General features: G+C 41.6%; 4 protein-coding genes across 5 annotated transcripts in view; all 4 read left to right on the top strand.

Annotated features, from left to right (window-relative positions):
• Nucleotides 1-5,757: 5,757 nt before the first annotated feature.
• Nucleotides 5,758-79,338, top strand: LOC133118176 (potassium voltage-gated channel subfamily H member 4-like). Its single transcript, XM_061227979.1, has 16 exons — nt 5,758-5,833; nt 29,503-29,736; nt 35,304-35,435; nt 35,521-35,651; nt 47,731-47,971; nt 48,809-48,966; nt 49,932-50,139; nt 53,230-53,424; nt 54,558-54,757; nt 55,747-55,996; nt 56,880-57,094; nt 59,728-59,766; nt 63,745-64,142; nt 72,522-72,613; nt 73,827-73,903; nt 75,739-79,338. The coding sequence occupies exons 1-16, from the start codon at nt 5,758-5,760 to the stop codon at nt 76,783-76,785; spliced, it is 3,693 nt and encodes a 1,230-aa protein (XP_061083963.1). The 3' UTR covers nt 76,786-79,338.
• Nucleotides 79,339-97,270: 17,932 nt separating this feature from the next.
• rab5c (RAB5C, member RAS oncogene family) lies at nt 97,271-121,634 on the top strand. The gene is made up of 6 exons (XM_061232469.1): nt 97,271-97,429; nt 110,456-110,772; nt 116,773-116,924; nt 118,727-118,849; nt 119,278-119,371; nt 120,610-121,634. Exons 2-6 carry the CDS (start codon nt 110,616-110,618, stop codon nt 120,735-120,737), a joined length of 654 nt encoding a protein of 217 aa, XP_061088453.1. The 5' UTR covers nt 97,271-97,429; nt 110,456-110,615; the 3' UTR covers nt 120,738-121,634.
• A 1,244-nt stretch (nt 121,635-122,878) lies between these two features.
• Nucleotides 122,879-140,461, top strand: kat2a (K(lysine) acetyltransferase 2A). 2 transcript variants are annotated; one of them, XM_061227251.1, is made up of 18 exons: nt 122,879-123,133; nt 124,214-124,337; nt 124,727-124,872; nt 128,032-128,121; nt 128,205-128,386; nt 129,001-129,192; nt 130,358-130,464; nt 131,921-132,034; nt 133,407-133,543; nt 134,479-134,687; nt 135,034-135,160; nt 135,253-135,363; nt 135,886-136,029; nt 136,151-136,265; nt 136,369-136,405; nt 137,845-137,908; nt 138,012-138,096; nt 138,202-140,461. In XM_061227251.1, exons 1-18 carry the CDS (start codon nt 122,915-122,917, stop codon nt 138,393-138,395), a joined length of 2,397 nt encoding a protein of 798 aa, XP_061083235.1. In that variant the 5' UTR covers nt 122,879-122,914; the 3' UTR covers nt 138,396-140,461. The 2 variants fall into 2 exon arrangements, with proteins under 2 accessions (XP_061083235.1, XP_061083243.1); XM_061227259.1 differs by having other exon boundaries at nt 131,924-132,034.
• A 666-nt stretch (nt 140,462-141,127) lies between these two features.
• dhx58 (DEXH (Asp-Glu-X-His) box polypeptide 58) overlaps nt 141,128-144,179 on the top strand; it is an 11,051-nt gene continuing 7,999 nt past the window's right edge. Inside the window, exons 1-3 of the mRNA XM_061227272.1 lie at nt 141,128-141,232; nt 141,858-142,038; nt 143,209-143,413. Coding sequence (XP_061083256.1) covers nt 141,862-142,038; nt 143,209-143,413 — 382 coding nt within the window. The 5' untranslated portion in view covers nt 141,128-141,232; nt 141,858-141,861. The remainder of the gene's footprint in view (nt 141,233-141,857; nt 142,039-143,208; nt 143,414-144,179) is intronic.

The following is a 144,179-nucleotide window of genomic DNA, read 5'->3' on the forward strand; positions in this document are numbered from 1 at the left end:
AACCGCTGTTGCCTAGTGATGTGTGGTCTGTATTTATCCAATCTGTAAGCGATGCAAGGCTGTTCATGTTCCTCTACCACTGTGCAAATCTGAGGCAGTGAGAGGACCCAGCCTGTATAGGAGATCAATCATTTCTCACCATGGAATCAGTGGTAGTGTGGCGGAAGTGAGATGGAAGTCGGGTTAAAAGCCCAATTTGTGCAGCATAAGCTCAAGCCGACAGAAATAATAGAGTGGTTTTGGCAGAATAATTTTTTTTCAAGAACTGGGATAACAAATCCACAAATTGGCAGGTTTTCACAAAAGCAGCATGGACTGTGTTGTGGTTTCAGGGTTAGCTTGAAAACTGGTGAAAACCAGCTTTGAGATGCTATTGTCCTCACTGACTCACTGACTACATATTGTGGCGCCCCGTGGGGAGAGAGAGACAGAGAGAGCAAGAGTAGATCAAAAAATAATATTTTAATTATTTCCCACGTGCCTTCAGGGCACTTTCACAAAGTTCCAACAAAACAGTTCTCAAAAAACGGGGAAAAAAATAACTGGCCAAAAAATTAGGTACACCGGTCCGTCGGTGACTGTGGGTGGTCCGTTCCGCCTTCGCCTTCGCCTTTCTGTAGGGCCTCCGAAGACCTGCGGTTCCACCGTGGTGTCGTTGCTTGTTTCTAATGGCTGTTTTCCAACTCACTGGGCTTCGGCTTCGGCTTCGGCTTCGGCTTCGGCTTCGGCTTCGGCTTCGGCTTCGGCTTCGGCTTCGGCTTCGCCTCCGTCCCCCTCCGTACTCAGCCCCGCTCTGTGGTTGCGCCCCGTCTTTTGTACAGCCTCTCGTTCTTCCTTGGAGTCAGTCCGGCTGCGCCTGTCCAATTAGAAATGTTAATTCATTCCTAGCTCGCATTCCTCACGCGTCTTTTCTCCATGTCGCTGGCCATGGTGCTGATTCTCCCCGCCGGCTCTCTCTCCTCGGTGCGGCTCTGTTAGATACGAACAGGGGAAATACACGTGGTTAAAGACCTTTCCCAGTGCTTGGCGCCGGCGCACGGGCCGTTCCACTCCAGTGGTGTACCGATTCCTGATCCGGCCACCACAATATATTTAAACATTTCAGAAACTGCAGTCATTGTTATTGAGGTGTCTTACGTACAAGGTTCTAGGTGTGCTTTTCAGGTGGGTTATTGACTTGTACATTTGTGATATTCATGAATTATTGCGCAGCATCAACATTAACCCCTCTGTCCATCTTAAGAAATTTACAGTAGAGTAGCACTATTTGTTGAAAGTCTGCACCCTGGACAGGAAGGATTTCCATGGAAATTAGGGTGGTGGCAGATGCCTCTAGATATCAAATATTTAAAATAAAAAAGTGGAATTGGAGGTAACTCTGGATGACAACATCAGCAAGGCAAAAGGGTAATAAGAGGCTGATCTTTCCCATCGTCTCCTCTTGACCTCTGCATCTTTAATGCTGGTGGAGTGTGGTTACTGATTACATTCTAAAGGCTTTCCACATGCCCATGGGATTAATCAACACACAGCTGTCTAGAAAATCTGCTTTATCTCGGCTGTTTCTATGGGAGAGACTTGTGAATGATACTTCAGTTTTCCTAATGGTAATGTAGATAAAGGTCCCACTATTAATACTGGGTGAATGTAGTGTGGACTTCTCATTGAAAGGAGTATTTGGTGAATATACAGAGGGCTCCAGAAATATTGCCACCCCTTACTGGCAATGCACAAAAAATACTAAAAAGAATTAAAAATGTAATTATTTGGATGAACTCAAAATGGCAGCATGTAAAAAAAATATTGTACTTTATTCATGGTGCAATGGAACCCACCAAAATCATGCATTCATCTAATCCTCCAATATAGGCTTTGACAGGGGAAGTGGTGGCAGACAATGGATGTGTTTACCTCCTCTGATGAGCAGAGATGGAAGGACCTTGGGATTTGAAATCCCAGAAGAAGCGCAGTGAGCAGATTATTTACTACTCGGCGTTACTCCTGTGGCACCAGAAGCCTGTTGGATATTCCGATGTTTAAGGAGATCTCCTGTTGCCGTCTCCTGTCTTCCTCAACCTCCACCTCCACACCTGCGAAATGATTGCAGGTGTGAGGTGTACATTAATCATACAGTTTCCATTTTGTCCACTTTGAACCAGCTGTTACTTTCCCATTTATATCAGTTATGGTGCATTCTGTGAGTTGAAGGATATTACAAAGTGTATTGAGATAGCTTGGTGGGAGTGTGGGGGGGGGGGGGGGGGGGTGTACTGAGACTTCAAGAAAGCTTTTTTCATTCCAGTCTGCCAGGCCTTATTGCCTGTTTTGCATAAGACATGCATGTTTTCCTCCCACCCCAGAGTCACCAGGGATAGCTTGTCAGGCAGGGGAGGGAAATGTGCTGTGCTCAACAGCCCCTCACAAAACCAAAATCATGAAACCACTTTAAATCTGATGAGAGTTGCTGGACCTGAACCACAATCTGCAAACTTCAAGCTGTTCCTTCAAATCAATAGAAAAGTGCCAAGTCATCTGAGGACACTCCTATGAAAAAGACACATCATTAGTACAAGGGAAGTTGAAATTCCTTTGTCCTGCTCAGAGTGTTGCGCCTTTGTTCCCTTCTGATTTGGTAAAAATGTATTCAGTATTTTTACATATTCAGAGCTAACAAAATATGTGATAGATGTGAATTCTGGCTATTGTTAAGCCTCAGAGAATTCTCTTGACTCCTCCGTCTTGTATAGCCTTCCCTCGGTTGTGGCTAACAGTTTCTCTGTGTATGTCTCACTTTCCTTGTGTGTGGGCATGCATGTGTGTGTGTGTGTGTGTGTGTGTGTGTGTGTGTCACCCTGTCAAGATTCTTTCAGAAGAATCCCCAATCAACTATACTGAACATGGTTCCTGGTTGAGTTCTCCGGTGAATGATAAAGTAGGATGCATAATGTATGTGTGTACACATTTGATTCTCTTAGGTCAGCCAAGTCTCCCTGGTTTATTAAAATGTATAATGCATACAAACTCTTTGTTTCTTTTCCTGTAGACACTCCGAAATTGGGATGCAGTTTCAATTACTTATAGACAGACTGTAAAATCCAAATGTGTCTGGTTTATGATTTGCACATAGCTGGTGTAGTACCATGAAAAACGAATGAGCTGGGACCTCCGATTGTCGAATGATGCATTCGCAATGTTTCTGGAAAGCTGCGGGCTCCTGTCTCGCGTGTCCTTCTTGAAAATATCTCTGCGATAACGGGGAAAAGAGGCTGATAGGGTTCTTTATCACTGCTCTCCGAGGAGCCCGCGGTTCGGCGGTGTCATTTTTCACGCTCCCCGCCAGGAGGATATCATTAGAAGACCGGGGAGAGTGGCGAGGAGGCTGCGGGGGCCGTGATGGAACGCCCAAAATGTCGTCACAAGGATGAGGATGTCATGAGTGCACGACGTCTACGGAAAATGAATTCTGTGGCGAAATGCCGCGGGGTTAGCGGTTTACCGGTTACGAAACGGCGTCGAGCCCTGGGAAAAGCTTTAACTAAGGATAATGTCAGCTCTTTGTCATGGTCTGGAATGCTGTGCCACCATTTTACCATTATCCGCACTGGTGGTCTCCCCCTTCCTTCAACTATACCTTTTACAGTCAGGCAGATTTGGTCGACCAATGAAAAGAGAACCAAATAAGTGTGGTCAGCCGTGCACCAAAACACATCACAGCAAAGAACTGGGTGATGAAAGTCGCCGGTGTGGTTGTTTTTATCGATTCCATTCCAACAACCAGGGGCTATATCAACTGTTACACAGCATCAGTAAAAAACAGGCTTTCTAGCACAGTATGGGCACACTTTTCCTTACTCACTCAGTGCAAGCGATAGCAGCAGGGCTATCTTTCCAATTCTCTCATGGCTCTCCCAAGTCACTGGGCTTCTGGGTCAAATACGTAATAATATCGGATTTAAATATTTTTTATGCTTTCCTGAGCATATCGGGAGTATTAGAACCTATCAAATACTCTAAAAGAGTGCAAACCCCACCATCTGCTCCTCTTGGTTGACTCGGTTGAACCAGCCAAAATCAATTGAGCACAGAATAATTGAACCAAAACGATTACGTATTTGACCCAGGGTTCCTCCTACCCACGGGCGCCGCAGCAGAAGATTGGTAGTTCTGTCATATAGGTATGCCAGCTTAAGGCTACGACTCCTTCCCTAGGGCTGCAAGCACGGAGACCGATCAGGATGTCAGACAGCTTGGGTACTGCAAGCCGAAGCACGATTGCATAAGGACAGCGACGTGGTCAACGTTCTCATTTCTATTTGGCAGTCCTAACAGGGCGGTTCATACCAATTCACTTAGGGGACGAGGGGAATGTAAGGTCACGGAGCATGGAGTTACCCTGAGCAGTTACGGGGCAACTCCAGTTACAGAGGAGGGTGCCCCGCACAACCTATTAATTACAGCTGGGGCTCCATTACACGCAGGAGCATATGCGCAGGGGGGAAAGGGCTATCAATAATGGATTTGTCGCTTTAACGTTGACAAAAGGAGATGGACACGTAACAAGGAGACAGTATAATGAGGCCCATTAAAAATTGATTAGAGTGAATGGCCTGGAAGGGTTGAAGACAGATCCGACTTGCCATAGCAGGTGAAACGCACATTTGTAAGTCGCTTTGGCGAAAAGCGCCGGCGAAAAGACTAAATTGTAAGTTGTCAATGAGTGAAAGGAAATGAAATCCTGTTAAAAAACCCAGCCTTTTTTTTTTTAGGTCCTCTAGGAAAAGCAAACTTTTTTGAGTGAATTTGCACTTACACTTGAGCAGCATCCGGGTTTAAGGGATTTAACATGGGCTCAGAATTAAGATCCCTTTGGTGCATTTAGTGATTCGTTTTAATTCTTCACCAAAACAAACCCCCCGCACTGCATGTTTTATCCATTTAATCCCCGTTCGTAACATAAGACAGGATTTTTATGCCGAAGTCTGCGTTATTATTGGTGGGCGTCTTGTTTTATTTTCACCAAATAACACTTTCAGTATGATGTAGATACTACCTCAACATAATCCTTGCTGATTTTCTAGGAGTAGGAATTCTGTCAGAAAGATAGGTCCTTCCTACCGGCATCGCCCAAATGAGGATGGGTTTCTATAGAGAACTGCGAGTGTGTGAATCGGTCTCATTGGCTGGAAACTACAGGATGAAAGTGGGAGTGGAGAGGGAGGAGGGGGTAGCAAGGCAGAAAGAAGACTCGGCTGCTCTGCTCTGCTCTACCAGCTTTTCAGTAAGAGAGAGAGAGAGAGAGAGAGAGAGAGAGAGAAAGAGAGAGAAGGGGGAGCGGGAGAGCAAAGGAGAGAGAGAGAGTAAAGAAGGAGAGACAACAGATACATTTGCAGACATGGCAATTGCATGGATTTTTTCTCCTCCGTGCAAGTTTCCACCACTGGGTTTAATGGGTGTTGGGCAGCCTGTGCCCATCTCCTGTGTACTGAGTGACATGCACTGAGGGGCCTGAAAGAAGACAAAGCAGAATCACACAGCTCTTTACCTGGGGATGAGGTGAAGGAGGACTGGTTTCTGTGTGGGCACGGGACCTTATTTTTAAATGTAGTTTCGCCTACGGACTGAAACTACCCTGCAGCCCAACGCACTTGCCCGACTGCCCCCCTCCCCCCAAACCCTCCTGCTCCTTGCTGGACCCCTGCTTCTTCTGGGATGGAGTAGACCTGCAGGACCTGGCTCTGCTACTCCACCCAGGGCAAGATGCCGGTGATGAAGGGCCTGTTGGCGCCCCAGAACACGTTTTTGGACACCATCGCCACCAGGTTCGACGGGACCCGTAAGTACTTCTTCCCTTTCTTCTTCGCTTGCGCTGCATTCAATGCTCGCCAGAATGAAGAGGTTCACAGCTGCCTGTGTTGACCAGCCTTGATGTTTACAAGGCTGCAATGTTTTGTTCCTGTTTTGTTCATTGAGTAGTTGGAGAGTGATTTGTTCCAAGGAAAATCTGCTCTAGTTTTGGTTCTTTCTTTACTTAGAGGTTGTAGTGCTTCCGGTTTGAATGCTTTCGAAAACCTAAAGCAATGAAAACTTTGTATTTGATTAAGCTGTTATTTTCTTGAAGAAGATGAAAAAAAGATATGCCAGAGGACTTCCCAGCAGTAATGGGAGGAAAGATGCTGTTACTGCAGTTTTCTTACGGGTTGCGTCATAGTTTTAAAACTGCATTTTTTCACAGCAAAGAAGTTCAGGTTGGTGATATTTCTGACATTTCTTGCATTTATTTTGACTGACTAGCACACACACTTGAATATTTTTAACAAATATATCGATTAATATACATTTGTGGTCTTGTCAAAAAGATATAATGCATATAGGCTCATCAAAAAAGTATGACAATTCTTCACTAATTGTGCTCTGTCACCTTAGAAACAAGCCTGAAACCTGTTACTGTACATTGTTGATTCCAGAACAACATTTTGGATAGGCTGGTTTTCTCTAGAGAGATGCAATCAGTAGTGAAGCTTCTGTGTAGGAGGACTCCCTTGTTTGTGCCGGCAAAAAAAGAAAAAACAACACATGGGAGATTGCATCCATTTGCCACCAAATGCCCAGGGACTGAAGTGTTTGCTTGTTGTCGATTCTCACCTATTGTTCAAACCCCCTTCTTCAACAGATAACTGAAGCACTTCAGTTTGGTCATGACCAAGTTGTTTTCTTGCACGATAGCTTATACCTGTGTAGAAGTTGGAGGTGGCATTTTTATTTTCTGGGTAGAAGAGGTGGCAGGTTGGCTCAGATAAACAGTTCGATGAATAATACACTTGTGAGCAATAAGGTGCTTAGGCTGCATCTGAGATGGGTTGTTTTCTACAGTCACTGCAGCAATATCTGACACTTACAGTATTTTAAAGCTCGGAAGCATGAACAGCAGAGGACACAGGATTAGGGTTTCCACTGGTTTTGTTGTGCTTTTTTTGAAAAGCTGTGCTTCTGTTTAATTTCCCTCTTTCTGATAATTGTTTTAATTTGCCAGTTTTATATAACTTTTTGGCCATTGAGTAATACATGAGGTCATGTGTAATTCCACCTGTGTAGTATTATTAAAGTTAAAACACAAATGTTTTATTTTTTAATAAAAAAAATTGTAATCACATTTTCAGAAAATAAAGAATTACAGGATGGCTGGTAACATAAAAAATTGAATGTGACCAGCAATACGCATGTTGCCTGAAAGTTGTATTTGATAAAATATTTGTTTCTCAATGATGTAATGAAACATAGACATTGATCCTTGAGTGTAATAATCTTCTTTCACTGGCACAGTTATCCCTCTAACACATATGCAAGCACACACAGGCAGTAGTATACTCATGTACACACTCATGCTCAGAGATACCTACACAGTGCATACACTTTAGAACGCAAACAGAGCCACACACTTCAGATACTCATCTCCAAAATGATGGCTCCCATTGATCAAGATGAGCGAAACAGCCTGTATAAAATAACATGTCATCATCCTCATCTTATCTAGGGTGCCATGCATGTACTGTATCCTGTACACATGTATGCAAATTCCCTTGAAGGTACACAGATTCAAACACTCCCATGGTACGCACAGACAGCTATGTGCACGTACATGGACATGCCAACAAACACGGAGATTCATGCACAGTCATACGGTATGCGCATGTTTGATAAATAAACACATACAGTAGATGCCCGTACATACACATGTCCACATGCATTGCTTTGTTGTTAATCAGAAAATGATTCAGTTGTGGACCTTGTTTAAACAACTATTGGGCTGACAAATTTGTTTCCTGATTGATTTAATCTCCCTGATCATCTGTGAAAATGGTGTGGGTGTGTTCACCCCATGGCAATGTCTACTTCCCTCCCATAACCCCTTTACAATCCTAGATTATTCTGGTCTTGAGGGATATAAAAATCTTGTCTGGGCATCTAATTGTTTGTAAAGACTTATTTCCACTCCATGTCTGATATTGAGTTCTAAACTCCACAGTATTTGTAGTATAGCTTTGAAAGACAAGTTCTGGTGTGAGGTGGGGTGGGGTATTTGTGTGTGTGTGTATGTGTGTGTGTGTGTGTGTGTGCGCCCATATGTGCGTGTGTGTGTGTGTGTGTGTGTGTGTGTGTGTGTGTGTGTGTGTGTGTGTGTGTGCGTGCGTGTGTTTGTGTGTGTGTTTATGTGTGTTGTGGAGGGTGGGGTGGTGTTGGTGGCACCCTAGACTTTATCTGGTCTGTCAGGGAATTCAATTACCCCTGCTCACTGTCCTGCCACTTATTAGACTGAGCCACGCCAGTGGGGAGATTGCTCAGTCTAGAAGCTTCTCAAGGACATCGGGAGTGACGAGCTCTTGGACGCGTTTCCTTAATCGAATCAAGCCACACACTGCATGAGAATCTCAGAAGCACAAAGCAATAATATTTCATCCCTTGATTGGGTGGAATTGTACTGTGAGCGTTTCACTCTGTGGAGAGAAAGACGGAAAACAAGAACGAAGGCTGAAGGAAAAGCATCCGCACTCTCAAACTGTAATTCAGACGCACAGTACAGCATTTCTGGGTTTGGGCGGCTTTCCCAACAGAGCGTTTCCTGTTGATTTTGTTAATGACGTTTCATGTCACCCCCCGCTCCCTGCCAGAGTTGGTAGCTTTGATGTTAGGTCCCTGTCTATTAATGATCATTTCTGCACTCTCCCGGCAGCAAAGGAAGCAACTGCTCAACTACAGTCAGGAAGCCAGATTTCATTGCATGGGACCATGCCCAAAAGAAATGGGAAATGGGATTGCGACCTTCGGCAGACCAGAGTGTGTCGGGTCAGTTTGTGTTCGTGCAAGAGACAGGGCTCAGTCAATTTCAAGTACTGCTTCAGGCAAGCACTGGGAATGTACATGGCTGGTAGGGCCCTATCAGAATTTAGAGGTAGAGTTACTATATAGTCAAATTATATAATTAATATACAACAGTATTTTCTAAGATTGCATGTGATTAATGGTGCTCCGTTAACCAGTCAGGAATGAAGACAGGGACACATAACAAGGGGGTCTGGGGGATGTTAGTATAAGTTGCATTCGTGACTAAGTTATGTCAGATGCATTAGCGCAAATAAGTTCAAATGTTTTCATTTAGTAATGTTAATTATTGGCCATACCACTTTAAATCCTGTTCTGCAGTGCCTGGCTTCAGCTTTTGCAGCTTCAGAAAGTATACCAACAACCTGGTAGGGCTGGAAACTGTCAAGATGCAAAATTGTTTGTTGGAACTGAACAGACTGTTCCTATTGGTCCTGATAAAAGTGCTTTTGCAAGTCAGGAAGCAGGAGTAAAAAACCAAAAGGGAGAAGAAAAGCTTAGAAACATTTTTGTGCAATGGTACGCTGCTACACAGCTGCTGTGGGATCGGAAGTGTTGAGGAGAAACAGGAGTTTGGCAGGACGATCAAACACTTTTTTCACCATCTCCCCATCTGTGTTCGGATGAAGCCCAAGCATTGTCATTATTGTGAATCTGTTATGCTTGTCTAAAATGGAGTAGTGCATAACAGGTGCATTTGCCATGCAGTTGTTATCAGTTCATATAACCTGGGGGTGGCCAATCTCAGAAGAGCCGGCTTGCACTTTTGCTCTGGCCCAGCGTGAAACACCTGACTCAGCTAATCAACAAATTATGGTCTGACCTTGATTTGATGAATATGACAGTTTTCTGCTGTGTTGGATTGAGTCTTCACCTGCACCCCTTTCCTGTACAAGATTAGACACCCTCAATTTAATCAAATTGCTGGTTCTAAACCCACACATCTGTATAAGCTTGTACCAAGATTTAAAACCAAGCCAATTACTTTTATTGACGATTCTAAAACAAAAAAGCAATAATGTTGCCTGGTGCAGTGTTTTTATTTTAATTGACAAAACAAAGGGTTTCATGCTTCTGAAAATTGTTCTGTGAAATTATGTAACTAGATCCACTCCATGACACACTGGCATACAATAAACATGGATAATATATGCATTACATGCATCATGATGTACAAATGAATGTCGCAGTCAGTGGTTTTAATGTACTGTAAGAATATCCTTCTAGACAAGAAAACTAATTGACTTGAGAACAAAAGCAAATACAAACACTTGTATGTAATGTGTAAAATGACCTTGAGTGTAGGTGACCTTGAGTGTCCAGAAAGGCGCCACTTCAAATAAAATGTATTATTATTATTAAAATGATCTTTATTACATAAGATAGTCAATATGTAAGACAGTAAACCTTTGACACTTTTTCCAACACCCACAAGCTGCAATGCAGTGGCTATTTATTGTACATGGAGGTATGTCAAAATCATGATATGATAGATACTGTACTGTAGCCTGGGAGCGGGCATGAACTGTTGACCAAGGGTGGGGGGTTGTGACCTCCTCTGGATTTGCGATTTATAAAAATATAAAAACATTTCCACTACCTCCACTATTCAAACTATGGACTCAAAAATCATCAGGCTTATGATGTAGAAACGTCATTGTTTATGCAACATATGGTTAAGACAGCTAGTTTAGCTAACTTCTAAAATATGTAATTAAAAAAAAACTGAGTTGATGACCCCTGCTGTGCATTTATGGGCCATAAACTGAAACTTCAGTTGATTGGGTTCCAATGGCTTGAGGTCTGATTTACATTATTTGATGGAGTTGTAAATGGTGGCTTGCCTGAAGGGCAAAAATGTTGGACATGATGAGAAGCCGAATGAAAGTTAGTACAGTTATGGTCTCTACAGATAAATCCAGGAAAACATCTCTGCATTGATCCTTGACTGGTAGAGCTATCTTCAAGTCACCCTACCATGTGAGGACACCTTACAGTATATCAGGCTGAAGAGCTGAAATGGAAATTGAAATGACCAAAGGACTGAACCTTGAGGAACCAAATGTTTTAAGATGGTGGTAGAGGCAGAACTGCTGAACATGAGCAGTAGTACAGAAAGGTTGTCACCACCTCAGAAGCTTAAGGTGATGACAAGGCCTGAGGTCCTCTGTGTAATGAGCACAGGATAATTATGTACCCACCATGTAAAAAATTGCAGAAGTACCAATACATATTGAGACTACTCTTACTGAGAGTATTCTTAATGACGGGACTGGCTCCACTGATTTGTATCTGATTGCTCAGTGCAGAGAAGGTGATTCTTAGTAAACAATGGTGAAAGGGTTAAGAAAAACTGGGACAGTGGATCATTAACCTTTGTATATTGTATTTATTTTTTTGGCATAAGCTCATTGAAGGCTGTGGCAGAGCCACGGCTAGGGGGCAGCCTGTAGCCTAGGTACATGACTGGGACCTGGAAGGTCAAAGTGGTGGTTCAAGCCCCGGTGTAGCCACAATAAGATCTGCACAGCTGTTGGGCCCCTGAGCAGGGCCCTTAACCCCACATTGCTACAAGGGGGACTGTCCCCAGCCTAGTCTTATCAACTGTAAGTTGCGTTGGATAAAAGCTGTAATGTAATGTTGTGAAGGGGGAAAGTGAGGAAGCAGGAAATCAAAAGCAGGAAATCAAAAGGAGGCAGGTCAAATGGGGAGGGGGCTCAGAAGAATAGGGCTCCATTGTGTGTTTGTCTGCCTGCGAGAGTGAAGCAGAGGTCAGTGTCTGCGGAGGAGCTAGAGGACGAATAGACTGACAGCTGGATGGAGGCTGGGTGGTAAGGTAGCAGTGAATCAGACAGTGTGGCAGAAAGGGGAGAACCAGTATCCACAGGTCGGGGGGGGGGGGCTGATGGACAGGTTAAGAAAGTGGCCTTGTGCGAACAAAAGTCCAGTTACCTTCCTGTCTTTTCATCTGGAGGATAAGAAAATACAGGATGTTGTAAGAATGGAAGAGAATGAAGGGAGGTGTTTTGGGTCAGATGTGAGGGAGCAAGCGACAGTGTGATGAATGTTAGCTAAATTAATTTGAACGGAAAGAATAATCCTGCTGTATTTTTTATGCTTGCGTTGACAACTTGATGTACAGCACATTCTGAATTCTGAGCATTCTGACAAAAGAAAATAATACTTGTAGGTGACTTGTAGGTGCAATAAAAAACTAAATCTAGATCTGTTGAAGGGTTCAAGCTCCATGCCTATACAATAGCTGCTTACTATTCATATGGTCAGTTGAAGGTTACACAACACAACATGCAGTGCTAGTACGCTGAGGTTTATAATATGTGGATTGGACAATATTGTGGGCAGGCAGCATAAACCACATAGATGACATGGAGATTTCTTAATAGCCACTGTGTCTGTTTGGCATTGTTCCAAAAGGCAAGCTCTGAGCACATGACCTGGTTTTTAACTATCTGCATGTTTGCACATTTGTTTATGATAGAGTGGCTAAAACTCCAGCTATAAGCTTAATTCCCCAGGTTGTCCTAGTGCCGCAGTCTCCTACTCTCACCTGCTGGCATTTGTACCCAAAGCACTATTAGAGAAATAAAATTATCCACAGAAATAATTTGCATCACAGGTAAAAAGTTATCTTGTTAAAAATCCTTTAAAAACCCTCTTATAGCCATTGGCCAGATGAATGCCAAGTTTATGACAGTTCTTTGTAAGATAAAGGTTGCAAGTGCCCTCTATCTGTTATCTAACTAAAGGACTTCATTACCCACAACACTACTCGTGCTTGTCCTTGCACGGGTCACAGCACTGCCCTCACTCCTCTGTCTCCCTTCTGGCATTCCCTAGTCCGAAGGTCACATTGAGAAGTTCAGCAGTTCTGCTGACACCTCTATTGTCCTAAAATGGGCTGGAACAGTCTGAAGGGAACTATTTATGTTTTTAATGCAATTTTCCCCCAACTGTAATTTCCCCCAACTGCATCACACAGTAGTTTAATTGGAAATATTTTGTGCGAATGAGCTCCAAAGAAATGTCTTCTGTTATTTTGCAGGAGCGATAAGGTATTCATATTGGCTGTTCCACATAATAGCTCGCGATGCAATCACATGTAGTCACAAACTCTCTCTTAGTACCAGTACAGTATTCTGGCTGATTTGTGTTGCAAAGGAGAAGATTTTGTGTACTCTTGCCGTAGCGCATTTCAATGAAGCCATACTGTACCTGCTCAATGTGTCATTGTGGACGGTCACATCTTTTCATTAAAAATACAAAAAAGGTTCACTATAAAAACAGTCCTCCCATGGCACAGAAATTAAATTAGTAACATAAATGAATGGCAATTAAAAACGGGCGTGGTAATTTGTGGACCTCTCAGCATGGGCATAATCAATGAATCATGCGAAAACTGAGCAGAGAATGAAACCATAGTTTTTGCCCATGACCTGCAGGCTATTGTTTGTCTTTTAGCGAGGTCTCATGTATTGTACAGTAGGTAGATGTTACAGTGTACATAATGTCAACTCTGTCTCATAATTCTGCTTCCCTGCTTTTATGTATTATTATTGTGTCATGGGTCATTCCCTCCAATATCACACTTCAAAGACTAACATTTATTTTGTCAAGTGCTTGGCAATTATCCTGTCTCCACGTTCAGTTTGTGTATCTAATGAAACATACATTATTTAGCCGTGTACTAAAAGGGAGGGGGGGGGGGGGGGGCTAGATCGGGCATTTCACAACGCTGAAGACTCAATGTAGTTTTAAGGTCTTTTCCAATACAAATTTGCAGAGAACCGAATAAAGAAATGCCGCACTTGCTCGGAGCGAGGCAGCTGGACCAGTAGGGAACCAGACCCACCACTGCAAGAGGCAGTATATTACACAGGCTGGCTGGGCTTGGAGCACACAGATGTCTTAAAATAGCCTCGCCGGTTGCCCGGGAGACCATGTCCCTCGTTGGTGCTCATGCACCGACAAAGATTAGTCGCCGTTTCTCCGCATGTACCCACAGACAAGACACTACTCTGATTAGGCCTGTTATGTCACTTGGCATAGTGCTAATAATTCCACTGTTTGAACATTATTTCTCCAACATTTTCAAAAGCTTTCAAAGTGAACACGCTCGCTAAGGTTCTCAATGTTTTCTGTCTCCCTGTAGGTGTTCGATGGAGGAAGTGTGTTTGACTAGATGTTATATTGAAGCAGGCCTTAAGTTAATCCATGCATGATGGGTTTTGTGTTCATATGATTAGACTCTTTTGCCTTGGGGGAGATTGGTGTTTCTGTATATCCTTCAATTAAATACCAACTTTTTTTCTTTTAGGAAAATAATTGTATCAGAATAAAGTAGATATATAGGGTGCCATTTCTTTATTTTTTAATGAATCATAGAGTACAAATTATATGGTAATTTAGATCTACTGTGAAACAAATGTCCTAAATGAATAATGTCTCATTGTGTGACTAATATCACCCTAAATGTCAGGTTTAGGTTTGGCCCAGGCAGCCAAAAATGGGATTCGTTTTTAAACTCATTTCCTGGTCTTGTTGCTCACCAGTGTCAGTGCAGTTTCAGCCACACATTTAAATGAAAGTGGATCGTATCAATACGGTCAAAATATGAACTCAATACCTTTCTCCCACAAGACGTGCAATAGGAGCTTTTCTTAGTCTAATGTCTCCCCATGTACTTAAGTTGTTAACTTATTGTGACAATATTGAAATATTTTTCGGATCAGGGACAGTCTACATCACTCTGAGTGACGCATCACTCTGAGTGACTCGGCCATGATATAAGGGATCCCCTTTTCCATACTGCTCTGCCTCTGGCTCCAATTTCTACAACATGGCGGTATTAAAACTGCACTTCCACAGTTTCAAAACACTTTCCACAATCCCATGGAAAGTAAATGGGTGACATCACAGTCACTGTCCATATTTTTTCGACAGTAACATAATGGTTCGGCATAGAACCTGGCAAAGACCCTTTTTAACATCACTGAATAAGCACTATAAATAATATTTGTGTTAAAATGTATATATATGATTTATATTATTAAAAATTGTTAAAAGTTGTATTATGCCAAGCTTTAACAGCTTGCAGACACTAACATATTCAGTCTTACCATTTTATTTTCCTGCTGTTGCTACAGCCAGATATAGGAATAGTCACGATAACGTTTTCATCTTTAAATTTCAGCTAACAACTGCTGACAGTTCTTCGACTCCAAGTTTACTCCTCTCTGATGTTTATGGAACTGAAACAGACTTTGGTTTTAGTAATGTGTGCTTGCATATTCATGTGTCTTTCATGAAGAAGTACAAGTTCAGTACTGACAATGTTGAGCTTCTGGCTATTCAGGCAATGCATGATGAATATTTAAAGGTACAATAGGTTAGATATTTGTGTTAAAGCATTGTTACAAGACCATTGTAAATTCCTTCCTATCATTGAAAAAGGCTCACTGACATGTTCACTCACCGCCTGTAGCGTAGTGGTTAAGGTGCATAACTGGGACACGCAAGGTCGGTGGTTCGGTTGACGCATTAGAGCATTATGAAGCACTGAAATGTGAGTCCTAAATTTAATAACATTTTGAGACAAAAAATGTGGATAACAAAACCATATCGCCAAACTAGAATATCCACTGCATTACCACAAGAGAGATTGAGGAGAGAGTGCTTTGGAATTGGGAAGACAGTGAATATGGGAGGGTCAGTTCTTTATCATTATCTCTTTGAATGGGTTTCCTTAAGTTAGCAGCTCATTAGCTTGCAGGGATCCTGAAATCCGGCCCTTGAGTCCAAATTGGGCCCTGGTTTCCTTTCCTCCCAGGTACTTAACTGGACAATTCTAGGTAAACGGAGGGTGTAAAAGCAACAGTTCTCGACCCTTGAGGGCCATGACTTCAGAAACAGGGAGGGAGTACGTGGCGAGGGGAACCTATTTTAAGAACTTGGTAATGTTCAATTGCCAAATGCATTAAACTGGCTGTGCCATTAAAGCACATTATGAATTAAAGGTGTTTTTGTTTTTTTTCCAAACCTTGCAAAAGAAAATAGCCTCTCCCCTTTGTTCAATTTTAAAAATTGATTCACTAATGGCCACTCCTGTAAGAGCAGTCTATTTCAGCTGATTAACAAGTAGTTACTTTGTAAGCCTCTGGTCACTTGAGACTGTCGGACTGGCGGCTATCTAGGTATTCATCTAGTTTTCCAACTCCAGGAGAGTGCATGACGGTTTAAATAACCTAAAAGGGCACAATTATGATGTGCTGTCTGGCTCCTGTTTAATTGACTATATTAAGTGACTGACACATGAAAGGTTCTATTTATTGAAAATCAATGGGCAAAATATTTTGTCCATTTATTCTCAGTCCATTTGTGTATTTATTCTCATTCAAATGGTGGGATGGGAGGTTGTCTAATGTGGGTGTAAGGTAGAGCTTTTCAGTTTGACACTGAAGCATCTAGGTGGTGGTAATTCACTTTTGGGCATTTGTACTATGAAAATGTTATTATCTGTCTGTTGTTACACTAAGAAATACAAAGAAATAAAGAAGTCAGCATTAATTAACCTCTTATCTGTTCATGTTTTAAGGGTGTGTTCACTCTCGTTTCTTGAGCTGGATGACAGTATCCTGGTAATCCCTCAGTTTAACAGAGTAGTTTTGCAATGCCAATTTAATACATCACGACAGCAACATATAGCAGGGGATATTGTGTCTTAATCTGCTCCTGTATAGTCTTGCCTTTGCATCTGATTTATTTACAAACTCATTTTTTTCTGAGGCTCTGACATTTTATCATGTAATGATTAGAATCCACACTCATTCAAGCTTGATGTGATTATGTTGTGCTTTTATTTCAGACAAAACACTGACTAAAGAGCACAAATGGCAGCATCCATTGATTTATATCTATCGATAGACTTCCCAGCATATGCTGTCTTAGTTAATTATGGTGGATGAATTGAACTTCAAGTTGAAATCTGAAATGATTGAGCTCAGTAAAAAATATACACTCACCAAGCACTTTATTATTTAATTTTATTACACCTACTTATTCATGTGATTATCTAATTGGCCAATTGTGTGGCAGCAGTGCAATGCATACAATCATGTAGATACGGGTCAGGAGCTTCAGTTAATGTTCACATCAACCATCAGAATGGGGAAAAAATTTGATCTAAGTGACTTTGACCGTGGAATGATTGTTGGTGGCAGACAGGGTGGTTTGAGTATCTTAAAAACTGCTGATCTCCTGGGATAGTCTCTAGAGCTTGTAAAGAATGGTGCAAAAAACTCTAAGTGGCTAGACTACAGGAGCAGAAGTCTAAAAAATTAGTCTAATACATACCTAATAAAGTGCTCTGTGAGTATACATGCACTATACTAATACTGGGTAGGTTGCTCTCCAAACAGCCTCAATTATTTGTGGCATGTATTCCACAAGATGTTGAAAACATTGTGTTTAGATTCTGTTGCATGTTGACATGATGACATCACGCAATTTCTGCAGATTTGTCAGCTGCACATTCATGCTGCGAATCTCCAGTTCTACCAAAGATGTTCCATTGGATTCAGATCCGGTCAATGGGAAGACCACTGAAGAACATTGAACTCATTGTCATGTTCATGAGATAGTTTGTGACATGGTGCATTATCGGGCTGGAAGTAGCCATTAGAAGATGGGTTCATTGTAGCCATGTGGTCAGCAGCAATACTGAAATAGGCTGTGGCATTCAAGCGGAGATTGATTGGTATTAACGGGCCCAAATTGTGCCAAGAACCGCCACCAGCCTGGACTGTTGACACAAGGCAGGTTGGATCCATGGATTCATGCTGTTGGTGCCAAATTCTGACCCTACCATCTGTATGCCTCAGCAGAAATCAGCAGATTCATCAGACCAGGCTACGTTTTTCCAGTCTTCAACTGTCCAGTTTTGGTGAGCCTGTGCCCACTGCAGCCTCAGCTTTCTGTTCTTGGCTGACAGAAGTGGAGCTCGACATTGTCTTCTGCTGTTGTATCCCATCCGCCTCAAGGTTTGACGTGTTGAACATTCTGAGATGCTTTTGCGCTCACCACAATATGGTGATTTAGTGGTTATCTGACTTACTGTAGCCTTTCTGTCAGCTCGAATCAGTCTGGCCATTCTCCGTCATCAACAAGGCGTTTCCATCCGCAGAACTCCCGCTCACTGGAGGCTTTTTATTTTTTGTACCATTCTGAGTAAACTTTAAAGATTGTGAAAATCCCAGGAGATCAGCAGTTAAATAAATGCTCAAACCTGCCCGTTGGGCACCAACAATCATGCCACGGTCGAAATCACTGAGATCAAATTTTTTCCCAATTCTGATGGTTGATGCGAACATTAACTGAAGCTCCTGACCCATATCTGCCTGATTTTATGCAATGCACTGCTGCCACATGATTGGCTGATTATATTATCGCATCTAATCGCATGAATGAGTGGGTGTTCCTAATAAAGTGCTCAGTGAATGTATATTCAGTGCTTTTCACAGGTTCTAAAAATAAAGATTCCGTTCCTCTTCTTTAAATGCAACACTGATTGGACTACCCTGTACAAGCCACATTTCCGGGGCGGGCAAAACCAGTAGTGCTGTCAATGATATCTACCTAACTTAATGAGAGGTCTTCCACTCGCAGCTTTTGCCCCAATAGCAGACCTTCCAAGATAACTGTCGCATTACAGTCTATGGCAGCGTAAGGTGTGCAGTTCGATAGAGGCAGGCTTTCCTATCAGCAATGCCATCTTACGGCTGCACGCGGAGATAAGAGGGGGTCATTCTCCTGAATGCCACTCCTGATGGACTATGTGTTTGAGGTCCACAGCTTGAAGGAAGAGTGGAGAATTTACCCTGCTGCTTTTCACGATCACCCAGAATTCACAGTTTGCACCAGACCAACGAGCAGCTCAGTAGAATGGGAGACGCTGTACTAGAATCCCACCCCCAGTTAAAGTATGTCTACGGCCAGTGGCTAAGAACAGAAGACAATGCAATATATTTTTTTCTTAAAATACAAATAACAATTAGTATTCTTAAAATGTCAAAAGAATGCTGTCGATTTTGCGCCATATTAGGCTTATAATTGACAAATGTTGAGCAGATGAATTGTATATTTTATTCCAACTGTAATTTATGGGCAGATAACAGAAAAAAAAATGGATTAATCTCCCAATGAAGACCAAGTACGCAAAACCACTTACATCTGAAAACTAGAAACCATTTCACTCCAAAGGAGCAGGATAGAGGTTGTGGAATCTGTGATTCTGGCAGGTGGCCGTTTCCACAAATGCAAATACACTGTGCTGATTTGTCTATTTTATTTCATTTTAAGGGGACAGCTGCAAAAAGCCAATACACAATACAGCTTTCTGTGTGAGTGACTGACAGCTGATACAGTACGCGCGGTATGTGTCAGCGCGAGGTCTGTCACTGCAACATGTGACTATGATAGAGCAGCCCCTTTTGGCCAAGTGGGCCAGCTGGTGCAGTTCAAGAGTTATTTCGAGGATGAGCAGGTGGCAGTGGGCGGCGTGACGCCTGGCTCTCATAGCTCGCCCATCAACAGCGCTCCCAGCAGGCTGGGAGGAGAACAGTCTGATTTTAAAGGAGACCACCTCTGTTATCAAGGCTATGGGAAAAAACAGCCCCTCCCCCATCATCCGGATTTTTACCAATCGTAGCATTGCTTTGACTGGGATTGCCCTGAATCAGGAACTGTGAATGATTACATTTCTTTGGGTGCTACCTTTAGTTGGTATGTAATTATTGTTCCAAAGGTGTGCATTCGGCCCACATGCATCAGCATGTGATGTGGGGTTTTTTTTTATCATTAATGTTGTCCCCAAAGCCCAATTCCCTCACCCCCTTCGCCACCTGTGGTCAGCTCTCTGTATTAATATTTAGCATCATCATCCGATAATTCAGCAAAAACATACACCATCGTGGGAAATCGTTTTACACACAGCTCGTAAAAATTGCAGTTAGATCCTAAAATACACAAATTGCCATTGTTTCATTTGGATCAGTATGGAACAAAAATCAAAAGCTCCAGGAAGATATGAAAAACCAAAAAACTAAAAAGTACGTGTGTGGGCCTTTAAAAGTGTTTTTGAAACTGTAAATCCCACATTATAGAATTGGGTCCAGAGTGTGGCAATGCTGACTGCGACCTGCAACCTGACCCACAGGGAGAAGCATCATATTCTGTAGCTTCGCCCAGAGACGAGGGTGAATCAGTGGGTGATCTGTGTCTCATCACATACCAGTAACACTGTGTGGTCAGTTGGGAGCCTACAGCCTGCCTGCATAAGCTACACATTAAGTGTCCTCCTCTGGTTCAGTGTCTATGCAAACCTTACTGATGAATATAAGGGCAGACTATAGCCTAGTGGCTAAGTTGCAATATATTTATACACATTTTTCCATGGTCATCAGGGCTGTCAACCTGAATTTTGATAGTTGACAGGTACCCTTTTATTCACTCTGAGCTTTCATAAATGATAATGTGATGCTCTGGAGCATAAGTGTTGACAAAGTGAAATATGGGTTTGTGGACTTTATAATCCAGGTGCTTCAAATCATGGCCTTGAAATGATTAGGTTCCACTTTATCTGCATTCTGAGTGGTTTTGAGATATTGAGCTTCAAAATGCCAAAGTGAATGGGGTCCAAGCAAATACAACCTTTTAAATTGTTTGCATCTTTTCATACTTTTAAAGAGTTTGACATCATCCAATGGCCAAATTAATAAAACTTGAAACACTGAACACAAGCAGCTGATGTGTACATATTCAACATAGGCACAGACAGTCAATGTATTTAAAAATTCAACAAGGTAGCAGAAAACCTTGCATAATATTTCTACCCAGATCAACAAAAAAAGCAAACACAGATACATTCATCCAGCCTAGAAATTTCTGAAGGCGATCAGGATTTTTTACCGAAAGAAGTTTGCAGTCTGAATGTAGAAAACCTCCCACGAGGCTCTAAGGATGGAAAGCCAGAAGGCAATTGTCAAATTCTGTTGATGCCTAAAGCAATGTAACACCTTATGGGCAGTTTTTAAAATATGAGCAGTAAAGAGGACTGACTTTTTGTGCAAGCTTTCTATTTATTGCCTAGTTTTATGTTTTTTGCCTTTGAATATTTAAAACTGCAGAACAGGCTGCTCACTTTAAATCAATAAACAGATAAACCCTCAAAGACAAATGTTTTTACATGTGGACAATTTGTGGACAAGATAAGGAATTTCTGCTTATAATAATCAACACATAACCAGTGTCGACAAAACATAAACTGCATGTTTCACTCTACCCATGTACCTGTAATATCTAAATAATTACTTGAGATGTTATTAATTGTTTGACTTGTGGCTTGAAACAGATGCTCTATATTTGTGGAGGACTGAAATACATATAAAGGCCCAATTTTTTTACAGTGTGATTATGAAAGGTGTGACTATAATTGGTCCTTCAGGTATTATTATTTTGTATATTTAGAAGTACTGCTACTATTGGGTTTTATCATCAATCACAGAAGCTTGCTTTAATGAGGATTACTTAAAGTTTTGGGTGAATATATTCTGGGAGAGCCAAGTTAAATGGATTTTAGTTCACACTTTTAATATCTCTTCTCCTTCATTCCTCTATTCCTCTACCTTTTCACATCACACCACATAAAAGCAAGCCTTCTATAGAGAGACACAAACAAGAAAAAAGGTTCAACGGTTTCAATGGGTCAAAATACATCAATTTAAGTACAAAAGAAGGGCTCATTAGATAATGTATAGTATGTATGTCCTGAGTAAAAAAGGCTGCATTTAGTGGGAAAGGATTACCCCATTCCTTTCACTCCCGTGTTTATTTTGACAAGTTTTTATCGAATAAAGACAAATGTGTTTTTTTACAACCGGGCACTATTCAGTGTGCTTTCTTGCAATCCGTCTAATTATAGTGTTGGTTAAATATGTTTCTTGGTTGTCATGGGGACAGAGAATTTACCCAAGTGATGGTGACTTTATCATTTTATTCTCTGTGCTGAGCCAATGTAGGAGGTGAGCACGTAGTGTGCAAACATACGCAGCAGCGATGTTTCTAAATCTGTAAAGGAAGGTGATACCCATGCCGAACGTATCTGCATATAAAAGACAGCCATGTCCTTTTGGATTTAACGGGCTGACATCAAAGCGGGTTGCGCGATGTCGCTCAGGGTGTCGAGACGTGGATATCGCCACCGCTCCCCTTGCCTTGTCCATAGGAATCTATGATGCCTTGACATCTGGAAAACAAGTCAGCATTAGCGCAGCGCCAGCCTCCAGCAGATTACTTGCATGCGGTGCAGATGTGTAATTAAAATATATGTCATAGACGCAAAGGTCTACGGATCATCTGTAAGAGGATTATAGCCAAGAAATGTGTATTGCAAAATGACATGTGCTCTCTGTGTCTGGCGGACTTCATATACTTTCATGTGGGGAAAATAAGGTGTTTACGGAATATTTATTAATTTAGCTAAGATGACTTCTCTTAAAAGTGTGACGCTGGTGTCCAGCCACATTGGATGGAGCCAGTTAGCCCAACCAGTGATGCACAGGTTCAGTTCTAAACACAATAACTATAAGGTCCTTTTTTATATAGTAATAGCCAGGCGTGGAATCCAAAATCCTCTTTACCCTATTGAGGAACTCAAACAAGTGTGGACATTTTCTACTGAAATTAAATCCAAATTATGAAAAATATCCTTTTTTTTGTTTTTCTTTTGTATATATGTGTTCTTTCTTGGTAAAACTAGGTGTTCGGTAGTTCAGAGTTGAAATGGTAGTTTGAGGATGGTAAGTCTCACAGTACTGTACAGTAGCCGGCTAATAAGCAGGATTGGCGACACTAAGATATTATTAAACTGTGATTTATAGCTTCCCTGCTTTGTGACCCAATTGGGGCGACAGATGTGGGATTGCTGTATAGAGTACGTGCCAAGATGCTGAGCCCCTGGGCATCAAGAACTAAAAGAACGAGGAATAAATGAGGTAAAACTGGTAGCAAGGCCAAGGGCCAAATTAAACAACAACCGGTGGTGTTAAAAGTATTTCCCCAAAAACTTTATCTCCACCACTTAAGAAATTTGAATAAATGATTAGGGCTCTGTCTATAATATTAAAGACAAGAGAACAGAACTCCGCAAGATAAAGAGGCTTGGGGTCATTAACAGTTTGTAACTGTTGCTTCAGTTCTTAAATGTGTGTCTCAGGTTTTCATCATACATAAACCAGAAATGTGCCGTAAAACGTACTCCCAGTCAAAGGCTAATAAAATATGCATAAACATTCAATAACTGAGTTCAATCAATAATAAACAGCTGTGTCTTATCTGAAATGTGTAACAATACCAGATGCAAGTCAAAAGGCATCCTTAGAACTTGGCATTTATTCATTTTATACACATAATATCCTTTCTCTTTGTAGGATGGGATCGCCACATACAATGGCGCCTGATTGCACTTGCCTCAGAGCCACGGTCCCGGGGCTCTGAGACGGTGCGGCTTGTAGAAGACGTGTCAATCTCTAGATCGCTACATCTCTCCTGGGCCACCGGGAGACAGGCCGTCGTGATGTATCCTCAGATAACACGGGCAACTGGAATACACAGGGTACAATTGGCTACCAAATTTGGGAGAAAATGGGAAAGATAAGAAAAAGAAAAAAAAGAATACAAATCTACAGTATAACATTATATCTGTGATAAAATAGCTCTAAAATGAAACCAGAAGTGATGTGTATAACTCCAATTTATAGGCTACATTTACTTTATCCATTGAGGCATTTCCATCTCAGTAGGCTACTTTTATTATTAAATGATGTCAGGGTTTTGTGGCTTTAAGAGAACCAGTTCCTGCTAGGTATCATTTTGAATGTATTGATTCCATTAGTTAAATCGGGATTACTGTGGAAATTACAGTGGGATTACTGAGATTGGAAAATACCTGGATAACATAACATAGATCATCATTGTATATTTAAAGGATAGTTTAAGGACAGTAGTGTAGTAGAATATTACATTATATGCAATAATAAAGACTATGGTGCATCCACTAAAGTCTCTACGTCCACTATGGTGTTTCCCTCCATGTGATATTGTCATATGTAAATATCACGTATTTACGATGGTTTCTTAGACACATTCTTTAGGGGAAGAGAGAAGGGTACGAACAGTCGCTAACATGTCATCTGTAGTAATTAGTGGAATGAACAGTGGAAACGTCATCACGGCCCTGTTTATTCAAGGAACCACAAGAAGAAAAGGCCACTTGGCAAATATCCCACTCTCAGCGCAGAAGTCCTTGTGGTTCCGGCTGAAAGAGTCTTCCATTGGCCTTTGGGGTGAAGCATCTTCTCAGTGTGGCATTTATTAGTGTGACACTGGCTATACCACCAACAATCAGCAGCTGCCATTTATCTGTTTATCAGTCCTGGGGGCACAATCGTTGCCACTGCAATGAGCCCGGTACATATTCCCAGAAGAAACGCATAAATTGTTGGACTGTGTAAAGGTCTTCCACTGAATCCAGGTCATTTGCTTTGGTTTCACCACTTCTCAGTTGACGTGTTCACTTTTGATTCATTTCTGATCCAATTCTGTGCATCAGCAGATATATTCCAGGCATCAGAATTGAATCAGACCTGACAAGACTTTGCTGGGAATCAGTGTTTGAAATTGATGCTTTTGACAAGTTGTATTTCCCTATATATAACATATTGATGTTTCTCTGATGTGTCATGTACTCATTTTACAGTGTTTTTATTATTTATTAAGCCAGTATATCCTCAAATGGTTTTGTCACAGGCACTGAATGGATTTTTGGCAGTTCAGCTTGTTGAAAGAAAGTGAGATAGGTGAGCTCCCAATAGTTACAAACCATTTACTGACACAATCAAATACAAATCTTTTATGACATGTATGAAATGACTGGATCATGTGAATACATCATAATTCCACCCATTGAGCGGTCTGGGAAGTCTTTAAATGGACTCATCAAACCGATCCAAAATCATTCACAAAGCATTGAGATGCAAGATATCAGGTGGCTTGGCTACCTATGCCACATCCTGAGCTTAGTTCCCAAACAAGAAAAGAGCGTGGATTTTAAGACTTAATCTTTCTTTGACTGCAGTCCACATTACTGCCCCCAGATTATTGAAAGCTGTCGCACATGAGATTTCCAGCGGAGTAAATGTTATCCCCCATATGTGAGCCAGCAGCTCGCACAGCTCATGGTGTCAAGAAAACAGCCTGCCAGGAGCAGAGAATGACACTCCCTGACTTTTGTCAAGGTAATGGATTTGGTGGCTGCATTTTACGTTCCTAAGCAGCTGTTTGTTGCTGCTCAAATCTCCCCTCTCTCTCTCATAGGCTGACACTGCTCCCAAATCCCCACCGGATTACAGTCTGTTTGTTGGAGACGGCCAGTTAAAGCATTCGGTCAATGATTTTGCAATCTCTTCTTTTGTTGTGTACTTCTTGCCCATTCTGTGGCTAAGGAAGCAAACTCCCGGGATTTCAGCATCCATCTGCTTTGTTTAATACCCCAGTATCGAGGCAATTTTCCCTCTAGTTGGAGAACTATGTATTTTTTCATCCTTTACAGTCTTGAGCACTAATTACTGCCTCTCATCTCGGTTATTTCATTTGGGATCCTCCTCACGTCCTACACTAGGAGCATGCTGCAGGCTTCCCTATCCTGGAGCAGAGCTCTCCATATTACTCTTCACTACTGTGGTAATAACGATAGTAGCATAAATATTACAATAAGCAAGTGTGGAATCTTTTTCATATGACTTGACAATTGTAAACTCTTATTATTTTTTCATAAGCTTGCTCATTTTGAAGTAGTTTAAGAGCAACCAGCACTTTTTAAACTGACAAGAGCATCTACTTATATTTTATATGCACACGCTGTATTACAATCTGTACCATTACTCCAACATGCCGAGGTCTACCAAACCAATTATTTTTGATCGGTAGATCTCAGCACTGGATGAATAAAATCGAGTTGACCTGGAAAAAGACACTAGCCTGTGCAGTAAAGGAGAGGCATTTTGTAACGGTGTTAATGTTACCATTCTGTTGTGGATATCAGGTTGGAGATATTCAAGGATAGACCATTAAATCCAAGTTAAATGGGGTGCCTATAACTGCAGTATGCAATTGGAGGGGGAAATGGCACCTTCTGTCAATCAGGACCAGCAGGCCAGCACTTTACACCATTGAGGAGCCTAGTTGTGGTGTCATTTAGAACCAGTAAGGCTAAATTTAGGAGTTCTTAAAATGGAGTCTACTTCATCCTTGTTTCTGCACCTTGGGGCAGGCTTATGCAAGAGTCCAAGTGTGTGCAAGGGTTAAGATGGCATGTCCATGTGTGTGAATGGGGCGGGACAGAACAGGCATAGGGTGTTAGACTGTGCGTTACACACTCAGTGAGCAATTTATTGGGTAGAACTGTAGACAAGCTTGTTAATGCAAATATTTAATCAGCCAGTCATGTGGCAGCAACTACATGCATAAAAGCATGCAGACGTGGTCAAGAGGTTCAGCTGTTGTTCAGAACAAATGCCAGAATGGGGAAGAAATGTGGTGACTTTGACCGTGGAATGATTGTTGGTGCCAGACAGGGTGCTGATCTCCTGTGATTCTGTACAGTTTGCAGAGAATGGTGCGAAAAACAGAAAAACAGCCAGTGAGCAGCAGTTGAACACAAAATGCATCAAACAAAGTGGATAGGCTGAATGGTAAATGGTTGGAATAACAGCAATTGGCTGCCATGCAAAGCACAAACCAGCTCATCAGGAGCATTTGGGGGTTAGATATCTTGCTCAGGGACACTTTGACACACCCAGGGTGGGATTGAACCGGCAACCCTCTGACTGCCAGACGACTGCTCTTGCCACCTGAGCCAATGTCACCCCATGACTACAGCAGCAGAAGACCAATAAGTCTAAAAAAAAAGTCTAATAAATACCTAATAAAGTGTTCACTGAGAGTACATTGAGAGTCATCACATGGCTGACCTTCAATTTCCCAAGCCTCCCATGTACAGAGATACTGACTGCGCAATTTTCCAGCTCTTTGCGATCCTGGCTGTATAGACTGCAGTCTGCTGTCCTGACATTTGGAGGTCACCGCATTAGCAGTACATCTCCCCACCTTGTCTCCTCAGCTGACAGCTCTGCTATTAAGGAGGATTGCCAAGTACTTTCAGCCCCATCGCCAGGTCTCCCATGGATTTATTAAGTATGCAACTTGGATTTTCTCCATTATTTCCCATGTTGTGATCCATGGCTGTGCAATAAGTAAGACATTTTTTCAAGCATGGACTGCAGTATATGTAATACTGTGAATTGCACTTGGGCTGAGTTTATATGGGGCAAGGGGGGGAATTGTATCACACCTGTAGACTGTCCATAATGGTTGTGTTCATTTTCACATGCTATATGAGTGACAGGTGAAGGTGTTTTTGCTGCGAGAAAAGTAAAGTCGAAGAGCAGTTTGTACTCTGTTGTACTCTGAGAGTTTCATTTATACAGTATGTTGACGGCAGAACTGTTGCAATCGTGCAGCATTTATGTGGACTGACAAAAGCATTTGACAACAATAATTTCTCAAGTGGATTTTCTCGCATTGTGTTGTAGAGGATTAACATCAAACTAAGAGCTATCTTAGAAGGGGCAGTTGATGTTTGTGGCTTCATTTGGTAAACAAGTAGCAAGCACTAATGTGATCTGGCATTACCATTTTAAAAAGCAAATTCAGTATGTAACTGTCTGCTCGCATTGTTTGTAACCATGAGACATAGGGCAGCCAAGCACAAGGAGGCACTTCAATTATCTCTCAACAGAGTGAATATAACCAAATGAGATGTCCTGCCATTGTGCTTCACAGACAATTTGAACATCTCTCATTCAAAAACAAACAGAAAATAAGCATGAGAGAAAGGAATAAATCCAGTCATGCTTTACACACTCTCTCTCTCTCTCTCTCTCTCTCTCTCACTTTCTCTCTCTCTCACTATGTATCTATCTTTCTAGCTCTGTCTCTCACACACACACACACACACACACACCACACTCATACAATTATTGTTCATTGGCCACAAGTCCAGGTTAGTTTTAAGTGCAGAAGCTTCGTGATTTGATTTTCAATGTTTCAAAATTAAATTAAATGGTATGAGAGATAAAGCAAGAGAGAGAGGGGGGGAAACATTTTTTTATATCTTACTGTACACGTGGTTTCATTATCAGCTCACACATACCATGACAACACAAAAATTGCACTTTTGGGATTACTTATTTTTTAGCATCTCATTCAGTGCTGTCAGAAATGCTTGACATGAATTTTTTGGCAGAACCAATGGAAATATACCTGAGCATTGTAGCAATAATACACTGATTACCGCAATGATACATTTATTATCACAATGAAAACAACACAAACAACACAAACATCCTTGTATATGCTCATTTATATTGTGTGGAGAAACTTACTGAATTTATGTACCCCATGCACATTATCGATGCAATAAAGCATTAATAACTGAATTATATTATCTTTATTTGTTGATGTTAACTAGTAGATATTTGAATGTATAAATGTATCAACACCACATTTATATGTTGAAAACAGGACTTTGTACTTTACTGGAGTGTTTTTAAGTTTGTATACTTAAGTGTGTATTCTACTTTCACAAAATTACATTGCAGGGAAAATGTAATACTTTTTATTCCTTTCATTTTGAATTTACACCTTCAAAGTACTCGTTACAAGTTTCAGAGCTCCAAACTTATTTTTTCATTTGGCCAAAATATCAATATCAATCCATTGTGCAACGGCCGATTAGACAGCAGCTGAAGTGCAGTGTATTTATATTCATCACTGCTGCTGGTGAAGAAGTGCCACATAGCTGAACTGATGTAATCTGATGTAAACTGATGTAATCTGTTGTAATATGAAATAACATTAAACTCATTTTAATACAGAAAAATATTCCCTTAGTCACTTAATTTCAGAATTGTTTATCCCAAGCAATTAAAAAAAAATACTTTTTACTTTTTAATAATTCAGTACATTTAAAAGTAAAGACTTTTTTTTTTTTTACTTTCACTCGAGTATACAGATACGCTAGATACTCTGAATTTTAGTGACATTTTTACACAGTACCCATACTTTAACTTAAGTATAATTTCTGGGTACTTTTTCTACCCCTCAACAGGACTGACTTGAACAATGTGGACCAGAAGGGCCACAGTGACTGCTGGTTTTTTATGTGTTACAGTATTGATATGATTAATTCAAGTCCACAATCATTGAGAGAAAATCACAAAAACTTGTTGACAAAAAAAGATTTCTGACTGTTTCTAATGTAGTAATTGATGCTTTATTAAATTATTATCATTACTAGATGGACTGTATGCATTTGTCCAGGGCCAGGGCACATTTAAGATGATCATCTCTCGTAGAATGGTTACAAATTCCGAAAAATATATGAATAAAGCTATTTTAGTAGGGATTAATCTCTTGTTGTGCTTTTTCTTCCAGACAGCAACTTCCTGCTGGGAAATGCACAGGGGCATCGTGGGTACCCCATCGTGTATTGTTCAGATGGCTTCTGTGAGCTCACAGGCTTTGTCCGCACTGAGGTCATGCAGAAGAATTGTAGCTGCCGCTTCCTGTACGGGGCGGACACCAGTGAACACGTAGCCATGCAGATGGAGAAGGCTCTGGAAGGGCGAGAGGAGTACCAAGCCGAGGTGAAGTTCTACAAGAAAAACGGTGAGGGAATTTATATCAGGGGGAATCAGCATTTGGTCCTCTTTGTTGGCCACCATGTATGGTCTTGGCAGTGGTTTTGCATCTATACATATATATATCTATCCTCTGGATTCATTTTCTTGCAAATAATGACTTGACAAAAACAGGCTAGAACTATTTTCTGTTCAAACTACCTAACAAAAACAGGCTTATTGAGTCTATATGAATTCTTTCAGGAGTTCCTTAATGTCAAGAGGGAAATAAAATGGTCTGCGGGCAGTAAAACTTCTACATACTGCCCTCAAGGAAATCAGATGTTTTACTACTGATTGGGGAACTGTCTGCTCCCTCTGGCATTAACTTTTTGAACTTGGATGCTTTTACATCTTCCTTCTCTCTTCACGAGGCTTAATCTCTAGCAGGTCAACTTGATGAAGGTGATGAAATCAGAAGGGACTTAGTAAAACTTGATATGCAAGACTATCTTAACTGACCCTCTTCCTCTTAATTGATCCTATCCCCCTGTAGACAAGCACCTTGTGAAATATTAATACCTTGGGCACTTGAGAACATGGTGAAATATGCAAGATTTGGAGACATGGGTGTGAGAGTTATTTTCATCTGTGGAGCTTTTAATGAGTTCAATCCAGGGCGTGTGTATATTGTGCATTCCCTACCTGTCAACTTGTTCTGAAATGATCCTTAATGAATCAGCAGCAACCAACCCATGCATTTCTCCCCAATAACTACAGAATTAACAGGGACCCATGATGACATCGTGTGCTGCTTATGTAATGAGTGCTACATGATGATTCTTATGGTTCATATGATTTACTGAGTTTGTTGTACTGTCACTTGTGACAATTTAAAGGTTTTATTTATACAGTATGTTTAAAGCATTTATATATATATTTATTTTTATATTGCTTGTTAGCAAGATGTTTTTGTAGGATGAATCCCTTGCTTTATTTATGAACCTGAGAATATCCTATCATACCCTGAGCCTGGTACACTTTCTGAATTGTGGTTTTAGCCTTCCTTGATCTGGAGTCAATCCATTGAAATTTTGAGGCTGATGATATAAACAGTATTTTCTGCTCACTACAGACTGAACTGCACACAGTACTACTACACACAGTAAGGTTATTTGAAAGAGCTCCTTGAAACTGAAGTTTGGTACTGTAAACCGGCAAGTGCACTCAAGACAGAAACAGACACACTGTTTTGGCAGCTTGACAGGGGTTGTATTGGGAGATGCAGTCTAAAGGCTGTGCATCAGCTTGTGCCAAAGGGATGATTAGTTATCCATCAAGTCACCTCCACTAGCCCTAGTATGCACGACATGGGTCAAAATGGACCCGTATTCTTTTAGTATGGAATCTCATGCATAGCTGAGGATCTCTTTGTTACCTCTTTTTAATGAATTAATCATAATGAATTCATTTGATCTTCAAGGTATGCAATAATTATCTTGTTTTTGGTAATCACAAATCATAATTTTTTTTCTTTCCTTAGGTTTTGAATAAAAATCCTATTTGTATTATGACCCCCAACATGGGTTATAAAGGACCCGTTTTCATTTGTGATGTTATTTGATGTTTGGTCTTTCTAAATTCTGAAGTAAATTAATTTAATAATTTCATAGTCCAGGAATTCATTATAAAATTAATCATCATTAATCATTATTTTAATTATTATTATTTAAACATTATTTCCATTCATACTTTGTTTCAAGGAAGTTGGGGAGGGGTGGCATGCCTCTTTGCTTTCTAGGCATGCCTCTTTGCGATCTAGTACGATGGTTCTAGAGGGCGGCCTGTAGCACAGTGGTTAAGGTATATGACCACAAGGTTTGTGGTTCGATCCCCGGTGTAGCCACAATAAGATCTGCACAGCTGTTGGGTCCTTGAACCCTCCACATAAACTGCCCTCCCTTTGAGGAGTGAGAGTACCAGAAGGACATCTCTTCATTTGGTCCGTGAACCATTTCTTCTGGCCACCAGCAGTCCATTGGCTAAGATGTACAGTCATTGGCTATAGAAGACTTTGCATGGGAGTCTGTGGCTAGGTATATGAATAACATGCCAAGCCACCTGAGTCGATGGTGGTTCCGGGTGGATTCCACACTGCAACTGCCTGCCCAGGATGCCAAGGATCTTCTGAAGGCATCTTACATGGAAGGCCTCCAGGCTTCTGAGATGGTGGCTGTAGCTGGTCCATGCCTCACATCCATACAGTACGTGCAGTGAGATGCAGACTCCCCTGTAAACAAATATTCTGGTGTAGAGGTTGAGGTTGCTGCTCTTGTTAGATAACCAAAAGATGCTGAGGCTTTTTGAGGTGTTTTTTTTAATCTCGTCATCCATTGTGCAATCGTCAGATATTATGCTTCCCAAGTACTTGAAAGTAGGAATGGTGGCTAATTGTTGGCCTTCTGATTTGTTCTCCAAGCAATATGTGAAAACCTGCACACCATAACATAGCATTTCTCATTGCTTTCTACAAATTGCAAATGTGAAGCACATTCATGCAAACGATAAAGTACAATTGTCTACAGTTGGTGCAATTATGAATCACATATGTCTTGCTGATCAGAATAGATTATGTTGTTTTCTGTTGAATAGTTTTACTCCCAAACACATCTGTGCAACTGCTCTTTGTGTATGTCATCATATGCAAAATGGTCCACCCAACAATCATAATATGTCAAATAGATATTTCCTATTTTTTATTGACATGGTATTGATGTAATGTCAGCGGAACTGATCAATTGCTTCTCACGTGAATCTGTTATTTATGAAGGGATGTTTCCCCACATCTGAGATTAAACAGTCACACCTGCTGTCAAATTACTGTAATTACAAATTACACAATTACAGTACTACACTTTCTGAACATGGAGGAACCTGCTCAGGCAAACACTGAACAGGGGCAAATGCCTGCTCATCCAAGAGGAAGACAAGTAAGGATGCATGGTGGTATGGTTAGGATAAGACCACAAAACTGAGAAAGAGGCAGAAGAGGACATGCTGATGGTTGTCTCCCGTGAAATGAGGGCCACCATTGTGGACCATGTAATCAACCATGGTCTTACAATGGCAGAGCCAGGTCGAAGAGTGTAACCTAATGTGGGCTGGTACACAGTGTCATGAATCATTCAAACATTCCGAAAGGGAAAACAGGTGCACAATTATGCATTATTGTAATTCTTCATGCTATTTCAGATTACAATAAATGCATGTTTGAAGTTCAGAAAGAAAACATGAACTGTGATGTTTTGCACTGTGTCACAGTATCAATAAAATTGATTCTCAACAAGTAAGATTGTTGTCTAGTCTCTTACAAGTCGTCTTTCCCATATTTCAATGTGCAATATTGTACTGCAGAAAGAGAGACTGATTTGAAGTTACTGTAACAAATGCTCTTCCAGGGTTCATTGTCATAATGAAACAATTATCTTATTTTGAAACATGAGTTAAAGATTTTGAGTGAGGTACGCGCTTTTGGAGATGGACCATGAAGTTTTGCTGTATGCATAAAATGTTTTGGTGTTAAGAGAACATTAAAAATATGATTGAGAAAAATTGTAAATCAGTGTATAGTTCTAATTAACTACATTAGAGCTGTCATGTTTCATCCAAATTGAACATATTTTCTTGAGGTTTTTTTTTTGTTGCGAAAAACGCACAATCAAAAGAGGGTGTAGTGTCACATAATGCTTTCCCCACAATTTCATTTAAACTCACAAACCTTTGCTTGAAGTTGATTGGAGAATTATTTAGTGGGGTTTTGACTAAATTACACATAATTGAGGTACAAAGTTTGTTTCACTGTCAATCAAATTTGGCAGGCATGCATATGTGACTTTCCAAAAATGGATAATAATTTTCCATAATTCCATAATCCATAATTTTCATACGTTTTCTTCACCACAGGTTTCTGTCAAGCATTACAATCTATTTTGTGAAACTGCATCCTATACTTTAGGACAGTTGCCCTATTTTACCAGGCACAACCTCTGGTACTCATCAATTGCTATCTTGACTAAAAGTCATTCTTTAAAGAATAAATTATTCATAAACAAAAACACATTGTGGAGGCAAATATTTAATATGAAACTCATACATCCATCCATCCATCCATCCATTATCTGAACCCGCTTATCCTGAACAGGGTCGCAGGGGGGCTGGAGCCTATCCCAGCTTACATTGGGCGAAAGGCAGGAATACACCCTGGACAGGTCGCCAGTCCATCGCAGGGCACACACACCATTCACTCACACATTCATACCTATGGGCAATTTAGACTCTCCAATCAGCCTAACATGCATGTCTTTGGACTGTGGGAGGAAACCAGAGTACCCGGAGGAAACCCACGCAGACACGGGGAGAACATGCAAACTCCGCACAGAGAGGCCCCGGCCGACGGGGATTCAAACCCAGGACCTCCTTGCTGTGAGGCGGCAGTGCTACCCACTGCACCATCCGTGCCGCCTCAAACTCATACATATAAATACATATTTCAAAGTATTAGGACGAAAATGCATCTGTATATGACATAAACATGCCTAAAATTGGTAACTGAAAGAGAGGTGTATGATGACTGCACAAATTCAGGTAGTCTTGAGGTGAAAGGAAATGACAGGTGGCAGTGTGTAGCTACAACAGTATTGTAGATGTGTGAGCTTAAACTTAGAAAATGTAAGCCAAAAACAGCACAGTTGCATAAATACACATACTGTTTAGTTAATTGTGTGTTGGTAGTTGAACCATTTGAAATGATGCATTTGAATAGTATGTTTTCAAAGTTGTCAGCATTATATCCTGTTGTTTGTCTTTAACATATTTCATAGAATCACATAGTTAAAATGTATAATAATCCTTTTTATCTCTGGTAGGCCAATATAAGTATTTTCTACTGATAATGCCTGAAGCTGCAATCTCACAGGATTCGCACTGTGAAAATAACAGTAGGCTTGGGGTGTATTGTGGATATCAGCAACTCACATATTACTAAAATTACTAAATTACTAAAATGAAATTATTATAAATGAGTATTTAGACCTAAGCCAAAATGTACTTTTTTCAAACTCAGTTGTTTTATTAAAATGTTGTTTGTTCATCATTGAACTGGATTATAAAATAGGGAAAGAACATTCCCTTCCATCTAAAAGAAATGATGTTGCAAGTAAATCAGTTCAATGCTGTGTTTACCATATGGAAGCTTCTGTGAGCTTCTATTAAGGGTGTTATTAAAAAGCTGCTGTGCTATTCTGTTTTATATGCATATTTAGAAGTATGTCCTTGGGATGATTTGCAACATATAAAAATAATTTTAAAAAAGCATCCATTGCCAACAATGATATATGTTGATCCCAAAACAAATGCTTATATTTCTTTATATGTCTTTACATTGTGGGCAATGGATATCTCCAGTATGTTTTAATACTGTATTATCATACCCACCTAACAAAGAGCACAAGAGTGAAAACAAAGAGTGCATCTCTGCCCTCACCAGCTCAGATCCAAGTAGAGGTTCTTTATATTTATTTTTCCATACTGCAACATATTTCTTTGTTTTCATTTCAGGCACCTCCTTCTGGTGTCTCCTGGACATCGTACCCATCAAAAACGAGAAGGGCGAGATGGTGCTGTTTCTCTTCTCCTTCAAGGACATCACCGATACGCACGGCAAGAGCCACCACAACGGCAGGAGAGAAGGTATGGCGGAAGATGAGGCGCGGCGTGATGTGGCTTCCTCAGGCACGCGCCCTTGTGACCCCACCCCCAATGTTCTCTGTTCCAGAGGACAAGAGGCCGAGCAGGAAGACGGGCAGCTCTCACTTCACCGAGGCCAGGCGGCGAGGCCGGACCGTGCTGTACCACCTGACCAGCCAGTTTTCTAGAAGGAGCAAGAGTGAGGTCAAACTGAGCAGTGTGAGTACTGACCTCGCTACTCTGCTAGCCAAGTGCTATATTAAGGGGACGGGCAGAAGGTGCAGTCAGCATCCCTTGCGGGTGTTACACTATTCTGCCGTTTTGCGAAAATGTATGTGCATTCCCACCTAGCGGGCAAAACTAGGCTTTGTTTTTGACTAAATTCCTGGTCCTATTGATAGATGTTGTTCACTAGAACCAGTGCTGTTGTCTCCAGTCCAGGTTTTTCAGCCACCCCTTTCAATGTAAGTCAATGGTAAAAATACAAATTATTTTTATCCCACAAGAAAACGTAGTCCCAATCCTTAATCCCCAATTAATTCCTTTATCAAATCCCCATGTGCCAATTTCTTAAAGGCCATTGTGTTATTAGAACAATGGTAATACTTTGTGAACGAATCAGGGACAGTTTGCGTCACTGCTGAGTGATTCTATTTTACGCGCTTAGAGGACGAGCCGCACTCTGTGGCGTTCATGCCCATATGGTGGCAGCTTCACCTCCATGGTTTCAAAACACTTTTCACAACCCCTGGGCGACGTCACCGGCACTTGGTCCATATTCTTTCTATCGTCTATGATTCCCAACATTGGATTGTTGTGACAAATTCTATCTGCTGTTTATTCATCTCCTGAGGAGAAATCGGATTAGTCCGATTAGTTTCGTTTATTCAGTTTAGTTCAGCTTTTATAGTGTTCATTTAGTTTTTTAAAGGTACAATAGGTAAGATTTTTGTGTTAAAACATTGTTACAAGACCATTGCAAATCCCTTCCTATCATAGAAAAAGTCTCACTGACATGGTGACTCACCCTCTGCCTGTGTTTATAGTCCTTAAATTCGGGTTTCAAAATATACAGTTGAGGCATGAACACATTGTACAGCTGTAGAAATAATTCTAGCTCATTGTTTGAAATTGCCACAGCCAATGGCGTTTCAGGGGAGGGATAAACAGTGTTGTGGTTTGAGGGTGTTTGTTGCTGCAATTCCTCTCGTGACTGTTAAAAGTTACTTATTGTACCTTTAATATAAAATGATTACACAATACTGGAGCAGCTAGGCGATCTAAGCGGGCTGTACTGTACATTTCATATGGAGTCAAGAGTTATTTTGCTTCTGTGCAGCTACAGTGCCTTTGACTAATGCACAGTGAATTGGCCTGATCCTAGTAATTTGTCCTGTCCCCCAGGCTATTGTAGAAAAGTTTGTCTACTCTAATGGTTATATCATTTGCACATTTCAGCAGAACAGCCATCCTCTAATAACATGGACTGCACTAGGCAGGAAAAACCAGAGCTTGCAGAGATGTTGCTGAGCAGAGTGTGAACAATAAGCAGCCTGTTGCTCGGCGACCTGAAACAGTTGCTAAGGTACAGGGCAGAGGCATGCAGCCAGAAGGGCCAGGGAGGAATGTGATGACATCATCTTCGCTGGTATCACTGTAATTGTTACAACTGTATCACAGTTATCAGGGAGCAAAAACATCTGTGGTATTATGTCCATCTCCCCATTCATTTCTCTATTTTGGTCAGCAATAAAAGCTATACAATACATTAGTTTTAGCACAAAAGAGAGCTTGTATCTGAGCATGATATTTTTATGTTGTGGTTTTCTATTACGCAAGTCACCCCCCATAATTCTGGTCTGTATCTTGTAGATTAAACCCTTATAATTAAACTAGGTACATTCCTGAATCATAGCCTTAACTTGCTGCGGTTACAAAAACTCGCTTACTGGCACATTACAGCAGTAGTCGGGACAGCCATATGTATCAATTAAGGGTATGAATTGTGAGATAACAGAGCCAAGAGCAACAGAAGGTAAGCCAGGTCAGGCAGAGGACAGAGACCCTTCTGCTACTGGAGCTGTACGGCAATAACCAAGGTTCAGCGCATCATCGCACCAAGCCTGGCATTGTCTAGTCTTCTCCATATAAAAATAGGATGACACTGTGTTCAGTTGAGATACATGAAATGCATACTGTGAACAGTATACAAATAAATATACACAAGGAGTCACATCGGGTGTGAGTGTGACAGAACGCCACTCCGCTATGCGTTCTTAGTCACAAAATGAGAAATGACTCAAGGAGAACAGGACAGGAGCTGAACGAGCTCGATATTCTCCAGAAAAAAATTCTAAATTTGGGAAGAGAAACGCGGGCGCCTCTGCCGCACAGTCACTGTGGGAGCTCAGCTGGAAAATGGCAGAGCAAAAGGAAGCAGCTGTACTTCCTGCCTCAATTGATCCCGTATTGATGTCGGAGCGGGGGCTTGCGAGTTGTGATTGAGCATTTGAAATTCGGGCGAGGGGCCAAGAAAAATATGAGTAAAATAATAAAAAGCCGACACTCTTGTCGGGCAAATTGGTTTGAATCTTGCGGTAAAATGGAATCGAGGAGCAACCGGTTCTAGTCATTGATCACTCGAGCTTTATTTTGCTTTGTGCCATTTACAAAAACGTCAGTAGACAGAACTTCACCGTGGAGATTCTTCAGAAGAAAGAAAAATAGAATAACACTGCCATTTATACCAGTGTGAGAAAACCTGGAAAAGTATTACCTTGCCAGACACCCTTTAACAGTCAATTGAATTTGGGAAACGAGGATTTCAAAAGAAAGTGGCAAATTAGAATGCACACCAATTATAGCAACAATCAAACCTGTGGTATTTGTACTTTCATACTCTCAGCTGTTATTCACCTATGAGAACTTTGCAGATTCATTGAACTGCATTATTCTTTAAAACATTTGACGTGACCCCCAGGCAAAGAAGAGACAGGCTTTCCGTATCTTGGAAAGTTTCGCAGTCAGGAAAATGATTAAGAGCCCTAATATGGCTGCCTCTGAGCAAATTCTTGGATGGAGATCGGAGTCCCACTAGGACACTCCTCTGGCTGGGGGAAAGAAGGCTCATTTAGGGCCAGCCCACCTGGCTGTTCCTCGGCTCTGGCGAGCTTCCCCTCCTTCTCTTCTGTCCTCACCCCGCGCTGCACTTCCGATTCCACCTGCACACAGATGGCGCCGCCACGGAGAATTACCGCAAAGTCACTCCTTCTCTCCGTGCTGCATTCTTCAGACGGTCTGAATAACAGCGCAGGTACAAGCGAAACTCTAGCGCACTCATCTTTCATCTCCATAATTCTTTCCCTCTCGACGCTCAGAGCAGACTAATTAAAGCTTCTGAATACATCATGCATTGTTTTGATTTCCAAATGTCAGACGTTTCATAAGCTCACTCATCTCTAACTTCCAGCACGCTGTATATTCATGAGTGTATGATGCCTTGACAGTTTGAGTTAGCAGACGACCCGTGGCAGGTACTTTATTTCCCCTGTAGTCGTAGGTAAACCTTTGGTAAAATGTAAAATGGTGAGATCAAGGTACACTATCAGCAACCTGGAAGAAATGCAAATACCGTGAGGCTATTATTAAGCTGTCAAGCATATAGAGTATGTTGCTCACCAGTGTCTGTGTGTGTGCGGGTCCGGTTGGGTGTGCGATTAAGCGAAAGTGTGCGTGCTAGCCGGTGTGTGCGTACGAGAGTGCACGCGTGTGTTTTCGTGTGTGAGTCGAAAGAGGTGGCAGGGGGAGAGGGAGAGCCAGCTGCTCCTCACAGCTTGGTCTGAGGGCTCAATCTGTTACCAGGATTGCTCTGGGAGTAAGGGCTGACATTCAGAAGCCCAGTACCCACAGACACGTCAACTGCAGCCCAAGAACCCCTCTTTATTAAATGCATTTTTAAACGCGGGGAAAAGGGTCCCGTACACACTTTGTGGCCCGGAGGGCAGTGCGGTAAATGCTAGGCAGTCCTGGCTCTGTTTAGCCATGTGGTGCTTAATGTCAATAAATGTGCATGTGACATCAATTTTGAGTTTTCAGTAAGCAGTCAGTCCACCAAGCTGAGCTCTGAGACAGGTTGGCTGAAAATCCATCACCATTCGATTTTCCATTTGATTGTCCAAACATGCACTTTGAAAATATTGGATAACTCCAAGAGCACCAATTTCCTGCCCTTTTACTTTTTTTTGCTCTTTTTGTGGAAGTTGCTCTCAGAAACATATGGTTCATCCCTTTTGATTGCAGTTGTTTAGCCCTAACACAGTCTCAGTAGGAACAATGATTTCTGGTGGTTTTCGGGACAAACCAGCATTTACTATTCTTATTGCAGATGAAGCTATTTAAAGTATATGACCTCTATAAGAAATCCAGCTACAACCTACATTCTGGCACACAGATATCCCATATCCCCCTGCTATTTCAGCTGAAACTTCCTTTACAGGAGTGTTCAGCACTGCAGAGACGATGTTGTGCAAATTACAGCTTTGTGTGTGAATGTGTGTGTGTGAGCATGTGTGTGTATGTGCACATGCACGTGTGTGTGCGTGTGTGTGTGTGTGTATGTGCACATGCACGTGTGTGTGTGTGTGTGTGTGTGCGAGCGTGTGTGCGAGTGTGTCCGTAATAAGCTCCCTTCCAACTGTCAGACCCATATTGGGATGAATCCCCCAGGCACTGGATGGTGGAGAGGGAAGACAGACTATGAATCTGAATAGGAGATAGATTAAAGTCATCTAAAATCCTGAGAAATAGCTCACTCAAGAGTGTGTGGAAATGCCCACGTGTGTGCACACATTTGCATGGATATGCCTGTATGTGAGCATGCATACAGATGTGTTTTTGTCTGTGACGGCACGACATGCTCGTCACTTATTTGGACATATTCAAGATAAAAATGCAAAATAGGAAAGAGAAATAAAAAAGAATGCAATGTTTCCAACACTAATGCACTGCCTCCTCGTTTATAAACATGTCCACGTGACACTGGCTCTTGGAATGTGACACATGCCATTCAGACAATTCTGTGAATAAGGCAGAGGATCCAGCTATCTGGTCAGATTATTGTAATCTTCCTTGCTAAGACCTACATCGGGGCAACATTCATGAAATGAGCTTTAGTTTGTTTCTTGATCTAACAGCGGAAGCGGAGAAATCGCAAATGGATAAAGCCAGGCAGAATAGCGGGTTATCCTCTCCCAGTGAACCACAATAAATCACATGCAACATTAGCACCTGAATGGACCTACGCGTTCCCTGTTTGCTGAGGTTGGCAGTCTGCTGGCGCTTAGAAAAGCCTGGGGCTTTCATCAGCTCTGGAACACCTGTATCTGGGAACAGAGGCCCGTCAAAAGCATACAGTTGAAGGTGTGCATAGCCCAAGCAGTGAATGCTAACATATTCCAGCCATTAAGACTCCCTCCTTCCTGACACAATCGGACACATCCCTCAACAAATCATTAGATTTCCTAAGTTAAACTAAGCCTTTTCTTACAAGGTAGTTAGTGTGAAAGGAAGTACCTGGCTCTCGTAGTGTATTGCGTCGGCTGGATACAAAATTTTAATTCTGAACATGAGGTTGTCTAAATGGCAAGAGGTAAAATTAATGTGAGCAAACTCATTTGCGTGAGTTTTGTGACGGGAGGTGGCTTTGGGCTGGCAGAGTTAATTGCTTTTTTACAATACAACAGAAATGTTATTATGTGCCACCTGTCCATCTGTAGCCATTTTCAGCCCCAAATAATTGATTTGCTTTAATGGAAAGCAAATGCGTGGGCCTAATTGCATGATTGTGAAGGTTTCTGAAATTAATTGCAGTAAATCCTGAAGGGTGCTTTCCCACAAGCTGTTGGATTCCATTCTCACCACGAGGCAATGAAACAATGAAAGCCTGAAAACGTAGGTTAAATTTCCACTCCCGCCCATATGAAAGGCTCACATCTAAAGCATGTATTAATCAGACCCTAGACCAATAACCATTTATATTGTATGATAGACAGAATAACTTGTCACACAGCAGGTGACATCCCTGGGAGGGACAGAATAGCGAGACACACGGAGATGCTTTGTGGAGTGGCTTACCAGGTCATTTATTGGAGGCAGAAACTCTGGGGGGTTTGAAGAAGAGGCTTGATACGGTGCTAGCTTTTTGGTTAACTAAGGTGCATTAGGTACACTTTAGTGGCAGGAAATGGCGAGCATTGATGGGCTAAATGGCCTGTTCTTGTCATTATATGATGCTATGTTATCTTATTTTATGTTATGTTAGATGCAGTAATTCCAGGTTTCTCCCTTGTTGTATTTGCCAGAGAGCGAGAGAAAATTGACTTTTTAAAAAGTGAAATGGAAAAAAAAAACCTTCACCGTCATCCTGGCAAAAATAATAAACTAAAATAACACAGAAAAATGAACCAAAATACCCCAACAGGTTTTCAGCTCAGTGTCTCTCCTTCTCGTTGTGCCAATTCCAGTGTCAGATGCCTATTGTAGAAAGAAGTACACTTTTAAGCCCTGGCCTGATTTTTTAATGCAACCCCAGATTGCCCCAATTCACTCTGCCAGATCGCGCCCTGGAAATCATGAATGGATATCATTGTAAAAAATTGCACTTTTCATCACTTGAAGTACATTTTTGTTGTGAGACCCATCAGTTTGAAAATATCATTTTTATTTTATTTTATTATAGCTGAGGTCAAGGGCTCCACCAGGGATTTTGGGCCCCATGAAAACTTGAGAAAATCCTACGTTCAAATATTTTTTGATACCCGTGTCATTCCTTAAAATTGTCCTAACCACCCTCCTTCACTATGGCACCCCTGGCTGAGATTGTGGATAAACTGAAGCTATGAATCATAGACTTGCTATTGTTCAGATCTCACAGCATTGCTCAATACAATCATTCACATCACCTTCTTTAAGGGATTTAACAAATATGTGAAGGTGTCAAAGATCTATGCTAGTTGAAGTTAGTCAAGTTTGCATCCAGGTTGTCTTCGGTGCAGTCTTATCCTCAGTGAAGCCACACATTCCACTGCCAGCTATTCACAAATCTGTGAGTAACAGCTGGGAAAGGTGTCCCACTCTTCCACAGTGGCAGACAGGTGGTCAGATAATGGCAGACAGGATCGATGTAACGTGGGTGGCTTGCAGAGTAACTTGCAGGAGATAATTCAGAATGACTGTAGCACCATGACCGTATTTAAAAAAAGATGGTTTAGCATGCATACAGAAGCATATACTCTATCTGACAAACAGCTTAATGAATTCTGTGGATTTACGATAATCAGATGATTAAAAATAGTCCACTTGGAATAACATGTCGCGGCTACAAGACTGCTGAAAGAATTACTCCATTGCATTTCAAACCCAACACCATCACAGGGCTCTCCATCGAGAACGATCAATATCAGTACAATGAAATTGATTTTAAAAAAAGAAAAAAAAAGAAGAAAAAAAAAGAAGCTGAACCTTGAATACAGCAGGACATAAAGGGAAAATGTTTAGAAATGAGAAAAATGTGACCAGTGTAGCAGGAATGGATGTTAGCCATTTGCAACTATTATTTCAAAGTGAGACAAAGTTTTCTGATGTAGGTTTCTTTCCTGTTTGGGTGAGTGTTGGTGTACTCAGTGTGCTCCTTGATGCTAGCATGACAAATCAATATGAAACTGTACACAAATAGTTTTTCACGTGTCATGGCCTGGTTTTTTATACCAGCAGCCAGGCCTTCCTGAGCTGAGAACCACAGTACTGTGCAGCCTCCCTCTGTTTTTTATATAATCTACAGTAACCCATTTTCAAACGTACTCCAGTGTTGACCTGCTTTCTATGCAAGTGTGCATTAGCGCAGACTGTGTCTGAGACAGGGATGTGAGCTGACATTTTGGGAAGTTTAGAATCCTCTCTGTCAAAAAGATCATCCTCTTTAACCATACACATCTAACATTAAACCAACCGTTAATAAGTGAGTGCCTCTTTTTGCTTCCACTATTTAAAAAGCAGTCTATCACAAAGGAAGACTGCTGATTTGGAGATTATTATTATAATCAGTATGATCATTATTATCATTGTATTTCAGTTAGCAGATTTCCTTACTCAGAGCAAATTATAATGGCTGAGATCGCAGAAACAATGGCAACTTTAAAGAGTACTTGTCATTAAATGTGGATTTTTGGATACAGGAAGAACATTTACAAGCAATTAAATCAAGAGGAGGGTAAAATCAAGCAGAGAAACTACTTGTCCTGGAGGACAATAATAGAAAATATCATGAGTTAGAAAAGCAGAGGAGTGGGAAGAGTGAAAGTGAGAATACTACAGAAAGGCAGAGGTAGTGATTAAAGGTAATAATCAAAGGTAAAAAGAAACTGAAGAGAACTGATTTTCAGGGGTAATATATTCCACCACTGAGAAGCTAATGAATAGACAGAACCACAGTTACCAATAGAAGATCAATTGGTGAAAGAAAGAGATACACACAGCAGATTACACTCACTCAGCACTTTATTTGGTAGACCTATACACCAGCGTGTTAATGCAAATGTATCAGTCAATCATGTGGTAGCAACTAAGCACACAAGCATGCAGACGCGGTCAAGAGGTTCAGCTGTTTTGCAGACTAAATGCCAGAATGACTAAGAAATGTGATCTAAGTGACCGTGGAATGATTGTGATCTCCTGGGACTTTCATGCACAGTGGTCTGTAGTGTTTGCAGAAAATGGTGCAAAAAACATTCAGCGGGCAGCAGTTCTGCAGGCAGAAACTCAATGTTAATGAGAGAGGTCAGAGAAGAAGGGCCAGATTGGTCAGAACTGACAGGAAGGTGACAGTGATGCAAATGATTACACATTACAACAGTGGTTTGCAGAAGAGCATCGCTGAATACACCTCTGCAGTGGCTACAGCAGTAGAAGAAGGCCAATACTTACCTAATAAAGTGCTCACTGGGTATATACTGTGGCATAGGAACCCTGCTGAAAAAAAAAAAAACTGCTCAAGTGAGGTTTTCAAACAGACCTGGGTCTATTTCATATACTGTACGTTGCTAACTTGGTTAGCCTGATTAGATTGGTGATGTTTTGGAATAAAGTCAGGACGTTCGGTTTCAAGGGATTTAACAATGTAGACGGGCTTGTTGCTGGGGCAACAGTGTCTTAGGCACAAACCTGTAAAACCCCAGGATTAAGGTTATGAGGATAATATGTACATAGCCAATATAAACCACCTGATGAAATCACACTCGGACAGTAGAAATTAGCTCAGATTTTGTAAGCGAGGTTCTTGTCGACGAACAAACTATCTTTGTAAGAAGAGCATGGGAACATGCTTTTTCAGAATGACAAGACCTTTTAATGTTATCTTTATGAGCGCCTCCGATTTAGTCGTGAGGGACTCACTTACCTCCAGCGATTAATAGAAGTGCATAATCTTGAATAATCTAAGTGCATCTTGCAAAGCGGAGCAGACCCTGCAGATACTGTAATGTGCTCTTGCACAGGCACATTTAAGTGCTATAAATGCTATAAGTGCTTTGAGTGCTAAATATAATAATAAACTTTATTTGTCCTTTTGTTTCATACATAAATGCAACATGGCTACAGTCCATAATCACTAACAAATAAATATCCCAAATGTCCTGTGTGGGTAATCACTTGTCTATTACATTGTACATGTAATTGGATACAAACGTTAAATTTTATGCACTGAAACATTGAATTGTAATATTTTCTCATCTTCCCAGCGTTGGAAGGTCATGAAAAATTCTATAATTTAATGTTTCATTGTGCTGGCATTATTAGAAAGCAAGTAAATCCTAGTATTATTATAGGCTATGCTATGATTTGCAAGTAAAAGACTACAGGTTACATATTACGTATAGTTTTTGAACTTGACATGCGCAGAGCCCCACCTGTCTATATAAGGAGTATGATCCTGTTTTTGGCATGCGATTCATCTGTTATTTATAGCAGAGCATGTACGGACAGTTATCCGAGATGATTCAATGGTACAGTAGATTCACTAATCAAATTGTAGTTCACATTTATGAAATGGAGTATGGTCGGATTTAATTAATCAGATAATTAAACACTAGAAGCATCAGATTATCCTAGATTGTTCATGCGACATATATGAAATAGGGCCCAGCTCCCAGCTTGACCCAGCTTCCAGCTCAGACAAGCTACCAGCACCAGCTGGTTGACCAGCTCATACCCAGCTAGACCAGCTTTATGACCAGTTTGGTCATGCTGGTTCATTAGCTGATACCCTGCTAGACCAGTTTATGAATTTTCTAGCTGGTCAAGCTGGCATAGCTGGATTTTACAGCAGAGTATATTGTGACATAAGGAGTGTTTGAAGAAATACATACAGTATAACATTGGTTGATGATATTGTAATGGGGAGAACAATGGTGAGCACAGTATTGGGAATGATTGTTGCTGTTATTATCATTTTTGTCTAGATTTTATTATGCAGATTCTTACATGCCAAATTTCATTTTATAGAACCAGCTATGATATAACTGCTTGTTGCTCTCAAATATAAAATGTATCCCTCGTCAAACTTGAAGCCTTCAAGAACGGGCCTTTGAGATAATACTCAAAATGATTTTGGAAACCAAGACCATCCAGAAATGAATTGGGATTACTGCAGAAACACCCAAGAGGCCAGAGGTAAGATTAATTGACGCTAAATTTGACTCCTATCTTCACTGTTGAAGATAGGTGAAGGATTTTGAATGGACAGTCAACATCTTGTGGTAGTTAATGAGGTCTCCGGATTGTTTGGCTCATTGGAAAGCCCGATTGGATAACAGTTGAACTGCCCGCCATGTGATCCGCTGGCTGTGTTGCAGGAGAAGCTTAATGAAGTGCAAAGATCAAATGTAGCCGTTTGGGCTAGAATGACACAGGGCAGTGTTGTCCTTCTAATCATCGGGCTACTGCAGGCAAGTGGAGGAGAGGTGACCGGGGGTGAAGCGACCCCTGTGATGTAGGCTGAACTAAAAGATGGCTTTCGATTGTTCCTGGGTCTTTCCGAAACAGCTTTAAAAGGGCAGAGGCGGATGTTATTTAAAGGCCCGTCTCCGCGCTTTCTTTTCGACGAGTGAGGAACACTCTGGACTTTTTCGGATGCCGCAACAAAGTCTGCGAACGGTGCTCTCCAACGTTCCCCATTAATTCATCATGCAACGTTCCTCTTTCTCTCCCTCCTTATTAAAACCCACACATTATCCGTAGCTGTTGAAGACACACGGTATTAATCAGCGGGACAATCTCCTGCCTTCCACAGTGAAAGAGGCACAGATGGATTTGTTACTGTGCGCCACTTTTCTTCGCCCCCTCGTGTGCAATCACCAATCACGTACTTCCAATTATCCTGTAGAGCAGAGGCTTTCCAAGCATTGGAGACTCATTAAGGAGATTATTCTGGAAAATGGCACTTGGTGGCTTCAGAACGAATACGGGGGGAAATTCAATTTAATACTTCATTACACTGTTGCCTCAGCCAGTGCCAGTTTTTTATGTCCCTTTTAAGTCAGGGGAATTGTTTTGAGTCAAATGGACCCTAGTTCACTCTCTGCTGGGTGGCCATGCATTGTCTAAGATAAAGGGTATTTCAAAAACTGCAATATTACATGGGACTTTGGGATGATAGTGTATATTTTTTACATGGCATTTCTACAATTGTTTTTAAAATAAGCTGCCAGCTCAAATGAGAGTCTCTTAATCTTTGGTCTGTATTATCTTGTGTTTTTTCAAAAATTGCATGAGGGTAAATATAAATTCCCTTTCATAAATGTGCTAGAGGATTCTTTGCTTTTTCTTCTCTCTCTGGTGGAACACCCTTTTTTGCAGCTGTAAAACTGATAATCTCACAGTTGATGAATAAAAAAAAACACAAAGCACATCTGGACAGTATGGTGGGAAAGCAAGTAAGTATAAATTGTGGTAATAATCTTGGTACTGGAAAACTACCAGTGGTCTGGTTTCCAGGCTGCCTGGTCACTTCATTCACTGAAGGAAAAATAATTTGAGGAATCAAACCGTTATTCTAGGTGTTGTGATTTATTTTTTTGAAACATGCAATATACACTCAGTGAAGTTGCCCATAAGACACAGCTTGTCTTAATTAATTAAATGACTGTTTATTTAATAAATAGAACTTAATTACACTTTAATTGAACTTACATTTCAATGAATGTCCTCACCCTCTTGATGTTTTTTTCTTTCTTCTTGCCTTTTCTAGAACGTGTTTGAGAAGCCGTCTCTCCCGGAATACAAGGTGGCTGCTGTACAAAAGTCCCGCTTCATTCTGCTGCACTACAGCGTCTCCAAGGCCCTGTGGGACTGGATGATCCTGCTGGCCACTTTCTACGTGGCCGTTACCGTGCCCTATAACGTCTGCTTCACTCCCTACGATGACCTGGATTCTGCCGCTCGCAGCACCATTGTCAGTGACATCGCCGTAGAGATGCTGTTCATCCTGGGTGAGAGGCATTCTCTAGGATCCTCAGTTATGGATCAGCAGGTGGTCCCCTCACAGACCATCATGAGATTTTAAATGACAACCCTGCTGTAAAATCCATAGCTTGAAAATTGAGCTGGTCAAGCTGGTCAAAAGCTGGTCTAGCTGGGTATGAGCTGGTCAACCAGCTAGTGCTGGTAGCCTGTCTGAGCTGACAGCTGGTCAACCATAGCTGTTGCAAAACACAGCTTGAGCTAGTCTGAACTGGTCAACCAGCTAAACCATGTCGAGCTTAGAGCTGTTTCAAAACCTAGCTTGAGCATGGAAGACTATGACAAGAAATTGTAACTGTTAACTCTGTGTTGTTTTTTGACAGTGAAGCAATTGCTCCATTGGTGAACTATCATGGAAGGACAATGGATGATAGTTGGAGGATGTATCAAGGAAAAATGTAGTACTGTAATAGATTGATGTGGGATATCAGGATGTACCACCAGCTCAGAGATATTGACTCATCTCTGACCCACTTATGAGCTGAATACCACGTGCATGTATTAACTCCTACTATCAATAAAGTTGCAATCAGCACGCTCGATTGGTTTAATAGAATCAATAACAGAATTTGCATGCCTCTTAGGCATGCCTTTGGTACAGTAATAGTACCAAATACAAAAGTACCAAATATGTGGTATAGTATTTCTCAGAAAAGCCCGTTTTTAATGTCCCATCTTTTATATCAAACCACCCATTTGCAATAGAACCCAAACTATTTTTCTGCATAAAAGTAACCTTCCAACAGTCATAAATGATCCTTTATAGTGCTTTTATCCTGCCTGACTGAGGTTGTCCTACTCAACAGACATCATCCTCAACTTCCGCACCACCTATGTGAGTCAGTCTGGTCAGGTGGTGTATGACTCCCGCTCCATCTGCATCCACTACGCTGCTACCTGGTTCTTTGTGGACCTAATTGCCGCTCTGCCCTTTGACCTCCTCTATGCATTCAACGTCACAGTGGTGGGTATCCATTCTGACCTCATTTTGTAGGCTTTGTTGTGAGGATGGACGGTGATGTTTGAGGAGCTCCCAAAATAACACTGAACTATTTGTGATATGCTCCTCATATCGGTGTTATTTTTTTCACAAGTATTGATTTCTGTATTTAGCAACTTGTTTATCTTCTTGGAAAGTAATATTTCAGAGCTGGTTTCACCTAAGTTGGGTATTGCAAAGTTTGTTTATTCAGTGCAATTGCCTGTGACTAACTAGCAATGACAACATCCACAGCTTATATGAAATATGGCAGCTCCCAGGTGTCTGCCTCCATCCACACAAAAATAGAGATTGCAGCTTCTGCCAAACTACACCATATCCACAATAAAAAACAAAAAAACACATACTTTCACAATGTCAGTCAGCTAAATCTTCCCAAGGCTGTTATGTATTATTGCTTCCTGGGGTACTTTTCTCAAAGCAGCTTTATTTGACTTTCTAGTGAAGTACCCTTTCCAAATGAAAATGATCCATGCTACTCAACATTTAATTTTATTTGCTGCCACCCAAGTCTTCTTAGCACTTTATAATAAGGTTACCGTGACCGTTACTCCTCTGCCTCAGTGCTCGGTAGATTCTGATAGGCCTGTCTTGGTACTATGCAGATTCTGATAGGCCTGTCTTGGTGTTATGCAGATTCAGATAGGCCTGTCTTAGTGCTATGCAGATTCTGATAGGCCTGTCTTGGTGCTATGCAGATTCTGATAGGCCTGTCTCGGTGCTATGCAGATTCTGCTAGGCCTGTCTTGGTGCTATGCAGATTCTGATAGGCCTGTCTTGGTGCTATGCAGATTCTGATAGGCCTGTTGTTGCTATGCAGATTCTGATTGGCCTGTTCTTTGCTATACAGATTCTGATAGGCTTGTCTTGGTGTTATGTAGACTCCGATAGGCCCATGTAGTTAGCTCTGAGCGTGTGTCCTGTCGCAGACATCTCTGGTTCACCTGCTGAAGACAGTGCGCCTGCTCCGTCTGCTGCGGCTGCTGCAGAAGCTGGACCGCTACTCCCAGTACAGCGCCATGGTGCTGACCCTGCTCATGTCCATGTTCGCCCTGCTCGCCCACTGGATGGCCTGCATCTGGTATGTCATCGGCCGCAAAGAGCTGGAGAGCAACAACCCCGACACCTGGGACATTGGTGAGTGCTCTGAGGGACATGCCATTTGCACCTACTTTGTTGCCATTTTATATAGTGCCTTTATCCAAAGCGCTGTACAATTGATGCTTCTCATTCACTCATTCATACACACACTCACACACCAACTTTGTTGAGGTGAGGGCGACGGTTATTAGCAACGGAGGTAGAAAACCCATGATCAGAAAGTAATACCCCTTTCTCACAGAAAACCCAGGATATACACAAGATATTGAACCCGGGATCGACCTGTGCTTGGCTAATTCACACCAGATCCTGGACTTTCCCAGGTCTGAAAGTTTATGTCACTGCTGAACAGATCTTAAAATCATTAAAAGTGGATGGTATGTGGTTATGAATTGATCTGTAAGCTATAAAGTATATTTTTTTACAAAATAAATGAATACATACATAAAATAATAAAAGTGGACGATCATGGACAATTTCATTTATAAGAGATTCAGCAGGACATTTTAAGATTATAGGTAATCTTAAAATGTATAGGATTTCTTTTCTTTAGTCTATGCAGTCACCTAATGTAAGCCTAATGCAAATAATTACGGTTTATAATCATGTTCAAGCATCTTTGCGATCAAGAAGTGCTAAATTTACAGATGAGAGAGAAGTCTTTCTGTTGTCATTCTTTACTGAAGAGGAATGACATTGACCTTAAGCTAATGCCTGATCTAGTAGCTGCTTGTTCCATTATGCATGGTGAATTACAGAAAGGGTGTTTCTTGTCTGGGTAGAATATTCAACAAACACAATATTCAAGAAATATAATATTTCCAGTACATAGTCAAGTGAAGAGACAGTATGTAATATACACTTGGCTAAATATAGCATCTTTCTAAGCATTAATTTAATGTTTTGACAACAGGCTACTTTCTCCAAGATTAATATTAGCAGCACAATGAGGGGAAAATATATATGTACATTTTGGACACTAATCAAAACTAAAAGCTGGGAAGTTATGCTGTTTAATGTGCTCAATTGAATGAGATGACTGTTTGATGTCAAGAGCCTACTCAATAGTAATCGCTCAATAGGTTTAATGCTACCAGCACACTAATATATGTACACTTACGTTCAGCATATAAACAAACAAATATATGCTTAAAAAGTTGTGTTGTGTGCTTTATTGTAACGACAGCAGACCTTGTTGAGTGCATGATCTTGGCTTCTAGCAATTGGCTGGAAAGATATGAAATGTTTTTTTATTTTTTATTACTTTGGGTGCACTTTGATACACAACTCCAGGTTTTCCTTACATTTCCCAACCCCAAATGTAACTTTAACCATCGTAGCCTACAATGAAATGTGAAACTGATCATGAACATAATTCTTTGTAAGTTATCGCACAGAATGACTGCTCTTGAAATTTAGTCTGAGCTGCCTAATACTAGAAAGGTAGTCAAACCATATGTTGCAAAATGAATTTCTTGAAATAAAGAATAGAGTAACCTGGGATTCCCGCTTTCATATCCGTATCCATCTCGGGTAATTCCCAGGTCGAGAACAGTGTTGCGGTCCCAGGGTGGATATCCTGGGTTGAACCTTTCACACCCGCCGCAAACACAGGACATTCCCAGGTCGTTGCTTCTATGTGAAAGGGGTATACAATTCCTCCGTATTATTTAATTGTGCTCAGTTGCACAAATCTTCAGGCAGGAGGTTGAACTAATTTGTGATATCAGCTGGCTCCATGGGTGGAAGAAACTTTTACTTTCTGACCCCTGGACTTTCTACCTCTGATTAGCTATGAATACAGTGAAAGGAGAAGCTGACCCTTGTTCTGGGGCCCCACAAAAGCTTTCCTTACTAAAATCTTTGCACTTTCCTTGCCACACATACAGTGTATGGTTCAGGCTCAGGCAATATTGAAGAAAGAGGCCAGTTTCTCTTCATTCCAAATCTCTGTCAAAACAATTCTGTATACATTCTGTCCTCAAGTTCCCCCTGGGAAAAAATAAAGTTATTCTCTTCTATTCTAAACTTCTGGGATCACGTCCTCCGGGAGCTGAGATCCCCCATCCCAGCACACTCCTCTCTGGTGGATGAATGACTAACACGCCATCATGTTCTGTGGCACCTACCCAGCCGGAAGGCAACAACAGGACCGTATATAACCCCAGTATGACTTTTACTTGCAATAGACATGAATAGATTTGTTCACCTTTTGCCAAGAAGCTCCCAGAGTTAGTGCCAGGCACCATCACTCTCTCCCACCACAGTTAATTGCAGTGACCTGTCGGGTGGTGTCAGTGCTTCACAATTAGGCCTGGGCTCAAGGGACCCCCAGGGCTGGGGACGCTCATCAGATTTCTCTCATTTTCTCACGGGGGTAGATCCAGGTCACAGACAGTAATTATGTTTATCCCTTCCTGAAAGTCACTAATTCTCCCCACTCCCAGATGTGGTTTCTTTGGCTATCGCAATGACATTTGGAACTGGCGCCTCCCTCTTTAATTGTCTGTTGACCAAGGTTGAACCAGCTTCTCGCTGTCCATGGCTGTTTGGTGCTGTGAGGGCTGTGTATTAAGTACTTCCTTTAGTTAGTGCTTAAGCATATCTGCGGAGGTTATGTCAATGGTTGGCAAGAAACACTGAAAAATATTTCAGTGGATTCAGCAAAATTTCTCTCCTGCTCTATCTCCTCTCTCTCCCTTTCTCTCTCTCTCCTGCTCTCCCTCTCTCTCACTTTTTCTCTCTCTCCTGCTATCTGTCCTGCTCTTTCTTCCTTTCTCTCTCCCCCTCCCTTCACCACTCCTTTTCTCCCTTTCTTTCTGGTGCTCTCTCTCCCTTCCTCTCTCCGTCTCTGCCCTGCTCTTTCTCTGTCTCTCTTTCTGTGTTCTGAAATTTGTTTGTTTGTTTATTTGTGGGGGTTCTTTTGCCCATCTTTAGTTTTTAAGTTATTTATTTTTATCTTTTTCTGGAGGGGGGGTTTATTTTATAAGTGAGGAGGTGTTGTTTTTGTGTCTGGAGGTTTCTAGGTCTTTTTTCGGCTGTCTTTTCAATGCTGTGTGTTGGAATTATTCAGGTGACAAGAATTGTAAAATAAAGACCCCTCTCTCTCTCTCCCCCCCCCTCCAGGCTGGCTCCATGAACTGGGGAAGAGGCTGGACACTCCGTACATCAACAGCACCATGGGGGGCCCGTCGGTGCGCAGTGCCTACATCGCCTCGCTCTACTTCACCCTCAGCAGCCTCACCAGCGTGGGCTTCGGAAACGTCTGCGCCAACACAGACGCCGAGAAGATCTTCTCCATCTGCACTATGCTCATAGGCGGTGAGTAAAGAATGCTGTCACGGAGCGTCAGTTAGTGCTGCTTTACCCTGGAACCATCAACGTTATAATGCCTATGGGGTGGAGGTCGTTTGAAACTGAACTGTTGATGAAAACTTGTGTGCGAAGAGATGCTATCACTGGCTAGCTGAAACGCTCCCTCCCTTGGGCGACACAAGAGCCAATTATGCATCGCCCTGCAAGACTGCCAGCCACACTCTGCATTAGGGCTCCCAACTGAAACCGAACCAATAAATTAATCTTATTTGAAAATTGTATTCAAAAGATTTGATTATCTTCACATATTTCATAATTATTGTATTGCCATAGCTACATAGTAGCAATTACCTGATGTAAAAAATAAGGTAGACTATCACATCATTCAAAAGGTCTGTACCATCGATACACAGTCTATGTTGTCCATATAAAACTTTTTTTTTAAATTTACCACAATATACTAATTCTGGATGACCTTGGAAACAAAATAAGTTACTATTGCAATGAAAAGTCACAAAGAAACTGTTTGGTAGTCTGTATTAGCATCTTTTTTGAGAATATTTAACAAAACTCCCAATCCACTTGGCTAGAGGAAGTGCAACAAATTTTATTTTCTAGTTGAACTGGGGAATGATCCCTGCTAAGAAAAGAAAAAAACAGCTCAGCTTGAACAGAAGTGGCTGGAGTGCTGAGGTATTTCTGAAATAGCCATGGAATGGTTTTCCACCACATATGATGATTCTGATGAACTTGTTGTGCATTATCTCTCGGTGCAGTACATTCATCAGCTACAGTAATACATTTTTATTCAAAACTGATTGGCTATGTTCCAGTGTAAAATTCAGTCGGCATTGGTACGGTCCAGACGCAATTGCACAATGCCCTAACAGGATAAGCCACCAAGCAGCCCCTGTTGGAGTTTCTATGATGTGTCACTGCATTCCCATGATTTTCTGTTGTAAATGTAAACTGTACTTCATGGACAGTACACTACTGTAATACACCTTGAAGGGACCTAGTTTTCTGTGTAAATGTAAACTGTGCTCCACGGACTTGGACAGTGCACTACTGTAATACACCCTGAAGAGATCCAGCAGTGTCCTGCACGCATATGACTGAGCTTCCCGTATCCACCTCAGCCCTGATGCATGCGGTGGTGTTCGGAAACGTGACGGCCATCATCCAGCGCATGTACTCACGACGCTCGCTCTACCACACCCGCATGAAGGACCTGAAGGATTTCATCCGCGTCCACCGCCTGCCCCAGCAACTCAAGCAGCGCATGCTCGAGTACTTCCAGACCACCTGGTCCGTCAACAACGGAATCGACGCCAACGAGGTACGGTAGGAGGCCGCTTTTTGGAAATGACAACGAAAGGCCCATCCACACCAAGAACTATAACTATAACTATAACTATAACAATGTAAGCATGCACGCTAATGAATGATAATGTTGTGGAAATAGCCTCTCGGCTATGGCATCCACCAATTTGTCGTGACGCCCTGTAAATTCGGTTGGATTTTGATTGGCTGTCATTGTTTTAACATTCATGCAATTGGGAAAAATGGTCTGAAAGTGATCCCAACGATATCATTCATCACTGTCGTTGTCGTTATAGTTTTGATGTGGACTGCGCCATCCACTTGAGGGCACTAGATAGGCAAACCGCATATTTGGAAAGCAAAGTTTGTAGACTTCAGAGATATTAAAATTAGAAGCAGGAAAAGGAATCTTTTCCAGATTGAAAATAAACTTGGACTGAACTGCTGATGGGAATGGACGTTCAAATTAAAGGACAGTGCCAAATACTGCATACATTCACACCCCAATCAAAATCTCAAACAGATTATTCACTGGTAGACTGAAATTTACATGTCCGCCGGTAATCACCGAGATTGATTTTTGTCAGTTATGAGTGTGTTCACTACCACTGATGCAGCCAAGTTGATTCGTTGTTCAATTGTATGAATTATGTTAAGTCTGACATAAATTATGTAAGCAGATTGGCAGTCGTGTTTTTGATCAAAAAGTGTGACTGCTATATTCCATGAGTAATCTGAACCATGTGAAGTCCTGCTTAACAGTGTCATGGCCTGATGCGGGCCAAAGACATGCAGGTTAGGGACTACAGATGAGAATGAGCTCATTAGCTAACTCTGGCATATTTACATTGATGTGGAAACTGAAAATTTTGATGAACGTGCACTGTCCCATTTAAATAAATAAATAAATGAAAAAACAAAATGGCCGCTCTACGGGCTACCTGTGTGAGAGCTTGTTTGATTTCGGCCGGCGCGTTCGGCAAATGTCTGCCTTGCACCTCGCAGCTCCTGCACGACTTCCCGGATGAGCTGCGTGCCGACATCGCCATGCACCTCAACAAGGACATTCTGCAGCTGCCCATCTTCGAGTGTGCTAGTAGGGGCTGTCTACGTTCCCTCTCGCTGCACATCAAGACCTCCTTTTGTGCCCCTGGGGAGTACCTCATCCGCCAGGGCGACGCCCTGCACGCTAACTACTTCGTCTGTTCTGGCTCCCTGGAGGTGCTGAAGGACAGCATGGTGTTGGCCATTCTGGGTCAGTCTGATTAACATAGTTTCAATTAAATACTCAATGTACAATAATTCAAGCTCATTGGTTGAAAGTTGGTTCTAATTCCTACAGCCAATGGTGTGGGGGGGAGAGATACACAGAGAAGGGGGAGGGATAAACAGTGTTGTGTTTGAGGCTGTTTGTTGCTGCAATTCCTCTCTTGACCGTTAGGAGTCTAAAATGACACATTCAGTATAACTAGAATAATTATAAATATCTTAATTTGAATTTCTTTTGCCGCATTTGGTTAATATCCTGTGACTAGGACAGACTGTTTTAATGACTGTTTTAATATTTCTTTATGGTGATATCCATATTCTGTTTTCAGGCTTTATTAAGTAACCCTCACCCATAAAGCAACCATGAAGAATGGGCAATAAAGTTACGTCCTTTGTTAGATAAAAGGCATGAATAGGAGCAAAAACCACTGTTATATAAAACAGGTATGTCTGTGAAGACAGAGTAGTGTATACTGTATTAAGTCTAAATCAGTTGCAGCAGTTGAGTACCTTAGCTCAACTGCTGCAGACCATAAAGTTAGACTCTAGTGGTAACATGTCAGGTCAGTCCAATGTTGAATTACATCCCTTATCCTGAATTTCTCTGTTCCTATTGAAGTCTTAAATTGTACTCTGAAAAAAAAGAAAATCCATACACACAGTATCTCTCCGACTGAATAGGGGATAGTATCTCTTCGGCCGTGTTCAAAACTGCACACTAGCATACTAGCATACTGCTCATACTAGCATACTGCTCATACTAAATTTCAGGCTGATTTTTATTGAAATGTAGTATGAATAGTATGAGTAGTATGCTAGTATGCGGTTTCAAACACAGCATCTGTCTGACATGCAGTCTCCTATTCTAGGGAAGGGAGACCTCATTGGGTCAGACCTCCCTGCCCAGGAGCAGGTGATAAAGACCAACGCAGACGTGAAGGCCCTGACCTACTGTGACCTGCAGTACATCAGCGTGCGGGCACTGCGCGAGGTGCTGGAGCTCTACCCGGAGTACGCCAGCCGCTTCACCGCCGACATCCACCACAACCTCACCTACAACCTGAGGGAGGGCAGCGAGGCTGAGGTACGAGTCACACATACTGTACACACACACTCACACACACACACACACACACACACACACACACACAGACATATACTCTACATACACATACACGCAAGCATACATGCACACGCATACACACATGCATATACACATACACACACATGCACACACACACACAGACATATACTACACACACAGACACGCACAAGTGCATGCACACACATATACACACACACACGCACACACATACACACACACAGACATACAGTACACACACACACATGCAATACACACACATGCAGACATATATACACATACATGCACACACTAGCTCAAACATTCACAGTAAGAAACACATTCATAAATCCACTCACTCATACATAAACATGCAAAAACATAAAGGCATACATAAAGCACTTACAGACATTGGGACAGAAATTCATGTACTATGTGTCGTGTGTACTGATATTGTGATCCGCTATGATATAAAATGGGAGAGCATCAGTGCTCCTTACAGGCACATAGTGTCGTGCTGGTTGTGGGTTGAAGGTTGGGGTTAATGTGACTTGGCAGAGAACCAGGACGGAAATTTCCTGGAGTGGCCAGCAGAAGGACACTGGATTATGGGTCAAAGTGCTGTAATCCATGTTGAGATCTTCTCTTCTAGGCTTTTCACAGCTATGCTGCCTGAACCTCAAAGTGCCTCTCCCTGTGTTGAGAGGAGTCATGTAATACACACACTTGCACAAAACAGATATTTGCTGTTACAAATAATAGTCTGAACAGATTTCTCCAATAATATGGCTCTAAACTTCTGAAAAGATATCATGACTTAGATAGTAATAATGAATAAGCTAGCTGCACTGTGCTCTGCCCTGTTCATAATACTCATACTTATATTTAGTTATTTTTATTTATTCAGTCATTTTATCATTCAGTTTTCAAAGTAGCTGGTTTCTGGCATTCATATGGCACTTCCAACTAATGTAACTAAAGTAGTCATCTTTAGCATAGTTGTTTGTAGTACATACAGTGACTGTTTCTATGGGCCTTACATTAGAATTTTCTAGAACCACACAAATGTATTTAAAAAACAAATAAATTATATATAATGTAATTGCTCAAAATGCTGAAGTGCCCAAACGGTTCATAGAATATCCTGTAGTGTGGCTTAATAGGGAAGCTCAGCTTGCTGGCAGTCAGACTATGTAGAGTAGACCATGTAAAAGGTCAGGAGCTTCAACAAAATGCTCATTTCTATGCATTATTTATGAGTGTTTAGAAATGCTAATCCTGAAAAATAACTTGTAATTTGGTATTTAGTTTTGGGCTATCAGCAATAATGTTCTGAGCGCTTCCTTGTTACCATCTGCTACAAGTGTGGTCTGGCTCAAGGGGCCAGTCTTCCAGCTGCACACCAGCAGAATATAGAAACTCTGCGGAATAGATAGAATAGATGCGGCCTCTTTCTGCCTCTCCTTTCCTCCCTCCCAACTGAGACCCTGCGCTTGTTTCTGCGAACACAGCTAAACCAAAAACAGAGAAAAGTAGTACTTAAGCGCAACACTCATATGCTGTTGGTATAGCCACCTTGCTCTTTGTTTTATTTGAAACAACGAACGCTAATTTTAACTGTTCTACTTCAGCGGGATGATTTAATGCAAGTCATCAGAGGGAGTTCAAGTACAGTGGCTCCTGTTCCCATTAAAAAACAATGACACAAGGTTTAACGCTGATATTTACCAATGATTATTATCGGACTTCTGAAAAATCTAAATGGTGGAATCAAGTCGGACTGGAGGTCATTGCATTGTCCTCATGGTTTGCCAATGATTAATGGTTAATGCCCAAGTAAAGACAAGTGCAATCAGAAAGGTCCAGCATGCCTCAACCTCTTTGCCTTTAAATTTGTTCAAAGCAGTAATGATTTCAGCTCCGAAATGATCAGAACTGCCTACCTCGTAACATAGAGAATATTCTCTGGAATTCAATGGATAAATGAAAGTGATAAATATGACCAGCCTGATAGAAGCCACAGATTAAATTTACATTTACATTTTTACATTTTAGTCATTTGGCAGACGCTTTTAATCCAAAGCGATTTACAAGTGCATAGGTTCTTCCACAAGTTAAAGCAACACATCCATAACTAGTAAAATACACATGAAGTGCTGTTCTAAATATACAGTCATCAGCCTCGATGGTACAGTAAAACAAGAAAGAATGCACCATAGGCTACATTACACATGACCTTCCACCCACTTTTTCCATACATTTCAAAAACTAACTTCAACAAGGTATTGTAGGATGCCATGGGCTGGTTGAAACATTTTTATTAATGTTAACACAATTCTTAGTCTTTGCACTTTGTACTGTGCACAATTGATATTAAGATCATGTGCTCTCTGTCTGTTGATTGTGTCATCACTGAGAAGACACATTTTCTAGCCATCACTTTGGCTTTGGCAGTTTTGAGTTGTGTACAGTGTATGTGTATTTAAATATACCAATGAATCAGGGGCACGGACAGGGATATTGGGCCCTATGAAAAGATCACACCCTGGGCACCACCACCCCAGGCCCGATTGGACTACCCAATGGCAGCATTGCCATTCCGCCATTTCAGTAACATTTGGCTGTTGCATTTCCAGGGCCTTACAAGGTTTTCACGATCACCCAGACTCACCCACGTAAGTTGTGAATGGTTTTTAATTCTCTTTGCTGTTGCCATTATTCATGCAACGTTGTTCTTATCTCTGGTGTGTACCTTGTGATGTAAGCGGCTCTGAACTCATATTGGCAGCCATATTCAGAAATGTGCAAATAATGTGTTGTTTACATAGGCCTATATTTTTCTTCCAGGAGCTGACAGGGAATTACTATTGGGAACGGGGAGATTTATTACTTGGGAAGTAATTACTTAAGGTCCCATTTTAGGAAAAATGACATTTCCCTGGCTATGCATATGGATGATAAAGGAGTTGAAGGTGTGAAAATATCAAAACACACAGTCCTCAAATAAATCCACACAATCAGTATGAAGAAAATGTGCATTTAAACGAGCCGTTTGGACTTCTATGAAGTAATGACATGACAAGGATAGACTTGTTTACTTCAGCACGCCCCACCGGAAAGCAAATCCAAGCATTCGGTACATACAGCATTCAGTTCATTGGAGCTAGCCAGCCAATCAAAACAGAGGTTCATTGATATCAATGAGCCTTAAAGACATAGGCTGCATCCGAAATCAAACACTACACATACACACTATACATGTATAGACTGTGGGTGTTCACACACTTTGATATTTCATCGAATGTAGCGTGTCATCTGGGTAGCTTTAGCACACTCTTTTATACAGCTATGGGTTCGGACATACTAATACTATTTTGACATCCTAAATTGTAAGATAGTATGCGATTTCTGAAGCAGCCACAGTCACTAACACAGGTTGTTTTTGTTAAAGCTTATGAGAGATGCTGGAGAATAGACATGTAAAACTGGATAGAGATTGTATTTGGTATGTAAAACCATTCTTATGGATATCAGGACCTAAAATAAAACACAGGAAAGGCGTACACTATGGGACCTTTAAAGGAAACGAGTCACACTATCCAATATTTAACCCCATCCACTCTGCCCCCTTGTGGTTGAGTTGTCAACATCTCAAATTATTGTTGTGTTCATATTTTTATCATACAAAAAACTGTGACACAATAAAACTGCAAAACGGCGATGTCCAGCTGTTAAAAAGACTCTCCACTAGCGAGAACAGCAGTTTAGATTCTTATCAGTTTCTTATTTGCAATGCAATAAAGAATAATGTGCAATAAAACAGCAGCCTCCCCCATGCCACGCTAACGGTTTACAACCCTGACGTGGTCACAGACTCAGACAATATAATGCATATTCTAACAATCCTTGATACCATTTCTCTTCGTAAAAAAAAACATTTTCCAATATAAATATATACAATTGCGAAGTTGCATGAATAAACACATCGTTTTTTTTCTTAGCTCACTTTTAATTCCACGTCCGGCCGACATATTTCCCATTTGGTAGAACTAGAAGTTTGTTTTGTTTTGTATTTTAGTGTAACTTTTCTGTACACTGTATGTACATGCTCTGACATAAATTCGTTGTGTCTCAAATTTCTGAATGGTACAAGCCTCTTCTTTAATTTAAGTCTAATTTCAAATACTTTATAACACTTTTATAGGACTAGTACAATAGGTGGAAATTGCCCTCTAGCGAGGGAAAAGTGTAAAGGGTTAACAATTAAAATACTATCAATAATTGCCTGTTGTTGGACTGAAAGTATTCTTATAAGCAACTTAATGACAAGAAGACAATAGTAATTTATTGTGCACAATAAAACACATGTTTTATGCATTTCTCTACACACAGACAGATGCAGTTATTAATAGCACTTGGTAGTTTAACTTGAGCAGGTTGTCAGAAGCCGTATTCGTGTCTGCAGTGCTCCACAGACTGCTGCTCACCTTTCATGTGACGCAGTCTTTTATGGCTTGGCAAGAACCATCCTGAGCTTGCCTCCCACTTGCCCCAGTAGTTCTCCTTCCAGTCCTTTTCTTGCATAATAGCTTTTATTTTCTCTGTAATCAATACACATAGGCAACATTCTTTCCACAGGCACTGGCAACTAAAGTCAGGCATGCTTTTTCTGTAAACTTTTAGTTATTTATAACCTACTTTTGTCTTGAACAATCCACATCCAGCAGGAACATATTTCATGGAAGGGAACGTGTGAGGGAGACAAGACGCTAGCTTAATTGCTTGTCTCGCTCGCCAACAGTGACCTGATAGCTTTACAGCAACAGCCCAACGTTGCTTTTTCTGACTTTCATCTATTGACTCAAAAGATGAAAGAGCTGTGGTTGGTAGAGGTCTGACAGAGCTGCATATTCCTACAACCTGCTATGTCTGGTGTGGCTTTCGCTAGCGTTTGTGTTGCTCAAACAGAGATTGCTATGTATTTTAAAATGGATTATTATATAATGGGTAACATCTAGGTTAGTGATGTTTGTAAAATACAGCTTTAAAGTGAAATGATCTCTCATTGTATTTCATGATTAATAAGGTGTCAGTGTTAAAATAACTGTTTGATGCTTTGAAAGCAGAGCATTTCCAAGGTGTATATTAAGCTAGAAAACTGGCAATTTCTCTTGTTTACAGAAATTATGATTTAAGCCTCACTCACTTAAAATTTGACTCATTCGGATTGCAGTGGACCTGCAAACACATGCCCTAGAGTTATCATATGCCAACTGATGCTTCTGTTTCCATGTAGTGATCTATTTCAGGGTAATGGTGTAATTGTAAAAACAAAAAAAGCAAATAATAAGCAAATGAATAATAGCAAGGTAACTTTTTGTAACTTAAGGCAAGCTGACTATCAGTTTTCAGAAATGATTACTTTGTTGCTTGACTCACTTGAAATGGAATAATGCCTTTTATAGATCTCAAAGAGCTTAATTTCCTGAACTTCAACCAACACATTCTTATTCAAGAATGGTGACACACACAAGAAGAACATGCAGTGTTCACATTTCTAAAGACATCCACTGCAAATTCTGACAACTGAGACCATTTTCCTTAAATTATTACTTTTCTTTTTAGTAGTCCCACATAATTAGGTTTACGAAAGTATCTTTGATTTCAGAGCAAAAACAGAAAGATGGAACTGACAGTTCAAGTTCAAAATTTGTATTGCTTTGCAGGTGCTGCCTGTAGCATCATCATGAATAACTTTCTTTAATGATAATGGAGACCCAGACCTCATACTTATGTGCTCAACTAAATAACCTACGCAGGATCAGGGAACCTCTGTAATGTTCTAGTCCTTTCCTGACTGAGGAGACATTTCTTTCACACAGCAATAATGCTACAAAGTGCTCGGGTTCGACTCTCAGGCACGCACAATCCTTTAACCATAATTGGAAAATGTCTGTGTAGTGCATAGCACTTCAAATGCATGACCGTGCTCCCCAGCAGGTGAAAACAGCAGAGAAGCTAGTTGTGTTGAATTGAACGAACATACAAGGATTGGTCCTCAGCATGCATCTCTCCAAGTGAATTCATTTTCTGTCTATACAATAGCCCTCTTTGGTGTTATTTTTGGGTTTCAATTTGTCATTTCTTTAATGCATTCAGGGAATGGTGGCAATGCTTATGTGTTGTGAGTGCTTATGTGATAGTATTTGTATCAAAGTGTATTTTGAGTTGGACTACAGTTTGTTGTGATCACTGTAATACTATTGTGTTTCGCAAACAGACAATACGTTCTATGCTGAAATACAATAATTATTGTTGAATTGATGAGTAAATTGTTTATTCCTTATGTTTGTTGTTCACTTGTCTCTTGAGTTGCTTAGGTCTGTAATTGCTCTAAGAATCTCAATGCCTGTGTCCAACACGTTTTATTATTTATACAGTTCAGTTATCTGTGCTATCTTTTCAGTGTAGTCTATTGTTTGTTGGTCATTGTTGCTACTGTGCTGTGGTGTGCACATATCAGAACATCCGCATCTCAGTCTTTCAATGTCTTCTCCACCCTCGGGCTGATAAACCAGAATATGAAAACGACAGCTTTGTAAGCCACTCAAACTGACTTTAAGGCCAACCCTGTTTGTTTCCTCCCTGCTCAGAACCGCCTGGACCTGGGCCACCCACCGGAGCACAAGCTGCCCTCTATCGTGGAGGCTGAGGCTGAGCCCGAGGAGTACTTCCACCTCTCTCCCGCCTCCAAGTCCCGCAAGAACCTGACGCTGCCCAACCTGAGCAGCCCGGTGCGGCGCACCTCCCTGGGGAACCTGCTGGGAGACGAGCTGAGACAGTTCAACGCTCTGCGCCACTGCCGCTCGCCCGCCCGGGGCTGCCGGGGCCGCAGCTCCTCCCCGCAGCCGAAGGAGGAGCCTCAGCGCTCGCCGGCTCTCCCGCGAGCGCCTCCTCCCTCCTGCAACGTGGAGGCCGGGGCCTGCCGCAAGCCGACCAAGCTGCTCATCCCGTCCTTCAACTGCTTCGGCCCTCCAGACCTCAGCCCCAGGTACGGCTGTGAGAGATTGAGCAGAAACAGAACTTAAATGCCCAAATCGGTCCTCTCCTCCAGCTTGAGGTCTGGGCTTGTGTTCCTGCCCAGTGTGGGCTCGCCTACTTATGCTTTTTGTTGCCTTCTTAGTGCATGTTTGATTCTATTCATTACACTAAGGTTAAATACATGTGTTTTGGAGTTATCTTCCCTCTCGGCAGAGAGCTTTGTGAAACTCTGATAACCCCGGGGTCTATGTTGGAGACCCTCAGTGCTGCTCGTGTTTTAAGACTCACCGACTGCCCAGGGTTTTGTGTCTGATACCCTTGGGGCAGTTGTGAATTTAGTTTGCGCATTTGTAAGCCTCCGGCATGGTCAGTTGATCCGAGGTGAGCATCAGATCTAATCTCTGTGCTGACTTTCCTAAAGTCAAGTGGTGTACATCAAGTCAAGTTGGAGTATCGCCCCTCTCAGAGGAGATCTTTGTGAACTTGTTGATAAGCCCGGGGTTCCGTGACTGAGACCCCTGTTGCTGTTTGTGTATACTTCCTACCTCTGTATCAGTATGCCTGCTTTGTCAGTTGAATTAGAGGGTTAATGTGTTTCATCTATTTCCATTTAAAGGTGTCACACTTTTTTAAGTTGAGTTTATTTGGATTAAATGCTTAAATCATGTGTGTAGCCATTTTTTAAATCAGTGTAGCCTTTTCCTAAATATGTGGCAAAACTTCTCAAAACAAACATGTCCAGTGACGTCAGTGGCTTGAATCCAGAAAATATGGTAATTTTTGCATACAAATATCATCGGACTCACTTTGGCTAGCCTGAGCGATATTACAGACAGCTCTGACTCTGAATTTTTGGTCGTCCCAAGTACGACAAGAGAACTTCTGGTGAATTTGATGTGTACATGGCAGTTATTTACATGAGTTTGGGACACACTTGCTCAAGTAACCATTAACTTCCATGCTTGATTCACGCACTAACTAGTCCACAAGTCAGACTCTCTGCAATTTCAGACACAGCTTGTGAATGCAGCTGCTGTCTCTTTGCTCTCTTCTTCGGTAGCGCCTTTCCGGGTGCATTGTGCTGATTATGATACAGCATCACATTGGAGTAATGCCACCACTGTAGTTGCAAATGATAGAAATCCATTGTGCGCAACACTTGTATTTATAATGTGTTTGGACACCGGTCAGAATTCCGTGGAGGCGGCACAAAATTAGGTAGAGACGGCAGAATTCTCTATGCAGGAAAAGCCATGTCCAGTACTGTCTGATGTACTAATCAGTTGCATAATTGCATGGTCATGGTTCAATTAGCAGTTAACTGGATGACATAACTATGTACAAAAATATCCATTGGTGGAAATACATTACATCTAATGCTGAGAGGAGAGGAGAAAATGCGGATTTTTGTTGTACTTCCAGAGAACATGACCAATAGGAATTTATCCATTTAAATTTTGCTGGTCTTTCTTCCTTGGTTTATGTGTCTATTGTTTCCTATTCACAGCTCATGAAAATTACTGTAATATAGCTGGATAAAGGTTGAGTTAAATTGCTTTTAGCAGTGGATACTCTTGTGCATACTGGAAGGTTGGAAGCAGATCTGGGAAGGTGTGACAGCATGAAGAGAGTGGATATTTATTCCTTGAATATCCTCACCGGGATCTTGTCAGATATCTGGAAACATGACTGGTACTAAATTGATGATTTCAGATTTTAGTGTGTTGGATCTTGTACAAAGATCAAACACACACATCAAGCTAATGTGTCATCTCTTCTGTTATCATCCAATATATTCATACAAAACATGCCCCCTCTACTGGATAGCTGGTGAAAGAATTGCGATTCTGTAGTAGACTTTAAACAGTTCAGTTTTCTTTAAGCATTTTTATTATGAATTGGTGAATATAGCATATAGTACATGTTCTTCCCTGTCTGTAAATGTACAGAGAATATTGTCTGCTGCATGGTTAAACTGAAGGCCCAATTTAAATTGTTTTGAGTTTAAATTGTGGCCTTTCTTAATTGGGGAAATATGCCAGTTGAAATCAAATTCGAAACACTTGAGAATATCCGGCACAATCCAGAAAGGGCTTGGAGTTAGTGTGGGAGCATGCAACAGAGCTGTTACGCTATGTTCCTCAAAACAGAACTACAATGCACTGCCATTTACCAAGACGGATTTAGCTCTCCTTATTAAAACAATGATTTGTTCAAAGTTGTTGACAGTTGCGTACTGACAGCACATCTTAGCCCCACTTGTGATGGGGTATATAAAGGCTCTCTCCTGTTATGATGTTCAGTCTTTTAGAATGCAGACAGGGCGCTTTGCATCAGGCTTGGAGTCGTATCCTTTTCAACTCAGTTTCAGAATTGACAGAAATTTGATCAAGGGAATTTATTTTTATTCAGTTTCTGAATTGAAAAATCTTCATTGAAGATTGGGGATATTTTTTAACTGATGTTTTGAATTTCTGAATTGACAGAATTAAAATGAAATTGATCCCAGCTGTGGTCCACATCTTAAATTTAATCAGTATCAAATTCCTTGTTGAAAGTGTTTGAATGGCCTTCCTCCTTCCTTTTGTTAGGACCCAGCTTCTCTCAGTGGAATCAAAGCCGCGAATCCTGAACCCATCAGTCCCCTGTTTTGAATGCTCTACCGATTCTAAAAACACTGGAGGGTGTGATAGATGACAAAAGCACGACATAAATTATTATATTCAACCCCATATGCAAAAAGAGCTTAATTGAAAGAATTGTCAGGATCTAAATGGACAAGGCTTCGCATGTTGTTGGTGGTGACAACATCAGGAGTAAATAAAACGATAGAAACAGAAATGCCAGAATGCATTAAGAAATGTTAGACGTCATGCAAAGTTTCTGTGAAGCATGTAAAGGACCCGCCCGTACCAAGCAACGGAGTTTGCTCACTCTGCTATGGCTGCATTTACTTTTGATAATACTTTGATAATGCTTGTGCATCAGATCCCAGGGATGATCTGAGGCTTGTCCTGATTCTCAGGGAGCAGTGCACAGCACCCTTACCGTGGAACACTGCTTCTGGGAGAAAACTACCGGCTTCTCGCCATCAGTGATGACACACTGTGTGTGTAGCCTGGTTAGAAAGAAGCCTTTCCTTTCACTGTGTGTTTCATTGTGTTTGCTGCTGACCCTCTGACTCCCCTGGGAAGGTAATCTCTGCAACATTATCTGACAGATTTTAATCAACAATTGACAGTGTTGAGCTGTACTCCTACTAGGGCTGAGAATGCCTCCCCTTCCAGGGGCCAGACCAAACCTGGGGCCTTCATATAATTTAGGACAGGAGCCAGGCTTCCCTGGCAGAAGGCATCTGGTGGTCAGCTCTCCTCATGCGTGTATAGCAAATGTATGTATTTCTTCCACAGAGGGTCAACCGTCTTCATTCAGTCCTGCTGCTGTCTTTGCCTGTTTGCCCAAGGACGAAATTTAACTAAGTCACCACGCGGTATCTACATGTTTGTCCTTCTGATGTTGGTGAAAAGAAGTTAGTGTGGGTAAATAATTATGACCACTATTATGAACACTCTGACTTCCGCTTTATTCTGGTACGGACTGAATTTCCAAAATAGTGCCTATATGTTAGCCTTCATTTTATCAAAATTTTGTAGATTATTTATCATTTAAACTGGATTACTAAGGAATCCTGTCCCATAACATGCCGTTATGTGCATGGCTCACAAGCTGGCTAGATATCTGCGTCATTTCAAGGGTCGCGGTAAAAGCTACTTCTTTACGTATATCTGATAGTGGCTCTGGAACCCAAGAAGGCCAACATTAGCTATTCCCATTCTCGACATCAATGAACTGTCACGTGGAGGAGATTGATTTAACAACAAAGGTCAATGTGTACCATGCTCTGTGATACAATAAGCATAAATGTGCATCCTCCCTAGTCCAGCTCGAAGGAACACCCATTACCTGTATAACAGTGAGTGTTCAGCAAGTGAAACCATGCATATCAAGTTTTAACCATTTGCCAGGCAGGTTATTTAAAGTAAATTACATTCCAATTAAACATAAATAAAGTATTACAAAATATATAAGAAAATATTAACTAAATTACAATCCTTAAAATCCATACCTGGCAACAAAAACTACATACCCTATGTGCATCGGAGTCTGGGTGCAGAAGTTTCCATTCCTTAAGAGCACAAACCAGGCCTTTGATCTCAATCCAAAAAAACTCCAAAAGGTGCAAAATCCAAAATTAGCCGCTTGGTATTTACAGACATAGCTTCCCAGGTGTCAAGGGGTAAGGGACAGGTGGCTTCACGGTGGCAGTTTTCCCTAGGTGCCTGGACGGTTATAAAATCCTGGGTATACTGTTGTGGAAATTAGACTATTCCAGCAATCGACAAGCAAAATGACATCAAACATGAAACATCCCATGCTTTATGCATTTTAGTGGCTGAGCCCTGAGAGAAATGTGACAGGGAGGGGGTGATTCAGAGTCAAGGGAACAGATGTCTTCCCTCGTCAACCCTTCCCGCGCTCTGAAAAGGTGCAGAGAAGGGACTGTGGCCCGTGGGAATTTGGAACGTGTTTTGTTGTGGAAAGTTGTCAAGTTTATGGCACCACCACCAGAGGAAGGCAAATTCACCCGCTCGCCGATAGTATGAAAAAGTGCAATTATAAAGTGCAAGTCTGCCTTACAGTATCTCATGATAACTTAATGCAAGCTCCCAACCTGTTCCTGTATGCACCCATACTCTCATATTTTTCCATACCAATGTACCTGTGCCATTCCTCAACATTAAAATAACAGTGGTGTATTATTTTATGATGATTCTGATATGATTTATGGAAATGCTACAAATATCTTCATGGCACCGGAAGGATCCCCATCCGATGTGATTGAAGTATGAAGTAGTGGTCCCATGTTCAGCTGTATCCGTTGGCACGAGTGCATACTCTGAAGTCCAGAATCCATGTGTCTCCAGCACAACAACCAGGCTCCCTAGGAGTCCATACAATGGGCGGGTGTGAAATGGTGGTCAGCAGAACTGTGTGTGGCCCGGTCCCATTATGGTCGAGTGACTTCTTCTGGAAAGCTTTTACCAGCACCTGATCCCCTGGTTCCACACTCCTCACTTCCTCCTCTTTTGTTTGATCCCTTAAGCTTTGTCTTAATCACTTTCCCTGTGAAATGGTTGCCCTGATCACTATCAGTGTAGCATGGCATTCCGAACCAAGGAATTGTTTCTGTCACTTTAGCCAGCTCTGTGGTTGTTGCGTTTGCAACTGGAATTGCCTCCACCCACCTAGTGAAGTGATCAATCATCACCAGCACAAACCTAAAGTCAATTAAAGGTCTGATAAAAATCTATTCCCAACTGCTTAAACACGTGGTTCAGCCTTGGTTTTTGTCTCATTTTAGTCTTAATGGTAGGTCTGGGTTTACATAGTGCACAGGTAATACATCTCCGTACATACTCGTGAATGTTTACTCCTAGCTTTGGGTGCCACCAGGTCCGAACCATTCGGTGTTGCATGCGCTGTGCCCCGTCATGCTACAAGGAATGATACACTTCAATCATAGGTGCCTTCAAGGATGAGGCAGGATTATCTTCCCCAAGCCTCCACCCATCTTCCATCCATAACCACTTGTCTGCCTATGGTGCTAAATGCTGAAGCTGCTCAAAAAACATAATGTTGGTTTTGTCTTTTTTGCTTGCTCTTCCTGTACCATTGCCAAGGGCACCATTATCTCTGGCTCCTATTCCCTTCTGAGTTTCTGTTCCTTTGGTGTGTGCCTTCACTTTTATTACTGTTACCCGTTTCAGTACTTGTATAGCTTTATGTCGTTTCTCTACTACTCCCCCATTTTAAATTGGGGATCCTGCACTAGTCAGGGACCCCCTATTTGCCCACAAACCCACATAATCATGTACTACCCTAAATGTGTAGCCTGAGAGTCAGAGTAAATGTTCACATCGCAGCCTGCCATTGCTTCACATGCTTCTGCTACTGCATGCAAATCTGCTACCCATGCAGAGTGCCCTGGTAGCTGACCAGGCCTGGTAGTACACGCCCATCCTGTGTGCCATTTCCCATCAACATAAAAAGAAGATCTTTCCATGTACAGATCAAGTGCCTGTGCTATTGGTGTTTCCATTACCTTTGAGGTGTTACCTGGTTCTATTTAAATACAGCTATGATGAGGCCCACCCTCATCTGGGGATGGCAGCAGTGTGGTCATGTGTTTATGTGTAGCCCTCTCCAGCTCAGAGCACAAAATGAACACTTTGTTCTCCTTCTCATCTCTTTTCTGTTTTTCTAGGAAAGTCCGACTGTCCTCGGGCGAGCTCCTAAGAGGCCGCCTGTCCTTCAGCGTAGTTTACAGAACTTTACCGTTTTTTGCCTGTACCCCCTAAGCCAATTTAAAATGCTTCTATTTCTAAGCCTGGCTGACTCTTACCGTGTCAGAAACTGAAGTGCCCTCTGCCATGTTAACAGCACAAATACAATTTTCTTTAATTTCTCTCGGGGCTTTACCCCCTTCTCTTTAAATTTATATATCCCAATTTTGTAACCTATTTTTGGGCAATTTGTGCTTTGAAGTCTCTAAACTTTGGCATTGAGTCAACACATCAGCCAGTGGTCAGTGAAACAATGCAAGCAAATTAGGGAATACCCAACTGAGTCTGAAAGAAAATTGCTTCTCACCAATAGTGAAAGCAAACCAGAGCTGGCTATCCAGCTACACCACAACAGATTAAAAAACCTGTGAAAAAAACAGGTGTTGCTAAAACATCACCTCTAAGCAAAAAATATGCACAGGCTGAGCCCTGTCCCCTCCACTGCACCCTCAGCTTTCACCCAGATCAAACGCTGAAGTTTAATCAACTGCTATTTTTAGCGAGAAGAATGTTCCATTAAAGCCAATGAATCCATTTTGCATACCTTGATCAATTTCACCATGATTCTGCTCTGATTATAGATTGCTACTATATCACACACATTGCCTTCTTGGCACAGCATGTCTGCCGTGTTCAGAAGCTCAGTTTACAGACAACTGAAGCGTTGGCAGGATTTAGTTCTCCTTGCTTTCACACAGTCTGCCTGCCCTCTCCCTTCTGTGACACCCTAATTGTCGAATCTGGGGAAGATTGTGTTTGTGCACTGGTTCCCTACGCTTTTTTTTCCCAAAAGGTGGTTTATTTGGATCTGTTACTATCGGATGTTACCGTTTCTTGAGTGAGGGAGCCTTTTCTACAGCACATGAGGACTAAGGAAGTGTAGCAAACTTCACACTCTCAGAAACACTCAGACAGAGACATACACATTCACAAATAAGTACAAACAAGAAAAGACAATCCCCTCAAATGCCCAGTGCCGACAGATGTAAAATCTGTCTTAAAATGCTCCTTTGAGTGACTACGCACTCATCAGCTAAAACGCTCCTTAGAGTGACTGTGCATTTGTCACCTAAAATGCTCCTTAGAGTGAGTGAGCACTTGTCAGCTAAAGTACTCCTTAGAGTGAGTAAGCACTCGTCAGCTAAGACGCTCCTTAGAGTGACTGCACTCATCAGTTAAAATGCTCCTTTGAGTGACTGCACACTCATCAGCTAAAACGCTCCTAAGAGTGACAGCCACTCTTCAGCAACAACACACTCACTAGCTTTCAAAACAGAGTAACATTCACCACATGTCCCTTCCACGCTGTTCCTTTTCAAAAAAGATTTCGGAGTCACCTCTAGAAATTGGTTCAAGAATAATCAACACCTAATGAGGGTGGCAAGTTTCATGAAAACAATAATACTCAGCCTTTCCAAATCCCATCCTCGTCTCAAAACTGTTAGGACCCAGCTTACAGGATAACATACAGTAGGTTTTGTTTATCAACATTATGTACATGCTTAACTATGCATACAGAATAATCATGAACCCTTCTTTAATGTGGCAGAGAGAACCCTTCATTACTGGAAAATTGTAGTCCCTATATCAGCCATCTTACTGTATCATTTATACCCTATAGACATCACTTGTGTGAGACCATGTCAGTGAAACTGTAGGTGTAGTTTCACAAACCTCAAGGCTTTATCAAAGTCTTTAAAAAGTTCATCCAAACTGGCATTGGTTGAAGCCACTTTATTTCGTTGCACCACAACACATTTTTTTTATATATAGAAATTGAGAGTGAACTCTCTCTAATGAGCAACTACACTGTAGAAGGACAGAAAATGGAGTCTTGTAACTTTCAGTCCTGGCTCTGGAAATGCTATTAGTTTCTCCACATCAAAGCGCCTTTGGGGTCGGTGCCAGTCCACGTCTGGTGGCAGCTCCTCATCTTGCCCAGTCCCACTAATTGGAAAGGAAATACTGTTTCTCATCCCCTGCAGGGTGGTTGACGGTATCGAAGACAACGGGCACACGTTTCACTTCAACTTGGAGCGGAGTGGGGCCAAAGGCAGCGCAGGAAGCCAGGTTGAAGGTAACCTAACCACTACTGAACTTACGCTCAGCAGTCACAATGCGCCCAGACAGTAGTACTGTAAGTACCCACTGACACACACTCACTGAGTACTTTATTAGGTAAACCTGTACTCCAGCTTGCTAATGAAAATATTTAATCAGCCAATCAGCAATGTGGCAGCAACTATATGCATGCAAGCATGCAGACATGGTCAAGAGGTTCAGCTATTTTTCAGACCAAATGTCAGAATGGGGAAGAAATGTGATCTAAGTGACTTTGACCATGGAATGATTGCTGGTGCCTGACAGGGTAGTTTGACTATCTCAGAAACTGCTGTTGTCCCAGGATTTTCATGCACAATAGTCTCTAGAGTTTGCAGAGAATGTCCGAAAAACTAAAAAACATCTTGTGAGCGAAAATGCGTTGATAATGAGAGAGGTCAGAGGAGACGGGCCAGACTGGCCAAAACTGACAAGAAGGTGACAGTACTGCAAATAACCACACATTACAACAGTGGGTATGCAAAATAGCATCTCTGAACACACAACATGTCAAACCTTTAAGTGGACAGGCTACAGCAGCAGAAGATTAAGTCTAATAAATACCTAATAAAGTGCTTACTGAATGTACAATACCAAGCAAAGCTTGTGCCAGTGTTGTGAAGTAGATTCAGAACACTGAACGGTGCAGTAAAGTCCAAGGTAAGACTTTGCTGCTGCTCCCAGTTCAGAACATGGTGGTATTAGGTTTGAAATGTAACCCAAGTTGAGCTTGTCTGCAAAGCTCATTGACAGAGTGTGGCTATATGGCAGCAGGAATGCAGATGCAGCTCTACCATTACATTACATTACATTACATTACATTACATTATTGGCATTTGGCAGACGCTCTTATCCAGAGCAACGTACAACAAAGTGCATACCCATAACCAGGGGTAAGTGCGCTGAAAGACCCTAGAGGGAAGTACAATTTCAATTGCTACCCGTGCAACAAAGATAAGGACCAGGGCCATTTATTTTTTTATCAACAAATAAACAAACAACAAAGCAAAAGTGACCAAACTTAACTGTCCAAATATTGCTTACCTAGCCAACTAAAAATACCGAAACACTACGTAAATCATAAAGACAACAATTAAAGTTCACAGGGAGGTAGGGAGGGATGGGGAGAGGTGCTGCTTGAAGAACATGACCCTCTACCACATGACCCTTTCTTCCCCGTGCCCCCACAGATGCCAATCAAGTGAATGCTGCTCTGCTCCTGGAGACGGAGGAGGTGAGGCAGAGCATCGCACAGCTCAACAAGGAGGTACGCCGTGTGGGTGTTGCGCATGGAGTGGGGCTAGATCATTTCTGTTGTGACCCCCAGGATATGAAACAAGCTGGTCAGCCCTGAGTTGATGGGCCTGTTGGTCGTCATATCTAACACACCAATAGGGTGCTAGTGATTACGAATGAATTATTTTCATATTGAAGTGGTGACATTGACGTAAATTGGTTTTTCATTGTTGGTGTTCTTGCCACTTAGAACAACAGAAACCACAGCACAGCTTGATATTGTGAAAGTTAATCAGCAGAGATGCAACAAAGCTATGTATATGTGAAAAAAACATAACCATTTTATTTATACTATTATACAATAAATTGGCCAGTGTATTTCCTTTTCACTCTGACAGAATTGTTCATGATTAACTCACACAGTAATTACTTGCTTCATAACCGTAAAAAAGCTGCCTTTATGATAACACAGGAAGTGTCTCAAATGACTGACAGCTCCCTTAATGGTATCATAGTATCATCATGTTTTCAGGGGATGAGATTAATAAATATACAGGACACTCCTGCAATGCAGATGAAACTCAGGTTGCTGAGTCAGGAATCTTTAAAGAGGTCTGCTCCAGTGCTTCTCCCTCCCCTGTCTCACCTCATTTTCTCTTTCCATCACAGTGTCTATTTCTTTCTCTGTTCCTCTCTCTGGAGGTTTGGGTGCCTAAAAACAGGCCGATCCTGACACAGTTTCACAGAGATGGGTGGCAGGTGTACTGTACAATGTGCAGGGTACTGGGCAGTTGAAGACACTTATTTTATTACTGCTTAAAGTAATAGCATTGGGGAATATTACAGAAGACAGTGTTTGAACGTGGGTAGGGCATATGAGGAGACTATTTTTAGCTGTTTCATTAACTTTACACAGTAATATTTAACATAATGATGTTTTTATGCTGCCCAGACTTTTGTGCAGATGTTTGTCATTTATCTGCTAATGACCAGTAGGAAATGACTGACAGTAGCCCACTGGTTTCACATTTGTGAAAGGAACTAAAGTATCTTTTCTGGTCCCCTAGCACTGCCTGCAGGGATATCATTGTTACACAATCTTTTCTCTCACACTGAAAATTAAATGTGGAATTTGATGTGGGTGACCAATGCATAATTGGATGTTTTTCCTCGATAAAGACGAATGACAGTGCATGACATCAGGCAGAAAGGAATTTTCCTAAAATAATTTTTATGTTTATGGCTTTACATTTTGACAGGATATTATACCAGTATCTTGAGAATCTTCTGGGAGGGTAAATTGTCATATAAAAATTATTGGGCTTTCAAAATACCCACAGGCTGTAAGCAGACAAGTTGGTCAAGTAATGGCCCTAACTTCAATATACTTTTATTTATCATTACCTTTACTTCTGTTGTTTTTTATTCATTCATATTGTTGCAACTACCAACACAACAACTATCCATCATATCTATCTATATCCATCATATCCAATGATGGAATTCTGAACTTTTTCCCTGTTGCAGTCTCAGAGCTAAGTTACCAGGATGCTTTCATTCATCCTTGGTCTGCTTGCAGTGATATTTACAGTATATCTTAAACCTCACGAAACGTAATGGCAGGAAAGAGTCAAGAGTCTTTTTCCAGACCTGGGTATAAATAATATTGGATTCAAATGCTCTGTTGATCTTGCCTGGTGCATTTGAGCCTGCAAGGATGAGCAGATAGGAAGGGTTTATAGTTGGGATAATTTCATTTGTTCCAATACACCGGGCAAGTTTGGTCAAATTGTATTTGAATCCAAAACAAATACTATTTCAACCCGGGTCTGTTCCTGACATTCTGTTCTGTTTTCCTCTTGATAGATGAGCCACTTACACCAAGAGGTGGCTCAACTGGGCAAGGAGCTACACCACATGCTGCACTTCTTACAGGCCCACATGACGATGCAGCAATACTCCTCTACCCTCTCCACCTACCCCTATGGCATGCATGTGGTCTCCAACCCCACTGCTACCAGCAACGTGGCCTACAGTGTTGCAGCTGGCCTGCACGTACACCACGAGCCCATGAACCTGGAACCTTTGGGCCACTCTGGGGCCACGTGGAACTACAGCGGGTCCCACCCTCGGGCCACTGTCTCGGGTCAGCAGGGGGAGGCAGATCGCTTACACCAGCCCTCCAGCCCCAGGTCTTCCTGCTCGCATGCGCACTGCTCCACGGACCCAGCAGCAAACCAGAACTCAGACCCTGCTTCTGGCAGCACCCCCAACTCCCCATTCCTGTCCCATCAGAATACTCGAACTGGGCCTTCATTGCTCACCATTAGTCCATCCTTCCAGGGGTTCACCTCTGGTCCAACTCCTCAAGCTGGGTATGGAGGAAGCGGTGCCGCTGTTGGCCACAGCGGTTCCTCGGCCAACCTCAGCCAGTCCCAGTCCAGCTTGTGTCCGCAGATATCCCTGGCGTCCGAACGCATGCACGCACAGTCCAGCTCCCTTACATATTCCCACTCCTCACTGGCGACGGCCAGTGGTTACCCCCACCTCCAGGTCTCCACCAGCCACTCGGCCAACCCTGGCAGGGCCTCCAGCTCCCTCCACGTTCTGGATTCGCGCAGCCTCCTGGACCTTCACCATCTCCCTGGCTCCTCACGCTCAGGGGGCTCCCACCTCCCCAGGCAGTCATCGCTGACCTCTCAGGATTCCGCTCCACCGAGGCTGGATGTTTGCGACAGCGGCCACCCCTTGGGTGACTCTGCTGGAGTGGAACACATCAGTATGGAGTACTTGCTGGGTGGGTCGGGGTCCCTGGACAGGAGGGACAGTATGACCCCGGAGTCACGGAGGTCCAGTATTGGCATTCAGACTCTAGACACGGAGCCCTTCTGGAGTGTGGACATGGCAGAGTAGTTGGGAGTCGGACAGATCCTGTTGTTGGCACTAGAGCTGCTGCCGGAACAAGGGGCACCCTGGTTTACAGCCCTGAAAGGCAACTTTGGTGTTTGAGTTGATCTTTTGCTGTTTGTTCTGCCTATTATTTACTTTTTCCCTGGTTTATGCGGCCCACAGCTCTTCTATGCAAAAGCACATCATTTGTGCACCCCCACTCCTATTTTCCTTCTGTCTTTATGGTTCATACTCATGTAAGAATCATTGTCTCCAATGATTCGGGGGACTACATCTATAGTCCATAATGTTGGGAGACATTTACATCCTAACTATTGGAAATTGCCTGGAAGGCTTTTTCAAAAACATTTTTCATAACCCATTTGGCTATGTTTTTGGTGAATTATTTAGCCTACTCAGTGGAGGTCACCAGTACAACAAGGTACTTCATTATATAACTGGATAAATGATCAGACCATTAAAATGCTGAAGAGCTTGTTGTACTGTTGTCAACATTGGATGGGAAAGTCAAATGTTCTATTTACCCCCACTGAAGCACTCATACGGATAAAACAATCACAAAGAAAAGCTGTTTGTTGATATTGTCTTACCTTCTCACTTGGTAAAGTTCATCAATTCTTTTTTCCTAAGGAAAAGGTATCCAGCTGAAATGTGTTTACATTGTGAAAGACTTATATTGTACCGAAAACACTGGCAAGAGGAGTCAGTGGACGCCCAGTTTAATTGATGCACTCTGAATGACACTGGAAGCTTTGGTTTTTCTATGTAGCTAATTAATGATTATGCTCAATGCCTTGTAAAATCTTTTCTTTTTATACAAAGATATTTACTATGTTTTTAATATACTGAATTGATGAGACACAGAAACGGATTTCCACAGAACAAGTTTTGTATTGAGGGCAATGTCTTCTTTGTCTGCAGTTTAATCACATATTACCAGAATTTCAGGCTGAAATGCAGTTGAAAACAGTCAGCAGTTATGTCTGAAATCAGACACCTATCTGCTATTAAAATTAATTGGAGAGAGCTCTGGCACGTCTGCTATGTGAATTTCACATGACTCAAGTAGTGCCTAACCCTCACTGATTTGCTGATGTGATTTGGTGTGATTTACACTAAGCGTACTTCCCACTCAATAACAAAGCACTGGCATTTGCCATGTTCTATCGTGGCTGTCATTGTGTATTGGGTTGCTGTCGCCCACCGCACTTTAATCACACTTGTCTTCTTATTCTCCTGTGTTTGCTTCCACCCCGCAAATCATTACCAGTGAACAGACTATTACTTTAACATATTCCTGTCTCAGCCAAAATCTTGTGTTCTACAGGATTTTGTGGATTAGAATGCCTCCCTAATACTCGCATATGACCACAGGATTCGATCTTTTGTGGTTGTGTATTTTATAACCTGCTTGGTATTTTAAGACAAATTGCATGCTTGCATGCCAGCACGAAAGACACAAGCCCAAGGAGAGCCATCAACACAGGTGCCCACTATATCTTTCGTAATTAATGGCTTGCAAAGTTTCTCCTCAACTGGCTATATTACATGCATGAATGATTTAGAGGATGTACACTGTCTGGATAGTTTGCTTTCCAATGCGTAGATTCAGTGAAAGTTCAATTGAACTGAGTTACAGAGGTCATGACCTCTAACATCAGGCTGCTGCTTTAGTTTATGAAATAAGACAGACACTATCTATGAGATGTTAGGTATTCTCTGTAGTAGGCTCTGCCATGACAAATGGCTGCTGTAGGTTTTTGTCAAAAAAAAAGAACAAGTAAAATATTGCCATATGTTTCTGCTCCCCTGTCCCAACTGTCACATTGTTAGCAGGATATGTTAAATAAGAATGTAAATGGTTCAAAAGTGTCATGTAACGACAGTTTTAAAAAAAGTGCTAAAGGAAGCGGGATTCAGTTTCCTGCATAACATATTAAACAATTTACACAATATATTATCCTGAAGGACAAAGGGTTGAGTGGGGAGAACAATACTATGCTGTATTGTATGTATACAGTGGAATACAGGTTACTGCTAAAATTTCCCCCAGTTGAATAGAGCTTCAAAACAGAAACAAACTCAGAAAAAAGGCTGTCTATCTAGTTGTGTTACATTTTAAATTCACAGCCATGGTTATTTTTTCATTTACAGTTCACACAGACAATTTAAAAGCACGCTCCATCGCAAATGGTCTGGGAATCTGGCGTTCCGATTTGTAACAAGAACAATACCATTTAATGCCAGAACCCTTGAGAAAAAAGAAGGCTGAGTCTCTTGAGTATGTTGTGCATTTTGGTGACCATGGAAACTGGTTTCAAACAACAACTGTTTGGAAAAAGGCTGGTTCAGATGTTATGTAAATACAAGGCTTATGACACATCAGGTTTTTCACTGGCCAACATCTGGCCATGTTACTTGCTATTCTGGATTCAAGGTAGATACCACTGTTCGATTTTAGGAATGTCCCCTTTATTTTATACATATTTTTAATTTTGTATTTTATTTATTTGTTCAGTTATGTTATAATTTATTTTATTAAAATGTTCTGAAATGCTTCCTTGCATTGTTCATTATTCTAAGCTATATATATAAGATAGAAACCATGACATAGCATGCATAAACAAGGATGTAGGACACGACAGGGTGATGGTCAGCCCGAGGCTGGAAAATGAGCTACAGTACACCAGCACTCTGCATCAAATTTCCCAGGCAACAACCATAGGCAACAAAACACAGAGGTTGAATCACGTTTTGGAACAGCGCCCTGCAGAGGCCCCCAATCACAAATGATTGTTTTCCAAATGAATAGCCTAGATAGTTGCCGTTATTTTCAACATATATATATATAAAAAAAAAAGAAAAAGGATTTTGGTGACCTGCCCTGGCAGCCCATCAGCCCTGTAAAATTATCGGGGGAAACCTTGAATATGGAAAACAACATGCAATTATTTTGTACAGGCAAATGTAAACCGACTCTTGGATTACAAATAAACAATAGACCTTTTGACTGAAAGGATATAATTGGAGCTGACCACCGGTTGCTTTTGGTGATGGCAGATTGTGCACATTAGTCGACTAAGGGGACCTGAGTGAACACAAAACAATTTTTAGTCATAATTATTTAATTTATTTAATTTAAAAAGTTATCAAACACCCAAATCACCCCTGTGAAAAATTGCCCCCTTAAACTTAATAACTGGGTGAACCACCTTTATCCATAATAATTGCAACCAAACCCAAACTAGAATTTGATATCAGTCTTTCACATCGCTATGGAGGAATATTAACACACTGTTCTTTGCAGAGCTGCTTTAATTTAGGCAATTTGGGAGGTTTTCAAGCATGATCTGCTCATTTCAGGTTATGCTACAGCATCTCTATTCCATATGAGGAAAGACTTTGACTTGCTATCAGCAGTTATATTTTCATACCCAAACCATAACACCCCCTCCACTATGTTTCACAGATGAGGGGCGCAGGGGGATGCTTTGGATGTTGGCCAGTTTTTACCTCCACATTTTGCTCTTCCATCACTCTGATACAAGTGAAGCAAACTAGCCTGGTCATCCTGATTTTGCAGTGTAGCCTCTGTCAAACACATCCAGGCCTGCGTTTTTAAGAGTGTTCCTGATCTGTCGGACAGGTGAATGGTGTATTCTTCATAACAATTAGAAGTGATAATTAATCTTGGTTGTTGGGATTGGGATAATGTATTAGATTATGAGCTCATTATGAATTTGTGTGAGACAAGCACACTGAGACGGGTGCGTGGGGGGATGGACCCAAAATGCACGACTCAGAAACAGGGGTGTAATAAAGTCCCCTCAGGGCTTTATTCAGGGAATGTCCAGTGAGCGTAGTCAAAAAACAACCAATATTCATACATGTAAAATCCAGCCAAAACCAAAGTACAGTACCGAGGGAGAAGGCAGTCTTGTAATCGGTACACCATGCAAAAAGTCCAGTAGCCAGGAAAGCGGTCAGCGGGACAGAAGTACAGGCGGACGGTAGGCAGGCTCAGGGTCGATGACGGCGCAAGAGTCAAGACCGAAGTCTGCTCCGTGGGGCAAAAGCACAAAGACAGCAGGCAAAGTCGTGGTACAGGCAGGCAATGGTCAACAAAACAGAAGTCAATAATCTTTTGTCAATAAACAGGCTTGGATCATAACTGGTAGACAATGGCTTGCCAACACTGCTAAAGCGGTGCACTGACAAACAGGAGGCAACAATTTCACAATGACATGACATGAAACTGAGCTTATATGCAGGTGTAGACAGGTGCAGACAGGTGTGGAGGATTGACAAGTTAACAAGGTAATTAGTAATCGTTAGTAATAAACCTATCCTGCCCTAGCGTTAGTAAATTAGTAAGTGACATGCACAAGAAACGTAAGGTAACATGAACACATGGTTAGAATGTTAGTATTACCCAATCCTGATCTAAAGTTAGTAGATTAGTGAGAAGACAAGGGAAATTGAAACAAAATGGGTGTGAGTGACAGAAAGGGAGAGAGAGAAAGCAGGAATGCAAGGTTTGCAGAAACTGTGACATGAATAAACTTGCTGAGGTAGTTGCTGAGGTAGTCAAAAAGGTCCTCAGAGGCAAGTCGCCGGGTGTAGATGAGATTCGCCCTGAGATGCTGAAGGCTCTGGACATTGTTGGGCTGTCTTGGCTGACACGCCTCTTCAGTGTCGAGTGGAGGTCGGGGACAGTACCTGTAGAGTGGCAGACCGGGGTGGTGGTCCCCATTTTCAAGAAGGGGGACCGGAGGGTGTGCTCCAATTACCGGGGTATCACACTCCTCAGCCTCCCTGGGAAAGCTTACTCTAGGGTACTGGAAAGGAGGCTCCGACCGACGGTCGAACCTCGGATTCAGGAGGAGCAATGTGGCTTCCGTCCTGGCCATGGAACAGTGGACCAGCTCTTTACCTTGGCAGGGTTGCTGGCGGGGTCATGGGAGTTTGCCCATCCGGTCCACATGTGCTTTGTGGACTTGGAGAAGGCTTTCGACCGTGTCCCCCGGGGAACCCTGTGGGGTGTACTGCGGGAGTATGGGGTACCGGGGCCGTTGTTACGAGCCATCAGGTCCCTGTATAACCAAAGTGAGAGCTGTGTCCGCATTCTCGGCACAAAGTCAAGCACGTTTCCGGTGGGTGTTGGACTCCGCTGTAGAACCCGCACAGCTAGACCAATGAGGGAATAGCTGGAGGTGAAGGGACGACGAGTTTTTCCCTGGCTGTTGTGAAGTAAATAAGAGATTGTAATTATCATCCTCCGTCCAAGGACAGAGCACAATTATGTTTAAGAATATACTGGGTCCGTTGCCACGGGTCGGATATGGATTGACCTGCCCCATATCCCGCTTACAGCTGGCCAGAAACGGATCAGTATGATTCTTAATATTCTCCGTTCGTAAACGGGGCCGTATTGTACGCTTAGTGGTTACTATAGTTTTACTCGTTTATCTGACTCCATTTAAAATATAATTTAGAAATTTGGGTTTGTAACTTACGCAGACCTCGGGAGTGATTACACTCGACTCGTACCTGCGCCACCATTACTCAATATATGCTCCCGGGATTAGCATTACTGCTGAAATCTCAGTTCGGTGGAGAACTCAGAGGCTGAGGGTCCAATCAACACAATACATGCAAACCTGCCATGATATTTGCGAGCCCAGGTCGGCGTAGCATTGTCTGGGCTCCTTAGAGCTAATTTGGCAGGAACCGACGCCAACATAACGCCCATGGGTTCCCTTCGCACCAGATTACAAGAGCCTTGCGTCGCCCGACCCTTTAAGGGACAGAAATTGCTGGCCTCACAACTTAGAACTATCACAGGTGTACCGCCCCGCCGATCGGTCGGTCTTTTGGCCACCATTTCCCCCTGAGTATTTCAGTTGTAATTTAGGCTGAAAAGGTACAAGATGAATTAGAGTCATGGAGATCACGCAAGTTACAAGCAAAATAGTTTATTTGCAGACAGGTAGGCAGTTAACGTAGAATATCAGTCAATTACAATTAGACAAATTGAAAATAAAAAGTATAGAGTAAAGAATCTTACCCAGCCTGCTTTCGCTACACACATATACAGAATATGCACAGTGTGGGAAATCGAGTGCGATCTTCCCAGATAGGCTCGTCTCCCTGGCTTTTATGCCAAATCATATGTTTGATCCAGGCGGCAGTGCCATAAATTAGCCTGGTGGGGTTGTCGAATCTGGAATTTAGACCCCCTCCTTCGGGTTTGTCAGGCAATGGTAAATAGAGAATTAGGTGATTTACCCGAGAGGACATTTCACTGTTTCCAGTTTTATCCTGAGTTCCTGAAACTATGGTTTATTAAATTCTATTTGGTATGCAATGTATCTCATCTGATTCCTTGATTTTACTGGATCACATCCATACCAAACAGATTATCCTAATGTTTTGTTATGGTGCAGTTATCATGAAACCTCCCTCCTGTGTATCCATTTTACATGCAATTCATGTTATTACTACAATGGACATAATGCAATACAACAAGGATCACATGGGCAATGTTTACAATATTTTACCAAATCTATTGACTATTTTAACAACAGTTGTGACGTTTTCATCCAGGAGAGTAGTCACTGGGGTAATGACAGCAGTGCCCAAAGGAGGGCACTGTGGTACTGCCCGGAGTCTTTCCCCCTGGAAGTGACCAGGTATGGGGTCATGAGATAGGCCACAAATGTTTTAGGCACATTCTTTTCCCATGAGGTTTAATGGCCCTCATGGCCTAATTGACCTGGAACCACTCATCCACCCATCATATATCCATCCCTTATCTTCTTGGCTTCAATCGTCTGGAACTCCCCAACATGTAATACAAACAGCATTGTCCTTTGTCCCTCTCGACACATACCAGAACCCCCACTTCACAAATGGCAGAACCCCCAGCTCACAGGCTCCTCACAGCACACTTCGCCTCCCTCCTACACCGCCAAGGTTGCCCCTTGTCACCGGTCCTGTTTGTGGTATTCATGGACAGGATCTCAAGGCGCAGCCGAGGTGAGGAGAGTGTCCGGTTTGGTGACCTCAGAATCGCATCTCTGCTTTTTGCGGATGATGTGGTTCTGCTGGCTTCATCGGACCGTGACCTTCAGCACGCACTGGAGCGGTTTGCAGCCGAGTGTGAAGCGGCCGGGATGAGAGTCAGCACCTCCAAGTCCGAGGCCATGGTTCTCTGCCGGAAAACGGTGGATTGCTCCCTCCGGGTTGGGAACGAGTCTTTGCCCCAAGTGAAGGAGTTCAAGTATCTCGGGGTCTTGTTCACGAGTGAGGGTAGAAGGGAGCGTGAGATCGACAGGCGGATCGGTGCAGCGTCAGCAGTAATGCGGGCGTTGCACCGGACCGTTGCGGTGAAGAGGGAGCTGAGCCGGAAGGCGAAGCTCTCGATTTACTGGTCGATCTACGTCCCAACCCTCACCTATGGTCACGAGCTTTGGGTAGTGACCGAAAGAACGAGATCGCGTATACAAGCGGCCGAAATGAGCTTCCTCCGTAGGGTGGCCGGGCTCAGCCTTAGAGATAGGGTAAGGAGCTCGGACATCCGGAGGGAGCTCGGGGGAGAGCCGCTGCTCCTTCGCGTCGAAAGGAGCCAATTGAGGTGGTTCGGGCATCTGATCAGGATGCCTCCCGGGCGCCTCCCTTTGGAGGTTTTCCGAGCTCGTCCAACTGGGCGGAGACCCCGAGGGAGACCCAGAGCCCGCTGGAGAGATTATATATCTCTCCTGGTCAGGGAACACCTCGGGATCCCCCAGGAGGAGCTAGAATGCGTTGCTGGGGAGAGGGACGCCTGGAATACCCGGCTTTGCCTACTGCCCTCGCGACCCGACTCCGGATAAGCGGGTGATGATGGATGGATGGATGGAAGAAATAAAGCATAACAAATGGCGAGACTAGACTAATGTAACCGGGTGCATAAATGTAAGGTTCAACCTAAAGTACGCCCAGTCACACAATATAACAGAGGCCCCCTTTACAGTTTGATAATAACAAGACAGAGACGTGGTCTAAGTTAAATGCAATTACTTTATTAAATCAATTCTGATGCTGGAAGGCAATAATGAGGTTAAGACAAATGCTCATATTCGTATAAAAATATATTTATTTTGAACATCAATTTTACCAGAATAAATAGGGATAAAATAGACTGATGTAAAGCTTAAGGATGGTGGGTGACGATGCTGATGGGATGGGGCATACTCACCTTCAGGGCTCCCAATGTGTAGTTACAACCCAGTGCTCTCTCACAGCAAGCCTTACTGCAAACAAGGTGATACTATATGTGATTCCGGTGCCATTAACACTTACACACTAACACGTGAGGAGGGTACCCCTATTGACTAACCCCGCCACCAATCAGCACCGAGCCCACCATACAACAAGAGACAAGTCCTAAAAGTCCAAGGAATAACCTAACTACAGCCTACCTATACCAGTTGCTTCAATACATGACAATAAAGAAAATAAAGAAAAATAGAAAAGTACAAGTGCGCCTCTAAGAAGCCACACCAAGAAGACTCCAGGCACGGAGGTGTAATATAGGCCACACACCACGTGCACCAGCCACTGCGCACCTTAGGTCGTCCGGCCAACAACTAGTCTATAGCCGTGCAACACGGGACACTAGCGAACATGCTCGACAGCAGGCGGGTTCCGCCTGCCTGACAAGCGCAACCAAATGAACTTCAAATAAAACACCGAGGCAAAACAGCAGTGACTATTGCACCGAAATCAGGGGACACAGCTAAATCGCGACGAATTACCCAACAGACAACGGACAGCAAGCTGCAACCAAAGCATTGTGTTAGTCTGCGGTGTTCCTAACCCACGCACTATTATCAGGGGGAAAACAGAATAGATGTTCTCTTACCTCTCATGGTAAGGCAGGCAGACATGAGAAGAGGACGAGACAGGAAACAGGAAATCAATCAGAGAGATCACAGGAAGAGAGAGGAAAAACATTTAAAAGGTAGGGAGCCAAGAGATTGGTTCAAAAGATGAGATCCTGCCGGTGCCACTCCCCCACTCCAATTACTGCACCATTAGGAACAACAGCGAGTCTAACTCGCCTTGTCACACTAACATAATACGTGACATGACAATAACGTAACTAAGACAATAACTAAACATGAAACAAGATGTGACAAACATGAAAGGTGACACACGTGGTATTAGAAATAAACAGAGATACATAAAGTATGTACATTTATTTGGTAGTTGAAAGGTACTGGTTTGCTGTTACTGTTGTTTCCATTATTTATTTATTTACATTATTATATTTCATTATAAATGTCACTGCAACAACTATCCATGTCTTAACATAAGTGTTGACAGTCTCCAAACATGGTCCAGATGGATATCATTAGAGATATGGAGGCATCCACAGATTGCCCGTAGGATATTCACATATAAGTGTCAAGGCTCATTTATTTTCCTCCCTCACAAAAAGTTAGTCAATTCTCTACTGCAAAACCCCACGCTAACCCAATGACGGAATTTAGCGACGGCCGAAGGGGTATGCATGCTTCTCCTTCTGGTGTTGCTGGAAGAATATTAGTAGGGTTAAATAGTAATGACCGCTATGCGGAAAGTCTAGATCAGCTAATAAATAAACCACGTTACAAAGACAGTAGTACCACTCTGCCTTCCGCTCTTTACTGATCTAGGCTGACCAAGAATCTCCACAGTAGGGCCAATACATTTACCTTCGTTATCTGACTCCATTTAAGATACGCGAAACTCGGGAGTGATTACACTCGACTCTTACCTGCGCCACCATTACTCAATATATGCTCCCGGGATTAGCATTATTGCTGAACCTCAGTTCGGCGGAGAACTCAGAGGCTGAGGGTCTAGCCAACACAATACATGAACTATATTGACATGATAGTTGTGGGCCCAGGTCGGCGTGCATTTACAGGGCTCCTTAGAGTTAACTTGACAGGAACCGGCGTAGAAACGCCCATGGGTTCCCTTTGCATCAAATTACAAGAGCCATGCTCCACTAATCCTTTGTATGGGCCGAACTTGGCTGCCTTTTCCAGCTTGGAAACACCACGAAAGTACCAAGCCAATGATCAGTCGGTCTTTGGTCAATATTTCACCCTGAGTATTCAGTTGTAATTTAGGCTGAAAAGGTACAAGATTAATTAGAGTCATGGAGATCCCGCAAGTTACAAATAAAATAATTTATTCACAGACAGGTTATTAGCTTTAGAATACCAATAGTCAATTACAAAATACACAAATTAAGAACAGAGATAGAGTAAATAATCATACCTAGCCTGCTTTGGCTACACACAAACACAGAGTATACACATGTACATACGCAGAATATGCCCTATGGGAAGTCGAATGCGATCTTCCTGATACTTACATACGTTAGACATGTTGTGTGGGAAGTCGAATGCGATCTTCCCAGATTGGTCTGTCTCCCTTGCTTTTATGCCAAATCATATGTTTGAACCAGGCGGCAGTGCTATAAATCAACCTGGAAGGGTGGTCAAATCTGGAATTTAGACCCCCACCCTTGGGGGTTGTTAAGTAGGGAAAATGAGATGATTACCAAGAGAGGACATGCAGGTTTTCCCTTGAGTTACTGAAACTATGGTTTATTAAACTCCATTCCGATTCCTTGATTTTACTTGATTTATCACATCCATACCAAACAGATTACCCTTATGTTTTATTATGTTGCAGTGATCATGAAACTTCCCTCCTGATTAGCCATTTTACATGCAACTCCTGTTACCATTACATAAGTATGCAGTAATACAAGGATCACATGGGCAATGTTATCAAGGTTTTACTGGGTCTATTTACTATCTCAACTGCAGTTTTGAATATTTAATCTAGTAGAGCAGTCACCGGTGTAATGACAGCAGTGCCCAAATGAGGGCACCGTGGCATTGTCCGGAGCCTTTCCCCTTGGGAGTGACCACTTGTGAAGGATTCTTTTCCCATGATTTGGTCAGGGAAGCCCCTGTGACCCACATGCCCTTAAATCACCCATACAACCATCATATATCTTCCCCTTATCTCCTTCGGTGCCGATGGCCTGAAACTCCCCAAAGGTAGTCCAAACAGTCCTCTGTTCCTTTGACACATACCAGAAGCCCCAGCTCTCAGGCTCCTCACACAAGGCAGCCCTTCCTGAGTCCCACTTTTTCTTTGGATACCCAGGGTCATAGGGCTGACTGTGGGTCGAGGTGTGTTATGTAAGGAGCGGATCAGATGTCGGATGGTCGGGGGAAAAAGGTTGCAAGATATTATATCTATGAATGTAGTTGGGAGTTTTCATGATAACTGCATTATGCTGTAAATATGTATTTGTACCTCTCATGGTAATATACCCTTTGGATAAACCTGATTTGGGTGAATTAAAGGAAAGGAGACAAAACCCCAGAGTGCTTGGTTTCTTCTCCTTATCTCCAAAATCCAGGCCTTAGTTCTTGACCCTAAAAATGGGTCACCCATCTGAAATCTACAGCCAAACTCCCACCAGTGAGACCTTGGTCAGAGACAGCTTTTGCCCAGTTTCCCCTCGGCCCCTGGATGGTTATGATATCAAAGGTAGACTGTTACAAAAACTAGACCATTACACCAGTCGCACTGAACCAATCAGAATAACACCAAACATTACTATATTCTGACCTGGGATTATCATGAAACATCTTTATGCCATCTCCAGTATTCCTGTGCTCAAACCCTGTAAGGAATGTGAGAGAAGGGGGGCTCCCCAGGGGGCCCAGGAAAGCTCCTCCAGGAACCCTTCTCTAGCCCTCCCCCACAGGCATGGGTGCCAAAAGGTGGGGGCTAACTATGTATGCTCCCGGAGGGGGAAGTCAGCAAGCTGACCAGCGCATGACACCAAATGTTACTTATTACTGGCTTACACTACGTTTCCAGATTGCCAATGAGTCCCAACAAATGATTCTGTTTTAATAACTTATCCAGCTATTTCTCTGCTCATAACCTTTTCCTGCAGGTCTTGTCAGGTCTTTTTAGTAGCAACTGGAATAATTAGTAAGATTATTGAGATTTATGTCAAGTTACATTTCAAATGCTTCTGAGACAGATGACACATGGAAAATGTGATTGAACTTTCAGCTTTTAGCTTCAAGACTTTAGCATTTCAAGTATTGTTCTCCAAACCAGCACAAATAGTTGTGAGCTGATAATGGAGACATGGAGCACTGTCTGGTTGTCAAGGGGAGAAATTATACAATTCAAATCACGGTTGTTTATTGCGATATATTCGTTTACAGTTATGCTTTACGCAATATAATGTGGTTCATTCACCAACAGGTCAGCTTGCTAGTCTTTTGCATCTTTGTAGTGATTTCCCATGAGCCAAAGCAGAGGGGAGAAACTGTCATACTGATTACAATCAGGCTGACCTAATTTCAGGTCAATTCAAAAGAAAAAGTACTCTGAATGTTCCTTTCTGTCCTTTATTCAGACTTAGATAATAAAACATCAACTTTTAGTATGGGCTGTTTCATTTCTGTTCCAGCCTTCAAGGACAAAAAGGGCAAAGCTATCCACACCATGTCTTTGAATGCACACTGTCCAATGCATAACTTAGCTCAGATCAAATTTGCCCCCTTGTACTCTGGAAACAATCTGGTTTGTGTGAACCCGGTCAGTAACATCTGATCACTAAATATCTGCTGCTTATCACTCTTCCCCTTGGTGTCTCTCCAGTACCACTACATCCATGTCTGCTACTGTCAGCCTGGTCTCTTTAGGATCCAGTGTCTTTCCATATATCATGTTCCCACATTGTCTTGAACACCTGTCACTTTCCTCATTCATTTTTGGAAAAAGACTTCAATGAGGTTCAGCCTAAGAATTTGGTGGAGCACACAGCCTTTGTGAGAGTACAAAGCGGGGGTCAGAGGTGTTGTTAATGTCATTCAATACCCAGACATGCTTACCATCCTCCACCTGAGCTCTTAATAGCCTCACTGAATTAATGGCTAGTTAATGAAAGTGCTTTATTGTGTGTCTTTGTATACTTGGATGCTGGCAGTAGTGTTGGAATATTCTGGATTCTGGAAATATTAACTGTAAACTGCAAACCCTGCCAGTGATTCCTTGCTAGCATGGTAATGCACTTGGGAATGGAACCGGGGAGGAAAACTAATAGGAATACATAAGAGAGGATACCCCCTCTTACCTAGTACTTCCTATATAAAAATTATAAATGTGTCATCTGTGCTTGCCATCAATGAATCCTGCAAAATATCTCCATATCTGGAGTAAATACAGGGAAGCCAGTCATCAGAAAAAAAGGAAGAAGGGAAGAATGTCAGATTTAATTGCTGAGAGGCTGTGCAAGAGGGAAAAAAATTAACATGTGCTCCCTGTAATTTAGACTAACAAGCTCCAGCTGTCTGCTGCTTTATTAAAGTTTTTTCTCTCCTCTCTTTAAGTAGGGATGCATGAGCTCTGTGTTGATGCAGTACACGACAGGTATGTCAATGTTTTTGGAGCATTGGGAATATTGTGCTTTGTGTGACTGTATCCTCGACTGTAACAACCTAGGGTGTGAAACACCGTTTATTTTATTATTTCAGTATCTGATTGCATGTGTATCTCAATAGCATGACAGCATTAAACATTCAGAGTCAATGAAAAAACTGACTCAAACTTGTCACCTGAGTCGTGTTTAATGTGCTACAGTGCACCCTGAACTGATCGCTGGCATGATGCTCAGACTTGACTTGAATAAAATCAATCCATCTCCAAAATTGTTTGTGACTGCCAAATAGGAACTGATAAAGGGTGAACTGTGAAGTCATGTCAATGTGGATTTATCACTTGTTCAGCGTGAGGCTGCCAGGAGAAGCTGGCTACTCTTCCCTCTGCCTGGCAGGAATATGGTGGAGAGTGCAGGAATACATCACTATTGTCTGCTCCAATCACTATATCTGTGTCAGGAAATGGTAGGCATTGAAAAGGGCACAAGAGAAGTGATGAATTGCGGGCAAGAGGCAGGGCAGTGTGGCCTATGACTGTGGAAGTGATGTACAGAGGACAAATCATGATGATGAGTGTGACAATACACCATATATTTTCCTGGAGCTCTCAGTGGGATCTTGCTCTTGTTCTTTCCTGCACTCTCCCTGTTTTGAAACCTCCCACAGTTGATTCCTCAGCCACCGCCCTTTAGAAATATTTGTTTGTAACATTGCACCATAACTGTCTGCATCCTGCTGTCTACATCCTGGCCCTGCATTTCTGTTATTTATCTCCAGCTGGGCACTCTTGACAAGTTGTCAAATGGAAAGTTTGCTTACTGGGTTTCTGTCATTACTGTATATTACTCCAGTTTTATTCTATGTTTTTGATTAGCCCAGACAGTTGTATGGACAATTAATGCAACAATGGCTGGTATAGGGGCATTTGTGCTCTGAAGAACAAAAGGTACTCTTAAGGTAATTCAGAAGCAGCATGTACAGTAATGTTATGTTTGCACATAGGATCTGTGCACTGTACAAGTCTGTAAGTGGACTTTGCACACAAAGTTTGGACAGAATTTACAAAATACATCAACCTGACTGTTTTGTTTTTATGAGTCACTGCCCTTAATTAAGGAGTCAGGTTTTATCCAGAAAAAAATAAGATTCATGGTATTTCAGAGGCCTGAAATTATGATTTAGGTTGAATTGACCAGCACCTTAATATGCCAGTTAGAAGGAGATTGGACTAAACCATAGCTTATGCAGTTTGCATGACCAGATATGGGACATACTACCCATGGGAAATAGTTTTCAGGCGACCACATGTACCAGGAATCACATGGGCCATAGAGCAGCATTGTGTGCCTCTGACAAAGTCCAGCTCAGCCCCTGGCACAGTCAGGGACAATTGAATTTATATAAAATATTTTGGTGCCAGAAAATGACAATAAAATAGCCTTGCAATGATGAACTGAGTTGCCTGGATACAGTGTTTGAAAATGGTTTCACTCAGCATAAAGTCTTTGTACCTTCAGAAATGGGCATATTACTGAGCACAACACTGTTTGCTGCTGGTGCGCCCTCCAGGAGATCGCACTGGTCAGCATTCCTGGAGAGCTGTGAGGGACAAAGACAAATGACTGTCTACAGCCACTCCCCTGGAAGGCTAGACATTCTCATCGGGAGCTAAAATAGGTAAAATGTGGTTGTTATGCAACAGCCTGGTCTGGCCTCATGTGACTGCATCTATTTCAGTCACCACTGCCAGTTCTGGACTATCTTGGGTTGTTTGCTGTTATGTTACTATTGATTGAGGCATTAATCTATTGTAAGGTTGATGGATGGTGTAAGGTAATTGTTTGCAGGGTCAATTTTAGACCTGTTTCCTCTCACAGTGTAGACACTGTATTGTGTACCTTTGGTATTGTGTGAGGATCTTTATGACTGTGAATCATGTGACCTAGCTCCAGTCACAGATCTTCAACTGTCACCTGGACTCTTTTCAATCACTCTCATCCTTTTGTGGTGGATGGGGGCAGGGGATAAATTGTTCATAGATAGTCGACATTAGGATGTCTCAGAAACTGGAATCCAATTAGACGTCCAACATTGCAATATATAAATCAACCAATGCTGTCTTCACAATTAACATACATAAAACAAAATATTCACGCAATGGTCCTGAACAACATGAAATAAGTAAGACATCATCATGTGACCTAGCTCCAGTCACAGATCTTCAACTGTCACCTGGACTCTTTTCAATCACTCTCATCCTTTTGTGGTGGATGGGGGCAGGGGATAAATTGTTCATAGATAGTCATCATTAGGATGTCTCAGAAACTGGAATCCAATTAGACGTCCAACATTACAACATATAAATCAACCAATGCTGTCTTCACAATTAACATACATAAAACAAAATATTCACGCAATGGTCATGAACAACATGAAATAAGTAAGACATTCTTTGTCAAGGCTGGCACATTATTTGGTAATATTGACTTTATTGATTTATCATTGGCTGATAGGCTGTCAGTCATTAAAAGAAACATTATTAACATTACTAAAGTCACATTATTTTGATATACAGAAGGTTAGTAATGTCCTCTGCTGGACAGATGAATTATCTGTGTCACTGCTGTACCAAGGCTATTTGGCTTCTTCTGAAACTTATTTTCTAAAGGGTTTTAGCACCACTTAGTGGTAGGAGAATGATAATGTGTTGGTATTGCAGCTCCAGGCTTAATGTATTCTTTTGGAATACATTCAAAATCACAATACATTTTACTGAACATGTAGAAATTTTACATTTTGAAGTTTGTTTGAGGAGCTCTATCCTACACCACTCTATCAGACCATTTTTGTCTGATATTCTTTTCCGTATTGAATGCACATCAGACCAGCCAAATCCTAACCAGATTGATACCCCATTGTGAGATATACAGTCCCCTCCAAAAGTATTAGAACAGCAAGGCCAATTCCTTTGTTTTTTCAATAGACTGAATACATTTGGGTTTGAGATAAAAAGATGAACAAGAGTTCAGAATTTCAACTTTTATTTTCTGGTATTTACTCCTAGATGTGTTACATTACTTAAAGAACATAGCACCTTGGGTATCAATTTTTAGGTGAGCAAAAGTATTGGAACAGAGAGTATTTAAGTAAATGAAAGTAGATAACACTTAATATTTGGTAGCATATCCTTTGCTTGCAATAACTGCATTAAGCCTGCGACCCATTGACATCTCCAAATTGTTGCATTGTTCTTCTGTAAAGCTTTTTCAGGCTTTTACTGCAGCCTTGTTCAGTTGTTGTTTGTTTCGGGGGGGGGGTTCCTTCAATCTCCTCTTCAAAGGGGTGTGATATGCATGTTCAATTAAGGTTAAGGTCTTTTGATTGACTTGGCCACTCTAAAACCTTCCACTTTTTCTCCCTAATGAAGTTCTTTATTGTGTTGTGAGTGTGTTTTTGGTCATTGTCTTGCTGCATAATGAAGTTCCTCCCTATTAATTTGGATGCATTTCTCTGTAAATTAGCATACAGAATATTCTCTGAATTCATCCTGCAGCTACTTAGTTACTACTAGAGTTACATCATCAATAAAGATTAGTGAGCCTATTCCAGAAGTGGCCATGCAAGCCCAAGCCATGACACTTTCTCCACCGTGCTTCATATGTTTTGGATCATGAACAGATTCCTTCTTTCTCCACACTTTGGCCTTTCCATCTTCCATCTTCTCTTTGGTAGAAGTTAATCTTGGGCTCATCAGTCCGTAGAACTTTGTGGCTCATCTCTGTACTTCTTTGCAAAATATAATCTTGCCTTCCGATTCTTACTACTGATGAGTGGTTGGCATCTTGTGGTATAGCCTCTATATTGCTGCACTCTAACGGTTGATTGAGATACCTTGTTTTCTGGCTTTTCTTCACAACTCTCACAATGTTTCTTGTACAATGGCTCCCCTCTTTTCTAAGCTTTAAAATGGCTTGCTTTTCTCCCAAAGACAGATCTCTGGTCTTCATGTTGGTTATTTTTTCAAACACAAATGCAGTCTTCACAAGCAAACCCCAAGGCTGAAACCAAGAGTAGACATTCAGAACTATTTATTGTTTAACCAGTCAATCTAACAGGACACATCTGGGCAACAAGCAACACCTGTCAGCCCAATACGTTTGCTCAACTAAAAATTGGTTGGTATGATACAAAAGGTGATATACTCTAAGTTGTGTAACAGATCGAGATAAAAAATACCGGGAAATAAAAGCTGAAATTCAGATCTATCATCTCTAGCATCTTTTGACCTCAAACTCAATTGTCTTCAGTGTATAGCAAAAACAAAGGAATTGACCTTGCTATTCCAGTACTTTTGGAGGGACAATGCTATGGCATGCCTGCTAAACTTCCAGGGATGTGTTTTGCAAACAAAGTACTTGTCAGATTTTTTGTTGTGTCTCAATCTTGTGTCTGTGGCACTTATTTACCAACCAACTGAAGCCTCAAGCCTGGCCAAACTAGCTAGAATCTATAAACTTGCAGATTTTTGGTAGAAACCACTCTCATAACGTAATACAATTTACAATTTATGTGCTAGCCTCTAGGTTTAAATGATTTATCCTGAATTAGAAACATTAGACCACTTTCGTGAAACCACTTTTGGGAGCAATACTGATACACTAGTGCTAAAAGTTGTGCTAAAATTGAACACGGTCTTTTTGGAAAAGGGTACTACCATTTCTGAATATTAAGAGGTTTGGCCATGGTTATCTAATTTGACAAAACTTCAGTTACTGTAGCTAACGATGAAGTAGATAAATAGATCATTGAATTCATATAGTGCTTTTCTAGACACTCAAAATGCTTAACTGTGATGAGGGGAAAACTCGCCTGAACCACTACCAATGTGTAGTACCAACCTATATGCGCCAGAACGCCCACCGCAGACTACAGGCAGAGAGGGAGAGAACAATATTTTGGCTAGTTGGAAACGTAACCAGGTCACAGAGGAACCACCTATTATTTGGGAAGAGTGTCATCGGATCTTTAATGACCACAGTGAGTCAGGAACTTGGTTTAACATCTCATCCAAAAGATGGCATCTCCTACAGCACAGTGTCCCCATCACTGCTGGGACATTGGGGGTATTTAAAGCAGCTGGGAAAATCAGCCCCTACTGACCCACCAACATCACTTACAACAGCAACTTAATTTTCCCAGGAGTTCTCCCATCTAAGTACTAACCAAGCCCACACCCACTTACCTTCAGCCATGTGACAGGAGCAGGGTGCATGATGGTATGGCTGCTGACTATGATTAAGTAAAATAAAGTCATATAAAGTACAGTTTCAGTTTTGTTTTACATATTGGTGTGTCTGTGACTAATTTAGTACAGTAGCTGAGAACATACAGCGTGGTTAGCACATTAGTCAATGTAAGTGGACAACACACAAGGTGGCTTTTTTTTTTAGTTCATCTGTCCAGCCCTGTATGTATTTTATGTAATTAATTCATGTTAGCAAGTACAATAGTTAATGCCCATTCATATTAAAATAAAATAAAATAAAGCAACACTGTTCATCCCTCCCCCTTCTCTGTGAACACACTGACTTTACAAATTATTGTAAAGTGTGACTCACAGGAATGTTGCATGCCGACATTTGTATACCCCCCCAAACAATCTCATTGATAAAACCAACCAGTAATTTCCTGGTTTTGTTGAGACATTGCTTACTAGTGCTAGTGCTAGTGCGGTTGTCTCCAGTTTCAGCCACCCCTTTCAAAGTAAGTCAATAGTAACAATACGGTAAAAATGTAAGAAAATGTAGTTGAGATACATGTTTTTGTGTTATCAGGATTACTATACACACGACAGTTCCAAGTTTGGAATCGCCTTGTCTATTTCTGCTTTTTCTGATTAATTTTTTTTTTTCTCTGTTTGTAATCAAACAAATTCACATGTGGGCAAAGTGCAGACTCAAAGCTTTTATCAAAGGGTATTGGTTTTAAATTTAAGCACTGCAGCCTCACAGCAAGGAGGTCCTGGGTTGGAATCCCGGTCAGCCGGGGCCTCTCTGTGTGGAGTTTGCATGTTCTCCCCGTGTTCGTGTGGGTTTCTCCGGTACTCCGGTTTCCTCCCACAGTCCAAAAACATGCAGGTCAGGCTGATTGGAGAGTCTAAATTGCCCGTGGGTATGAGTGTGTGAGTGAATGGTGTGTGTGCCCTGCGATGGACTGGCGACCTGTCCAGGGTGTATTCCTGCCTTTCACCCAATGTATGCTGGGATAGGCTCCAGCCCCCCTGTGACCATGTTCAGGATAAGCGGGTTCAAATAATGGATGGTTGGTTTTAAATTTATACAAATTAACGTAATGTCAAATAAAAGTCATATATTGTATTTGGCTGAATATCCTTTGCATGCCATGACTTCCTGATGTTTGTGACCTGACAACATCATCAGAGATTTTATTTAAAAAATTTTGTACAACAAGTGATAGTAAAACGTTTTGCATTTGAATGGATCTCTATGGGAATTTGGGGTGGGACTAAATTCAGCTGTACATTCAGCTGATACAGTATGGAACATATTTGTTGGTTAGATGTCTTTTAGTCAGCAAGGGTCCTATGTATCAAATGAGCCTCAAACCATCATGCTGTGCCAGAATAGCAGGAGAAACTACAAGGGTTGTTTTCCCTAACTTTCCTGTTGAATGGAAAAAACAAACAATTCTTGTAGTCTCGCCTGCAAATCCTTTTCTTTTTATAGATTGGTCTCCGTTAGTCACCTCGCAATTATTTTTGGGTGTGCGTCCCACAGAACTGTACCTCTTTTCTATCAATGAACTATTTGTGCAACCACCAACTGTATTTACTACATTTCCCAAACGAACCAACCTACCTCTGTGACGCATCGAGAGACATGCTCATTACATTATCATGCTCAGTCATTGGTTTTCCATGAATTCTGTCAGGAAGTGGGAGGTTCCCGGAAGCCAATTCCACAAGGCGGAAGCGAAGGCCATAGCCTGATGAGGAATCAACGAAAGCTGAGAAAGTGAAAGGGCGAAAAAACATTTATTTGTGGCAATCCTGGTAACTGGACACATAAAGCACTGAAGGAACTTTTTATTAATTACTGCATATCACGGTAAGAAGTTATGTTATAACGGTCGATACCCATCTAGCAAACAAGTATTAACTTACATGAGAATTGACTGTGTAAGTTTGCTAGCTAGCAAGCTAGTTCTGCCATGTAACGTTAGCCAGTCTAGTCTTGGTTTACTAACGTTAGATAGCTTCAGCATAGCTAGTCAATATATTAGTATTATTGCCACAATGCTCACATACGTTGTAGTTTAAAGGCATTTTGTGTCAAAGTGTCAAAGCTAAGATCGCTGCCCATTGCCCTCGCTATTGTATGTTAGCTTGGCTTACTTCCTTGCGAGCAAGGGATAGTAACGTTAAGGTAAACGTTTCTTGATGGCTAACTGTTAGCAAGCTAGTTAGCTATCTTGCCAAATACTGGCAATTAAAATATGATGGTTGAGCTACAGCGATTGATAGGTTTCTTTTGCGTTTGTGTATTCTAGCTCCAGTCGTTTATTTCTAGTAGCGTTATAGCATACAATAGCTCGCTGTACATCGTCTGATTTGGAGTATTCTAGTTACGTTAGCTAACGTTAGACCAATTTAAGGTTAGACAAGTGAGAAATATTTTGCTTTATCTTGCGTGCTAGCGCTCGAGCTACGCAGTGGCCTATGACTGGGCTTCCTAGGCAGTTGGTTGCCACTGTCCAGTTCGTTAACAAGCCAGTGATGTTTGCTAACTCTAGCTAACATTGAGTTCATCGAGTCATTATGTTGGGCTCTTTGTAAAGACTAATTAAAGTTAGCCAGCTAGCTGTCAAAGTGAACGGAATCAGTCTTGACGAAATGTATGCCGCTGCGATGGACATCAGCTAAGTCTCATTACTAGTTGACACGAAACTAACGTTAAATTGTAGACTAGCTTTCTAGCTATTTCCAGTAGCCCCTAGTAAACTTTTGGATCAGCCGGTTTTGGCTAAACAAGTTATTTAACTAGCAAAGCTATTGAAGTTTGAAAACATTATGGCTACTAGCTAACTAATGTTTGATCATCCAACAGTCCGTAAAAGTAATAGTCACGGCTGCTAATTAGATAGATGTAATTATTATGGATCACATTTTGGATCACATGCTTCCGAAATGTGTGACTTCATTAACTTACTTATGTAGAGAAACTCGCGCAATACAGCTAATGTGTAATCATTGCGGGGTCTAATAATGGTCCTTGTTGTCTTTAAGTAAGGGTGTCTGGGAAATTTCACTAACATTAGGCTGCCAACTTTGAATTCACTTACCTACGATATTTGTAATTTTACAAGGTAACTTGCTAGCTAGCGAGTGTTATCTGCTACTCACTGTTGCCCTCCTATATTTAGGTATTCTTTACTACCCCTTTTCTGTTGTTTAATTATTGTAGCTATTGGCTAATACGTGATTGAAAAAGGTTACATTTAAGTTTTTCTACGTAGCTACAACCGTATTTATTTTTTGTGTGCTAACAAATCGTTTAAATCCGGAGTACAAATGGTTTTGTAAGGGTTATTATTATTTATTTTTTTAAGTAAGAGAAAATACACAAGTATATCACAGCTTTCAGTGTTTTCACAATTGCTGTCACTGAAGTCAAGCAGGCATATTGGCACAGGAAGAGGCATACTGAGCTCAGTTGGTGTGTTGATTTATGAAACACGTGTCAAAGATTTGCTGTCCTTTCCAAAGAACGCCTCAGTCATGTGTACATCCTGCCAGGAAACCAAACTTGGGAGGATTTTTAGAATTTCAAGTTTAGTGCCTTGGGGAAATTTTTGGCCAGCTTCAAACGTTATATCTACATTTCCAGGTTTTTTTTGTGCGTTTCCAAAAAAGGCCCGCTGAAATATTTTGCCTGCAGGTTTTGTGTAGAGTGATTGAGTGGAGACATTAACAGCTGACTGCACTGATCAGTTTGGTATGATGTTTAAGAATGTGGTAGACTACAGACTTGACTTCATGCACTTAATTAAATCCCAGGCAACAGACACACACACACACACACACACACACACACACACACATTGGTATGTATATATAGGCTACACTGAGTGTGTGGATGTGTGTGTGTTTTATATGTGTGTGTGTGTGTGTGTATATATATATATATATATATATATATATATATATATATATATATATATATATATATACACACACACACACACACACACTTGGTGAGCACTTAATTAGGTATTTATTAGACCTGTACTTCTGTAGCCTATCCACGTTATAATGCATTGTGTGTTCAGAGATACCACTGTGTAATGTGTAGTTATTTGCAGCTTTGACCAGTCTGGCCATTCTCCTCTGACATCTCTAATTTACGTTTCTGTCTGCAGAACTGTACACTCAGTGACTACTTTATGAGGTAGACCTGTACACTAGCCTGTTAATGGAAATATTTAGTCAGCCAATCATGTGGCTGCAACTAACTGCATATATTCTTGCAGACGTGGTCAGGAGCTTCAGCTTTTTTATTAGACCAAATGTCAGAATGGGGAAGAAATGTGGTTTAAGTGACTGACCGTGGAGTGATTGTTGGTGCCAGGCTGGGTGGTTTAAGTATCTCAGAAATTGCTGATCTCCTGGGGATTTTTCAGATCTCCTGGGGTCTCTACAGTTTGCAGTAAATGGTGTGAAAAACAAAAGGCATCCAATGAGTAAATAACCACGCATTTCAATCGTGGTATGCAGCATCTCTGAACACACAATGTGTCAAACCTCTAAGTGGAAATCACCCGTGGTGGCACTTACCTAAAGTAACGGACCTTGATGCTGGCATCAGTTGCGGTTGCACACCGAGGACGTGTCCAACTCCTCGCCGCTCTGAGGGAGGGACACGGGTTAGAAGGATCGGCGCATACAACAGTGCCCTGGTCGCCTTAGAATTATGGTCACAGGCTCTGAGACGATAAGATTTGAAGAAGGCGTGTCGTTCTCAGGATCGCCTGATCTCTCTGGGCCTCCGAGAGACGGGTTCGTAAGTGGTGTATCTACAGCTAATGCAAATAATTGGTATAGATATAGATATGGTATAGATAGGGTACAATTGGCTATCAAATTCAGAGGAAAAAAAGGGAAAATTAGAAAGAAATAATGGGGGGGGGGAAGTGGATTGGCTATAGCAGCAGAAGACTTAAGTCTAATAAATACCTAATAAAGTGCTCACAGAGTGTAAAGAGTCATGTGGCTGTATTCGATTATGCAGTCAGTTACTCTGAATTCCTGTCATGCTCAATAAACAGCAAAAAAATTAAGTTATATATTTTCTGAATTGTCATCAATTTTGTGTCATGAGCATGAATATCACTTTTAGGGTTATTTTCATGTCTTGACTATTAATACTGTAGCACTACTTCTAACATAAGGTCTTTATTACTATGTTAACTGTACACTGAAGATACATTTTAAAGAGATTTTAAGCCATGTACACCAGCTTACCATGCGGTGATCTGTCATTTTTTTTTTCACTTGTGTCACAAAAGAAAATGGCTGACCTGTCTTCTTGTTTTGAGAACAAGGCTGGAATACAACGATGACATCATGGCTTGTGTAGTCCCTCCCATGTCACACCTTGTTAGTTTTCAGTATGTAAAGCCTTCTGCTGTATTGTATAAATGGGCTGCCTTGTTTGTTTGTCCTTTTGCTGTGTTTTCAAATGCTATAATACCACTGATGCCAATTTCACTAGCTTGTGTCCTTTAACCTAAGTTTTGACAGATATGCCACTCTTTGTCTGTGTAAAGTCTTTCTTTTGGCACTATATACCTTTTTAGGTTGTCTATGACAAAGATTTTAATATTTTAATATTTTTCACAGAATCATTCCTGTGATTCACTATCCTTCTGAGACAAAGTTCCTCACCCTTTGGCTGACTGTGAAATGGAACTCTATTAAACACAATAAATTCGTTTTTCCTTGGTTTCCACCTCCGTTCTCTGTTGGTGGCAAGCCCAGCCCTCAGGCAGTTCACTGTCCTGCTCTATATACAGTAAGTGAATTCAGACCTTCTGCAGTAGTGCGGTCAGAAACCTGTCTTTATCTGTGAGGTACGAGGTCTATGTTCTTTTCCACTGTTGGAAATCGTGTATGCTGGTGGAAGTCATTTGGTTCTGACAAACCTTTTTTGACTCACCACTGCACTTGGCACATGCAATCGTTTTCCTTTTTTTAAATAATTGTTTTAGTGAGGTACAGTTTGGTCAGCCTGTTAACTTTGTAACCATATGTGCCAGTGTTAGTAAGGAGATGCATGTGCAGTGGGCTCCAGAATTATTGGCACCCTGAATAAAAATGAAGAAAAAAAAAAAGGCTGCATAGAACTTTTATGTTTTATGTTCAAACATACAGGAAAATGATATACTTTAATTTCAATACATTTACTCTAATGTTTCAATGTTTTTTATTTAGTAATGTAGTTTTCTGCAAACCACAGGTGGCAAAATTATTGGCACCCCTTACAACTATTATAAATACACTCAAACAAAGGGTAATTGGCAATACAATTTCTTTAATTTAGTTAATCTCAGTCTAAAAGATCTGTATTGCGTCATTCCATTACTTTCTGTTTCACTAGAGTATAAAAATGAGGTAATAAGCATGCAAAATCCCTTTGTCAACCATCAGCATGGGAAAAGCCAAAGAACTATCTATTCAGAAGACACTGATAATTGACCATCAGAAATCAGGTAATTGGTACAAAAACAGACATGAACGGTTAAACATACCACAATAATAAAAAGGTGTAAAACATATTGAATGGTTGCCAACTTGCCAACTAGTGCATATTATCCCAGTGCATATACTAGTGCATATTGTCCCAACAGGATAAGTAACCCAAGGCTCATAGTTTAGGAATTGCAGAAATTGGTTGTGCCTTGGGGTCACAAAAAAAGTGGCCTTCAGACCAGCAAACTCTTTGGAAGGGTGGCAGAAAGACAGCCCTTACTAAGCACATTAAGCAAAACCAAGCATCTTGAGTTTGCCAATCCTTGTTGGAATTATAACTGGAAGAGAGTGCTAAGGTTACACAAAACCAAAATTAAACATTTTGGTGATCCACACCATCAAAATCTTTGCCGGCAAAATGCATACAAAGAGAAGAACTTCATACCTATTTGCAAATATGGCGGCGGGTAGTTAATGTTTTGGAGATGTTTTGCTGCCAGTGGTTCAGTGGCACTATTCAAGATAAATGGCACAATGAATTTAGCACCAGGGAATAATATCAGGAAATCTGGTTGCCTCTGCTAGGAAGCTGAGCCTTGGTCATAGGGAAATTGTCCAAGACCCAGCTTGGACAATCTCCCTATTACTTATGGCTGTCATCTTTGCCAGGGGTGTTTGCACAAAGTGTTTAACCAGGGTGCCTATAATTGTGGAACCTGTTTTTGGGGAAATTTATTTATTTTATTTGGTTTTATTTGACCTTGGTTGATTCCATTGAATCATGAATAAAGCACATTACTTTACGGATGATGGAAAAATAAAGCTTATGTCAATAACTGTATTACTATTATTATTATTTTTTTTAGTTTACAGCACTTTGTGAAGATTTATCAGGCGTCACTATAATTATGGAACCCACTGTATGTTTGTGGAGCTGCCATTTCAGTTAAATGCCTATCTCCATGGTGTATGAAACACCAATTATCAATTAGGCCTATCACTGCTACTTGCATTCCCAGATCGGCAATTGCAGTATGCTGTTTTTGTCATTCACTACAGGTTTTTTATCACTTAACTGATCTGATTTTGATCTGAGCATTGTCCAGGAAGACTTTTAAAAATTGGCTTGTTCTTTTAACTATTTCAGGTTAGGCAGTATATTGCAGAGGGAAAAGGGAGAAGTGTTAAAGATGTGCTGATGGTTGTGTTTGTACTAGGAATAACTAAATGGTAAATATTGATTTGATTTACTTACCTATAAGAAGATTTATGCATGTCTGTGTGTAGTACGTTATAGACATTATGCTGCAAGTAATCAAAAAGAAAGAAGCGCTGCTTGGATATAGGTAGACATGTACTCATTGTTGTGGCAGGTAGGCAAATATGAAACAATGTTCCTTGACAAAAGCTGCCTCCAAAAAGTAAATTAACACAAAAAGTACAGCACCAAGGAGGAAAAATCAAGGCACTCTCTAGGTGAAAAATGGATTTTAAAAAGCTTTTATTAGGACAGGCAAAGGGAAAAAGGGCGACACTTACTGACTTAGGTCTTCATCAGGGTCAAAAAATAATTTTTGGGGTTTAATTATTATTATTTTCTATGGCTGGACTACTATATTGAGAAACAAAACGTTTTTGGACAATTTTGTATTTTTACCACGACAGGGATTGGCTGGACCTCGGACGGATTTATCTTCCCACAAACAAAAGAAAAAAACCATAGTGACCATAAATGCATTGCCAATATTGCCAATCTGTTCAATCTTAGTGAGGACATGTGTGCTATCTTGGATATAGGAAGGGAGATTTGTGACAAACGGTTTGATAAAGTAATCAATGTATTTCGAGGCGAGTTCAGAAATCAAATCAATGCCACTAATAATTGGCCTACCTGTCGGGCATGTGAGAGTTTGTGTATCTTATATTGTGTAACATATAAAAAGTCAGCAATTTTGGGGTTTCTCTAACAAAGAGAGTGCGTTCAGATTGTGATCCATTTCTCATGCCATTATGCTATGAGTGTCAAAGTCTTATCCAAAACATACTTTTCAAAGTTTGTCTACAGCTTCGCCTCATTGTGCTCTATAACTTGGAGCTGAAGTCTTCTTCCCACTGAACTGTTCTGTGGTTCGCTATCAGCCACACTGTTATCGGTTGGAGGAATCTCCCGTTTTTTGATTGCTCTTGTTCTGTGAAAATTAAACGCTGCTTCCTTTGCCAGTTTTTGTTATATCTGAATGGAAGGATATGCGTTACATAGATTTAGGAAAACCTGTATGAATTGTGCTTTCCATAATCCCCAAATCACATGACATTTCCTGCAGTAGTAAATTGCTGAGTCCTGTCCAGTACAGGAATTGAGAATTGAGCTGAGGCACCAGTCAGGCCTACTTCAGAGTTTGACACCACAGTTTGGCGGCCCCAGTTCTTGCTCCACTCTTGCATGCTCAAACCATGTGCTTGTCAAGACATGCTGCATTCTTAAGAGTCTCATTATTGAAATATGCTGGCCTCTTTCAACTTTAGTGCCTATGATCATTTTGAAAAGTTAATGTTCCTGTATTTCCTGTGGATGATCTGACCAAAATAAGGGAAAACATTTTGCTGTGTTTTATGGATTGGTTTTGGTTTACCCCATAGTAGGCTGTCTAGGCGCCATATCCTTGGAATTAGTTTTACATCACTGAAAATAGGTTTTGTCTGTAAACTGAAGTGCAAAATAGCAAGTATTAGTGCTATGCTGATTGAGGTAATTTGATTGCTTGGTCGCGCTAGCCCATAGAATGCTGCATCTTTGCGAAAAATGAAAAACAGCCAGTGAGCGGCAGAAACGCCTTGTAGATGAGAGAGAATGGCCAAACTGGCTCGAGCTGACAGAAAGGCTACAATAATGGTCGAATCTTGAGGTGCATGGGCTACCACAGCGGAAGTACAGGCTGGTGGTGGTGGTGGTGTAATGGTCTGGGGAATGTTTTCTTGGCACACTTTGGGCCAGTTAATACCAATCAGTCATCCCTTGAATGCCACAGCCTATTTCAGTTCTGACCATGTGCATCCCTTCATGGCCCATCTTCTAGTGGCTTTTTTTCAGCATGATATTACACCATGTCACAAAGCAAAAGTTATTTCATAGTAGTCCCAAGTTGGTGCCCCTGCAGTGATGGCTCCACTAAAGGTAAGTAGGCAGGGCAACCAAAAAACTATTTCCATAAATCAACATAAATATTGTCAAATATCAGTTTAACCTTAAATGAGTATATTATAGAAAAAAACATGCCCTTATTTGGAATTTCTGGTGATATGCTGACTTATTTTTGGTCTCATGGACAGTGGCAAAACAAAATTGATGACTATTTTGAAAATACAGTACCGCTCAAAAGTTTGGAGTCACCTTGTCTTTTTATTCTTTTTCTGATTAAATTTTTCATTTTCTCTGTTTATCAAACAATTCATAGGTAGTCAATGCGCAGGTATCAAACAAGCCTCAAACAATCATGCTGCTGCCAGATATGCAGTAGATGCTACAATAATTGTTTCTCCTGATGAACTCAGTGGAAAAGAGAAACAATTCTTACCTTTTGAGAAAAACCTTTAATGTGTTTTGGTTCATTTTTTACATAAAACATGAAGAATCCCATGCTAACTTGACCACTGAATATTTCAAGCAGTGTTTGTGTGTGCGTGTGCGTGTGCGTGTGCGTGTGTGTGTGAGAGAGAGAGACATTAAATTATATGATATTGTGACCTCTGATGTTGCTAGTGAATGGAAATGGACTTGATAGTTGCCCGTAGCAATTGCCTGTCCCTGGAAATGCAAGGGAGCATAGAGGAGAAGGACATGAATATTTCATGCTGTCTGTAGCTGCCGCTTTACTGACCCACTTTGCCTGCAAACATCCCGAGACAACATGCCATTAAAAATTAAAGCACAGCCAAGCAAAACACACCCGGGCTCCTAGTTTACTTTCCCATGAACAGACAGTAAAATCTTTCTTTTTTTCATTGCCCAGTAGATCTGTTCTGTAAAAAAGAGTTTGGAGGAAAGGACATTGATCTTAACAATTGTTCGAGCTTTGTGCGCTATGCCTGCATATATACAGGTTTTACACAGAAATGTACAAGATTGGGTAGTCTGGTATTGTGAACTGTACATTTTTTTCTGTCTTATATAGTCTGGGCTCAGCATTAAATGGCTCGAAATGCAGAACCGGAAATGGTAGGATTAACAGCGATGTGTGGTAATTTATTGAAACACTGCATGAAAGTTATTTTAGCAGAAGTCCCCTGAATAATGATTAGAATGAGTTTATCATCACTCATTTTTAGTGTCCAAGCTAATGTCCCTGCTACATTCTGCTACACGATAGCCAAAGCTGTTTTCTGCTGGGATGGTGGCTCAGATATGCTGTTTGCCATTACTGATTGTGCCTGCACAAAACAACAGTGGATGCCTTAGACATGATCTACAATCACATGTTGAAGATTAAGTCATTCTCAAGGACTTGCTGCCAGTGACATTACACCAGTTGTTTACCAGTTCTTGCTATTAGGCTTGTTCCTTCTTGCTTGTCCTTACATTTGTACTCTTGAGACGTCCATCAAGCAGGGACCCACTTTTTTACCATTGTCTATTTCAGTCACAGTTTGTTGACAGAATTTCAGTCGAGTAGACAAAATATAATTATTTTGGGCCTTTTGTTTTTGTTAAAGAAGAGTAAGCTGTTTTACTTTAATGGTTTCTAGCAATGTGACCGATTGTTTGTGTCTCAGGTTTGAAAAACAATACAGATCAAGTGCAACTGTGAGGTGAACCAAAGTCCACAGGTGTACACGTGCAGCCCAGAGGCGCTACTGAAAGAAAACATTTAGTAAGGTTCCTTTTTTTATTGAATTTTTTCTTAGTTGTTGTGTGAGGGAAAAGAGCCTTCGAGCACAGCTCATTCTGAATGAGCCTCACAACCTGTCACAACGATGAAATTTGGGCTAACCGATAATCGGAAGGTAAATCACCACTGTCACATATCATCTGCCGGTTAGACAACGGTCTGTCTTTTAAATCAACACTAGTTGTCTTTCTAAATCCAGAGATTACCTTCAGTTTTTTCGAAGCCTTTAGCTTACTTTGTCACTCTTTCCCATTCTCCCCCGTACCTTCTAGGTAGCTCCAGCCAGACGGATAAGTTTAGTGTGTTTAACGTTACTACAACTCCTGTCAAGCACAGGGAGAGGTGTACGCGGAAGAGTGCACATTTTATGAGAAGGTACATGGACTGAAGCAGACGGCATTGGTTCCTCATTCTAGAATTGAAAATGCTCAACTGCTTACGCAAAATGAAACAGAAATTAGTCTAAACACCACATCGCAATGACAGAAATTTAATCATGCAGATTTTCGTAGTTGTCAGTATGGTGATAATATCGTGTGCGAGTTCACTTGTGGCCTAGACAGTTCAACAGTGTTGGGACATGCATGAAACCAGGCCTGCTGATTGGTGACTTATGTTCTGCCTGTGACTGAGGAACGTTGAATGTTGGTCAACAGTTGCATTTCAATTCCTCTTTACATTTTTACATTAATCATAGGATCTCATTGTTACAAAGTTTCTGCTTGCATTCAAATGCAGAATCCATTACCTGTGCCAGACTCTGTAGCATTTTCTTGCACAAATGTTTGTCGTTTGGTGCAATTTTGTTATAATCACGATGTAGTTTCTTCTGGTTTCTGATTTGTATCCAGCCCAAAAAGGAGGGAGCTGCAAGTGGTATGAGGCTAAAAATGGGTGAAATTGAATGGACAAAATCCAGATATACCGTCCCCTCAAAAAGTATTGGAACTGCAAGGCCAATTCCTTTGTTTTTGCAAAGCTGTTGCATTCTTCAGCTTTTCCAGGCCTTTACTGCAGCCTCTCTCAGTTGTTTGTTTTGGGGGGGAGTGGGGTTTCCCTTGAATCTCCTTCAGGAGGTAAAATGCATGCACAATTGGGTTAAGGTCTGGTGATTGATTTGAACTTTCCACTTTTTCTCCCAAATGAATTCCTTGTTGTGTTGACATTGTGTTTTGAGTCATTGGCTTGCTGCATGATGAAGTTTGTAAGTTGGCAGACAGACTTAATTAATCCTGCTGCTACCATCATACATCATCAGTAAAGATCATTGAGCCCACTCCAAAAGCAGCCATGCAAGACCAAGCTATGACACCTCCTCTGCCATGCTTCACAGATGAGCTTGTATGTTTTGGATCTTGAGCAGATCCCTTCTTTCACCACTCTTTGGTCTTTCCATCACCTTGGTCGAGGTTAATCTTGGTCTCATCTGTCCATAAAACTTTGTTCTAGAACTTTTGTGGATCATCTCTGTACTTCGTTGCAAATTGTAATCTCGTCTTCCGATTCTTACTACTGATGAGTGGTTTGCATCTTGTGGTATAGCCTCTATATTGCTGCTCTCTTAAGTCTTCTTTGAATGGTTAATTGAGATACCTTCACCCCTGCCCTGTGGAGGTTGTTTGTTTCTGTCATCTGTTGTTTTTCTTCCTGTTTGATGTCTGTTGCTCAGTACGCCAGCAGTTTCTTTCTTTTTAAGGACATTCCAAATTGTTATACAAGCTGTCACCAATGCTGGTGCAGTGGCTCTGTTTGATTTCCCCTCTTTTCTAAGCCTCAGAATGGCTTGCTTTTCTTCCAAAGACAGCTCTCTCATCTTCATGTTGGTCTATCTTTTCAAATACAAATGCAGCCTTCACAGGTACAACCCAAGGCTAAAACCAAGAATAGACATTCAGAACTATTTATTGTTTAACCAATCAAACCGGACACATCTGGGCAACAAGAGATACTTTTTGCTCACCTAAATTATGGGTAGTCTGATACAAAAGGTGATTATGTTCTAAGTTGTTTAACAAATCTAGATAAAAATACCAGGAAATAAAAGCAGAAATTCAGGTCTCATCTCATGTACATCTTTGACCTCAAACTCAATTATCTTCAGTGTATAGCAAAAACAAGGAATTGAACTTGTTGTTCCAATACTTTTGGAGGGGACTATATTTTCTGACTTGTAATTGTGATGCACTGTGTGACACTCATTTCAGGTTAAGATGTATTCTTAGTTGACTACATGCATAACTATTGATATTGTACATGTAGCCTAATTTCGGACATAATAATGAACAGATATGTATGCATGTACTGTTCAACTTCTTGTCCTTCATTTTAACGTTTGCTGAAAGGTCCTGTACATTCATGGAATTTATGCATCTGTAATGTCAGCATCCGTTAAAATGTTTGTTTTACAATTTTTAAACTGAAAACCCTTTTTTCCAATTTTTTTTGTTTTTTTGTAATTGTGTTCATTTCATTTTTACAAAACTCGCATTTATTGTACGTAGGCCTAATATCTCAGGATTTATACATAAAACATAGGCCGTAAAACACAATCCATATCTATAGGATTAGCTTTATGCTTGTATTGTGTGGAATTTATATTGGCATCAGTGCAGTTATGTTTAAGCTTTTATAATGTACCTGTTAGTGCAGTTACAGTATTGTGTATCACAGAGGGTCAGAATGCTGGCTGTTTTCTACGTGCTTCGGATTGGTGAGGGTGTTCCCCATGAGTTAATATAATTAAAAGGCAAGTGAAACTCCACCTTATCAGCCTGTAGGCAGGTCTTCATTTCCCCTCCTCTTGAAACTGTACGGCTCTGTCAGCATGCTGATAAACCTCTGTGTGAACAATTCTTCTCCATTTCAAACTCTGAGGCCTGTATTAGGTGTTTGACCTTAATTTCATGTTAATGAATATTAGTATTATTGTAATTTAGGCTCCCAAGTACCTTCATAATTATAGGTGCTCCATGACAACAAGTTCTGCACTGGCAAGGCATAGTTTGCTTTGTCTCACCAGGCTATGCTAGGCTTCAGTAGGAAGGGAAATTCTTCGGCTGTAATGATCCTTTTGTGGGCGCTTGTGGTGCAGTAATAAAGCAAGAGCTGTGGACAATTAGCCATTGATGAATAAGGCCGTGTCCAGTTTCTGTAATGGTGCTGCTTGAAGATTGATTTTTAAGCTTTCTCTCTGCTATTTCTTACCCGCTGCCACTGTGACATTACACACTGTAAATGTACCTATCCGAACGTACATTACTGCTTTTCACCTGAGAAGGCTCCAAACTAGTGTCACAATCACTAGGGTGACTAGTCAAGTTAAATTCCCTGCCTTTCGGTATGAGAGTATAGGGTGGAGCCCTACTCTAGAGTTTTGGACTTATTCTTAAGCTTGGCTGTTAGGCGTGCTAATCGGGGCAAGGAAAAGGGCTTCGCTATCAGAGTTTCTGTGTTTGTATCGACAGCTTACAGGTCGTCTTTTTGTGCTTCCCATATCACAGGACCAGGGCCCTGTCCCCATTTCTCAGCCACAACTGGCCTAGCCCAGCTCCGCCCGGCAACGTCCAGCCACATTCCAGCCTCCGCTCCGGCCCCAGGCAAGCACATCCCGGCGCGGCACTGCCACAGTCCTCTCTCCCAGGCTAGCCTCTGCTCAGCTCCATGGCGGGTCGGGGAGGATCCAACGGCCCGGCGGCGGGGAACAAGATCTGCCAGTTTAAGCTGGTGCTGCTGGGGGAGTCGGCAGTGGGAAAGTCCAGCCTGGTGCTGCGCTTCGTAAAGGGCCAGTTCCACGAGTACCAAGAGAGCACCATCGGAGGTGAGCCCAACTCAACTTAGTGCGCCGGTGTCAGTGTACGGTCTGCTCGCCTCAGTGATCTGCTCCGGGGTCCTTGCAGTCCTGTTACACAGTGACGTTCCGTGATGTGTTTCATATTCATTGCTGTCATCATCAGACTCTGAAAGTAGAGCTGTATAGTGTACATTAAGAAGTGTCATAGGGAAATAAATTTTACATTTTGAGCAACAAAGTGCTGCAAGAGTGACAACATAACCACCAAGTATACAGTGGTGTGAAAAAGTGTTTGCCCCCTTCCTTATTTCTTATTTTTTTACATGTTTGTCACACTTAAATGCTTCAGAACATCAAACAAATTTATATATTAGTCAAAGACAACACAAGTAAACACAAAATGCAGTTTTTAAATGAAGGTTTTTATTATTAAGGGAGAAAAAAAATCCAAACCTACGTGGCCCTGTGTGAAAAAGTGATTGCCTCCCTGTTAAAACATAACTTAACTGTGGTTTATCAAACCTGAGTTCAATTTCTCTAGCCACACCCAGGCCTGATTACTGCTACACCTGTTCTCAATCAAGAAATCACTTAAATAGGACCTGCCTGACAAAGTGAAGTAGACCAAATGATCCTCAAAAGCCAGACATCATGCTGAGATCTAAAGAAATTCAGGAACAAGTGAGAAAGAAAGTAATTGAGATCTATCAGTCTGGAAAAGGTTATGAAGCCATTTCTAAAGCTTTGGGACTCCAGCGAACCACAGTGAGAGCCATTATCCACAAATGGCGAAAACATGGAACAGTGGTGAACCTTCCCAGAAGTGGCCGGCCGACCAAAATTAACCCAAGAGTGCAGCGACGACTCATCCAAGAGGTCACAAAAGACCCCACAACAACATCCAAAGAACTGCAGGCCTCACTTGCCTCAGTTAAGGTCAGTGTTCATGACTCCACCATAAGAAAGAGACTGGGCAAAAATGCCTGCATGGCAGAGTTCCAAGACGAAAACCACTGCTGAGCAAAAAGAACATTAAGGCTTGTCTCAATTTTGCCAGAAAACATCTTGATGATCCCCAAGACTTTTGGGAAAGTACTCTGTGGACTGACGAGACAAAAGTTGAACTTTTTGGAAGGTGTGTGCCCCATTACATCTGGCGTAAAAGTAACACCGCATTTCGGAAAAAGAACATCATACCAACAGTAAAATATGGTGGTGGTAGTGTGATGGTCTGGGGCTGTTTTGCTGCATCAGGACCTGGAAGACTTGCTGTGATAAATGGAACCATGAATTCTGCTGTCTACCAAAAAATCCTGAAGGAGAATGTCCGGCCATTTGTTCGTGACCTCAAGCTGAAACGAACTTGGGTTCTGCAGCAGGACAATGATCCAAAACACACCAGCAAGTCCACCTCTGAATGGCTGAAGAAAAACAAAATGAAGAGTGGAGTGGCCTAGTCAAAGTCCTGACCTGAATCCTATTGAGATGCTGTGGCATGACCTTAAAAAGGCGGTTCATGCTCGAAAACCCTCCAATGTGGCTGAATTACAACAATTCTGCAAAGATGAGTGGGCCAAAATTCCTCCACAGCGCTGTAAGAGACTCATTGCAAGTTATCGCAAATGCTTGATTGCAGTTGTTGCTGCTAAGGGTGGCCCATCCAGTTATTAGGTTTAGGGGGCAATCACTTTTTTACACAGGGCCATGTAGGTTTGGATTTTTTTTCTCCCTTAATAATAAAAACCTTCATTTAAAAACTGCATTTTGTGTTTACTTGTGTTGTCTTTGACTAATATTTAAATTTGTTTGATGATCTGAAACATTTAAGTGTGACAAACATGCAAAAAAAAAAAAAAAAAAAAAACAATTTAAAAGAAATCAGGAAGGGGGCAAACACTTTTTCACACCACTGTACATGTTCATGTTCTGTTGTGGTGAAATGGTTTCCTATATATAGTGGTTACGCTGCTAAAATGAGCAGACAGACAAAATTACATTTTTTAAATGTGGGCTTTAGACTTTCTGCAACAATCAAAATGCGACGCTTCACTAGGCAACAGAGATATTGTTGCAGTTGTTGTAGAATGATTGTTGAGGCGAGCAGATCGTCAACCGACACGGCTGCACAGTGTTCTGCCGGTCTGGCTGCTCATATCAAGCTGAACATCCAGTCCTTGTTTTTGAAGATAAGATGCAGCATAAAGACATGAGGGCCTTCTGGGCCAAATCTTTATCTGTCACATGTTAAGATGCACTCTGTGAGACCACAGCATCTTAAGTGGAATGCAACATCTCTGTGAGAATTTGTTGGTCAATACACGTAGCCTCACAAGCCCATGCTCATTCCATTTATTGTCAATTACATTTGTCTCCGCAATTGAATCTGTCTTTACTGACATTGTAGTTTTTTTTTCTGTAAAATGTGTTGTGGAAACTATACCTGCAGTCTGAAACCTCAGACCCAGAATGGATGATGTTTGAATGTGCAAAAGTGGCTATTTTCATCCGCACGGGCCGCCCCGCTTGCGGTGCTCTGAGATGAGCTGGCAGGACGATGCAGAAAAGCCTGTTTTCAGGCTGCCCTAGCGCTCACCTGACTGTCTCTTCTGCCGCACTGGCTCTTGGACCGCATTCTCCATTTATTACGGAGCCAAAGATCAAACCTTAGGGCATTCAGGAGTGACAAGGAGACTTTTAATTTTTTTAAAGCGCTAGAGCCCTAAAATCAGTTTGCTCATGAAGTTAGTATTTCCTTCTGAAGGAGTAGGTAGGTGCTGGGGGTGGCCCTCAGTCTTATGAGCAGAAAGGAAGCGAGGCAACAATGGGGTTTCCTGTCTGATTGGGCAGCGGTCATGAGTGTTGTGGCAGGGGAGGATCAGAGGGATGTTCGGTGCATGTTCACGTAGTTTAAGATCGTTTCAGCGTGTAAAAAGTAATTGCGTTACGCTTCAGTCCATTCGTGGTCTGAATTTGGCTTTGTGGCGGTGAAAATGAGAGAGAGCGGAGAAAGGAGTTTGGGAAAAGTGGGAATTTTACAGGAGCCTGAAAAGAAAGGAAGCCAGAAAACCTGTCAGCTTGAGTCAGAGGAAAACAGTCAGCAGATTTTTCTTACTTAAATCCGGCATCAGCAGCCAGGCCGAAGGTCACAGTGCTTTGCCGGGACCTGAACTTTGCGAGAGATCTGCATTCCCCCGAGTCATGTGACTGCTGAGCCACACACCGACTGGGCTGAGCAAGTAAAATGCTCAGGATCAAACCATTAGCTTTCCCACTCCACCCCTACCCAACATGCTCTCACACAATGGCATGCTTCTCATGGGCCGGTTGAGCTTCCTTATGAAAACGGCAGAAATGTTTCCGCTTTCACACAAACTAGAATCTCGGTTCAAATGACTTTCATTACATGTATGTACAAGAGCAAAAACTATTTTATTTGAAGTATAAATTAGGTCAAACACAGAAGTGACAAAGCCCCATTTTAAGGAAATTGTATTCATGGGACAATTACTGTAACAGACTGGAAGGCTCTGGCACAGACAAACTGTACATTCCTCCAAAGAACGTCAGAGAACAAAACATTCAACAACAAGTTACTGATGATTCAGTGGACAGGAAGTGGTGTTGGAATAAAGAATACAGCTGAATATGAAGAACAGCAGAACGGTTAAAGCTGCAGGGTTTGAGTCTGTCAGCGCCAGGAGCAAACAGCAGCAGGGATGGTAGTATAATAACAAATTCAAGGCAAGTGTTGTGTGCTTTCATTTAACGACAACGGCAATAAAGATTTCTCACACCTCGGAGATGCAGTTAACCATGACCTTGCTGTTCAACGTCCAGTTCGATCGACAACGTATCAAAGTGCGCTGACCCGGCACTAATGTTACTGTATTAATACGCAATGCCAAGGTAACATAAAATAGTGCCAAGTGTAAATGCTAATATACACATCACATTTCTACATGTATAACGGCAAGCCTCATAAGAACTTCTGTGGTGTAGCGGTGAAGAAAGCATCACAGCAATCCCGGTGACTATGACGGACGGCTTCATTTCGTCCTCTCGTTAAAACAATGTGAAAGTGCACAACGTGAGATGATGCCTGCCAGGCTCTGTTGTTCCTATGAATAATGCAACAGGAGTAAAGGATAGGAAGGTTAACCAAGGAGGGGCCGAAGTGCTTGGCCGCTGTGTGCTACTTTCTGCTTGATGCACGGCGGTTAAATGGGACAATGTGTCCATCATTTGTCGTTTGTATCCACCCTGACAGGCTTCCTCGACCTATGCACAGTGCGGCGGCCTGTTTTTCAGAGACCATTATAATCATAGCAAATGACAGCCGGGAAACATTCAATTGTGCATCAGGGACTGATGTTTTTGTACTCAAATCTTCAATTCATGCATTTTTGGTACAGATGTTTGTTTCGTAGCAGAATGGAGATATTGGCCACTTTCACATGGAGCCAATATTCAGATACTTGAGTATGGAAATGTGGAATATTTCAAACAAGCTGTTTGTACATCCTTGAGGTTTAGTGTTGCACAGATATCCCGTAAATGTATTCTTGAAAAGCAGACAGACAGGGATATTCTGTTTCAGGACGTTCACTTTGCTCCAGACTGCTCTTTCTGCTACATGTGCTTTTCATTTTAGGTCACTTTTGGTTGTCTTTGGTTGGCATTTGTACTTATGTGTGTGATGTAAACTTACACTCGGTCACCATTTTATTAGGTAGACCTGTTAATGCAAGTATCTAATCAGCCAATCATGTGGCTGCAACTTGATGCTTAAAAGCATGCAGACATGGTCAAGAGGTTCAGCTCTTGTTCAGACCAAACATCAGAATTTGGAAGAAATGTGAGCCTTGACCATGGAATGATTGTTGGTGCCAGACGGGATGGTTTGAGTATCTCAAACTACTGATCTCCTGGAATTTCAAGCACAACAGCCTCTAGGAAAAAAAACAACATCCAGTGAACGGCAGTGAGTGAAAACGCTTGTGAATGAGAGAGGTCAGAGAAGAATGACTGGTTCAAGGAAGGTGACAGCAGTGCAAATAACTGCACGTCACAACACTGGTATGCAGAAGAGTATCTCTGTACACACAACACGTCGAAAGTGGAAGTGGACGGGGATGGGTTACAGCAGCAGAAGGCAAGAAGTGTAAAAGAGAAGTCTAATGGTCACTGAGCGTATATTGAAAATTGTGCTAAATTAATTCAGCCCATACATTTTCCATGCATACATTTTCTAGTGAGTTTCCACACTACCCGCATATTCTCAGGTTCAGATGAAATCACATCACTAATTGCTTCCACAGTGAAGATTAGAGATGCTTGGTATTGCAGTATATTTGGCCCATCCACAGTTACAGTCCTTTTGCTGGCATAACTAAACAGATGAAGCTGTAGTACTAACTGGTGGTAAGTTCACCTGTATAAATGGTGAAACTACAACCAAATGTACCCTTAGTGACAGTTAAGAAAAACTTAATTCAAAAGACAGTCTCTCATTGTCTGTCTCTTTGGTCAGCTCCATTGCTAAAATACTGAAATATGAATTGTGTTCTTGTTTGTGTCCTATTTTATGTCATACTCTGTTCCTTGAATGGAATCACTTTGCTGGGCTGTGAGCCCTTTGGACATTCGTACATTTTTCAGTTGTTGCTGTGTACGCGTGTTTTGCCCCACTGGGAACTGAAATGTCCTCTGCAGAGCCTTGGAGCTTTGGCAATGAGGACTAGAGGGGAACTGCAACTGAAACTTGCCTCTGATGTCACTCTACTCATTAAATGTGCACTGTACGTAGTAATGGAGGGCATTCACAGAGTTGTACAACTGGAGTGTGCCTGAAAGAAGAACTGTATTAACCATGACATAGAGTGTATACTTTATTACAGTTGAGTGAGCCAGTGCAGTGAAGCTTTGTTCTGTCATAATGAAGGGTCAGAGGCAAGCTCACAATATAGGAAGGTTATTGAACTTTCTGGATAACTGCTGAGTTTATTAACGTACTGTTTTCCCTTACAGCTGCCTTCCTCACACAGACGGTCTGTTTGGACGATACAACGGTAAAGTTTGAAATCTGGGACACAGCCGGCCAGGAGCGGTATCACAGCCTGGCTCCCATGTATTACAGAGGAGCCCAGGCCGCCATTGTGGTCTATGACATCACTAACACAGTAAGTCGCCCCTCTGCCCTGCCTTCAGCCGCGTAATCTTTCCCTACGTGCGCCGCTCGCCCAATATGAACTGGTACGTTTTATTGACGGATCAGGCCACGTAGACTGATTCTGTAAATCGTTATTTTCCCGAGCTTGTGTTCACCTTCACTGAATATCAATCAACCCTCTGTTACAGAATCCATTGCTCTACGTTTATTTTACATGGGTGAGCCAAGTAATTGTGGTGCGTAATTGTGAATATGAAAGTAAGAGCCATTTATCCACTCTATGCTTCTTACAGCGTGTTTGCACGCATTCCTTGGGTAGATTTCCCTCCTTTTTTCATTTCAATACCATTCCAGGACCAGTGAGCTTCAGTCTGTCCAGGACAAGCAGGACATGATCTATGACTACCGCTTTTAAAGATCAAGAGGGGAATGTTCATAGCAGAGATGGGGGCTTGAGTCAGCGATATGGAAGCAGGATAGCGATTCATTTTGAATGTCCTGTTAGGTGACGTTATGTAGTAGTTGCGTGGATAATGATTGTTATTCCAGTGTCATACAAATATGAACTGTATGTACTTTAGCTTGTTTGCAATAGACATTGGCATTAAAAGCTGTTGAATCCGAGTTTGGCATGTACTTAAGTTGCATGCGGTTTTGGTTTATAATTTCACTATGCTTTGGTTAATGGCATTCCTTAGGATTCTAGCTAGGTTTTCTGATAGCGTAATGTAGATGTAGTCACAAAATTATAGCGCCTGATTTCTTGCATAAAATATATATATATTTTTTGAAGAGTATATTACTTAAGTAAATGTATTGGGTTAAACACTAATTCTGTTTACATATTAAGTTGTATTATTAAATCGTAGATGCAGATTAAGCCAAGTCTTAGGCTAAATTCAATTGGAGATTCTCCATTAGAAGCTGCATATAGTCCAGGATTAAACTTAATCTGTGCCCATGTAACAGACCCCTAGTTTGTTATTGACCCTCAATTTATATTACAAGCCCATGGTAATGTTTGCACGATGTCGCATGAGTCACACAGTTATGTGTGTGAAATGTTATGGTTATTTATTTGATCTTATTTATTGATATATCAATAAACTACCACACCAGACCTGAGTTTTCGGCAAACCTTTCCCCAGCCAGCTTGATAAGTTTTGCCACAATTTTGTCTCAGGTGTGGTAGTTTGTTGATGTATGAATAAATTAATGAAACGACCAGTTTTTGTGTGTGCCCCTGCTAATACCGTTTCTTCAGTTGTCACACAAAATGTCATCTACACTTCTGGTTTCTATATCTTCAGCTGGCATAGCAACTATGATGAATGTCTATAGACATACTGTTGTTTAGGCTGCACCATTCTGGATTCTTGAGACTTGACTCGGACTCGTCCCTCAGAGACTTGAGACTTGACTTGGACTTGCATTTGACTTCATAGTGTTGTTCAGCTGTGTTAATTTGTCTCAAACATTGAAATGTTAAAGTGTTGTAATTGCTACACGGTAAAAATGTATAAAAATACTCTTTAATAAAAGCTGAGAATCTTCGTATTCACCACATGTGAATTGTTTGATGAAACAGAGAAAATACTACATTAATCAGAAAAATAACCAAAAATGTTCCAAAATGTGTCCAAACTTTTGACTGGTAATATATATCACATTGCAGTAGTACTTATTTTGCATTTCTTGAGAGTTTTGGTTTTTGAAGTGCTAAAAAGGTTTTAAAAAAATAAAAAAAATAAGGCAGTTTGTCATTAACGAAAACCGTTTGTTGTGTGCTTACGGTGGGGTTTGTTTTCTTAGGATACTTTTGCACGTGCAAAGAACTGGGTGAAGGAACTCCAGCGACAAGCCAGCCCCAACATTGTGATCGCCCTGGCAGGGAACAAGGCCGACCTCGCCAACAAGAGAGCCGTGGACTTCCAGGTATGGCTCAGATCCAGGGAACATTCACACATCCAGTCAAACAGAAGTTTGCAGCATGAATGCAAAAACAGATGGGTGCCAGGATTAGTGTATTTTGTATATATCCACACTACAATAGTTGCTTTTACATAATTGCCATTTTTGAGGTACGTCATTTTAGGAGAGCAATTGGTTTTTAAAGGAGGAATGCAAGGGCTGGTTTTAGTAGAGCATGTCACATGACCGTCCATGTGTTGAGCAAAGTGCAGCTAGCTTCTGGGGTTAGCAGCCAAATTAATTAACCAGTAAACTGCGTGCGCTTGAGCACGTGCAGATTTAAATGTCCTTTTAACAAAGCTGTTTGCATGATTCTTTTACAGGCTTTATATGTTACCTTTCACAAGCGTGCGCTGAAATGGCATTTCTTTTTTTTCCCCTCCCCGTCTTAGGAAGCACAAGCCTACGCAGATGACAACAGCTTGCTTTTCATGGAGACTTCAGCCAAGACTGCAATGAACGTTAATGAAATCTTTATGGCCATAGGTATAATGCAACTAAATCTTTGTAGTCGTGTAGATCAGAATCTATCTATTAGCTGTTAATTGTCTTGAGGATTTATTACTAAATTTATTATTGGGCTCCACTCTATTTGAATGCTTGATTTACTTTGCCCTTTTCCTTGCAGCATACTGGATCAGATTCTCCATGTGTCACATTTAAAATGGTTCTAGATGATTAGATTGAGTACTCTTGTTGTGCAAAAGGACAAGCAGCTGGTAAATGGTATCATTCTTGCAACTATGCCCCCAGGTGGTAATATTCCACACAACTAATTGCACTGTAAACTGCTAAGATGTTAATTAGTGGTGACAATTTTTTTCTGCAGGTGAAAATGAAATAGCAAATATAAAATATTGCATATAAATACATTTGAATACACGTGCAATTATAACAGTGCTGAAGTACACATTTTAATGCAAACCAGAGGGTTACCATGACCAAGCATTGTCCAGTGCTAATTAGGGGAAGGGATGTATGCACATTTGTGGATATCATCAGTGTCTGAATTTTTGTCATTTTAGAATACTTTTTTTTCTGGCTGTATGAGTGTAGCATAAATCAAGAACAAATTTATTTGAAAAGCCTACCTAATTAATCCACATGTTGGTCAATGGAGCAGCATTTTATGCTGTTCACTAGGAAAAATATAATAATAGATGCACGTTACATTGCTGGCAGTACCGTAGGTGGTATCTTCAGTGGATCTATGGACTAGATTACATTAGTTATTTAGCTGCAGCTTTCATCCAAAATGACTTACCGTTGATTAGACTAAGCAGGGGCCAATCCCCCAGGAGCAGGGATGGGCAACTCCTGTGCTGGAGGGCCGGTGTGTATACAGCATCCACCAGTTCCTCTGGCTCAATCAACTTAATTAACCATTTGCATCATGACTGATTCACCCGTGAATTGGACCACAATAAAATTCAACAAGACGAGAACATTTATGAGCTGCTGTTTATATCACAGAATGTGAATATCATGAGAGATCATGTAAATGATTGGGCTAATTATATAATGAAGAGCAGAAGTTGGTATGAAATCCAGAAACCGATACAGCCCGCTGTGCCCATCCCTTGCTCAAGGGCCCAACTGCTGCACTGATCCTATGATGGAAACACTGGGGCTTGAACCACCAACCTTTCAAGTCCCAGCCCAGCACCTATAAGCTGCCCCTGTAGACCTCACTGCTGTTGCTCATATCTGCCTTCTCTTCGTAGCCAAGAAGCTGCCGAAGAACGAGCCCCAGAGCGGAGCGGACACGCGGGGCCGCGTCCGGCCGGGCCTGGACCCCCAGGACAGCGCCCCTCAGGGCCGCAGCGGCCAGTGCTGCAGCGGCGGCAACTAACGGCACCCAACCGACGACCGACCCAGCCGCGAGACGAAACCAACCCCGAAGGAGAAGACACCCGCCGAAAACGAGATCCATTCTTAACAGTCGCACTTAACAGACCCACTGCTCGACGCTCTTTTCTTCTCTTCTCTCTTCCACTTCCACCCTCCTCCTGTTTTGAGCATTCTTTTTTTTTATCATAAGCTGGAGACAATACCCTGGGGCTTCTCTTCCTTTTCTCCATCCCTCTTTTTGTTACTGTACACAAATACTAATTCAATTATGTCTTAAGTCACTTTTTCTTTTTTTTTATTCTTTTTTTTTTAAAGGAGAAGTTGTATCATACCTCCAGCTATTACCCTCTTTCCTCAGGTGATGGGTGCATGTAGCAACTGTAAATTTATTTTCTGCCCTGATCATCTCTGTGCCCCACCCATCCCACGTGGCCCTCTGGAAGAAGCAGAGGGAGGAAACAAGGGCATCTTTTCCTTCCAGATTCAGCTATCCTGTAGATTAATATTATTGTTATTAATACTTTTCAGGCACAAGACATGTAGGATGTGATTTGATAGGGTAACATTCTATGGTTTGAATCATGTATGTATGTTAAATCAAACTGTATGCATAGTGCATTAACAGTCATCATTACACCAGTAAGTCATTTTTAGCATTATGTTTTTTGAATCTGTATGATGCAATGTTGACAAAAATAAAAGGATCAAGCAAGATTTTTTTTTCTGACCAATATTGCAATTATGAGTATTGAAAATAAATTTGCTGTATTTGTATTGTATGTTTCTCTTCAAACATGTAACCAATCAGTACTTATTGTCAGTACAGTATCTTCCCAATATAATATATATTTTGTCTCAATATATAATTTTGTAACCCAATATAATTTTGTTTGAAGAATCTCTGGTATTGAGTGTACTGGTTCTGTTGTTCAGCTCTTGTGATTTTTCAGAATTTTTTTTTTTCTTTTTTTCTTTTTTCTTTTTTTCCTTCTCTCATTTGAGGATTATTTTGACCAGTGCTGTTGTCTTCACTAATGCCATTAATGACTAGCACAACAAAAGATGCTGTGTCTGAATCATGGATTTGCATCTGACGTAGGGGTGGACTTGGGGTGATGGATAGGTGCTCTTGGGGGGAGGGGGGGGGGGCAGTCTGGCCCATGTGAGGCGATTATGATAATATATGGTATGTAGGGGGGGGGGCGCATCTGTAATTTTACCAATAAATATGGAGGGAGGTAACAAGTTAAATGTTGTCTGCTTAATTACCCTTGTGTGTATTCGAGTTTTAAACTGACATGTCAGTATTGCTTTATTTTTGGACCATGAACATGCTCCCTGGGTGAAAGTCCAAAAGTGATATCTGCACTATTCCATGGATGCATGCACGGGAGTCTACACGTTTATTTGGAGTCTTTGTGGTTTCTTGTATTTTCAAGCTTGTTGAATATGAGGACAGCCCACCCAGTTGCTTTAAACTGTGACTGCCAGTTTATTTGCTTTTAGGGAAGCAAACCACACGGTAGGATGAGTGTACGATTTCTGAATTCTTTACATTCCTCTTGCTTGTTTTTTTTTTTGGTTTTGTTTTTTTACTTGTCCATCATTCTTGGGTCCTGATGAGCCCCTTATCACATGCAAAGTTGCATATCAGAGTCCCGTGGTCCTGGTCCTTGATTGGAGTTTAAAATAAAAAATAAAAAAAGATAGTAGAGTATCAAGTAAATCTTTGCTTGTTCCAAACTGCCTTTCATTCTGCCCATTGAGTAAACGAGGAAGTGTCTCATGCGTCTAAAGAAAGTGGCTTACAGTGTATCGGACGTAGATTTGACAAGAATGTTGAACGTTATCCTGTACTGGCCTCTTCAGGCAAAGATCTGTACTGGTCAGGGCGTATTTACTTACAGAGGAAGACTGAAATCCACTTAAGTTTTGTAAAACATAGGGGGTGCACATGTTTTATGTTCTGAACACAGCATTAAAATGTGTTTCATTTGAGTTGTCTTGTTATATTGATAACATTGTCACCGCCGACGGGTTTGGGCTGAAAGTGGAACACTACAACTCCCAAAATGCTCTTCTTTGACGCATGCGAGTTCTTTTATTTTCGGCAAGGAAGGCTAAAGCTCGAATAAACTTTACTGCGTGGTGACGCAGGGAGTAGTGGCGGCTGCTAGAATGGCGGATCCGTCTACACAGGCCTCCTTGCAACCCCGGCCTCAACAGACTCAGTCCAGCGGGACAACTGGGTCGAATTCGATGCCTGGATCCGCAAATTGTGATCCGGCCAGGCCCGGTCTTAGCCAACAACAACGGGCCAGTCAGAAGAAAGCGCAAGTTCGAGCATTTCCACGGGCGAAAAAGCTTGAGAAACTCGGAGTCTTCTCAGCTTGTAAGGTAGCTAGCTAACTAACTAGCTAGCCAGTATGTCGTGGATGAATGGCTAAATAAGATGGTATTAAAGTTTATCCTCTTAAAGAAGTCAACCACAATTTCAGCTAAATAACGTGAAAAGAAATCCAATGCTAACGTTTGCTAGTTAGCCTAGTCATACAATGTACACTCGCTGACGTTACTAACGTTAGCTTTCTGTAGCCACAAATCGTAGCGATGCGAAATGCAGTATGTTTGCATTAACTAGTGCTTTTCGTGCAACATTAGCTAATTAGCTTCATAGCTAGTTTTTCTGGAATTGTGAGTGCTGTTGCTTGCTAACTTTGCAATTCTGTATACTGTCATCATAAGTATATGTATTGAGACCACAAGCTTGCCAAACTAAAACGTTCTGTGTGTGTCCATCATAGTAATTGCTTCGCTTTTTTAATGTGTCGTACAACCATACGTTCGTCTGTTATATTTACTCCCAAATAACGTTAGTTATCCGTTTATAGCTCAGTCTTTTTTGACTTTCTCCAGTACCAGATGCGAACTGAATGGCAGTCACTTTCTATCATTTGCTAGGTTTTTTTTGTTGAGCGGGGTAGTTGAAACTGGTGCCAGATTTCCAGCCTTTTGCTTACTGGTCTTATTAGTGGAGAAAGAAGTCTGGCATGACCCAGATGTACATCCAAGTTGCACCTTTAGCATTGATGCATGGTAACTGATACTGCCAACACAGCAGGTTGTGTGTGTATTCTGCCTGTGTTTCCATCACTATGCACATTTTACATTTGGACTATTTCTAAAGATTTTTGGTAACACTTACTTGAACACCTGGCCATAAGGCTGACGTAACACTGTCATACGCATGACATAAACAGCTGTCACACGATAGGCATAACAGATTATTGTTATGACGAATGCTACTGTCATACAATCAACAAGTATCTTTTATCTTCTGTTTTGCCATCTTGTGACAGCTGTTATGTCATGTGTATGACAGTGTTATGTAAGCCTTATAGCGAGGGGTTCAAGTAAAGTCTTACCAGATTAGCTTTGACTGTCTTCCTTTTGATTTCTCCTGAATTACTTTCCCAGGCTAATGACTCATGCAAGTGCAATGGCTGGAAGAACCCTCATCCACCCACCGCCACCCGCATGGACCTCCAACAGCAAGCGGCAAGCCTGAGTGAACCATGCCGCAGCTGTGGCCACGCTCTGGGTACACAGACAAAGTATTCTGACATTGAACTCAAGGCACAAAATGGCTGACATTCTGTCAACTGGTCCTGGATGGATTCCATGGCCAACAAACACCATTTCTCTCTCTGAGCTACTACCTCTGTTGTTATTGTTATTGTCACATGAACATAACATTCTTAAATGGCACCCAAGTGGTTGTTTTTAATTTAGGAATGATGCCTTCAGCATGAAGAAAGAAAAAATAAAAGTTCCTGTCCTTGATTTTTATATGTAGATTTTAATATTAAAATGTGATGTCCTCATCATGAAATGTGACATGCAGAACCTCTTTTGTGGCTAATATTCTCTTAATTACTCGTCTTAGTCTCTTTATTCTCTTAATCTTTCCACCTTGTTCCACTTATACAGCGGACCACGTTTCCCACTTGGAGAATGTGTCGGAGGAGGAAATTAACCGTCTGCTGGGCATGGTTGTGGATGTGGAGAATCTTTTCATGTCCGTCCATAAGGAGGAGGACACTGACACCAAGCAGGTCTACTTCTACCTCTTCAAGGTGTGTGCAGCCTCTATTGTTATTCTGGTGACTGACTGAAGTTACATTTCGTCCTCCAGTATATGCTATACTTTACATTCCTGTAAGTTACATTTAGTCCAGTCGTATGCTACCTTTCACATTCTTTTCCTGTCCTGTGCTTGCCATAAAGAAACTTCCTGTGGTGGAAGGCTGTTTGGTATATGATTTGGGTCACAAAGACCATTTGAGAGACTTGCATCTAAGCACCCTTTTTAGGGCTTTTTTGACTAGGTACCTCCAATAAGACCCAATCATTTCTACACTTGGGTGCTTCTGAAATGTTTGAGTCATTCTACAGGAATAGACTAGGCTGTGTTCTGCACAATCCCATCACTAATCATTAATGTACATATTTGGTTTCTTACCTATCTGTAAATACTATAGTTGAAGCCGGACATCCAGATACAAAATGATTAATGAGAAATAAATGATCAATGATCATCCAAAATGGGCACCTTTTACAGAAGCAAAAATAGGATGAGAATCATTCTTTTCTTTAAGATTTCAAGCAAGGACGATCACAACAATCATCTATGCAAAATGCTAGTTGTATTCAGGGTTCTCCCCAGTCATTTTTTGTAGTGCTGAGGCCCTTGTGTGTTTGAAGCGAATGCCTGGGCAAAGAAAGGGGCGAGGGGGGCAGAGGTGATTAAGCTTTTGCTTTCTGGAACATTACAACCACCAAAAATTTGCCTTCATATAATAAGGGTTAAGAATTAGAAATCACTTATGATTCAGTGATAGTGATCATAAATTTAGGACTACTCTTCTCTGAAGAGATAATAAAAAGGACTACAGAAAATGACAGAACTAAACTGAAAAAACTACAGGAACTTGGATGTATGAAAATGTAAAATATTTACATTGAACATTCAACGGGAAAAATATTCCTGAACCAGTGGCGTAGCCATTCTCCAAACAATCAGAATTTAGAGGAGCACTAGGCCTAACAATTTAATTGGTTAAACCCGCAGATTGGTTTTGGACCTTTGACAGTGTTTTTGCCCTGAAAATCTGAGCACATGTACGAGTGAGAGAAGGGCAAATCTTTGCAAGAGCAGAGTATCTTTGAGAGTGATAGCAGGGTAAATTTGATGGTGTGCATGTATTTTTGCATGAGAGAAAAGGAAATTACACGGGAAATGAAGGAGTAGTGCTCTCGCATTTGATTGCTCTGCTCTCAATAATTGGCAGTAAAATGGCACCAAATTACTGTGTTAAGGTTATGTTCCGGGCGGCATGTATGGTGCAGTGGGTAGCACTGCCGCCTCACAGCAAGGACATCCTGGGGCCTCTCTGTGTGGCATTTGCATGTTCTCCCTGTGTTTGCGTGGGTTTCCTCCGGGTACTCTGGTTTCCTCCCACAGTCCACAGTCCCACAGTCCAAAGACATGCAGGTTAGGCTGATTGGAGATTGGAGAGTCTAAATTGCCCGTGGGTATGAGTGTGTGAGTGAATGGTGTGTGTGCCCTGCGTTGGACTGGCGACCTGTCCAGGGTGTATTCCTGCCTTTCACCCAATGTATGTTGGGATAGGCTCCAGCCCCCCTGCAACCCTGTTCAGGATAAGCGGGTTAAGATAGTGGATGGATGGAAGGTTATGTTCCACCAAAAATGCATCTTTGTTCTTCCAGATCATTTCAGGGGTACATACTTAAATTATCATGAATTGTCATACATTTTGACAAAATATGTAAATTGTTTTGATCACCAGCACCCAATAGTAATTTTTCTTGAAATATTATATTTTTCTTGAAGAAGAATGATGAAATTTCAGGATCTAGCAATGAGATGCTGTACCCGCTTATAACAAGAAAATAATTGGCTCAAAACAGGTTTACAAAGCTTCATAATGATAGGATGGAACTGCACTGAGAAAAATGGTTAAGAATCCTGTAATATTGTTCTAAATCCAGTTTTGAGAAAATCAACTCCAAAGATAAAAATGGTAAATAATTATAGTAATTTCACCATGCACATGGTGTAATCATTTAAAAGATGGTATTATCCTGAAAGTTGAATTAGTTGAGAGATGATTTGCAGCAGGAAACAGAAAAAGGTCAATTTGAATGAAAAGATTATTTTTTCAGTGGAACCGAACCCTAGTTTACAGTCTGTATTGCCCTCGTAATCTTGAACATCCTGTGAGGGTTATAACCATACCAAGATGTTGTCAGTACAATGTACAGTTCAGAAATGACATGCTGTTTTGTTCACTTACATTTTTACATTTTACATTTTAGTCATTTGGCAGACGCTTTTAATCCAAAGCGACTTACAAGTGCATAGGTTCTACCATAAGTCAAAGCATCACATCCAGAAACTAGCAAAATACACAGGAAATGCTGTTCTAGACATAGTTGTCATCAGAAGTGCAGAAGTGCAGGGGGTTAGACAAGGATAGGGATATCAGAAAGGAGGGGCAGGGGAAATCAGGAGGGAGGACAAAGGTAGAGTTTGAAAAGGTGGGTTTTGAGTCTGCGTTGAAATAGGGGGAGGGATTCTGCTGTTCTGACAGTGGTAGGCAAGTAGGCACTTAATCACATTACCCAGGGTGCAGTCCGTAAGTATTTGAGCAGTGGTGAAATGTATGTTGTTTTGGCTCTGTACTCCAGCACATTGCATTGGAAATTAAATGATTGGCTAAAGTGCAGACTGTTACCTTTAATGTGAGGGTATTTACTTCCATATTGGGTGATCTGTGTAGGAATTGCACCCACCTCCCCTTTTAGGGGACCAAAAGTAATCGGACATTTGGCTCCTCAGCTGTTTCTCATTAGTCAGTTATATTCAATCACTTCCTTAGTATCTAGTCTTGGTTCTGTTTGGAAAATCACTAAGAAGAAAGAGAGCACTAGTGTGGGATCATTGCCTTGCTGTGTGAAGAAGCACCATCCAATTAATTTTGAGTAATTTATTTGAACTTGAGCAGATAAGATGCAGATTCTGCTGCTCATCTGTCCACAAGACCTTGTTGCGGTACAGAGCCAAAAGAGCAGAAATTGTACCACTGTACAAATATTCTCAGACTGCACTGTAGCGCCAAGCCACATTCTGTCTTAGTTCATAACCTAAAGAATTTTGGCATTGTAGAGCACATTGCATTTCTTCTGTAACCACATCTTTCCCCCCTACCCAGCTGCTCAGGAAATGCATCCTGCAGATGAGCCAGCCCATCGTGGAGGGGTCCCTGGGTAGTCCCCCCTTTGAGAAGCCCAATATCGAGCAGGTGAAATGCCACTCTTCAGCATCTCAAAATCTCCACGGCCATGTTCTCATGATGGCTGAGCTAACATCTGACTTGGTTTCCAGGGAGTGCTGAACTTCGTCCAGTACAAGTTCAGCCACCTGCCGCCCAAAGAGAGGCAGACGATGTTCGAGCTGTCCAAAATGTTCCTCCTCTGCCTCAACTACTGGAAGCTGGAGACGCCCACGCAGTTCCGCCAGCGATCCCAGAAGGACGACGGCACGGCCTACAAAGTGGACTACACCAGGTGTGTGAAGAGCGCCCTCACAACAGGAGGCCTCACGCTTCGGCATGCACTCTGGCCTGGAGTCTGCTTTTTAGATGCGAAGCACCTCATGGACCTGGCTTGTTACTCACTCGCACACTCACCCACTCTCCACAAGGGGGAGCTTTTTTCACTCCAGTAGCTGAAATCGGTGGGAGTTGTGCATTATGACACTGTGTCCTTGTTTCTTCACAAAGAGTTTAGCATTGGGGTGTTTGATGGTCCAATTGACTAATCATGTTCTTCCATCAAGAAGACCTTGTTAAGTAGAATCAGGTGTCTTTGTGCTGGACTAAAGCCCTTTTCTCAGATTGGAAACCCCTAGTTTAGCAAATTCGGCAAACCGAGTTTGTGGAGAAAAAGCATACTGCTCGTGTTTACTTGGAAGTTAAGCGTGCCTGTTGATTGAGCCTCATCCTCATATGCAAGCACTTCAGATATTAAGCTCATGTTTATCCCATTCAGTGGAGAGCAGTGCTGCTCAATCCTTGAACTTGCGCTGACAGCCTGGTGAATGTGGTGTCTGGTTCCATCTCATCTTTTTGTTACATATTTGTATTGAATATTTTGCTTGTCTCGCCCACGCTGTCCCCCAGGTGGCTGTGCTACTGCCACGTGCCCCAGAGCAACGACAGCCTGCCCCGGTATGAGACCACGCACGTGTTTGGACGCAGCCTCCTCAAGTCCATCTTCACCGTCACACGCCGGCAGCTGCTGGAGAAGTTCCGTGTGGAGAAAGACAAGCTTCTCCCCGAGAAACGCACCCTCATACTCACGCACTTCCCCAAGTAAGGCCGTGTGGCTGCTGGTGCCTGAGTGGTTCTGCTGGTGTGGTTCTTTGAGGCCTTTGGCAAGGTTGTGGTATGTTCAGGTAGTGCCTAATCTTCTCACTTTTTCCTTTTATGGTTTCTCATATCGAGACCTTACAGTTATAAGGTTCTAATCTTCTAAAAATGTTTTACACAAAATACTGTTTAAAAGTATGAAAAAGCAAAATGTAAAAGGTTGTATCTGCTTGGAGCCAATTCAAGCAGATACAATTGTATCTGCTTGGTAGCGGCACACCACCATTCCTGGAATCAGGAATGTCACTGCCAATGCATCTGGCCCTCACATTAGCAATTATTAGCAACTATCGCTGTTGTTAATGGGCGTGTTTTATTCTGATTCGATACAGTTGGCCTGTTAAAATTTCAGCTGCATTGTCACATGCTTCCTGTTGAGTTCTCAAGTCAAATCTTTTACAGATTAAACAAATCAACAGTATATATGGTCTGGATGTGATATTTATTTGTTGATAGGCCCTATTATTTGAGAAGAAATGTATTACTAAAAAATGTGTTCACTTGAGTATCTCAAAACCAAAATTGTCAGCTCAGGTATATAATTTTACATTACAAAAATAGGTTGTATGGATTAACCATATCATAGAGCCATGTCAGTAGGATATATAATTGTTTTATAAATAACTATTCATGTAACTACTAATTATTCTTTTTTGCCAAATAGCTGGCAAATGAGACCACAAGCCATTGAACCCTGTGACAAACAGCCTACAAAATTCTCCATGTAACAAACCCTGTTTGAAAATAACTGTAGGTTTTGTATTGCCTGTAAAACAATGGTTATATTCCAAGAGTCATAATGGCATATGTAGTGGTAGAATATATTAATAACAAGTAACGTTCACATTTTATGACATAAACAACACATAACTTACTTACACTGAAGATGATGTTTCAGGAAGTGTACACTACAGTGGACCGTATTCTTTGTGCTTTTTAGGTGTTTTCAACAGATACTACTGCTGGTGATGAAACAGACAAAATGTAGTCAAATGTATGCGTTATTTTCAAATGCAACTCTGGTTGTTGGTTAGTTCAATATATCTTGAGCCAGAGTCTGTTTTAGGTGAGTGGAAGGTGCATTGTGAGCAATGCGATCTGGTTTCAGGTTCCTCTCCATGCTGGAGGAGGAGATATATGGGGAGAACTCACCCATCTGGGAGGCAGACTTCACCATGCCAGCTTCTGAGGGAGCTCAGCTCGGACATCCCACGGGTAACCTTATACCAGGGGTGCACAACTCCAGTCCTCGAGGGCCGGTCTGCGTACTGGTTTTTGTTCCAGCCAATTACCTTGTTTTTAATTTGCTCTATAAATTACCCTGGTTCAAGCCTGTACTTGAGCGCAGTAAAATAATTAGGATGCACTTGTAGCCGGTACTCATACACATGTCAGATATGATATTACATTACATTACATTATTGGCATTTGGCAGACCCTCTTATCCAGAGCGACGTACAACAAAGTGCATACCCATAACCAGGGGTAAGTGCGCTGAAAGACCCTAGAGGGAAGTACAATTTCAATTGCTATGATTGAGACAATTAAATAATTAAGACCGGAAGTTGGCACAAAATCCTGAAACGGATCGGCCCTTGTTCTGCACCCCTGCCTTTTATGGATTCAACATTCCTCGTCAGCTGCTATCCTCAACCAGGCTAAAGGATGCTTGGGATAAGTGTCTTAGACGGCTTTATCAATTCTCTTACCGATGCTTTAGGCTGTTTTTAGATGCCCCTGGAATCTGTTAATCGTAACTGATTGCGCCATTTAATGAATTTTGAACTTGGTCTCACTTCAACAGTTAGATTAATTCAGTGATCCTCACTCCTGGTCCTGGAGAGCCACAGGGTGTGCTGGTTTTTGTTTTTGCCTTCTAGCATATAAGCAGCCAGTTCAAACCTAAGAAACCAGATGAGGTGAGCTAACCGTGTAATTAATTGCTTTAATTGATTAATTAATGACAAAAGCCTGCACACCCTGCAGCTCTCCAGGACCAGGAGTGAGGACCGCTAGGATTAGCCTCTAATATTCAACAGTCAATGTTGCTTATTGTACCTGCACAAAAGTAGAATCAATTGTGCAATTGGTAACAAGCCTGAAAAGTAATATTGTGAAGGTTTCTTTCCAACATATTTTCCACAAACATTTAGTGCTTGTCAGGGCACAACATTTTATTATAGGTATTATTTTTAATTTTTTGAAATGACTTTAAAAGATATATATATATTTGATGCCCAACATGAGGCTCTGCATATTCAATTACTACCTGCATCAGCTGCCATGTTCATACACAAACTCCAGTGAGTCTAGACATCCACGGTTCTCCTTTGGAAATCACTTCAAAGGCTCTAGTTAAGTGACTAGCACTTACATTTACATTTACATTTTAGTCATTTGGCAGACGCTTTTAATCCAAAGCGACTTACAAGTGCATAGGTTCTACCATAAGTCAGAGCATCACATCCAGAAACTAGCAAAATACACAGGAAATGCTGTTCTAAACATAGTTGTCATCAGAAGTGCATTTTTTGGGGGTGGGGGGGGGGGGGGGGGGGAGTGTATGAGTGTGAGTATGAGTGAATCATTTCCATGAACCTGTACTCTTATGGATGCTACTGTTACAGATGGTTTGTGTGTGTGTGTGTGTGTGTGTGTGTGTGTGTGTTAGCAGTGATCAGCCCAGCCGCTGTTTCCAGCACTCCTTCTTTCTCCAAGAGCAACAGCTGCAGCACCTCCCTGGGCACCATGAGTCTGGACGCTGTGGTGGCAGAGCCCAAGACAGGTTAGCTTCTGTGTGTATATGGAGCATCTTTCACTGCTAAGGTTGCAAAAACAAAAACACCATTTAGTGCAGAACAACTTGGAATTTTACAATGTTTTATATCTGTTTTATATCGTTGGTGCATATGTACAGTATGTGCAGTATCAGGCTGTAGTCATGTTTATGTCACTGTTGGCAGAAAGTGAAATATAAATCATTTCATATTTTTACCACATGTCCCTTTGACAGGTAGGAAAATAAAAACACACCATTCGAAATTTCTGCCGATTACAAATTACAAACCGTATTACATTGCATGACTGCATTTCAGCAATTTGTGAATTAGAAATTGTATGAGCCAGCGCATGGTGACATTTTCCCATTTTCTGACCCAATATTTATTATTGTGTATGTATCATTCTTTATTTTATCCAAAGCGACTGAGGTTCCCTTTGTAGTCGCCACAGATGACATGGATGAAAACTTATCACCTTGAGGCCCCTAACTGTAGGAACCCCCCAAATACAAGTATATGAGAGGCAAAAGAAACACGTGTAACAGGGTTAATGAAATGTTTTTTAGTTTCTGTGACTCCAAAAGATTATGTTAACTGCTCCTCTATTCACCAAAAGTGTGGCGCTATACTATCGCTATCTATCTGTTTAGACGCGGACCTGCCTCTGGCCTGTATAGCCTACAATGATACAATTATGTATCTTGTGACGTAACTAGTGTATAGGTGAGTGACTACAGGGTGCAGGTATCCTATGTTGTCTATGTCTGTTAGGACTCTAAACTGTTAAGTGTGCAGTGGTGCGAGTCAAGAGGATGCAGGTTAAAATGAATACAATTTATTAAACAATGTGTAATGCAGAAATAAAATGACAATGTGGAACGGTATAATATGAATGGCAGGCGGTCCTACTAGCGAGTCTCCTTGAGCCATTCCACGTTTCCCTCTATAATACCCAGGGTTTACAGGAAAACAACACATTCAAATAGAGTCACAAGACGGTGGGAATAACAATATTCCTGCTGATGTTATCTCTTTACATCTAACAAACCTGGTTAACCTTCATAGCACAGCTGGATGCTGACTCCCAGGTAGCTTGCATTACCTGTGGTCTTTTTCTAAATTGTATTAAAGAATAAAGACCCCAAACACTGTATGTTGAAAACCCATGATCTATGCAGTACTATCTTAATATGGGAGCATTCCACTGAAGCAGACTTGCGCAGAGGCAGTGCAATGATGCGTACCATGTATTGACGAGCACTGTCTGTTCATCAAACCTTGCTGACCCTTTTTCAACCTGGTAAACATGTCTGTTTCCTTCTGGGGGTCTGTCCAGAGGCACATCTATGTAATATCCCCTACACCTTCTGTCCACAGGAGAGAAAAGGAAGCTTCCGGAAGCTCTGACGCTGGAAGATGCCAAGAGGATCCGGGTCATGGGGGACATCCCCATGGAGCTGGTGAATGAGGTCATGATGACCATCACTGACCCTGCTGCCATGCTGGGCCCTGAGGTCAGTACAGGTGTTTAGTCAGTTTTTTGTCTCTTCTTGAGTGCTTTTTTTCAAAAACTTTCATAGCACTGGTTCAGTTTTTAGCACCGTCAGTATGCACACTGCAAAAAATTGCTGTCTTAACAAGCATTTTTAGTCTTGTAATAAGATTTATGGTCTTATTTTTTCCTCAAGTCGAACATATTAGCTTGTTTTAAATTATTGTTTGCATGGCAAGTGAAGGAGTCAAACTTTCTGACCCCATTGGCAGTTTTTCTTTTGTCTCATTTAGCAAAAGTAATAGAAATAATATTGTAAGTCTAAATGATACTTATTTTGTTTTTTCAGTGCAGAGCTCCCAATAGAGTTGATTGGCATGTCGGCCACGCTAACCATGATGATAATAATAATGAACAATTCCTTGCATTTATATAGTGCCTTTATTGTATGCAAAGCGCCTTACAGTTATGAGGGGGAAACTCACCTCAACCATCCCCAATGTCTAGCACCCACCGTCTTTGTAGCGGAATACTGACCACACATCAGCTGACGTGGAAAGGAGAGAACAATTATTAAGCCAATTAAATCATGGGATGATAAGGAGGCAGGTTGTACGAGCCAGGTATGGCATTTAGCCAGGACTCCGGGGAACCCCCAACTCTGCGATGAGTGTCGTAGGATTGTTAACGACCACAGTGAGTCAGGACCTCTATTTAACATCACATCCGAAAGACGGCATCTCCTACACCACAGTGTCCCCATTGCTGCACTGGGGTATTGGGGTTTTATTTTGACCAGAGGGAAAATATTCCCCTCTTGGCCCACCAGCACCACTTCCAGCAGCACCTCAGTGATCCCAGGAGGTCTCCCATCCAAGTACTAACCAAGCCCACGCCTGCTTAGCTTCAGTCCTTTTTGGCTGCTGGCAGTTAAGTTTTGGAACTCCTCTCTCTCAGACCAGTTTGCTGTCGGCCAATGCCGCACGGGATGAGACGGCAAGGCTGGAGGAGAGGCGCGGAATCATCGAATTCCACGTCATTGGGAACTCGCTCTCACAAAAATCCAATAAGAAGATCCTGATGTGGCTGGTGGGCTTGCAAAATGTCTTCTCCCACCAGCTGCCCCGCATGCCTAAGGAGTACATCACCCGTCTGGTGTTTGATCCGTGAGTACAACAGACTCCTCCACACTGATTCTGGATCAGTGAGTTCACTACACACTACACTACCCTGTAGCATGTCAGTGCTCCTCCACACTGATTCTGGATCTGTGAGTTCACTACACACTACCCTACCCTATAGCATGTCAGTGCTCCTCCACACTGATTCTGGATCTGTGAGTGCACTACACGAGCATTTAGCCTGTCAGCACACTGCAGCCTGTTGAAGCAACAGGAAGGAGATGGCCTCAGCCATTTCTCCTTAAACATTTTAACAGCTCTTATGCTAAATACGTTAAAAAAAACTAGGAAAGCTTGACTTTTGTGATGCGTGTCTTTCCCCTGTCCCCAGGAAGCACAAGACCCTGGCCTTAATTAAGGATGGCCGTGTCATAGGAGGGATCTGCTTCAGGATGTTCCCCACTCAAGGCTTCACGGAGATCGTCTTCTGTGCAGTAACCTCCAACGAGCAGGTTAAGGTACGGGCACGAACCCCCTGCCGTGCCACCACCGACAGCAAGGCGTAAAGCTGCAGCAGAGAGAAAATGCCGGTCTTTGTGCTTCCTTTCAGGGCTACGGAACCCACCTGATGAACCACTTGAAGGAGTACCACATCAAACACAGCATCCTGTACTTCCTCACCTACGCCGATGAGTACGCCATCGGCTACTTCAAGAAGCAGGTACCCCCGTGCTTCTCCTTTTCCGAGATCCAGCTGTGTGAATATTACAACCTATAAACAATAACAATGAAGTCGTCTGTACCCGTTGATCGATTATGCGATAATACACCAGGAGCGACTTAGTGTGAGATGTAGTCACTGCTGTGCTGCGTTCAAGTGTATTACTATACTTTGAGTGTATTATTGCAGTTAACCAACTGTTTTATCAACATGTTTATGCATTTTAAAACTATAACTATAACTGTAACAGTAACTCTGTGTCTAGGTTATGAGTTATGATGTTTTTGATACAATTAACCTACCATAAACTAAGAAGTTTGGTTTTGCGAAATTAGGTGTGTCTTGTCTCTCAGCCAATGAGATTACGAGGTTGGAACTAACAGTTGTATAATAGCAATTAAATGACAAACTTAAAATCTACTATATGGCCTATAAAAAAAAAAACAATGACTCAAAATAGGCCTACCAATTAATGAGTGGTATATATCAGAGAGGTTTACTCCGTGGCCTTATTCTCCTCAGGGTTTTTCCAAAGATATCAAAGTGCCAAAGAGCCGCTACCTGGGGTACATCAAGGACTACGAAGGGGCGACCCTCATGGAGTGCGAGCTCAATCCCAGAATACCCTACACGGAACTCTCTCACATCATCAAGAGGCAGAAGGAGGTGACTCTTTAATGGCGAGATTACGCCACGCCGACATATCGCGCTATCGCCCTTGTGAAAATGAGCGGAGCGGCCATCCCTAAACCCATACTTCACAGCTGTGTTCCTCTGGTGTTTTCAGATCATCAAGAAGCTGATTGAGCGGAAGCAGTCTCAGATCAGGAAGGTGTATCCAGGCCTGACCTGTTTCAAAGAGGGAGTGCGGCAGATCCCTGTGGAGAGCATACCTGGCATCCGTAAGTCGGCGCTCCTGTGTGGGACTGTTGGGGTGGATTCGGTGCTGCTCTTCGCCTGTTTCGTCACAGTGCTCACACGTTCTGTTTTTTCTCCTTCCATCAGGAGAGACCGGATGGAAACCTAGCGGGAAGGAGAAATGGTGAGTAATCGGTAGATATTATTCTATACTTATTAATAAATCACTTTGCGTCATCTGACATTTTTTTGCGGCTTTTGTATAATATGCGCCTGTGTTATTCCTTGTCCTCGTACGCGAAAATAAATGGTTTGAAAACCAGGGAAAACGTCACTCACGCATACATACACGATTTGTAAGTTAAACAAACCATATATTGTTCTTCCTAGTGGAAAAACTAGGCAACCTTTGCCGACGAGCATCTGATTAGCATAGCCATGCGAATACTTACCAGTCGATGGACAAGCCTGGGATCTTCAGATTGCTCTGAACCACTTTGGGGATGATAACGATTCTTGGGCTTTGACATTTTTCGTAGGCAAAGTACATCATAGAGCTCTTGTTCCCCGCCTCCTCTCAGTCAGGTGGCCATTGTTATGGCCTGCTCAAAATGCTTAAAATGCTGTAGGCGACAGAAATCATCAGAGGCAATTCAGCCATTTTGTTGGCCAGTCCCGAATTTTTACACAATTGGCCAGTGTATGCTTATTAAATGTCCTTATTGTCCTTATATGCCCATATACCATATGCTTTGATCAACACAAATTTTCACAGATAATTGAATTGGTACAAACATTGGACATCCTTTGCCGGTTGGATGTCCAGTGTTTGCCATCCTATGGGGTTGTCCATCCATAGAACATTGTCTGTCTATGGGTGTGACACTCAATTCATATCACCTGCTTTATTATTAGTGGAGTGGCAGAACACTGCATTTCATCATTAATCATCCTTCTAGTAATGTAAATGCATAGACTAATAGAGTTCTTCTCTTAAGAAGATGATTGAGAGCTGTTGATTGTTCAGTGGATTTTAACCCCTTAAGTCTCTTAAGTCAGGGCTGGGCCAGTGTGGGTTTTTATTTTTTTATTTTTTTCACCGTGCAAATCAATTACTATGGTAACGGGATATACCGTTTGAAAGCGTTAATACTCACGGTTCTATCTGTATAAACATTTTAGGAAATATACCTTTTTTCTATATACCGTTAGTTTTTTTCTGACCTAGCCAGACTTAGACCAGATGTTCGATTTCATTGTCATTTTTGTCCATGTTAGAATAACGTGTTAGCTTAGCATAAAGACTGGAAGCCTATAGGAACCAATAGTCTACCACTGTACAGCAACTCCAAAGGTGTCTTATTTACACAAGATTTCATGTGTATTTGAAATACACGTGCGGGAAAAAAAATAAAACGAGAGATGTTTTCGGAGAACTTAGATGGTTGGAACTATTATCGCTGAACACCCGGCTTCCACTGGTTGAGTGCAGTGATCCGTGCACCTTCTGAAAACTTCTCCAAAAACAAAGTCTGTCATTAAAAAAAAAAAAAAAAAAAAAGTACACACGATATTATTAACATTTCCTGAAGTAATTACATTTTTAAAATATCTGCTTTACAGCAAAGAGTTGAAAGATCCTGACCTTTTATACAACATGCTGAAGAACCTGCTCGCCCAAATTAAGGTAGGAATACAAAGTTGCTCTTTGTTGGGTGTGGCAAGACTCGCTCCATATACATAATAAAACTGTCTGATGGTATGACTCACCTGCATGAACTGTTTTTCAGACACACCCAGACGCCTGGCCTTTCATGGAGCCCGTGAAGAAAGCAGAGGCCCACGATTACTATGAAATAATTCGCTTTCCCATTGGTAAGATTGTCCTTTTCTTTGTCCACCGTTTTAGTTTCCCAGGGTCCTGTATCCCATTACCCATTTCTGTGCCCCCCCCCCCCCCCCCCCTTTACCTCCGCCCAGATTTGAGGACCATGACCGAGCGGCTGAAGAACCGCTACTATGTGACCAAGAAGCTTTTCATCGCCGACCTGCAGCGCATCATCACCAACTGCCGCGAGTACAACCCTCCGGACAGCGAGTACTGCAGGTGCGCCAACACCCTGGAGAAGTTCTTTTACTTCAAGCTGAAGGAGGGCGGGCTGATCGACAAGTGAGGCCCTTTCACCGCCTGTGAAAGAGCGGGGGAAGACAAGCAGGAGGAGGCTGGGTCCAAGATCATTTAGTTTACCGAACCCGTTAGGTTCCGCTGAATGAGCTGTAGGGGGAGGAAGAAAAAAATAAAACGTGACTATCAAAAGGAACGACATCCTTTCGTTTTGTCTGACCGATGGGCATTTGAATCTGTAAAAAAGACACGGTTGTTTTTATTTGGTTTGAGTGACCTAAATAACAAAAGACTGTTGTGCTTCCCCGCCCCTTCCTACGCCATTTGTTTGCACCTCCAGTATAGGTAAACACGCATTGTTTTGCATTGCGACATGTTGTTATTCTAATGTTTACCCCCATTGACACGGTGATGAACCTTGCGTCTGGCACCTGTTTTGTGTCAGTTAAAGGTTAATCCTCTTGTCATCAGTGACAAATGCATCGACTACCACTGACTTTGGAGCCTGGGACTCAAGTCATTTAGAAACAGGGTTGTGTGAAATGGGATACGTGTACATACTCGATGCATAATGCAAAGAGCCGTTACTTGAAATGTAGCTGCTGTCAGCCTGTATGTATGCATACTGTAGATACCTACACGAACAGGCTGGATGTGCTTGATTCAGTAATGCTTTAGGTGGTATTCTTGTAGTGTTGAGAACAAAGGTCTACTCTAGCAGAGGATGCAAGAAGTCTTTGTATCGTTCTGCATCGCGCCTTGGCTGGTGGAGTTTGAACTCATCAAAAACAAAACTTTCTTCTTTTTACACCACGTTGTGCCCTGTTATGTAGGACCAGATTTTATCACATGCAGCATTGCGAAATTGTGACGAATGAGCCAGTTGGATTATTATTATTTTTATTATTATTATTATCTTTTGATCTGTTCAAATCCTTGGTTGTCTGATTTTGCTTTGTCAAGGACAGAAAGCAATTATGTTGCAATCAGGACTACTGAGGAACGAAAATAAGAATTTTTCAGTAAACTTGTTTCACGCTAATGTATTGACTTTAAAATCATTACAGGTATTTACAAGATGCAACATAAACTGTAAAACATAATTAGTATTCAAAACCCTCTTGGACCTTCAGTCCTTCCGTTATGTTTTCAATTCTGTATTTTGTTCAAGGACCACTCTTCCCTCTGAATGGCTGTTTGTGCAGTTGTGAATTGGTTTTGCAGTGTCCGTAAAGGTTTAAAAAGAACATGTACTGTGGGGTTTTTTCCGACCAGTTAAATGGCCTTTCCCTTGGATGTGCGCAGATCCATATTGATTTTGTTTCTGTATTTACAATGTGTTACAGTTATTGTGTTGTTGCGAGTGTGCATTGGTTACAAAACCAAGGTTTCTTTTTAAACACAGCCTAAAATAGGTTGGGTACTTTCACACAATGTTCATTTGACACCAGGACTGATTTGCCACTGAAAGGTTCAACCCCCACCATTACTCTGAATTATACAGTAAGCGCAACTTCCGACCTCTTCCAGTGGCCATTGTGTCGGGATGAAAACAGAAACGAAAGCTTAGCTATAATTCCCCACTCGACGGTGAACCGCAATCGTGTTTCGTAATGCATGCCGTTATCCATGAAAGCGGTAGGTATCAGCATGTCATAAATGGTTATATCGTTGTTGTGTTATAACTGCCAGTCAGCTTCACAGAATTGCATTTGCTGTTATTTCTGATATGTAAACAAATATTTATCTATTTTTAGTTTGGTCAAATAATGTGTTGGGTATTACACTTGGTTATTTTTTTTATTTTTATTTTTTAATTTTTTTTTTTTTTATATTCCAGCTGTATTTTGGGCCCTTCTATTGTGTACTTGATTGGGGAAGGGCTTTTAGATGCTACAGTGACATTGGAGTTGTTATCCAAGGCTTCATTGTCAATGAACTTTGCTTTCACACCTTTGTCCCATGCCTCATTTACGCACAGGTGAAGTTGGGGCCATTTTGGGGCCGGGAAGGTTGTTTTTTTTTTTTTTTGTTTTTTTTTTTGAGCTGCTCATGAACCATTGGAAAAGTGTCACATCTTATTAAGGATTCAAATAAAAATGTTTTTGTACGAAAGTGAACATGTGTGTTACAGTAAATGGAGACCATATTAAATGTTGGGCATTTTGAGTATGTTGGGACTGCAATGATAATGGGCTAGTTAAAACATCACATTGAATCTGGATAGTGATTTACAAGATGCTGCATTCTGCATGCCAGCTTGAATATATATTTTTTTAAACTAAGACGAATTTCTAATCTAAGCTTTCCTTTCAGCAGCTGTGAGGTTGCATGCTGTCCTACTGTATAACAGTAACAAAACACTGATCAATAGTCTTCTGTACTGGAATCTATATAGGCTGACAAAGGCTTTGATGTGTTAAGTATTTGAAGATATCCAAATGAAACTCAGGGATTGTTCAGGGAATTCCCTCAGTTTCTATTTCCTGGTGTGTTTCCAGAGTAGAGTACCTTTCAAGGGGGTTAAAGCTCAGCACATGATTTACTTGTAATCATGTTGAATTTAGCATTGACAACAAGGGGGAGATTACCTGCTGTACAGTATCTTTCAGAGACGAATGTCTGTAATTCAGATACTCAGATACTTACCTTTCGTTGTGCTGTCAAAAGAAGCTTTGGCAAGTTTCCCTGGTCTGTCAATTCAGAGGGTTGTTGTTCAGTACCCCCCTAGTGGAGCCCTTACCGTTCTTTCAGTTTCGTTTCTGTTCAGCCTGCTGGTATGCTTGAAATACGGTGATAGGCTTTTGCTTTACAAACGTCAGAGGACCGGAGCATTCATAACTGCATTTTATCTTGAGCTTTCATCAGAACTTAAGTCCAAAGCCGGTAAGTTTGTCTCAATCAAAACACTGCTGTATGCATTTACACTTCTAGTTTTAAGAATGTGACATTACATTCTGTTAAGGCAAATCAGGAGATTTATTGTTGATAGGAGTGCATGTTACAAGCCTTGCTGCCGTTTAGCAATTACGTCTTTTAGAAATTACCTTAAATGTGATATGTTGAACTCTTGGTTTACAGCTGGTTTTCTGTGTCTGTTTTTTGTGCTTCTGTCAACAAACTACTTCTTACTGTCAGTTGTCCTTTAGAGTCTTTATTGGTGTTGCCATTTTCATTGTGTACTTAATCATTTTGCTTTCAGAATTTTCTATGATTTGATAGTGCTTAAAGTAAGATTAAAGGTGATCTCACCTTTTTAAATAAGCTACTCCATCTGCTGTGTGTACTACTAGTTGTGAATTACTGTTAAGGTTTTATGTAGCCTTTAAAACCTCTATCTTTAAAAGCCTGCATGAAAAAATGGTCATTGGAGGAAATGCATTGATGTTGAGTACATTATGTGTATTGCCTGCTTTACTGCTTGCAATTGGGTGGCAAAGACGCTGAGAGATGTTGTTTGTATTTACCATTGTGAGGCCGTCATGAGCAATGTAGGTTGTGTTTACCACAGTGAGATGGAAAAGATTCAGCTGCGTGACTACCAGAAGGAGGTGGTGCAGCCAGCCCTAGAGGGGAGGAACATCATTATCTGGCTACCAACAGGAGGAGGGAAAACCCGCTCCGCCGTCTATGTTGCCCAGAGACACCTGGAGACCAAACGCCAAGCCAAGGTGGCTGTCCTGGTGAACAAGGTAAAGAACAGAGTATATAAGTTGGGTATATATGATGTTTATATGATGCATATCCACTATTATAAAGGTTGGGGCTTTTTTTCCCTTTAAGCTCTGAAGTACTGGCACAAACCAAAAATAGTCTTGTTTTTCCACAATAAACTGGGGAAATTAATTGTTCATTTTTATAATAGTTGTAGATATAAACTGTTACTGTCAATTGTCTGTTTTGTGGCAGAATCTATTAAATCTTAAATCAACTTTATTTGCCGTATACAGTATTAGGTAGTGTATTAAGAATTTGATGCAGTGCATTGGTCAGAGCATTTGGCATTACATTATTGGCATTTGGCGAAGTACAACAAAGTGCAAAGTGCATGTCCATCACTAGGAAGTGCGCTGAAAGACCCTAGGGGGAAGTACAAGTGCTAAGAGTACAACAAAGATAAGGAAAGGGTTAGGGCCTATTTCATTAATCTGACAATGGATTATTTCTAAAACTGTTTTTATACAGCACAATGTAATAGAATGATATACTTACGTGGGAACAATAAACCGTTTACACAGCCAACAAAACTAGCAAAAATGTAATCCCAGAGAACAAGTTATTACACAAGTACTGACACACTATTGAGCACTGAAAAACAACAACAGCCAATCAGTTAAAAATTATAGGGAGGTAGGGAGGGTTGGGGAGAGATGTAGCTTGAAGAGGTATGTCTTCAGTCTGCACTTGAAGGCGGTCAGTCTCTGCTGTTCTGACCTCCATGAGGAGGTCGTTAAAAGTTAAAAGTTAAAAAGGGTTACTGTCTCCTCTGGGTCATTTAACCCTCATTACGGCCAATCCGTATAAATGTACTTGTTAGGGAGCAAAAGATGATCCTTACTATGGTTTTAATGGACTGGCCTTACATTACATAACATATTGTACTGTAACATAACATAATGACGAACAGGCCATTCAGCCCAGCAATGCTTGCCTTTTTCTTCCACTAAAGTGTACCTACTGGTTAGTTTGCCAAAAAGCTGAATAGTATCTAGCACCTTATTAAACCTGGTCCTGCCTCCATTACATGTCCTGGCAAGCTATTCCACACTCTTTAAGAAAAAATACTTCCTAATGTTGGTGCAGAAGTTTTCCTTTGCTAATTTCCATTTATTTATTTTCATTTTATATGTCATGTTGCCTAGGTCCACCTGGTGGACCAGCACTACTCCAAAGAGTTTGGTCCCTTCCTGGGAAAGACTTACTCAGTGAAGAGTATCAGTGGTGACTCTGCTGAGAAAGACTTTTTTGCTAAAGTGGTGCTAGAGAGTGACGTGATCATCTGCACTGCCCAAATCCTGGAGAATGCCCTGAGGAGCTCTGAGGAGGAGAAGCACGTGGAACTAACAGGTATGATGATAAAGGTGTGTCATTGCTGTTGTCCTGCTGGCCATCAGGTCTGTTAAAAACCTACTGACTCGGATTTTGGCTTGGAGTGGAATTCATACAACTCTACAAGGAAAATAAACAGTACTTGCTCTCTGAATGTTTGTATGGAGCCACCCTAGACACCCTAGGTACAAATTCTGTATTTAAATGCAGAAATACTCTCGGTATTGCAATTTGTTCAGTTTTCCAATCCGTACTGTCAGCTTTGCAAACCGTGCGTTTGGTTTGCTTTTGTAAGCATACGGTTTGACAAACTGAGCACAGATTGCTAAACGGAGAGAACGGATTTCTATAAAATATATTTTTTTTTACCTAGGGTGACCAAGGGGGCTCCGTAGTTTTGTGTTGTTTGTTAATGTGCAGCGCACTATTTCTGTGAGTGGTACTGTGCATATTGTAAATGTGCAGAACACACGATTTGTGTGATAGGATTTGCATTTCTTCAATATGTACTGTAATTTTCCTCTTCACTTTAGCAATGTTAGCAATGAAAATTAGCAATGCAAATAGCTTAGTTAAATAAGCAAATTGGCTTCACGGATGGTGCAGTCGGTAGCACTGCCGCCTCACAGCAAGGAGGTCCTGGGTTCGAATCCTGGTCGGCCTCTCTGTGTGGAGTTTGCATGTTCTCCCCTTGTTCTTGTGGGTTTCCTCCAGGTACTCCGGTTTCCTCCCACAGTCCAAAGACATGCAGGTTAGGCTGATTGGAGTGTCTAAATTGCCCGTG

Source organism: Conger conger, chromosome 2 (assembly GCF_963514075.1).
Source record: "Conger conger chromosome 2, fConCon1.1, whole genome shotgun sequence".
Classification (NCBI taxonomy): Eukaryota; Metazoa; Chordata; class Actinopteri; order Anguilliformes; family Congridae; genus Conger; species Conger conger.

What these genes read in the sequence shown, in the direction of transcription:
- kat2a (XM_061227251.1), top strand. Translation starts at nt 122,915, where the DNA reads ATGGCGGATCCGTCTACACAGGCCTCCTTGCAACCCCGGCCTCAACAG. An exon ending in TCTACTTCTACCTCTTCAAG is followed by an intron (nt 124,873 to 128,031) that starts GTGTGTGCAGCC and finishes CCCCCTACCCAG; the next exon opens with CTGCTCAGGAAATGCATCCT. An exon ending in TCGGCTACTTCAAGAAGCAG is followed by an intron (nt 135,364 to 135,885) that starts GTACCCCCGTGC and finishes TATTCTCCTCAG; the next exon opens with GGTTTTTCCAAAGATATCAA.
- rab5c (XM_061232469.1), top strand. Translation starts at nt 110,616, where the DNA reads ATGGCGGGTCGGGGAGGATCCAACGGCCCGGCGGCGGGGAACAAGATC. An exon ending in CCAAGAGAGCACCATCGGAG is followed by an intron (nt 110,773 to 116,772) that starts GTGAGCCCAACT and finishes TTTCCCTTACAG; the next exon opens with CTGCCTTCCTCACACAGACG. An exon ending in TGAAATCTTTATGGCCATAG is followed by an intron (nt 119,372 to 120,609) that starts GTATAATGCAAC and finishes TTCTCTTCGTAG; the next exon opens with CCAAGAAGCTGCCGAAGAAC.
- LOC133118176 (XM_061227979.1), top strand. Translation starts at nt 5,758, where the DNA reads ATGCCGGTGATGAAGGGCCTGTTGGCGCCCCAGAACACGTTTTTGGAC. An exon ending in ACGGAATCGACGCCAACGAG is followed by an intron (nt 54,758 to 55,746) that starts GTACGGTAGGAG and finishes TGCACCTCGCAG; the next exon opens with CTCCTGCACGACTTCCCGGA. An exon ending in TCGCACAGCTCAACAAGGAG is followed by an intron (nt 73,904 to 75,738) that starts GTACGCCGTGTG and finishes TCCTCTTGATAG; the next exon opens with ATGAGCCACTTACACCAAGA.